This window comes from Drosophila sulfurigaster, chromosome 2R (assembly GCF_023558435.1).
Source record: "Drosophila sulfurigaster albostrigata strain 15112-1811.04 chromosome 2R, ASM2355843v2, whole genome shotgun sequence".
NCBI lineage: Eukaryota > Metazoa > Arthropoda > Insecta > Diptera > Drosophilidae > Drosophila > Drosophila sulfurigaster.
The window spans coordinates 15793747-15915642 of record NC_084882.1 but is presented as its reverse complement, the minus strand read 5'-3'; the positions used below and the strand labels follow the sequence as shown (position 1 = coordinate 15915642).

The 121896-nt window shown below is 41.1% G+C and overlaps 22 protein-coding genes across 38 annotated transcripts; 13 read left to right on the top strand and 9 right to left on the bottom strand.

Moving 5' to 3' along the window:
• Window positions 1-792: 792 nt before the first annotated feature.
• Window positions 793-12530, top strand: LOC133836450 (serine/threonine-protein kinase D1). Its single transcript, XM_062266948.1, has 8 exons — window positions 793-1040; window positions 5783-6427; window positions 7655-7799; window positions 7876-8013; window positions 8164-8348; window positions 9189-10179; window positions 10776-11513; window positions 11575-12530. The coding sequence occupies exons 2-8, from the start codon at window positions 6302-6304 to the stop codon at window positions 11769-11771; spliced, it is 2520 nt and encodes an 839-aa protein (XP_062122932.1). The 5' UTR covers window positions 793-1040; window positions 5783-6301; the 3' UTR covers window positions 11772-12530.
• A 101-nt stretch (window positions 12531-12631) lies between these two features.
• On the top strand, window positions 12632-13669 carry LOC133836458 (uncharacterized). The gene is made up of 3 exons (XM_062266958.1): window positions 12632-13297; window positions 13367-13521; window positions 13588-13669. The coding sequence occupies exons 1-3, from the start codon at window positions 12646-12648 to the stop codon at window positions 13666-13668; spliced, it is 888 nt and encodes a 295-aa protein (XP_062122942.1). The 5' UTR covers window positions 12632-12645; the 3' UTR covers window position 13669.
• Window positions 13670-13772: 103 nt separating this feature from the next.
• LOC133836455 (uncharacterized) lies at window positions 13773-16194 on the top strand. The gene is made up of 3 exons (XM_062266953.1): window positions 13773-13924; window positions 13977-14595; window positions 14660-16194. The coding sequence occupies exons 1-3, from the start codon at window positions 13858-13860 to the stop codon at window positions 15135-15137; spliced, it is 1164 nt and encodes a 387-aa protein (XP_062122937.1). The 5' UTR covers window positions 13773-13857; the 3' UTR covers window positions 15138-16194.
• LOC133836460 (dynein light chain Tctex-type) lies at window positions 15208-16264 on the bottom strand. 2 transcript variants are annotated; one of them, XM_062266961.1, is made up of 2 exons: window positions 15577-16264; window positions 15208-15525 (listed from the first exon to the last, which is right to left on the bottom strand). In XM_062266961.1, exon 1 carries the CDS (start codon window positions 16032-16034, stop codon window positions 15699-15701), a length of 336 nt encoding a protein of 111 aa, XP_062122945.1. In that variant the 5' UTR covers window positions 16035-16264; the 3' UTR covers window positions 15208-15525; window positions 15577-15698. The 2 variants fall into 2 exon arrangements, with proteins under 2 accessions (XP_062122945.1, XP_062122946.1); XM_062266962.1 differs by having other exon boundaries at window positions 15584-16264.
• Window positions 16265-16588: 324 nt separating this feature from the next.
• LOC133836452 (2-(3-amino-3-carboxypropyl)histidine synthase subunit 2) lies at window positions 16589-19171 on the top strand. Its single transcript, XM_062266950.1, has 2 exons — window positions 16589-16822; window positions 16887-19171. The coding sequence occupies exons 1-2, from the start codon at window positions 16661-16663 to the stop codon at window positions 18162-18164; spliced, it is 1440 nt and encodes a 479-aa protein (XP_062122934.1). The 5' UTR covers window positions 16589-16660; the 3' UTR covers window positions 18165-19171.
• LOC133836453 (mitochondrial-processing peptidase subunit beta) lies at window positions 18207-20318 on the bottom strand. The gene is made up of 6 exons (XM_062266951.1): window positions 20176-20318; window positions 19694-19900; window positions 19303-19631; window positions 18878-19248; window positions 18727-18818; window positions 18207-18664 (listed from the first exon to the last, which is right to left on the bottom strand). Exons 1-6 carry the CDS (start codon window positions 20242-20244, stop codon window positions 18320-18322), a joined length of 1413 nt encoding a protein of 470 aa, XP_062122935.1. The 5' UTR covers window positions 20245-20318; the 3' UTR covers window positions 18207-18319.
• Window positions 20319-20583: 265 nt separating this feature from the next.
• LOC133836459 (cyclin-C) lies at window positions 20584-21541 on the top strand. Its single transcript, XM_062266960.1, has 2 exons — window positions 20584-21171; window positions 21230-21541. The coding sequence occupies exons 1-2, from the start codon at window positions 20584-20586 to the stop codon at window positions 21443-21445; spliced, it is 804 nt and encodes a 267-aa protein (XP_062122944.1). The 3' UTR covers window positions 21446-21541.
• Window positions 21512-24457, bottom strand: LOC133836456 (phosphatidate cytidylyltransferase, mitochondrial). 4 transcript variants are annotated; one of them, XM_062266957.1, is made up of 4 exons: window positions 24277-24457; window positions 23865-23952; window positions 21733-22578; window positions 21512-21676 (listed from the first exon to the last, which is right to left on the bottom strand). In XM_062266957.1, the coding sequence occupies exons 3-4, from the start codon at window positions 22570-22572 to the stop codon at window positions 21512-21514; spliced, it is 1005 nt and encodes a 334-aa protein (XP_062122941.1). In that variant the 5' UTR covers window positions 22573-22578; window positions 23865-23952; window positions 24277-24457. The 4 variants fall into 4 exon arrangements, with proteins under 4 accessions (XP_062122941.1, XP_062122940.1, XP_062122938.1 ...); XM_062266956.1 differs by lacking the exon at window positions 24277-24457 and having other exon boundaries at window positions 23865-24068; XM_062266954.1 differs by lacking the exons at window positions 21512-21676; window positions 21733-22578 and adding an exon at window positions 22597-23753.
• Window positions 24458-24623: 166 nt separating this feature from the next.
• LOC133836449 (exosome complex component 10) lies at window positions 24624-28113 on the top strand. Its single transcript, XM_062266946.1, has 5 exons — window positions 24624-24759; window positions 24824-25005; window positions 25228-26644; window positions 26877-27791; window positions 27850-28113. The coding sequence occupies exons 1-5, from the start codon at window positions 24628-24630 to the stop codon at window positions 27928-27930; spliced, it is 2727 nt and encodes a 908-aa protein (XP_062122930.1). The 5' UTR covers window positions 24624-24627; the 3' UTR covers window positions 27931-28113.
• LOC133836454 (glycosaminoglycan xylosylkinase homolog) lies at window positions 28050-30698 on the bottom strand. The gene is made up of 4 exons (XM_062266952.1): window positions 29539-30698; window positions 28903-29483; window positions 28559-28759; window positions 28050-28496 (listed from the first exon to the last, which is right to left on the bottom strand). The coding sequence occupies exons 1-4, from the start codon at window positions 29815-29817 to the stop codon at window positions 28289-28291; spliced, it is 1269 nt and encodes a 422-aa protein (XP_062122936.1). The 5' UTR covers window positions 29818-30698; the 3' UTR covers window positions 28050-28288.
• A 136-nt stretch (window positions 30699-30834) lies between these two features.
• Window positions 30835-33365, top strand: LOC133836451 (L-asparaginase 1). The gene is made up of 3 exons (XM_062266949.1): window positions 30835-31034; window positions 31087-31316; window positions 31373-33365. Exons 1-3 carry the CDS (start codon window positions 30935-30937, stop codon window positions 32840-32842), a joined length of 1800 nt encoding a protein of 599 aa, XP_062122933.1. The 5' UTR covers window positions 30835-30934; the 3' UTR covers window positions 32843-33365.
• Window positions 33366-34114: 749 nt separating this feature from the next.
• On the bottom strand, window positions 34115-39859 carry LOC133836448 (F-box only protein 11). The gene is made up of 4 exons (XM_062266945.1): window positions 36759-39859; window positions 36057-36237; window positions 34911-35985; window positions 34115-34839 (listed from the first exon to the last, which is right to left on the bottom strand). The coding sequence occupies exons 1-4, from the start codon at window positions 39030-39032 to the stop codon at window positions 34710-34712; spliced, it is 3660 nt and encodes a 1219-aa protein (XP_062122929.1). The 5' UTR covers window positions 39033-39859; the 3' UTR covers window positions 34115-34709.
• A 412-nt stretch (window positions 39860-40271) lies between these two features.
• On the top strand, window positions 40272-42543 carry LOC133837125 (replication protein A 70 kDa DNA-binding subunit). Its single transcript, XM_062267788.1, has 4 exons — window positions 40272-40459; window positions 40527-40771; window positions 40827-42060; window positions 42120-42543. The coding sequence occupies exons 1-4, from the start codon at window positions 40421-40423 to the stop codon at window positions 42429-42431; spliced, it is 1830 nt and encodes a 609-aa protein (XP_062123772.1). The 5' UTR covers window positions 40272-40420; the 3' UTR covers window positions 42432-42543.
• Window positions 42544-43051: 508 nt separating this feature from the next.
• Window positions 43052-49087, top strand: LOC133838807 (transmembrane protein 104 homolog). 2 transcript variants are annotated; one of them, XM_062270033.1, is made up of 6 exons: window positions 43052-43174; window positions 43358-43809; window positions 43915-44153; window positions 44214-45621; window positions 45725-45798; window positions 45982-49087. In XM_062270033.1, exons 1-4 carry the CDS (start codon window positions 43118-43120, stop codon window positions 44975-44977), a joined length of 1512 nt encoding a protein of 503 aa, XP_062126017.1. In that variant the 5' UTR covers window positions 43052-43117; the 3' UTR covers window positions 44978-45621; window positions 45725-45798; window positions 45982-49087. The 2 variants fall into 2 exon arrangements, with proteins under 2 accessions (XP_062126017.1, XP_062126018.1); XM_062270034.1 differs by having other exon boundaries at window positions 45722-45798.
• On the bottom strand, window positions 47143-74256 carry LOC133838806 (dedicator of cytokinesis protein 4). Its single transcript, XM_062270032.1, is given in 14 exon segments — window positions 47143-48639; window positions 48642-49127; window positions 49129-49743; window positions 49802-50023; window positions 50085-50259; window positions 50320-50526; window positions 51390-51499; window positions 52116-52936; window positions 52997-54736; window positions 54790-55027; window positions 55089-55209; window positions 65761-65909; window positions 65968-66209; window positions 73429-74256. Coding segments are annotated over 14 exon segments (6657 nt in total). The 5' UTR covers window positions 73463-74256.
• On the top strand, window positions 59364-65252 carry LOC133838808 (innexin inx3). Its single transcript, XM_062270036.1, has 6 exons — window positions 59364-59515; window positions 61584-61837; window positions 63007-63215; window positions 63286-63746; window positions 63809-63962; window positions 64026-65252. Exons 2-6 carry the CDS (start codon window positions 61675-61677, stop codon window positions 64221-64223), a joined length of 1185 nt encoding a protein of 394 aa, XP_062126020.1. The 5' UTR covers window positions 59364-59515; window positions 61584-61674; the 3' UTR covers window positions 64224-65252.
• Window positions 74257-75268: 1012 nt separating the features above from the next.
• Window positions 75269-86128, bottom strand: LOC133838809 (elongation of very long chain fatty acids protein 7). The gene is made up of 6 exons (XM_062270037.1): window positions 85576-86128; window positions 83235-83425; window positions 83070-83150; window positions 81059-81221; window positions 80863-80999; window positions 75269-76281 (listed from the first exon to the last, which is right to left on the bottom strand). Exons 1-6 carry the CDS (start codon window positions 85721-85723, stop codon window positions 75988-75990), a joined length of 1014 nt encoding a protein of 337 aa, XP_062126021.1. The 5' UTR covers window positions 85724-86128; the 3' UTR covers window positions 75269-75987.
• A 3954-nt stretch (window positions 86129-90082) lies between these two features.
• Window positions 90083-98893, top strand: LOC133838810 (elongation of very long chain fatty acids protein AAEL008004). Of its 4 annotated transcripts, none has more exons than XM_062270041.1 (4): window positions 90083-90101; window positions 96978-97207; window positions 97268-97833; window positions 97892-98893. In XM_062270041.1, the coding sequence occupies exons 2-4, from the start codon at window positions 97147-97149 to the stop codon at window positions 98165-98167; spliced, it is 903 nt and encodes a 300-aa protein (XP_062126025.1). In that variant the 5' UTR covers window positions 90083-90101; window positions 96978-97146; the 3' UTR covers window positions 98168-98893. The 4 variants fall into 4 exon arrangements, with proteins under 4 accessions (XP_062126025.1, XP_062126023.1, XP_062126024.1 ...); XM_062270039.1 differs by lacking the exon at window positions 90083-90101 and adding an exon at window positions 90136-90204; XM_062270040.1 differs by lacking the exon at window positions 90083-90101 and adding an exon at window positions 90160-90180.
• Window positions 98894-101062: 2169 nt separating this feature from the next.
• On the bottom strand, window positions 101063-107628 carry LOC133836191 (elongation of very long chain fatty acids protein 7). Of its 5 annotated transcripts, none has more exons than XM_062266534.1 (4): window positions 107556-107628; window positions 102562-102630; window positions 102296-102486; window positions 101063-102217 (listed from the first exon to the last, which is right to left on the bottom strand). In XM_062266534.1, exons 2-4 carry the CDS (start codon window positions 102617-102619, stop codon window positions 101498-101500), a joined length of 969 nt encoding a protein of 322 aa, XP_062122518.1. In that variant the 5' UTR covers window positions 102620-102630; window positions 107556-107628; the 3' UTR covers window positions 101063-101497. The 5 variants fall into 5 exon arrangements, with proteins under 5 accessions (XP_062122518.1, XP_062122521.1, XP_062122520.1 ...); XM_062266537.1 differs by having other exon boundaries at window positions 107577-107604; XM_062266536.1 differs by lacking the exon at window positions 107556-107628 and adding an exon at window positions 107404-107515.
• Window positions 107629-109621: 1993 nt separating this feature from the next.
• On the top strand, window positions 109622-112694 carry LOC133836192 (CUE domain-containing protein 2). 3 transcript variants are annotated; one of them, XM_062266539.1, is made up of 5 exons: window positions 109622-109716; window positions 109854-110245; window positions 110308-110557; window positions 110618-110784; window positions 110844-112694. In XM_062266539.1, the coding sequence occupies exons 2-5, from the start codon at window positions 109932-109934 to the stop codon at window positions 111028-111030; spliced, it is 918 nt and encodes a 305-aa protein (XP_062122523.1). In that variant the 5' UTR covers window positions 109622-109716; window positions 109854-109931; the 3' UTR covers window positions 111031-112694. The 3 variants fall into 3 exon arrangements, with proteins under 3 accessions (XP_062122523.1, XP_062122524.1, XP_062122522.1); XM_062266540.1 differs by having other exon boundaries at window positions 109655-110245; window positions 110844-111053; window positions 111120-112694; XM_062266538.1 differs by having other exon boundaries at window positions 109655-110245.
• Window positions 112695-113003: 309 nt separating this feature from the next.
• Window positions 113004-116026, top strand: LOC133836054 (transcriptional adapter 2B). 2 transcript variants are annotated; one of them, XM_062266338.1, is made up of 4 exons: window positions 113004-113209; window positions 113453-114325; window positions 114621-114700; window positions 114758-116026. In XM_062266338.1, the coding sequence occupies exons 1-4, from the start codon at window positions 113096-113098 to the stop codon at window positions 115437-115439; spliced, it is 1749 nt and encodes a 582-aa protein (XP_062122322.1). In that variant the 5' UTR covers window positions 113004-113095; the 3' UTR covers window positions 115440-116026. The 2 variants fall into 2 exon arrangements, with proteins under 2 accessions (XP_062122322.1, XP_062122324.1); XM_062266340.1 differs by having other exon boundaries at window positions 114551-114700; window positions 114758-115023.
• On the bottom strand, window positions 115779-119473 carry LOC133836053 (DNA polymerase iota). 2 transcript variants are annotated; one of them, XM_062266336.1, is made up of 3 exons: window positions 119324-119473; window positions 117557-118522; window positions 115779-117485 (listed from the first exon to the last, which is right to left on the bottom strand). In XM_062266336.1, exons 2-3 carry the CDS (start codon window positions 118511-118513, stop codon window positions 116193-116195), a joined length of 2250 nt encoding a protein of 749 aa, XP_062122320.1. In that variant the 5' UTR covers window positions 118514-118522; window positions 119324-119473; the 3' UTR covers window positions 115779-116192. The 2 variants fall into 2 exon arrangements, with proteins under 2 accessions (XP_062122320.1, XP_062122321.1); XM_062266337.1 differs by lacking the exon at window positions 119324-119473 and adding an exon at window positions 118838-119274.
• Window positions 119474-121896: the final 2423 nt, after the last annotated feature.

Below are 121896 nucleotides of genomic sequence, written 5' to 3'. Positions count from 1 at the left end.
CTTAATAGTAGGAAAGCAAGCTCTGAAACTCTTTAAGGCTAATGAGACGACAAAATGTCGGAGATAACAATTTCACTTTTACACATTCGAAATAATGTGAAATAATATTATAATATTTTAAAAAATAAAAATAAAATAAATTTAAAAGAATATAAAAGACATTTTTCAAATTATTATTTTTATTCGTTATCTGCCCTGACAACTCTGTTAACTGCACTCTCTTAGACACGTTTGCTCTCTCTCGTTCTCTTTTTTTTTCCCACACATGCGCCGCTCTCTTTTGCTTACAACTCCGAAGACACCTGTGAAAGCTCGTAATCGAATTTGGCGGCTATTGAATGCCGACGACGTAAACAAAAGGTAAATTGCCAAAGCCACCAGAAGAGTGTACAACGTAATCGCAAATGTTATAAATAAACAGCAAAAGTTGCAATTAAGGAAATGCGTCAAGAAGGTGGTCGGTGGGACTATTACTACACTCGCATTGCCATACTGGAATATTGAAATCGTAAGCATTGCGTCAACATAAACAACAAATGCCACAATACCATATATACGAATATATTGTACGCTCTCTTCTCTGCCGTCTGACGGCTTTTGGGAGCAACACTGAGCCACGAGCGAGCTGAGCAGAGCACAGTAGAGCAGAGCGGAAACTGAAGCAAAAGTGCGAAGTGAGAAGTGAGAATATGTGAGAATAGCGAGCAAATGTTGTTTGTTGTTGGTGTGTTGCTCCGAGTTGTGATGTGAACTGATGCTTTTGGGTTTTTGATGGCGTTCGGTTTCAGTTTTTGTATCAGTTGCGCGGCAAACGAGCCAAAGTACAAACGTGCGAATTATCCTCGTTAGCTGCGGCGACCACACTGTGCACAGTGGGGCCAAACAACGTGAGCGCCTAACGACGCGAAACACGGACGTGAAGCGAAGCGATGCTGCCACAACGGTCGCGTTGACACTAGCACAAAAAAAAGAAAAAAAAGAAAGAAAAAAATTAAAAATTCGAAGGAAAAAGCGCCTGACGAAATGGGCCACGAGTGAAGGTGTGTCGTTTGTGTCTCTTTCTCGCTCGTTTGCTCTATATCCCAGTGTATGTGTGTGTGTGTGTGTGTGTGTGCTGGCAATGCATATTAATTATTCAAATTAATTGCAAGAAATACGCTACAAGTGTACAACAAGTACATACATTATTTATACACATACTTTTGACAACACAAATTGCAGTCGATGCTACAATTTTACTTTGAGCTTTTCAACACTCATATAATCACATCAAAAACACAATGTTATTTTGCCAAAATAAAATTTGAAAAAATAATACCACAAAATAAAAAAAAGCGAAAGCAACTAAAGAAAGCCAAGCGATTAAAATAACAAAAACATACACAGAGATGAGCTGACTTTGCTGACTTTATAAGGCAGGTTTTTGTTATTGTTTTTCCATTATTCTGTTATTGTTTCTGCCGCTGAGATGAGCTGTCTCCCTCTCCCTCTCTCTCTATCTCTATCTCCCTTTAAGTTCTGAGTCTGCATACGACTGCGAGTACAATGTGTCATTTTATTAGACATTTGTTGTTGTTGCCCAATATAAATGTTTGTCTGCCTTCAAGGCGCTGTTCTAACACACATCTCCATCAAGTCCGTCAGTCGTTTAGTCCATCTGTCCGTTTGTCTGCTCATCCACAATGTACAAGTGGGAGCGTGGCTAGTAAGACAAACAAATAAAGAAAACACGTTCAAGTTATTCCTTGGCCTTGGTATTTATGACCAGTGCGTCAGCCTGGCGTATACTTGACATGAATTCCACCCGCCGCGGCACGACGCCCCATTCTCAGCACTCTGAAATGGATTTATGAGTTCAGTCAGTCTCTACTATATATCCCATTCATCCCGGTCACCCAATCGTCCGCTTATCCTCGCCGCCCATTTGGGTCGATTTACTCTAATGGCTTTTTTGGCCCTTGTCGCTGCCGTTGTCGTTGCTGTTGTTGTTGCTGTTGCTGTTTTGTCTCCACCCACATTGGAATTTGAACTTGTCGTGGCATCAGCAGTAGCATCAGCTTCAGCTTCAGCATCAGCAGCATCTCACTCTCAGTGGCCCCATTATCACCTTGCTAATTATCTATCGATGATGATGCCATTGCCATGTGCCCTGCTGCCCGCTGTTTGACTGTTTGACTGTCGCCTTATCAGCCAGCCGACGTTTTATGCCTTCTAAGTATTTAGCTATTTATTATTTGCATTTTATTTTGCTGTTCGCCGTTCTATTTTAGCTTTACTGCGAAATGAAAATCTAATAATATTCCAATAAATAAATAAACATGTGCGAGAGCTGGACTTCGGGGATAGACTACTAACTATTCATACTATACAGACAGACGAAAACCATTCAGAGTCCTTTGGCTTAACAAAGGATAGATGTACAAAAAATGTAATAACTAATAATAATAATAATAACCTGTGAATAGCTCTGAGCAACTTACGAATTTCCAAATGGCATTGTCCCCAGCTTAGTTTTGCGCATTTCTCTCAATTATGCGAATAAAAATAAATAATGGACATTATTATTGAGTGAGATTTACGTATTGCGATGATAAGGTTGTGTATTTTATAAAAGGTGGCTGTGAAATACCCTGAGCAGCAATAGAAAAAAATATACAAAATTAGTACAAATATTAACAAACTTCAAAATCAAAACAACAAATGAAGAGTATACTATATCGGATACTTGGCTTAGAGATTTTCTTTTTTGACCCATTTCTAATTGCATTACAAAATTAATTTGCTGAAACTCCTAAGAGCAGACTATTAATTATTAAGTGGGAAAACGTTGAAAATGTAATGAAGTAGAATTAGCCAAGCCTTTAAGGAAAATAAGACAGGAAATTTAATAGTATATATTTGCGAAGTGATTCTCAGCTACTTTAGCATTATTAAATTTCAAGTGAATATTTTCAATTTAACAAAAAGAAATCCCTATTCTTTTGGTGTGCGCTTTAAACAAGGCAGATAGGAAAACAACAATTGAAAATGATTTTCCGGCACGTGTGCATCTCTAGACACACACACACAACTGAAAATGTGGTGTTATAGTACAATGAAAATCGCTTATCAGCCACCACAGGTAGTTTTTCGCAAGGCCTTGACAATGACAGCCAAAGAAAATGGGCGCATATGAAAGGGCGTTGAACAAAAGAGAATACGACAACGACAACGAATACGACGACGAGTGAGTGCAAAATTGAAGCGGCAAACACAACCACAGCAAATGTTGCTGGATAATTTTAAGGCAGCGCAGCGCCAAGCAGAAGAAGGCGGTGACGTTGGCGGTGGCTCAGCAATAGCAACAGCAACTGAAGCAACTGAAGCAGCGGCAACGGTCGTTACAACAATCCAAACAAAGGAAACAAACAAACAGGCGAATATTATGGGGCGAAGAGCTATAAACCGATGGGGCCATAGACTAAGAGAGGGGCCAAGCGGAGCGAAGTGTTGTGGCTGGGTCGAATGCTTTGGTTCATGGTACACACACACATAGACACAACCACACAGTCACACTTACACACACTAGCTCTCGTTCTCTCTCTATCACGTCCACTCTCTCTACCGTTCTGACTCTCTGTAGTTGTGTGTAGTAAAACGGGTTTTGAGTTTGCTTTTGCCACTGCTGCTGCCGTTGCTGCTGCTGCTGTTGCTGCTAGTGTCGCATTTTCAGTCAGTTGGCCAAGTCAGTTGCTCTTTTGGCTTAGTTAACTCAGAACGTGCCGCGGCGACAATGGCAACAACAGTAGCAGCAACAACTACATCAAATTGCAACGAATAGAAATAGCAAGAACACCAAGAGACAACGTCATAACGGGTTAGTCACAATGCGTCAGTTTGGCATCCATTTGATGATGCTGCTGCCACTAAATACAAGTGAAAAATTCAAATGCGGATCACAAGTTACTATAGCAGTGTACTCCATATACATATATTGAGTAGTAATCTATAATCATAATTGAAAGATTCTTGTAGGGCAGCTGTTGCTCTGTGTTATGTAAATGTCAAAATTCACAAAGCTGCTTGTATCTCATGGATACCAATAAGATTTAATGCTGTATCTCAGCTGTGTGTGTGTGTGTGTGTGTGTGTGAGTGTATGTGAGTGTTTAGCGCGTGTGTGTAAAATGCCAGAATTGGCTTTTGGCTCAGTGCTGCGTCATTTGCTGCTCAAAAAATTCTTTCAGACACTTCAAGTGTTTCGACCAAAAACTTCAGCGTCCAGCAGCTTCAATTGAAATACAAAACGCACTTGGCACTCGCTTTTGGTTCCTACGCGTTTATCCATCCCTCTGGCGTCTCTCGCCACAGCAACAAGACCCACAAGAAGAAGATGATGAAGACGAAGAAGAAGAGGAAGCAGTGACAGAACAACAACAACACAGCAACAACAACAACAACTTTACTGTCCATACCATACACCTACTTAAAAATTTAGAAAGTTGCTTGTCTGCCACTCGCTTGAGTCTCTTTCTTGACTTGGCTTTCATTTCTTTGACTTTGGCTTGTTGTCTTCTAAATACACACGCACTTTCTCACACTCACTCATCTACATATATGTATGTTTGCGTGTGTATGTGTTAAGAAAGTATGCATGTATTTTGTATGTACTTAACTCCCTCACCCCTCTCCACTCTCCACTGCTCTCTGCATTCTTTTCCCAGCTGGTGGCCCCAACATATTTTCGCTCCGCTTACACTAATTGTTTTTTGGTCCCAATATCTAACAAATTTTCCTTTAAGCCCTTTATTTCTTGTTTAATTAAATTGAATTTCTTTCACATTAGCTGCTGCTGCTACTGTTGCTGTGTTGAGTATATATCTATGTATATTATTTGTGCAGGCTGCTGGAATAATATTCTCGTTGTCTCTTATATGTCAGGCCAACAATTAGCAACCGGTTTTTTTTAATAAACCCAATTACCTTTTTCTCTCTAATGTGAATAAATTTGAATACACTCCTCCGATACGGCATTATGAAATTGACTTTTGAATGCACGCGCACTCAATATTTATAGCTCCATTGTTTGAGAGACACGCTCCATGACCTAACTTACTAAATCTTTAGATTTTGTGTAAAAGCTTTCAAGTGAACTAATGCTAGCTTAATATACGTATGTATATAGTATTTGCGTTTGCACTTCATCAGATAATTACGGATAATGAATAATGATGATAGAGGCATTAATTAACAATTGGCTTCATGTGGTGTTCACTCTTGATAAGTGAATAAGTTTCTAATTTATTGGCATACATTAATTCCATCTACTCTGATTAGTTGTGATTAGTCACAATTTTCGAAATAGTTTCTGTTCAACTTTTAATGTATTTTGTAGGAGTTGCGTATACTTAATATGCTACTGTTTATCTTTAAGCTTATTTGTATTGGAAGTAAATTGGATTTTTATTATTTAATAGTATTATATTTCTATTAATTATTGGACAAACCACTTGACTTTTAATACAATTTATTTATTTTTTAGCTGCACTTTAAAATCAATCAAGTAGAGCGGACTTTAATTTCATTTTCATTCAACAGACGCGTATTTAATTGCTTTTGTCAGTGGCTCGATTTCGTTTTTATTAACCTGTTATATGGTGCATCGACTTTCTGACAAAGGACAATAAAATCCTTTGTATTGTTTGCAATAAATACAGCAAACATTTGATGGACGCCATAAAATAGTCAACACAAAACTAAACCAAAACAATGCTTTATTTAAAATCATTTTATTTATTTTCCAGATATTTTTACAACCCGTAAATGGCCGGCTGTCTGGGAAAAAGGCGCTGATTATAAACCGCGACTGACTGCGCCAAGCCAAGCAGTAATAATAATAATAATAATAAACCGCAACCCGCCGCACAATACTAAATCCGAAGCCAAACCGCAAAACTTGCATTAAAACGTCCACTGAGAGAGAGAGAGGGAGAGAAAGAGAGCAAAGCAATAACAACAATAAGAGCCGTAAACACAAAAAAAATAAACAGTACAAAGTTATTTCGTCCTTGGCATTTTGCGAAGCCATCAAGTAGCTGGCAGCAGCTGTGCAAAAAAAAAGGACGAAGGAAGAGGAGCAAACGCTGCTCGAGTTGAAGACGGAATATTTTTATTGAGAACATTGTGGCCGGAGAGCCCCCGTTAATACGGGGACAACCGGACATCGTGAAAACGCAATCGTGGCCCAAAGACATTCACATCACAGTAACAGCAACGGCGGCGGCAGCGGCGCTGGCAGCGGCGTTGGCAGCGTGCCCGTCATCATGGAGGGACCCGAGGTGACGTTCCTCTTTCAATTCGGCAGCGTGCGCGATGCCGTCTGTGTGCCAGCGAATGCATTGACACTCAAATCGCTCAAGGATTTGGCATGCGATTTCATCAACACCAAGGTGAGTCCTTAACCCCACCGCCCCCCTTTAAATGGGTCACCATCTGTCGCCTTAATTATGCAAAGGTTACAGCCAGAGTAGAGTGTCAATATTTTCACAATCCGCGCAAGCGGAACGCGGTCAAGTCAACACAGTCCATCGTTAGTCCATCTTCTCCCCCAAAGGACTTCAATGTTTGCTAGTGTGGCTATGTGTGTATGTGTTTGTGTGTGGATCTTGATGCGCACGTGTGAGTACCTAATAAATTTATGTGCGCACAATAATTGCTTAATTTCATTAAGTAAGTCCGAGTTGCATACATCGGAGATATAGACAGAGAGACAGAGAGACATTTCTGTGGTGCGTAGTTAGCCATGACCAATTCAATTAACCAACTGGCAGCTGCGACACTAGCTGTTAACTCCTCCTCCTCCTTCTCCTCCTCTTCCTACGCTGCCTTAGCTAAACCTCCTTCTGCTTGATTGTCCCGAATCAGGCAACGTTGTTTCCACCCGGCGTGTCAGTGGCACGTTCTGTGGCCTTTGTGGCAGCTTAGTTGAGCTTCGACAGCTGCTTCCGCAGACACCAGTATCAATTTTCAATGTCCTCAACAAACAAACGGGCTACGCTTACTATGCGACTCAATTGGTAACTAGAATTGTGGCATACAAATAAGTATATCCTTAACACCAAAGACTACAAAATTATCTTAATTGTTATAAAATCAATTTAAGACTGATAGAAAAAATTGTGATTTATGTTTTAAAATAATGTTAATGCTTAAAAATGAAATATAAAACAGATCTTATATATTTCTTATGTTTCATTTCGATGGCAAACAAAGTATCTAATTAAAAAATAAAATAATAATTACTAGAAACAAGCTTTATAATATCTTCTTTATTAAAGAAAAGAACTCCTCACTTATGTCACTTTTTAGAGCATTAAAAAGTTCGCATAGTAAGCAACGACATTGATTGCACATAACTTAATTGATATCAATGTGACATTTGGTAAATATTGTTAGCAGACTATCCAATATCTATAGAATCTTATCGCAGAATCAATTAAGATATGATATGATAGCTCTCTGATAACATTGTTCAGCGTATGCAAAATGAGCGTTAAATGAAGCAAAGCAAAGCAAAGCATATGAAATGCGAACATTTATCTACAAGTTGAATATCGTAACATTGGCGTCACTAACAAACTATATTTTATCGTGTATTGTGTGTATTGTGCTTTCAGATACCGGACAGTGGACTGACATATCTGTCAGAACGCATACTGCTCTTCATTCACGACTATAGCACGCCGAATGTGCTGCACATCATCAATTCCGCAGCGGAAGTTGTGGATGAGACATTGGTGGAAATTGTATTAACAGCCAGTCGTGAGTATCCCAGTATTCTTAAGAGTTGGCCATTTTGAGAAATGTCATTTACCAATACACAAATCATCATCCATAGCCATACTATATCCGACGTCGGAAATGCCAACACTGAAGCCGCACAGCCTCAACGTGCATTCCTACAAGGCGCCCACATTCTGTGATTTCTGCGGTGAAATGCTGTTTGGTCTGGTGCGTCAAGGACTCAAATGCGATGGTATGTAGATACATTCACATTCACAACCACACACCCTCACACACACACACACACACACACACAAACACACACAGTGTCATAAAAACTAACTTGTAACTCGCTTGTGGTCGTATGTGTTTAATCCCAACCATACAACCGCTTCCATCACAGGCTGCGGTCAGAACTATCACAAGCGATGCGTGGTGAAAATACCAAACAACTGCAACCGCTCGAGTGATGCCACATCACGACGCTCGTTCACATTGCATCCACCCCGCAGCCCATCCGGTAGCTCACAGCAGTCGCTGGTGTCCAACGAGGAGTCAACGGGTCGCAATGACTCAAGCACTTCACTGGTAAAACGCATGTCGGACCTTATGAATGATATTATTAAAAACTAAGACACACACACATATACTATACATAGAATCTCTCTGAACGTTAGCTAGTTAGTTAGTTATTAGTATTAAAATGGTGAACGGGTCTAGCTACGAGTATTTTTGCGCATTGTACTTAATTAGCTCATTGATTTATTTATTTTTCTACTCTTTTTTATTGTATTATTTTCGCTATTTAAATAAACTTGCAAACAGCTTAATTGCTTTACCTTGACTTTTATTTGAACCATTTTTAACTGCAATTAAAACATTATTTGAAATACTCGTAGTGGGATACTTGATAGAATATGACGTATACGACTCGACGGCATTAAAACTAATTGTGTTGCAAATTTTTGAAGCTAAATTTGAATTTGATTTAGAAAATGTAGAGACAGTGATTTTTGTTTAAATTTATACTTCAGCCTTTGGGCTGCTTTAGCTATAATTTGAGTAGTTTGTAATAATTAAAAATGAATTGAACCTTTTTAAATATCACATTTAAAATGCAATTATTAGCTCTTATTTCACAATTTCATTTTTACAAATTAGCTAAAAAGAAACTGAAGTTTTTTAATTATGAATGAAATAATTTTCGCTCAACAAAACATTTAAGCATTATGCTTAAAATTAAATTTTGGCATTAACGTTAGTTTAGCATTAGCAAAACTTGTTTTCGTAGAAAGTTTCCCTCATTTAGTTAAATACCCGTAAAATTATTACTCATTGTAGACACATGTAGTTCATCTATAAATCTTTTTGTTTTCCGTTGAATATCCAAGTTAATTATTTCTCTATTTTGTCTATGTCTATGCATAGAATATACCCGGCTACACGGGACGCCATCAACGAACTCACTCGGCGAGCAGTCGCAACGGCCTCACCACGCTCCGCATACCACACACCTTCATGGTGCACACCTATGGCATTCCGACGGTGTGCCAGCTGTGCAAGAAACTTCTGAAGGGACTGTTTAAGCAGGGGCTGCAATGTCGCGACTGCCAGTACAATACTCACAAGAAGTGCATGGACAAGGTGCCGCAGGATTGCACGGGCGAGGCGCAGCTGAGTCAGCTGCAGGCGGAGATTAGCGATGGCACGCCGCGCAAGGATCGCGACAATTTCTTTCGCGAAGAGTTCGATGACAGTGACTTTGAGGACGGACCGTCGCCACAAGCATACCACAACCAAAAAGCCTTGACACAAGGTACAAATCTGGTAGCCGGGCGGCCACGTGAGGCACCAAAAGCTTTAACCAATGCCCAGAACTCACCGCCCGAGCTGGTAAATGGCGGCATGGCGGATGAGAATAGTGCGCGTAGTGACACCAAATCCAGCGATGGCCAGTCGGAGCAATCGCAATCATCATCATCCTCCTCGCCCAGCGCCAACATTCCCCTCATGCGCATCGTGCAGTCGGTTAAGCACACCAAGAAACGCGGTGGCCAAGCTCTGAAGGAGGGCTGGCTGGTGCATTACACATCGCTGGACAAGGCACTCAAGCGTTACTATTGGCGTTTGGACTCCAAGACCATAACGCTCTTCATCTCGGAGCAGGGCAGCAAATACCACAAGGAACTACCGCTGGCGGATCTGCTGTCGATTGAGACGCATCGTGATCCGCGCGTGGATAGCAACTATTGCTTCGAACTGTGCACCGCGAATCTCAGCTACTATGTGGGCCAGGATCCGCAGCTGGGTGAAGATCAGGCGGTGCGTCTGCCGCCGCCGGACAGCGGCATTGGCACCGACATCGCCAAGAGCTGGGAGACGAGCATACGCCAAGCCTATATGCATGTGACCAACACACGTAAGTCAAGCCATTATGATATCCTCCTCCGCTATACTAATCCATCAATATTGTATAGATATCGAAATTAGGATTAGTAATCATTCCTTTGATTTTGAAGCTTATAAGTAACTAAGTATATTTTTCTTTAGATGTTCCTTTTGAAAAATTAAACCAGTTTTAGACCATTTTATAAATAAATGAGAGAAACAAAGTAATTTGGGTAAACATTATTTTTAAGTTTTTGTTCAAAAGAATATATTAAATTAAGATTTCTGCGGATTTATTAAACAAGTAGTATTAAACGAAAATGAAAGTGAATAAATATTAAAACAAAAGAGTAGTTCTATCGTTAATATCGAAATTTATTTAAATTTACCTTACGAACAAAGTAATATAAAATGATGAATACTTATCATTTTTGAGTAGGTATTAATTTTTTGAACAACAATTTGTCTTAGTGTTATCTTTTCCAAAGTAAAACCACCAATACTTAAACATTAAAATCATAATCTGTGAAATCGTTCTAAGTTTAAAGTTTTATTTATTTGATTTTCTTAAAAAATAATTGTGGATTTAATTACTATAAAAAAATTATTGTTTCTTGTTATATACAGAATGCTGCGAATCTGAGGAGCAAGTCCAGGACATGGGTCAGCTGTATCAAATCTTTCCCGACGAAGTGCTGGGCTCCGGACAGTTTGGCGTCGTCTACGGCGGAGTGCACAAGAAGACCAAGCGTGAGGTGGCCATCAAGGTGATTGACAAGCTGCGCTTTCCCACCAAACAGGAGGCGCAGCTGAAGAACGAGGTGGCCATACTGCAGAACATCACGCACTGTGGCGTTGTGAATCTGGAGCGAATGTTCGAGACACCCGAACGCATCTTTGTGGTGATGGAGAAGCTCAAGGGCGACATGCTGGAGATGATACTCTCGCATTCGCGTGGCCGTCTCAGCGAACGTGTCACCAAATTTTTGATCACACAAATCCTAATTGCGCTCAAGTATCTGCACTCTCAGAACATTGTGCACTGCGATCTGAAGCCGGAGAATGTATTGCTCTCCTCGGATGCCGAATTTCCGCAGGTAAAACTCTGTGATTTTGGTTATGCGCGCATCATTGGCGAGAAATCCTTTCGACGCTCTGTGGTGGGTACTCCTGCGTATTTGGCACCGGAAGTGTTGCGCAACAAGGGCTACAATCGCTCGCTGGACATGTGGAGCGTTGGTGTCATCATCTATGTGAGTCTGAGTGGCACATTTCCCTTCAACGAGGAAGAGGACATCAACGATCAGATTCAGAATGCGGCGTTCATGTATCCGCCCAATCCCTGGAAGGAGATCTCCTCAAATGGTAACAAAAGTGTATTTACATTTTGAAGAGAACTATATATTAATTAGAGAATCTTTTGCAGCCATTGACCTCATCAACAATCTGTTGCAAGTGAAGCAACGGAAGCGTTATACTTGCGACAAGAGTCTCATGCACTATTGGCTGCAGGACAAGCAAACCTATCGCGATCTGCGCAATCTCGAGACCCAAGTCGGGCTTGGTCGTTATCTCACCCATGAGGCGGATGATCTACGTTGGGACAGTGCTGGCGACATTTGACCTGGACATGCGGAGAAAACGAAAAACAATACATTGAATCCCGAACTGATGCAGCCGCTGTGCGGCAGCCATAGCGTGCCCAACGATAATAGCTACCCATCCCCATCGAATTGCGCCGGATGCCATCGCTTGTCCAGCTCACCCAAAGTGGAGGCCATTGGCGACAAGGCGCTCAAATGGATGCGTTTCCATCTCTGCAAGCACATCAAATAGCGCCCAATTCTTTTACTACATTTAATAAGCACGGACATTTTTTCAAAATCTACTTCAACAAATTTTTGAAATATCTTTAATGCAAATATATACACATATATATAATATAACATACTATATAATTTTGATCATTGTTGCACTGGCGCTTTCTCGATGTGTCTCCAAAATGCTTTTCCATGGTCATCACAATTTTATATAACTGAAATCTCTGTGCTAAAAATTTTTCTTAAGAATCAAAACTAGTTAATAGCTTAACAAACTTAACTAACTAATTGCAGTACTTAAAATTTAATATTCATACTATATAATACATATATACTACTTATATAGACCAACGGCCCAAAACAAAACTGAATCAAAATGAATGCAACGCTCAGAGCTGTGCGAGTAACTCGTTCTTTAGAACCAAATTACAAATGCATAAAGAAAACAAAACTTAAACAGCAAAAAAAATACAAAATCACAACAACAACAACAACTACAAAATAGTTTAATAAATAAACAAAACTAAGTAAAGCTTGAAATAATTAATGTTCTTACTGCTTTTATGTGGTTCAGTGGCTTGCAACGCTTGACACCCTTTTCAGCAGAACTTTCTACGAGACGTTTTTCACTTTTCCAGCTTCAGATTCAGTTGATGCACAACCATTAAACACACAAGATGCGACACTATTTGGCTAAGATTTGTCTGCTTTTGGCGCTATCCAACTTCAGCATAACGGAGTGGGTGGAAATATCGAAATCGCAGTCGAAACCAATTGGTGATGATGGCTCCCATCGCAAAGTAAACGTAAAGCAATTGACTGTTGAATCGCCACCCAAGGAAGGCTTTACCACACCGAGTCCTATGTGGATTGAGTATCAGCGCGAGCGTTTTGGATTAACTAAAAGTAACAGCAATGGCAACGGCAACAGCAACAGTAATCCTCTAGTGGTTAGCGATGCTGGTGGCCTCAAGAACAGCGCACAAATTGTGGTGCCGATCAATAGCCAGGTAATCCATGCCAGGACTAAGCTTGTGGTGCACAGCACAGATACGCCAGTTAATGTCGATGTGGATGTGCTTGTGACACCGAAAGTAGAAACCACATCACGACGTCACTCGTCGAATGTGGAAAGTGCGGAAAGTGTGTCGAATACTGCGACACAGCAGACAGCAGAAAGTGAGCATGAATCACTTGTGCCTAGCTTGAAGGGTTTCATCAAGTTTATGCTAAAAATGCAGCGGAAATGGGTTAAGAAGTCAACGCTAAGCATTGAAAAAAAAATTAAATTACTCAAGGAGATTAGCAACAATCTAATGAAGGTTATTGGTGCGTATTTCATTTTTTTAGTAAGAAAACCTACTAACAAATCGATTCAAAATCTCTTTTTCTGAAAAGAGGAGCAATTTTCGGTCCTGTGGCAACCAACGGAGTGGAAAAGACGCAAGCGACGCGGCTTATTGGATGAATCCAATTTGGATTTTCCACCGGAAGCTGCTTTAATGAGCATAAATTTTCTAACGTTTGCCGTATTTCTCATTAAACTGGTGCTCGTAAGTAAACATTTAATACAAATTGTTTAATAAGTAACAAAAAAATTTACATAATTAATATTGCAGCAAGTTGTGCAAATTGTGAAGAGCAAGCATTACAACTTCTCTGGCTTTAACATAAATACCGAAGTTGTGAGAAATCCATAGTACAGCACTACACCCTTTGAATAAAGCGCGCAATTGCACGACGTAGTGGCAACGCTGGCAGCAGTAACAACAAACATCTGGCACCTCCACTCAACTGATCAGCTGTTCATTGAACAGTTTGTAGTTTCTACACGTGCAACGCACAACACATTTTTTATTAAGCTGTTATTTTTAAGTTGTATTAATAAAATGGATGAGAAAACATTAATTGAAACTGTGCACACTCAAAAACAAAAAGTGCACGTTCCTACAATGTGTAAGTGCTTTTAATAATAACTCAGAATAAGTCGTTAAATCCTTGTTTATAGTAACCTTTCAGAATGGATCCCTTGGCGCTTCCGCCGATTTCAGTTTAATTGAGAACAAAAAGCAGCGCAATTCACGCAAACGAGCGATGATCGTAGCCGGGAGTAATGTCTACTCTGGTGATCTGCAGGAGAGTCAAGAATTCGATACGTACATTTGCATACGTAACAAAAACACCAACAAAGCAACCATTGTGCCCGTTCAACAAGCATTGCTCTCCAATAGCATCTACAAAACACTGGAGGCACAAGGTCAACAGCCATTCTTCAGCAGAGAGCACGCTACAAAGAAGCTGCTCAAAGAGTTTGGCGGTCGCAAAGCTTCGCGCTATATGGCCAATACCGAGGAGATGATGGTCAATGTGGATGTAGTGCGCCAGGAACTGGATGAGACTGTTCAAAGCTCAGTGCGCAATGGCGGAGATGATGAAGAGGACGACACATTGCCCGAGGTGAATACCAATAACCCCGAATACTTGGCCACCATTGTGCCCGCCTTCGAAAAGACGGCAACGAAAATAGACGAAGTTTATGATGTGGAGAACGTGGTGCCACAATCGCTGCTCGACCGCTTGGATGAGGAAGCCAAAAGTGTTTATGCGACACCAACAGAAAATTTACCGTAAGTCATGATGTACTTCCATAAATTATCTCTATAACCAATATATCTTCACTTTCTATTCCAGCATTGAATCGGATTATTTGCGTGAATGCATCAAGCGCATACAGGAGAAACCAATTGCTTCGAAGCAAGACTTTCTCAACATCAAGCTGATCATCTACATGGATGCGCTGCAATCGCTGATTTCGCTGCGCAAGCGCCAAATGAAACGCGTGGAGCTCTCGCGCATCACAGAGAAAGTCGAGAACGATATACGACATCGTTTTTCCGATCCCAATGCGGCCAAGTCCTGCACACGTACCACGTTCAGCACAGAGAAGGCTCTAACGCATTTTATTGTCCTGGCGCTGCTAATCAGCGAAAAGCACGAAGTGGACTCGAATACATTGTCGCGTATTCTGCGAACATCGAAGCAACGCATCGTAACCTATGCTCACATTGTGAATGCACGTCCCAAGGCGCGTTCGGACTTGCTAACGTTGCGCTTGCCTAGCACGGTGCCACCTCTAAAAGTCTCTGGACGTTTCCAGCGTAAAAAGTAAACAATATTTAAGACACCCTGTATCGGATTGCAGGCAGCAGCAGCTGCATCGATTAAACAAATTCACAGGGTGTTTTGTTGGCGTTTATTTCAAGGCCGTTTCAAATTCATTTTATGTGTATTTTTTATTTAGATTTTAATTAAATATCATGAGTAACATTTCAACACTTGGCGTGCAGCACTCGCTTTGTTTGCTTCGTTTGTTAATAAGAACTCAGGAAAAATAATACATGAACATTTCATTTTGCTAAATAGTTGGAAATTTTGCAGGGTGATAGATTCCTTCTTTTGTTTTCAAATATATCCAGAATTCGACACTGCTTTGCTCGTCATAACAATTTCATTATATACCTTGGAATATTGTTACCCGCATTGGGTCTGTATGTGAGCTGTAGATGAAACAAATTATTAGTGCTTATTACATTTGTAGTTAATCTTACTACTTACACGCAAAACAAAGGCAATCTTGTTAATCCCTCCCCCCATTTTGTTTTTTATAAGTTGTTAGTTTAGTTGTTTTTATCGTTCGTCTTCTTAACATCATCATACGACATTGTCCAATTTAAACAGCCAAGCCGAAAACGGAGACAATGCAGTACATGGTTTTATTTTCCCAGCGAACTGTGCAGCTGCCGTCGGTGTCGTTGTTCCAATAGCAGGAGCTCGCAGTGTGCAAGCCAGCGCCATTCTTTTGCATAATCATCGCAGTCACAATATATTTGTATGGCTTCTGTTCCTTCGTGAGAACTGTCAAACAGTTCTCCACTACCTGGCCGGTCCAATTGTTTACCTTGTCATGCTGGTACGCATTGCCACCGATAGTTGTCTCGATTGCCTCCTTAATTGTTTTGCTCACATCATCCACAATAAATTGACTTTCTTCGCGTGACTCATCCATATCTGTGTTTGTTTAGTTTACCACAATTGCGCTTAGTTCTTGCAAATAGTATTTATGAATTATCCGTTTTCTTTTTTGCTAGTTGGCGCGCGCTATTTACAAGCGTTGTGTTGGCGCGTCCGAATTGTCACACAAAAAAAATATGTCTGTTCTGTCTGGTCGGTTTTCGACAAAAATTTGCTTCTCTTGCTTGCTTGTTGTTGTTGAGCAGTCGAGCTTAGGGATGTGCAAAACAAAGTAAAGGCGGAGAAACATCGATGGCAAAATCGATGCTTCAATGTTTTTAAAATATTTTATATTTTTAAAACATTGATATTTAGACTCTTCTTAAGGGCTAACTCTCTAATTTATAAAGTTTATTATTTTAGCAATTAATTATTATTTTAGTTGAATATATAATATAGTTTTCCGTCACACTGTGACCATAAGCTATACTGTTATCGCCGACGCAAATATCAAAGATACACCTAAAATTGCAACCTGGCCAAACTTTTATCGTCAAAGACAGACAGCCTCGCAATATTTTGTGGCTATCGATTGTCGATAGCAAAGATTGATTGCACTGCCTATCGACCTTTCACACAATTTGTTTATTTTACGATATCTGCACTATTTTTTTTGGAATAATGAGCAATTCAACAGCCTCTGCCTTCTCCAGCTTGGATACGGCGGCCCTGGAACGCCAAACAGAATTGCTTAATGAACCGGCGGTCACATTTGAGCAAATATGGAATGAAACACATGAAAAAGTCAGCATCGGTTGGATACGACAAAATGGTTACAAGCGCGTAAGTTTTTACAATGGCCTTTCACCCAAGAGAATATAATTTGAATATAAAATATGTCTGCCAGATATGTCTGCAATTCCCAGACGACTATCTACCACACAGCAATGCCATCAGCAATTGCTTGAAGACAGCATTGGCTGCAGAAGAATGCAAAGTCTTCATTTTAGCAGACACTACTTATGGGAGTTGTTGTGTGGATGAAATTGCTGCCGCTCATGTGGAGTGCGACAGTATGATTCACTTTGGTAATGCCTGCCGCAGCAAAGCCAGCCGCCTGCCGGTGCTCTACTTGTACCCAGTGTTGCCACTAGAGTTGCCAAAAATGTTGCAGCAACTTACAACGCTGCAAGCGGAGTGCGCAGAACGCGAGGTTTGCATTTATTTTGACATAGGCTATCAGCATCTTTATGATCCGGCATCCAGCGAGGGTGAAGACACTCTGCACAGCCAGCTGCGTGAGCTTCTGCAGCCAAAGAAGCTGATTATCGAAGTGTATCCACCGCCAGCTGAGGATTGCGTGGAGAGCAAGCAACAGGCTGAATCTGCTTCAGATGCCGAGCGCATCTGTGTTTTTGTGGGCGCCGACAATCAGCGCTTTGCTAACTTGTCTCTGACCACTACAGCATATCAATGGCACATCTTAGATGGCGCCACAGCCACTATCAGCCTGAAGAATCCTCTGACAGCTCAATACATACGCCGACGTTACTATTACATCGAGAAATGCAAAGATGCCCAAACGCTGGGATTAATTGTGGCCACCTTGAGTGCTGTTGGCTATCTGGATGTGGTGACCCGTCTGCAGACGATGGCCAAGAGTCGCGGCATCAAGACACAGCTGATTTCAGTGGGTCGCATAAATCCAGCAAAGTTGGCTAACTTTCTAGAGATTGACTGCTTTGTACTAATCGGTTGTCCCTTTAACAACATGTACAACTCCAAGGAATATTACAAACCCATTGTATCTGTGTTTGAGGCTGAAATGGCATTGAATCCCGCCTGGCACATGAAATATCCAGCTTCATATGTGACAGATTTTAAACAGCTGCTACCCGAGGGCCGCAGCTTTTTGCCGTTTGATGTGACGGCTGTGCAGGATCAACAGGATGTGAGTTTGGTTAGCGGACGCGTGCGAGGTGCCCAAGAGAACAATGATACAGTCGAGACTGCTGCAAACACAACGCTGGCCACTCAAGCTAAAATGGCCTTGATGACCAGCGACACGGGTTTATCTTTTGAGGATCGTACTTGGCAAGGTTTGGATCCCGCTTTAGGTCAAACTGAGCCAGCAAAAATACAAAAGGGTCTCAGTGGCATTCCCATTAAGTACTCCCACGACTAGTTGACATTATTAACAGCAGCAATAAATAAGAACGATAACTAATCATATTACAGTGTTGTTGTATTGTATTTCATCTTTTGGTTATAATTATTATTTTGTTTTTAGCTGATCTCGCATCGAAATATGTTGTGAATTAAACTAGCAACAAACGTCATTTAAACCCTCAACCAGTACATGGAGGAGCGGATTCTGTTGTAGTCGGGCAAATTCTCGACGGGACCAACGGCAGCAACAGCTGGGCATCTGTCGTACACATACTTCATGCCCACATCACGCACATTCTGCACGCTGACGGCATCGATGCGCTGCTCCAACTCATGCAGTGGGATGCGGCGGTTATAGCACAGGATCTGACGGCCAATGTCCTCGCAGATAGGCGTGGTGCCATCCAATTGCAACAGCATGTTTGTCTTCAACAGGTTCTTGGCACGCTCCACTTCAGCCTCTGTGACCATGGTGCACAAGCGCATCCATTCGGTTTGCACATTGAAGAGCATGTCCTATTGAAAGATAAGAGGATGGTTGTCACACATATACTTAAGCAAAAGATTTATAAACTAACCTCGCACTGCAGAGGATCGCAGACGAAGTAGATGCCCCAGAGACCGGTATCCTTGTAGCAGGTGTTGAACGACTGGAAGCTGTGGCACAAATCTGCAAAGCAAAAAGTAACAGATAGAGAAGAGCACAGAGTACATAAGTGAACTACTCACTATCCTCAGCGCTGGCACGAGCCAAGTTAGATGCATTGTTGGCGCCACCGCCCTGGGAGCGATCCCAAGCACCGACCAAAGTGTTGGCCACCATCAAGGGGATGTTATCCTGATCGGTCCAGCCGCAACCTTCCACAGCAATAGCCACATGAGCCAGGGGCAGCGAGTCATCCCGCACACGCACCTCAGAGCCAGTGAAGCGGCATGGTGTCACTTCAGCGGGCAGCAAGCTGGCCTCCAGGCGGCCCAGCGACTGATCAGCCAGCTTGACGAGTTCGTCGTGCTTGACGCCACCAGCGCCAGCCAAAACAATGCGCGATGCCTTGTAGTGCGTCTGAATGTAATCGGTTAAATCGGATTTGCCAATGGATCTGTGTACAAAGCATCAATTAGCAAAGAGATTTATTGATCACAATTGCACTTACTGAATGTTCTTAGTAGGGCCCAAGATGGTCTGGCCAAGGGGCGTGCCCTGGTAGGCGGTGGCATGCAAATGGTCAAAGACCACCTCCTGAAGATTGCTCTCTACCTCTTGCATCTCACGCAGAATGACAGAACGTTCACGCGCAATCTCGGCTTCACCCAGCTTGGAGTTCTGAATAATATCGGCGAGAATCTCTACAGCCTTGGGCACATCCTTGGACAGGCACTTGGCATAGAACACAGTCTGCTCCCGAGATGTGTAGGCATTCAGATGAGCGCCCAAATTCTCGACCTCCAATTCCAAATCGGTTTGCGAACGCTTGGCAGTGCCCTAAAGCGAGAACAAGGATTACCACCTGATTTCTCTTGTCATTTTACAAATCGTTCACGCACCTTGAAGGCCATGTGCTCAAGGAAGTGAGCGACACCATTGTTCTTCTCGTTCTCGGAGCGGGAACCAGCATCGATCCAGAGTCCAACGGTAGCGGTGGAGGCGCCCGAATCCTCGCTAGCAACGCGCAGACCGTTGTCTAGCTTGGTCACCTGGGTGGCGGGTATGTTCAACAGAGTCTTCTTCACCGTCAAAGCGGATTTGTAGCGCTACAACAGAAAAACAAAAAAAATTATTTAAACATTTTAATTGATTGGGCAACACACATAACCTCAAAACTTAAGCACAGCAATTTTGTAACTTATTTTAACGGCTTCAAGCAAATGTTTTTTTAGTTGTTGCATGTTTAAGTTATAAACGCAAAGGATTGTCAAGCATTTGCCAGCTTTTAACAATACAAAAGCACATCAACAGCTTACAACATTTACAATTACGTAATTTTCAAATTGGCGAGTGTAATTTAAAACATAACTGCTGCACTTACCTTGATTAGGTCAACGCCGCGCGTAAACGAGCGCATGTTTTGCGTTACATTAAGCACACGCAATGCCATTATTTGTTTTATATTCGTTTAAGAGTTTATACTTAAAATTAGTTAAACTTCTGCGTTCCCGATGTCGCGGCGCCTGCTGAAAAATTTCATACACACATACACACCGATATTTACACAACGGTGTTAAGTAAGCTGCGGCACAAAAACAGCTGTTTGGCTCGCCTTTTGCTAAGCTGGTCACACAGCAAAAACGCAAAAGTTGGCAACGCGCAACTAATTTTCGTGGAACGCTGCTTTCGGTTTTCTGTTTACAATAGTTTTGGAATTTTAGTTGTGTTTTATTAAAATCAGATTCAAATTTAGTGCAATTTAAACTAAAACAGAGCCAACTGTGTTGAGATGGCTGGCAATTTTTGGCAGAGCTCACATTCACAACAATGGATACTCGATAAGCAGGATTTACTGCGCGAACGACAAAATGATTTGCTTGCCCTCAACGAGGATGAATATCAAAAGATTTTCATATTCTTTGCCAATGTCATCCAAGTGCTGGGCGAACAGTTGAAATTACGCCAACAAGTCATTGCCACGGCTACAGTTTATTTTAAGCGTTTTTATGCGCGCAACTCCCTCAAAAACATTGATCCGCTGCTCCTGGCACCAACCTGCATCCTGCTGGCGTCTAAAGTGGAGGAGTTTGGCGTCATTTCGAACTCGCGCTTGATTTCCATTTGTCAGTCGGCTATCAAGACCAAGTTCAACTATGCTTACACCCAGGAGTTTCCCTATCGTACCAATCACATCCTGGAATGCGAGTTTTACCTGCTCGAAAATCTCGATTGTTGTTTGATTGTCTTTCAACCGTATCGGCCATTGTTGCAACTGGTCCAAGACATGAACCAGGAGGATCAGCTGCTGTCGCTCAGTTGGCGCATAGTGAACGACTCGCTGCGCACTGATGTCTGTCTGCTATATCCGCCATATCAGGTAAGCTAACCCATTCTCTTTTAGTGTTTTATCGTTATTAAACAATCTCATCCTGCAGATAGCCATCGCCTGCTTGCAAATCGCTTGTGTTATTATGCAGAAGGATGCAACAAAACTATGGTTCGCCGAACTCAATGTGGATCTGGATAAAGTGCAAGAGATTGTGAGAGCTATAGTTAATCTATACGAACTGTGGAAAGACTGGAAGGAGAAGGATGAAATACAAATGCTGCTGTCGAAGATACCTAAACCGAAACCACCGCCACAGCGCTAAGACTTTTTTATAAAAATATGTGCATTCTATATATTTATGTTATAAGTCCTAAAAACTACTTATTTATTATAGGTACTTGGCTTGTCCACTCGAAAACTTTGTGTTTAATATCTTGGCCTTGTCCACAATCGATTTGGTTTGATTCTTGTCAATCTTGTTAAGCTTCAGATCCACATCGCGACTAAATGGACGACGCTCTGGCTTCGCTCCAGCTGCGGCGAGTTCCTTTTCCTAGAAAAAACAATTAGGTTAATAAATGTTCGGGATTTTTTGAAAGATTGGCTCACCCTTTCACGCTGCTCCTTGCGCAGTTTCTTCTGGTGCAGCTCCACCAGGGACTCGTCACGTTTGTGCTTCTTTTTATGCTTTTTGGCTATTTGCTCCTGTTCCTCGTCACGTTGACGCTCGTACTTGGCCTGCGCCGCCTGCTCCATGTCCTTGGAGCTGCAAGGTTTGGGACCCGCAGCCGCTGCAGCACTTTGTGGCGTCTTGGTCCAGGAACTGCGATCACTAAAGTCTGGTCGCTCTTTGCCCTGGTAAAAGGTTCGCTTCATATTGTTGAGTGCTGCCAGGCCACCTTTGAGTCCCACCTCAGGCAGCTCTAACATCCATTCTTCGCGCACATCTTGATCTGTTGCTGTGGCATTCAAGGAATCGCCCTGTAATGCGGCCAGCTTTAAAGCCAACGCACGTTCCTCTAGCTCGACTTGTGTGGCATTTGGCAATGGACCAAAGGTTCCACACTCATCATCATCATCGTGTTCATCATTGGGATGATCAGTAACAACACTTTCAACATTGGTGTTTTCACCAATGTTGCTAGGCATCACAGGACCAATCATTGGTGCCGCTTGTGGTTGCTTCAACAAATGTGGTGGCAATGCAGGTCCAAAGGCATCATCATTGTCTACAGCCTCCGCTAGTTGTCGAGGAGGAGCAGGAACTGTTGGCTGCACTTTTGGCTCAACTCTTCGGCTCCTCTTTTTTTCTTTGTGGCGTTTGTCGCGTTTCGCCTTCTTCGACTTCTTGCGCTTTTTCTCCACTTCTTTGTCATGTTTTTTATGTTTTCGCTTGCGTCTGTGATCGTCAGAGCTTGAACTGCCGTCGCTGCTGGAATCGCTGGACATTTTGTGCTGCAAATGCGCAAAATTAAAACTCATCATTTTTACTGTTTGCATCAAACTTTGGTATCTCTATTATAACGTCAAAAACTGTTGGGACTTAAAAATAATTAACAATATTATAGAATAGCGCAACTTAGTAAATATTGCTTGTGGCAGGGATTATATTTGATCTTAGATGTTGGGACTATGTTGAGTCCTAAGCGAAAGTCTTTTTGGCCTTACGATAGCTATACTGGAGGGACTTAAAGATGCCCGCCGTGGCAATATTCTTAATCGACTGTGAGATGCTGCTACGCCAAACGATGTCGTTGACTGAGACCTGCACAATCTTGGGCAGCAATGGAGTGATACAGAGATGTTCCACCACTTCGCAATAATCGCCACGGCAGGCGGCATTCTTTTGCAGCCTTCTACGCAGCTCCTGGGGCAAGTGTCGCAAATGGAATCGTGTTGCTGCTCGCGATTTATCCTGTTCAAAAGTGATAGATGGCTTCAACGAACCCGGTTCTTCACCATGCATGTTGACGGCCACGTACTCGGCCAGTTGCTTCATTATGGGTTGGTAGAGCGCATAGAAGTCGGCCATTTGGGGTGCTACTATGTTATGCACCTTTTGCTTGTTCTCTCCAAATATCATGCGAAAATCACCCTTGTAACTGAGTCCGGCAATCGCATGGAACAATTGGTACGCGGTAAACTTCTCGGGAAGCAGAAGGAGCGCTGTTTCGCAAGCCGATAAGAGATTTCGATCAATGGCCGATTGTAGGCGGGGATTATCTGATAGATTGACGAGACCGGTGACTGGCTTTTGCAAGCGTCCAGCTAAATACAGATATCGCCAATTTATCAAATCATCAACAAGATTATCTTCGTGCACCACGCCATACTTGATGGTAATGCCCAGATCCTGCAGCGGCACCAATGTGTTAAAATAAACCCGTGCTCCCAAGTCGTCCTGATAGCGTGCTAACAAATTGGGACCCATAAAACGCATGGCTGAATAGTGGCTGGCATGACGATAAACGTTCTCCGCATGAAATCCCAGCGAATCACGCACGCAAAATATTAAATCAATCACATTATTCGTCGACTTCTTCTGATCGTAACCCACTTGCTGTTTGACGCCCGAGCCATAAGCGAACATATAACTGACATTGCCAATGGGAAAACGGGTGACTGTCCGCCTGTACAAGTCCAGCATGGCGAAGTTGATTATGGTAATGGGGTCGGGTTTGGGTAAAGTTGCGGTTGGGATATTTGTTAGCGTGGTATTAACTGATGATTTGTATAATTACGTTTCGTTTGGGCCAATATTAGGTTGCGGATTTTCAGTTGGGCATCGAAGTAAGTGCAGCAGTTGTCTTCCTCCAAACGTCGATAGCTCTAAGTCAAGAATATATATTTATTGTATTTCTAATATTTTTATAGAAGCAGCTTAGCAACAGTGAGACCGTAGTTTTAATTTGGAGAAATATTTTGCATCGCGATATTTACCACTTGATGATTAGACTTAAAAAAAAATAACTTGTTTTGTCATTGAATAGATTTCTTTAAATTATTACCTCGAAGAACCAAAATAATATCAAGAACGCAAGAAAAATTTTGTATGACAGTAATTAACATTTAAAAACAAACAAATACGATAGACATTTGTCAGTATATTTTGTAGCAAGTGTATATAAAATTAGTGGTCCCACTCTAAATTACCGGCTATAAATTTGAGGGCTGGAAGCTGACAGATGATAACCATAATGTAAACGTAATATTTTGCCTGTTTCTTTTGAATCATTTAAAACTCATATTTTACTATTTTGATAATATTTTCACAACAAATTTTAACGCTCTGCTCGAATTGAATTGTTGATCATTTCCTTTCATTTCCATAAGTTATAAAAAATTTTGGCGCTGGAAGTAGTGTTGACAACCCTAAATTATCGGTGCTTTGTATTCGGAAGAAGAAGAAAAACGCACATTTTTTGTACCACAACATAGTTGAACCGGACCACACCGCACTTCACTCCATTTGTATTTGCAACTGCATACACAATAAATAAAACAATGCCGCTCCCACCGAAACGGACAAAAGATGCACCAGAAGCTGATGCAGAACTGACAATAGCGACAGACGACAAAGAAGCGTCCACTTCTCAGTCCGCCGAGTCCAACAGAAGCATAGCTGATTTCACAACGGTGAGTGCATTGGAAATGTGTGTTTATAGTTTCAACAACTAACTACAACCATTTCGCTTGATAGGAAGCATACCGGAAAGTTGTGGCTGCCACACGCTCCTGTAATGCTATTCCACAGGATGCAGCGCGTTCCGTTTATCTTAGTTATCCGGGATATGCACGCATGCTGGAGGAACAATCACAGCGTGTGCTTGGCTTAATCAACAAAGTGCTGCACTTGGAGAAGATCAGCGGCGACATCAGACGGTAAGCAGTGGTTCAACTGACTTTCAATCTATGATATGCTAGCTGACTTAAAACACAACTGAAGTGTGTTTTCTATAAACCATGGTATGGTCTGCATTTTATTATTGGGCTGCAATTCTAAAATGCATCATTGTGGTTCCGCTAAAGCTTAGCCTGAAAACCAACATATTAATAGTTAATATTATAAGCGATTACTTATATAATTCTATGCATTATATACAGGCGTCAAGGAGACGAGCAGCTTGAAATGGTGCAGGAATGCAATGATATTCTCTTCGAGCGGATAACAACAAATCTGGACATTAAGAGCGGGCAAAGGCACAGGCATAACCACGTGGTGGTGGAGACTCAAGTGGATGTGCAGTCGGCTCTAACAGCGACACCGACCGCAACAACAACTGAGGCAACGACACCACGTGCTGGTACCTGGAATCGTGCCGGCTCCGCATCAAGTCCGTCACTGCCGCGAAGCACAGTCTCAGCTCGTCTGTTTACCGCAAAGAATATAATGCGACCGCAAATGCAGTTTAAGGTGCCGGTGGATAATAGTGCCCAGAATCCCTTCAGACCAAGGCTGACGGAAAAGCCAAATTCTCTGAAACCTTTGGCACTGCTACCCGAATACGATGATGTCGGCGAGATTGTGTCATTTTTGCATCCCTACGAGTTTGAACTGCTTAAATTTGAACCATCCAAGGAGCAGTTGCAAAAACAAAAGCCATTGCTGCCGCTGCCACCAGATGCCAATGAGCTGATGCTTGTGGATAGCGTAGAGAAGCTGCAACAGGCGCTGGTGGAGCTGCAGAAAGCGAGCGAGATTGCCATCGATGTGGAGCACCATTCGTATCGCACATTCATGGGTATTACGTGTCTGGTTCAGATGTCAACACGCACCAAGGACTACATATTCGATACGTTAGTGTTGCGCGAAGAGATGCACATCTTGAATCTGGTGCTAACTGATCCCAAAAAGCTGAAGATATTGCACGGCGCTGATTTGGACATCGAGTGGCTGCAACGTGACCTCTCCTTGTACATTGTCAACATGTTTGATACGCATCGTGCGGCCAAAGCCTTGAACATGGCTCGCCTCTCATTGGCCTTTCTTCTCAAGCATTATTTGGATCTCGATGTGGACAAGAGCCTGCAGTTGGCTGACTGGCGAATGCGTCCGCTGCCCCAGCAGTTGATCGACTATGCGCGTCAAGATACACACTATTTGATATATGTGTTTGAGCGCATGACCAACGATCTGTTGGAAGCCGATCAGGGTCAACAACAGTCATTGCGCATGGTCTACCAGATGAGCACAGAAGTGTGCAAGAAACGCTACACGAAGCCACACATTGGCCCCGAGTCGCATTTGGATTTGGTGCGCAAAACGAAGCGCTCCTTCGATAATCGCCAGCTGCATGCATTGCACGGTATTTTTTCTTGGCGCGATACAACAGCGCGACAGGAGGACGAGAGTTATGGCTATGTGCTGCCCAATCACATGATGCTGCAGATAGCGGAGAGTTTGCCGCGAGAGATGCAGGGCATTTTGGCATGCTGCAATCCCATACCACCGTTGGTGCGTCAACAGCTACACACACTACATCAGATTGTGTTGCAGGCACGCGAACAGCCGCTGGTCAAAGTGAGTTACAATGGAATCAATGGAAATAACAATAACAAACAGACGAAGGTTTCTACTCTGCAGTCGTATCAAGAGGCTGCTGGGCCATGCATGGTCTTGGCCACCTGTTGATGTGTCTTCAGAATATCCATTCGATTCGATTATTACTGTATTCCAAACTATCAAATAAGAGATATACAATAATCAATATTTATAAATATATTTCTGTTGTACATTATATTCCTACTTACAGCCCATCCTCGAGCACAACAGCAAAGGTCTGGGAAACACTTACTTGGCACCCACCACCAAGGACTTTAACAGCAAACTGAATTGTCCACACGATTTCTCTCATCACGAAGAGACGCGCGATGATCTGCCCACCCTCCTAAAGCGCAGCTCCACGGGCAAACTATTGCGCCCCGATCAACAGGAAAGCAATAAGCCTTTGCTGCCTGTAATGACCCCAGCGTTTGGACTATTCCAGAAATCAACGTCTACTGCACAGGAAGATGATAAGCGATGGCAGCAGGCACGTAAGGAGAGTCAAATGCTGCGCATGCCCTACAAACGATATCTGGCCATCTTACCACTCATGCAACAGCAAAAGATCGAGCAAAATGCTCGCGAGCAGCGTGAGTTGGCGCAACGACGTTTGTGCCCAGCAGAACCGGCACCCGAAAGTATCAAATTGGAGGCAGTGGCCAAGGAGGAGTTGGAAGATGACAAATATAGTCTACCTCTGAAGGAGCAGCTAAAACGCAAGCATCAATCAGCTGCCAATAATAACGAACACGCCAGCGATATAAAACGTTCGAAGAAAGAAGAAAAAACAGCCATAAAAACGGAAGCACCTGCTACAGTTGAAGTGTCTGAAGCTGGGGACAGTGATGATGACGCTGTTGTCGAAGTTCCTATTGAAAAGAATGCTCCAGAGAATCCGCCAGCGACAAGCAACAGTCGGCAGCAAAAGCGTCAGCAGAAAAATCAACGTTTCAAAGCCAAATCCCGCGTCCAACAAGCCCAAAGCTCTAATCGTCCAGTACAGCTGCCGGCAAATCTGGGAGCACCGCAGCACTTTGACTACAAGAACGTGGACTTCCGACAATTCAAAGGAGGCGCACAACGAGCTCGCGGAACCGAAGTCAAGGCACAGATACGTGGCAAGGTAAATTACATTAAAAAAAAACATTAGTAATATGAACTAATAAAATTTTAAATTCCAGAATCGTCCGAATAATCGCAATAACAAAAAGTTTAATAAGCTTTTCACATTCAGCAACGTTAAGAAAGAGGGTAAAAAGTAAGTGACAACGGAGTCTCAGCTTCCAGACTAAAAAAAAACAAGAATCATGCAACAGACTAGTTGAGTATGTAGTTAGTATACTACTGAAATAATTAAACAAATCAGTTTTGTTATCATTCATTCTTTATGCTTATTGTCTACAAATATAAACCAAACTATATAAATAAAACTAATAGTTATTGCAGATTGTGCTATTACTTATAGACCCATTTAGACAATTCTACTAAATGTTTTCATTTCTATAGTTACGCGATTAACTTACGTCGTGGCACTTGACATACATTTGATTCATTCATGCAAGCCGCTTTCTATAAAACTAATAACAATATAAGCCTAATATAAGCAAGACAACTTTGAAGTTACAGCGTTTTGAACATCTTATCACCCTCCTTGTCCATGCAATACTCGACGACAGCAAACACCACCAGTAATCTTCGCTCCACACCACGTTTGTGCTTGTCGGTGATGAGCGGATAAAGTGCATCCTGTTTGGACAGACGATCCACAATTTCAGATAACACGCCCCCGGAGAAAACTTGCAATCGATCCCAAGTTGACTTTCGAATACTTCAAAAGGGTAAACAAAGATTATACAATGATATATTTGCATTAATTGTGTGGAGACTCACAGACAGCATTGATATAGCGGTGCCAGAATGTCCAAGTGATCTTTGTTGGGATTGCCAAATGCTTTGCCATTATCGATAAGTACCACTCGCTCCTCTCGGGTTTCATAATGATGGCGATCGCCATTCTGTATCAGATAATCAAAAATGGCCACATCTATGAGGTCCAGCAGGCGTATTGTTTCCATTTTGCTCTTGAGCGATCTTTATTAAAAAGTGCAAATTTATTATTATTATTATTAGGTTATTTTAAGATAAAGGTTTAAATAATGCTTCAAGTCGATGAATAAAAAAACAGTTGTAATAAATAGTAAAATTAGTTTTTATATATTTTCGATTGCACTTACTTGCAGTAGGTCATATCATCTTCCCACGGGGCTCGCTTTTCCTCTTTATAGGTGCGCTGCCAGGGCGAGCGTCGCTTGGCTAGTGTTCCAGGTACAATGTAGATCATAACACCCTCAATGTTATGCTTCTCATCGCCACAAACCACTTCATCCTCATTGCAATAGTGGCATTTGCCATATAAGCAATACGTTTCCTTACCATCCTCTTCACTTGTTTCGATTTTGATCGTATGCTGCAGTTCTTGATCGCCATTCGCATAGATTTCTTTTTTCAAATTCACAACACGACCCACCACAATCGGAGTCCAGCGCAGATCGAGCACAGCGCCCAAATAGAAGGCGTATACCTCGGCGGCATGTCGATCTTTGCCACTGTATACGACTCCCTCGACGACAAAGTCACGTGGATACCATTGTGGTTTGAATATAACCTTCTGCTGATTATTAAGGCGCATAAGCAGCTTCAACTGGGTGCCACGTGCCAAGTTTTGTACCTTGGTGATGGGCTCATCGCGCAGTGTTTTGAGCAACTGACCCATCGATGAGTCGTAGAGTGGATAAATCTCATTCTCTTGCGGCCACTAAACAAGGAATGTCGAGGTAATTCAAATTTACATTGTGATTATGTGTTCTTACCCAATTGGCAATCTCCCAGAGGACGCTGGCATTTTCGTACGCATTCAGTTTGTAGTTCTTGAGCAGCTTGTTGCGAAACATAAAGAAACGTGGATTGCGATTCAAATACGCCGGCTTCAAATGCCGTATCTTGTGCCGTATCATGTTCTCCAGGGCACGCACACTGGACAACTGTCCCTCCTCGGCATTGAGATAGTACATGAAGTAGAAGTTGGCACCGAGCACCACACAGAGGAGTGTGGCAATGATGCACACAATGATGACACCGCGTTTGTTCATAGTCTAACTATTAGCTGCTGCTGCTGTAGTCTTCTCTGGGCTGTGAAAGATGTGCGTTTCGCTGGGCGCTCGTACTTTATTTTTAATATTAATGCCTATATGTAACGCAAATAATTTGTCGCTGTTGTTAGTGCTGGGCTGTTGATGTTGCTGCTGCTGCATGCTGCGGCTTCTTTCTATTCTTTGCTTTCCTTTTTGTTTTGTCTTTTGGCAGACATTAACGACAACTGTTCGCATCAGTCCATTGTTGTTGTTCTCATTAATTGCAAATATGCGACAAGTCATTTGGTTTCTTTCTTAATTAAAATGTCATCGCTTGAGTCCTGTACACTGCTTACAACAATAATACGCTTTCCTTGCTAGCTCCAACAACAGCAGGCACCGCATGGCATAGAAACACCGGTTCAATGCAGGTGCTTCACTCACATCGAATAATATAGGCACGTGACGTCACGACTGTTGCTGTTGCTCACCTCTCGCGGTTGTTGGTACATTGAATTGAAAATGGAGCACAGCTCTTCGATGCCAATAAGCAAATACATTTTACTGCTGCCGCCAATTGTTGTAAATCAACGCCAAAGTTTACGTTTCGGCCTCTTCTTATAAATGATTTGTTTGGCCTCGACGCGTGCCGCGATTGCCGCATTCAAAGCAACTCAATTTGTTTACATTCACAACTGTGTTGGTAATGTATTTGTATGCGTGTTTATTTCTAGGCGTTGTTTTATATAGATATGGTCACACCATGGTATGCTTTGAGTACTTTAAATTCTTCAATGTATGCACGATTTATTTAAATAAATTGCTGCTTAATGTAGAAAAGCATGCATATTAATAAACTGCACGCAAGAGAGCATTAATTGAGCGCATCAGGTGAAAATGTTATTAGGTGTACGGAATAACAGAGGAACTACAATGCGTTGACCTGTTATTAACAGACTGTTAAAAACTTGGCGAGCCGTTAAATTTGATTTGCAAATTTGCAGCATAATCGACTTGATAACAATAATTTTGTGCTTATTTAGAAATTTGTTGATATTTCAGTCGTTTCTAAATTATGTTCAGATAAAACGAAATTCTAAATTGTTGCTAGCAAAAAGTGGCAGTTGGGCTCAATATGGACACGATGCAGTGTCAGTGTAATCAAATTAAAGAGGCTCGTGTGCTGGTGCTCTACACTGGTGGCTCCATAGGCATGATGCGCAACGATGCAGGCGGTAAGTCTTTAGATTTTACTGATTATACATTTTCAATAAGTTATAAATTCAGTGCTGTCTCCTATTCCCAATGAGCTACCGAAGCGAATACGTGAAGATCCCAACTGCCACGATATCACGTATACGTCGCGCTATGAGGCCAATGAAGAGCCTCCTCTGGTACTACCCATCCTAAGCGAAGCAGCGCTGCGAGTTATCTATGATATACAGGTATATGAACCACTATTGGATTCCAGCTGCATGGCAATGAATGATTGGATACGCATGGCAAACAATATAGGCGTAAGTTTAAAAATTTTATAACAAGTTTATAGGATACTATACAGGAATACTCACAGGAATACTATGAACGCTATGATGGCTTTGTGATCCTGCACGGCACCGATACCATGGCCTATACCGCCTCTGCTTTGGCCTTTATGCTGGAGAATTTGGGGAAACCCGTTGTGATTACGGGCGCTGCAATTCCCATTTTTGAAATGCGCACCGATGGACGCGATAACTTTATTGGCTCGTTAATGCTGGCTGGGAACTATAATATTCCCGAGGTGATGATCTATTTCGACAAGAATGTGCTGCGAGGTTGTCGCTCCACAAAAATTAATTCCATGGGTTTCCATGCATTCGATTCACCAAATAATCCCAAGCTCGGCAAAGTTGGTATAAATGTTGAGATCAAGAACTATCAAATATATCGACCCTGTAATCTGGGTGAATTTATGGTAGAAAATAACCTGGAGCCCAACGTTGCAATGCTGAGAATTTATCCGGGCATTACGCCGGCGGTACTGAGGGCTTTTCTCGCTGCACCAATAAAAGGGGTTGTCATCCAGAGCTTTGGTTGCGGTAATATGCCCGAGCAGAAGGATCTCTTCGAAGTGCTACGTGTGGCCATCGAAGGCGGGCTCTTGGTGGTAAACACAACACAATGTCTACGGGGCGAGGTGACGCCCATCTACGAAACAGCCAACTGGATGCAAATGGGTGTCGTGGCGGGCGGTGATATGACCCAAGAGGCGGCGCTCACAAAACTTGCCTATGTGCTGGGCAAAGACAAATGGAGCTTGGAGCAAAAGAAGCAGATGCTTCAGCTAAATTTGCGTGGCGAATTAAGCACTCAATTCAATGCGAAGATCAATGATATGGATTTAATTGAGGGCGTCGCGCGTACACTGCATCTCTCCAGTTGCAAGGAAAGCGATCAAATGTGCTCCACATTCTTTCCAGCACTCGTGGATGCTGCTGTTCGAGCTGGTGATGTAGCCAAGCTGAGATCCCTCAAAGCGTACGGTGCAAATTTATGCGAAACCAATTGTGAAGGACGCACTGCGTTGCATTTGTCCTGTTATCTGGGTCAGCAGGACTGTGTGGCATGCCTCTTGGGGGCAGGCTGTCCCGCCGACTTGACCGATCGCTTCAATCGAACGCCACTGCACGAAGCCATTGATGCAGACAATCACAAGATAATCGAGTTACTGTTAAAAAGCGGCGCCAAACTGCAGCAGGAAGATCAGCAGGCGCTGGCAGAACAACTGCGAATGCTGGCCGAGAATGGGCAAATCGAACGGCTGGAGTCCTATCGCTTAGCTGGCGCAAATCTAATGCTAGCCGATCGCTCTGGTCGAACACCCTTGCACTATGCAGCTCAACTGGGGAACTTGCCGATTGTGGAATATCTATTGCCTTTCTATAATGATGTGAAACTTAAGGATGTCTTAGGACTGGAGCCCATCCATTATGCCAAGGCGACAAACCATAGCGAAGTTATAGCGGCACTATGTGATAAGATTAAGGACACAAAGAGTTGAATGAATTCTGCTTGTTATGGGAACAACAAAAAACCTCTTGATTTGTTTTGTTTTTTTTTTTCTCTTTTTTTGTGAAATAATTTCAAATATAATTTTAGCTTATACCTGGTATATGTATAATTAGTTTGTTGTCAGTGTGTCCAAGTCGAGGGCGACTACAACAACGACGACGGCGACGACGACGATGCGTAGGTAACACATTAAAATTCATTTCTACATAGTATAGATGTGTGTCTGTATTGTGTGTGTTTGAGTTTTGTGTGTTTTACAATTCAAAATTGTCGTTGGTTTTGCTTACATCGAGATACAGATACATATGCACAACGCTATCATTTTGCATCGCAATCAACGCAATTGTTAGTAAATATGTATGTATTATGTGTATGTGTGTGAGTTATCCTATATTTAGATAAGTAAAGTATGTATAGAATATATGTTATTTGTATATTATGTATATGTATATGGGTTTCTTCTTATTAATTATATGTAAATGTTGTGTTCATTAAAGTTACCTTTTTGTTTTGTGTGTTATGCAAAAATAAAACAAGCAAATTGTAAAATGTAACATAAATACAATTATTGGCAACATAAAAAAAACAAAAATAATTGTCATGTATTATAATTGTAGTTGGCTTAAAAAGGAAATAAAATCAAATACACACCATCACAAGTATATTGATTAAACTTGCGACTCGTATGCATCGTATCGTATATATATAAAACTAGTTGCTGTGCATCCTACATACACTTTTCTAGATAGCGCTACTTAGTATTACGCATTAAAGTTAGAAAATAATGAGTGTTTGTTTTTTGTTGTTGTTTCTCGTTTTCTGCTGGGGGTTTGCATAATTCGAATACTGAACATCGGTAGCCCATTTCTTTCAGAACCGATGATACAGTAGTACAGTTCAAGTTATTAGTCGTATTTGCCTTAGAATTCTAAAATGACACATATTTTCGTATGCTTTTCGCTATAAATTTGACATTTAGACATGAAATATTGCTCATTATTTTATGTTTATAAACGCTTTTGATTCTTTGTAACTTGTCCATGTAATTCATATTTACTATATATATATATATATATACTGTTTGTATAATTCATAATTTTCTTGTATATAGTTATCATTTATATGCGTAGGTTTTTTTTTTGTTAGCTGCTGAAGCAAAAAGCGGTTGCTGTCGTTTATCTACTCATAATTTGTTATTAATACTTAAAATTGCTTTTCGAATTGTTTTGTTTGTCTACGGCTTAAAATACAATTGTGTTTCTTTTTCTTTTTTTTTTGCGTTTTAGTTTATGTTGTGAATTTAAAAACTCTACTAGACTACATTACAAAATTTTTATCTTCACTGGGGTTTTAGATCGTCCATCGTTCATCCATTCCTACTTTCATACAGTCGCGTCTTCAGCTATTCTCATGATTGTGTTACAAAATATATGTATATAAAGAAATGCATACGTGAAATAGTATTTTCGTTGTGACAGTTTTGGGGCGGGGGAGAAGGGGAGTGGTACATTTGGAAGGAGAGGGGCGAAGCTATTCCGTAGATATTGAAAACGTTGCATAATGGGTTTAAACTAAATTGCACATTGAGTTAAATTTTGAACGCAGATTAAATATTATATAGTATATGTATATACATTCAAGTGTATTATTGTGTGTCTTGTGTGTGGATATGTACAGCAACACTTGTGTGTGTGTGAGAGATAAAGAGTGGTGTGTGTGATTTGTGTGTTTGTTTGTGTGGGAGATAGCGGGCACCTTAAAATCTAAGTCTGGTTGTTTTTGAGAGCATTTCGGCTTAATTAAATGTATAAAATACAATTAGTGTTGCTGCTGCTATTGTTGTTTTTGCTGCTGCCCTAGTTAACCATCAGTGTATGCGATTCCATGGGCGCTGCTGAGTCATACAGCGTGTCAGTATCCTGCGTGGGTTCACCCTGCAGTTGGCATTGATTGGACAGGGTGCCCGCACCGCAGTCACAAAAGAAGCTACAGCGCAAAATAAACCAATGACAATTAGTAAATTACATTAATGATTTATACAAACTCAGTTCACTTACCGATCGTGTCGTATAAATTCAACATCATGTCCTGCATGACAATTTTTTATGCAATTCACGCATATGGCATTTCGATCCGTTGTATTGCAAGTTTGGCAACGATAAAAATCGTGCATGGGAAATGATGTGTAGCTGCTAATCTTATATAGACACTGGCCACTCGACACAGCCTTCTCGACCTCATCCTCGTTATTGAAGATGTTATTGCCACGTGTAATTGGTTGCACACCACTGGCCAGGCACAAGCCGCCGAATTTATTTTTAAAGATTTGATTATGCTCCAGGGTTGCTGTTGCATTGTTAGTGATCTCCACGCCCGCTGCTTGTCCATCGTAAATCCGATTGCGTCGTAGTATGGGATGCGATTGCGTTGAGATCAAAACGCCAGCCTGCGTATTCCGGAATATATCGTTCTCTTCGAGTATGCCTTTGCCGCCATTGAATATACAAATGCCACCATCACGACCATCATAGATCTTGTTGCGTTTCAATGTTGGATTCGAGTCCGTCTTAATCCACACGCCAGCCATGGCATTGTCAAAGATCTCGTTCTGCTCCAGCAACCCCAAACCGCCGTTATAGACCAGAACACCCCCATTTTGTCCGCCCCAGATCTTGTTGCCACGTATCACCGGATTGCTGCCCGTTCGTATTTGCACTCCCGAATAGAGGTGATTGAAGATATCGTTGTCCTCGAGCTTGCCGTGTCCATTATCATAGAAATAGACGCCAACCTGCTTGCCAGAATGGATGCGATTGCGTCGCAGAACTGGCGTACTGCCCGTGGTTATCCAAACGCCAGCCAGCGTATTCGAGTACACTTCGTTCTCCTCGATCAGCCCTTGACCCTTCTCATGCACATAGATGCCGCCATGTTGGCCATGATGTATTTTATTGTGACGCACTATCGGATCGCTATTTGTGCGTATCTGTATACCGGCCAAAGCGTTGCCATATATATTGTTGTGCTCAATGAGGCCGCGACCCTCGCCAAAGATGTATACGCCTCCCTGATGACCATTATAGATCTCGTTCTTGCGTATAGTCGGGTTACTATTCGATGTTATCCACACACCTGTACAAATATGTGTATGATATATGTAAGTTACTCTGCCTTTGATTGATGTTTGAAGTTCAAAGACTTACCTGCAAAATTATTCGAATGTATTCGATTCTCGATGAACTGCCCAAGACCATTCTCATGTACATAGATGCCGCCCGTCTGACCATGATGTATCTCGCACTTGACCACCGTGGGATTGGCACCAGCCTTCACTTCGAAGCCAGCTATGCGATTGTTGTGAATATCGTTCTTCTCGAAGTACCCCTGAAATGAATAATAGTAATCAGCGTGGTTATGACCATGACCAATTTAATTGTTGGTTTGTTATTATATTCAGTTGTGTTACAAATAATGAGTGAATGTTAAGTACTAATGCAGTCACTCTTACTATTTAAATCGCTTTAGTGAAACAAATAAAATGGATGTTATTAAAATTTTTTATATTAGATTTTGTGATTGATTAATAATGTTATTAATTCCGTAAATTATCAGTATGTTTACTTAGTTGAATGGAATTATTTTCTGAATGATGCAGATCAAAATCCAAAATTGTAGTTATAAGAAGTTATAATCGAATTAAATGTCAAGAAATGGAAATAAATTGTTTATTTAACGCGATATTTATATAATGAAATAATTTGAAATGGAAATTGAAAGCCAATTTAAAACTAATAAATTGGATAAATGGAAATAAATTAATTAATTAGGAACTTACTTACGATAAAATGAATGGCAAAATAATAAATACCAGTAGAGAGGAGTAATTGTAACCATTTTAAACTCACCATGCCATTCTCAAAGGTAAAGATGCCCACATCACGTCCATGGTGAATGTGATTCTCTCGCATTATGGGACTGGCAAAGTTCTTCACCCAGATGCCGGCCAGAGCATTGCGGCTGATTTCGTTGTGTTCATAGGTGCCCTGGGCATAGTCTGTCACATAGAGTCCAACGTTCTCGCAGTCACTGATGTCACAATTGCGAATGACAGGATTGGCACTGACGCCACCCACACAAACGGCAGCACCCACCACAGACGTTGAGCGTATGATGCAGTTGTCCACGGTGGGTGAACAGTTCTCGCCAATGTCCAGGCAATAGTGCTTGTGATGCGACACCGTCGAAGTGACCTCCGGGGAGAATTTGAGCGTCAAATAACCAACATACGCATACTTGGCGCCCTCAACAAACATGACAGTGGAGCCCGCCTCACGTTCCAGCACCACAGATTCCGCCACATTGCCGGGAGCAGCGCCTACAAGCGCGACATCCGAATCAATGAATAGATACTCGCCCTTGTAGTGGCCGGCATGAAGAAAGATAAGCGGCCCCGGATGTTCAGTGGGTGGTACGTTTTCCTCATAGATATTGGCCAAAGCATTGACACTCGCGCCGCCAGCTGCTCCTGCGCCACCCGCCGCTGAACTGCTGCTGGTATTTGATAGACCCGCATTCACATTGCCAGCTCCGGCTCCTGCACCAGCACTTGACCCAGAAGCAAACGCGGCAGCCGCACGCTCCTCGGGATAATCGAGTGCAGCCTGTATGGTATTGAAGAACACAATGCTGCGTCCAGAATGCCGTTTATCCTGATATCCAGGTCGCACATGAACGCCACGGTAGAGCTGGTGAAAACTCTCTTTCCAGGGATTGGCATACTCCGATTCCTCGGGTTTTTCAAAGACAAATTTGCAAAGCTCGGGATTAAACAGTGGCAAATCGTATTCGAATACAGACTGATAGAGACGTTTCCACAACTCCGTGTCATTGGCAATGGTATTAAAACGTTTACACACCAACGCCAGCCGACACAAATCCTGTTCTAGCAGATACGAGAATATGGCCAGTAGCACCTCATCCGCTAGCTCGTACTGCAAATACTGAGCCGCTGTTGGTCCCGCACCACTCGCCGCACTTCCTGCACTGCCCGCCTCCGTATTGGGCATTGCAGCTGTATCCGTTTCGCCGCTTTGCGTGTAGAGGCGACGAGAACGTTTGCGAGCCGGCAGCATATAGTTGTTATCCTCGATGACAGCAGCAGCGCCGCCAACAGGCAAGGCGCCGCAATGCTGTTGCTGCGGCACAGAGCTGTGTACATTGGGTGGCTGGGCTAATGTGGCGCCCGTTGTGGGCGCATTGTTGACGGGAAATGTGGCGCTTGTGGAGGGCGCTTGAACAATGGCGCTGGGCGATGATGACGAGGATGTTGCAGATGTTGCCGAGGATGTCGACGATGCCGATGATGTTGAGGACGACGACGATGAGGACGAAGATGACGATGAAGACGACGAGGAGGACGTTGACGTTGAGCTGGCAGGTGACGAGGTGCTGGGATTGATCAAAGTGGGTGAACTACTTGCTGGGCCAACAACCATAACAGCACCAGCTCCAGTTGATGATGACGCACTCGTAGCACACCATTGCTCATGATTACTGTTGTTGTTGCTGGCGGCGACTGCGGCAGAGATCTTGCGCCTCAAGTCGTAAGGCGACTGATGGCAGCAGGATGCAGATGCTGTTGCAGTGCCGATGTTGTTGCTGCCGCTACTGCAGTTGAGAGTATTTTGAGTGGAAGATGTGCTGGGAAACATTGAAGTGCAGGAGGTGATGTTGTTGCTACTGCTGCTTGGACCGGCAGCTGAGTTGGCCTCGGTTGTGTCCATGATTTGAACAGTGCTGTAAGCATGATTGACTCCTCCACTTGTTGTTCCCGTTGTGCTGTTTGTGGCAGAATTGCTGTTTGTGCCCGCTGCAGCTGCTGCTGCGTTGCTGCTGCTTGTAGGTTGCCCGCTATCAAAGTATTCGGCTGAATTACCGGTGTTGTTACCTTGATTAGCAACTCCACCAACGCCACCTGCTCCTCCTCCAGCAGCTGAGGGTGGCGACGTGCTTGTCGAGGAGGCGGCAGCTGCACTGCTTTGTTGAGCATGCACGCTCTGCTGCAGCATGGGATCCATAATGTTACCCGTGGGACGATTCGGCATCGCAATGCGATTGGCTCCTTTTCGTCTCGAGCGTCGCACATAGGTGCGTGATGATGTGAATGATGCACTGGGCATTTCGAAGAGTGTGTGTGTATGGTGGGGGGAGGCGGGGGTTAAGAGAAGTCTTATGGCCGTTTAACACTTTTTCACTGTATTGAAATATAATTTCCAACCCCAATCCACAATTCCAATTCTACTCACACACACACAAGTTGACGTACACACACACACATGCAGAGTGAGAGCCACAGACAGACCCACACACACAATCACAAATTATGTGTGAACACCGCGATTCGTACTATACGGATTTTCTCCTTTCACTTGCTGCTTACAGTTTGCAAACACTTTAGCTTAACACTTTTCCATATGCCATTTACTTATTTGTATCGCAATTGTTTCTGATGCGAACATTTTCCCCAAAAAAACTATTGGTCGTTCATCAGCCAGTTTTTTGCCTGCTTCATCATCTGCTCTTCTTCCTATTGTATGTATTTGCGTGTAAATGAGTGCGTGTGTTTGAACGTGTGTGTGTGTGTGGAGTTTTCGGGGTTTCTATCCTTTGTTTCTCCTTTGTTTTGTTTTATTTGGATAGAAGAGCAACACTAGCTATCACATTGTTGGCTGCTCGCTGTTTCACTCGCTCATTGTTTCTTTTGTTTGCTCTTTGTGCCTTGATTTCGTATTGGGCAGCTGAAAATTTCTTCTAACTTTTCCACGATTTTTTTGTTAGCCGCACTAACTTATTAATTTCCAAGTATTTCTTTAACTTTGTAGACTTTGCAACAATTTGTAAGGTGAAGTCACCATTTAAAGCAAATAAAAACGGTTTTTTAATTCACTGTGAACGAAGCTGGGAAACGTAGGAAACGAGAATAGAGGTGGCGAAACATCGATGATACTATCGATGCATCGATGCTTTCCATCATTTCTCTTATATATCGATTTTTTAATGTACACATCGATGGTTATTTTAGACAATTACAATAAGTAAATTAAAAATAAATTCTCATTAAATAATTTTGCATTTAAATGCATGTAAGTTTCAGATGTATTCGGCTTTTTTTTTAACAAAAAACTTTTAGTGTATTTTCAAAGTATTTGTCGAAGTATAGCAACCCTGATCTCCGTGTTCTTCTTACGATTTGTTTTTATTTATTAATTAAAAAAAACTACAATATTTACGTATATTTTTTTAAGTTTCAAAATATTTTTATATGAAGTTTGTGATATTTAATATTAAATAAAAAAATATTAAACCATAAACCATAATAATAAACCAAAAATGGTCACCCTGCCGACCATCTTCGATGATTTTGTGTTGACAATTTGTTATCGATTGAGCCATCGATTAACTTTCCCGCCACTTCTGGCATCGCTTCATGCATAGATTGCAACGCAAAACGAAATTTGCAAATATATTTTAGCATTTGGCATTACATCAATTCAAATACACGACGGAAATGGCACCCATTGCAAGTTTAACAACGGGGATCATTGCTGTAAGCATAAATCGGTGATGTTTAAGCATTTCATAAAATAAAAGCCTTTCGCTTCTCCCAATGATAGCGCATAATGCATGGCGAAGATGTCCCGCAACCAGTGCTGCAAATTTTGGGCATTAAAAGAATCAACACGAACTCGGATCAGGAACGTTATCGTCTGTTAATGTCGGATGGCAAGTATTACAACAGTTATGCCATGCTGGCCAGTCAACTGAACGAGATGCAGCAAAAGGGACTCCTGAATGAGAATACAATTGTGCGGCTTGATAAGTACATGACTTCCATGGTGGGCAAAGAAGGCTCTGGCAAGTAAGTTGCATATGTAAATAGCAGTGATATTGGGTCCTTTAATATCTATTTATAGGCGTGTGCTTATTGTGACAGAGCTGACTGTCTTGAATTCGGGTGCTGAGGTTAAATCAAAGATTGGCGACCCGGTCACCTATGAAAATGCAGCAAAACAGGACGCTGCTCCAAAACCTGCTGCAGCTTCTGCTGCTCCACCCGCCATCAAAAAGGAACAATCCTACAAGAACCACAACAACAACAATACTATGGAGAGCTCCATGAATAGTACACTTAATACAGGCCTAACACATCCCATTGCCAGTCTAAGTCCCTATCAAAACAAATGGGTTATTAAGGCGCGCGTCACCTCAAAGACCGCCATTCGCACCTGGAGCAATGCTCGAGGTGAGGGAAAGCTTTTCAGCATGGACTTGATGGATGAATCGGGCGAAATACGTGCCACAGCTTTTAAGGAACAGTGTGACAAGTTTTATGATCTCATTGAGGTGGACAACGTCTATTTCTTCTCCAAGTGCCAACTTAAGCCGGCCAACAAGCAGTATTCGCAGCTCAAGAACGATTACGAGATGACCTTCACGGGCGAAACTGTTGTGCAGTTGTGCGATGATGCTGATGATGGCGGTATACCCGAGATAAAGTTCGATTTGATACCCATCTCGCAGATTGCAGACATGGAGAATAAGGCGGCCGTGGATACCATTGGCATTTGCAAGGATGTGGGCGAGCTGCAGTCGTTCACATCGCGCACCACTAACAAGGAGTTCAAGAAACGCGATCTGACACTGGTGGACATGAGCAATGCGGCTGTCAGCCTGACCTTGTGGGGTGATGAAGCTGTGAACTTCGATGGCCATGTTCAGCCAGTTATTTTGGTGAAGGGATCACGCATTAATGAATTTAATGGTGGCAAAAGTCTCAGTGTTGGCGGCGGTTCGATTCTGAAGATTAATCCAGATATGCCAGAGGCACATAAATTGCGTGGTTGGTTTGACAATGGCGGCGGTGATAATATCAGTAATCTGGTCTCGGCACGAACTGGTGGCGGCAGCTTTAGCACCGATTGGGTGACTCTTAAGGAGGCGCGCATGCGCAATCTTGGCGCGGGCGACAAACCAGACTACTTCCAATGCAAGGCTGTTGTACACATTGTCAAGCAGGAGAATTCATTCTATAAGGCTTGTCCACAGGCGGAATGCAACAAGAAGATCGTGGATGAGGGTAATGGACAGTATCGCTGTGAGCGTTGCAATGCTGCGTATCCCAACTTTAAATACCGCTTGTTGGTTAATGTGAGTATTAAAATAACCTTTTATTGAAGAAAATTATTAAACTATTTGCGATTTCACAGATGAGTATCGGCGATTGGACCTCAAATCGCTGGGTGACCTGTTTTAATGAGGCTGGCGAGCAGCTGCTAAAGCATACCGCCCAAGAAGTGGGCGAGGCATTAGAGAATGATCCTGCTACTGCAGAGAAAATGTTTGCCGACATTAATTTCTCATCATTCATATTTAAGCTGCGTTGCAAGAATGAAATGTACGGGGACATGACTCGAAACAAGTTGTCGGTTCAGTCAATGACTCCGATTAATTACAAGGAGTATAACAAACATTTGATCAAGGAATTGAAGGAGATGACAGGCATTGGACCTTCTAATTAAGGTTTAAATAACGTGCAGTGCGCGTACCATACATAATACTAATTCCATACGTTTAAATATTGATATAGGGCACATATGATTGAAATAAATTATCTACTATTTGTATTGGCTACTCCAATTCTTTTTATTTGTTATCCAATTATAGGAAACAACAAGTGGGCTGAAAATGTGAGAAAAACTTCCTGTCACTTTTTTTAAATTTTGTTGAAATAGGATTCTCATTTTTGAATTTTAAAAAAGTGAAATCTCATTAGTATTTGAAGTACCGACGAATTTGATTGAAATAAACTAGTTTTCGGTTTATTTTTTAAATAATAAAAAGGCGCAAAAATCCAGCACTGAATCATTATTATATCGTTAAAAATATCGATTAACTGTCATTTTGTGTTTGTTTGGTTACGATCAGCTGATTTTGTTGGTCTGGAACGAATGGGAAATGGAATGCTGATTTTTTCTCTTTACTAAAATAATGAATAAAAAATATATAATATATAAAATTAAATATTTCTTTATGTATGACATAAATAATATATTGTTCAAATTACAATATATTAAAACGTACGTAAACAATGTTTTGAATCGATATCTTATCGAATAAACGTATCGTGAAATCTAAAATCGATATATTAAGGCTTCGATGGTGTCAGTGCATTTAAGTAAACAATAGAATAACAAGGTGTCAGGAAATGCCAAGTGAAAGGGAAAGAGTTGTACCTGTGGCTTCGGCCTCCTATTCAAATCTGGTAATTAGTTAAGTGCATGCTATATACTACTACATTAGTCATTATATTATTTAATTTTCAATGTACTCGTAACAGAAAACATAGATATGATGTATCTAGTGCATATGCATATGTATCTACAAATGCATACATACATATGAATGTATATGCAGGCTTTCTGATAATCTATTCTTTGTTTTGCAGGTTGGCTTCATTTTTATATTCAATCTTATTGTTGGAACGGGAGCATTAACACTTCCCGGAGTATTTGCGAAGGCAGGATGGTTTCTCGGTTTGGTCGTAATATTATTGCTGGCAATTATGAGTTACATGACAGTCACATTTATTATTGAAGCTATGGCTGGAGCCAATGCAATTAAAAATTGGCAGAATCTACAGGTTCGGCGGCGCACTCGAAACTCGATTGGAACCAGCGATGATGAAAGAGATCTGGAGTCCACTCCACTGATTGGATCTGGTGCCGAGGAGAGTCATTATTACCAACTAACGCACAAATTTGAACTGGGTGAAATGGCTTCATTATTTTTCAACGACTTTGGACGCGTCCTATTTTATTTGTGCTTTATTGTTTATCTCTTTGGAGACTTGAGCATTTATTCAACAGCGGTATCTAGAAGCTTGCGCGATATTATATGGTAAGAATACTATTTTTAAAATAGCAAGAAAATCAATCGTGGCACAGAAGATAAGATAAGAACAAAACTATGTATGAACTTATTTTGCAATTGTTTTCCTTTCAGCGAACACGATCGCTCAAATAGTTCAGATATCTCGATTGTAGAATCGAAAACTATGTACCAGCCTGGTAATTTCCAAAGTAAGGGAAACCACACATGCTGGAAGGATCATAGTATATCGCGGATACACATGTATCGGATAATATTAATTGCGTTTAATGTGATTTTCGGTCCAATCATATTGTGTGGCATACAGAAAACGAAATATTTGCAAATGTTGACTGCGATCTTCCGTTGGCTGGGTAGGTATTACTATATGTTTGCAAGGCTAATCTTATATGAGTCACATGTTTTATTTATAGCGTTTACATTCATGATCTGTATTGCCACAAAGTTGCTCATCACTGATGGTGCCAAGGGACATCCTGTTGGCGTCAATTTCTATGGATCTCCTCCGTTATTTGGCGCTTGTGTCTATTCGTTTATGTGCCACCATTCGTTGCCTAGTTTATTGGCACCACTTAGAAATAAGTCAAAGGTATCAAAAATTCTCTCATATGATTACATTGTCATTTGTATGTTCTATATTGTTTTAGCTATGACAGGCATTTTTGCATTTGAGCACGTTGAAGATCTCTATACACTCAATTTTCTGCCCGATCAAGAAAACTCGAAAGATTTCTTGTCTGGCTTATATGTTGTCATTGACTACTTTCTGTCCTTATTCCCGGTCTTTACGTTATCAACAAGCTTTCCAGTTATCGCAGTGACGCTCAAAAATAATCTTCAAATCTTATTTCTCGATATGTCTCGATATGAATCGTATAATTTGTGCATTCGTGCTTTGTTTCCACTTATGACGATTTTACCATCATTTTGTGTGGCATATTTGACCGACAGTCTCTCTACACTTGTGGCATTTACGGGCAGCTATGCTGGAACTGGAATTCAATATATAATACCAGTTTGTTTGCTATATTTCTCAAGGCGAACGTGTACTGAGCTTTTGGGTAGTGGTATCGTTAACCATTTTCAGAGTCCGTTCAAATCAAATGGATGGTTAATATTGGTTTTAATTTGGTCTTTCATTTGTGTCGTCCTAGTGTCTATCAATTTGTTCCATTAAAATATGTATCTACATCTACTAACTGTTAACCCTATGCCAAATCTGATGTTTTTATCGGCTGTGAGACGAAATTAAAACTAAAAAAAATTTCGCAAATCCAATTTTATTACTGACGGATACTTGATGCGATAGAATGTGCGTAAAAACCTAAATTGTATCCAAATGATACTGTTATTTACCGTTTCCTATTTAAACACGAATTATCGAATTTAACCCGAAAAACAATTTTACCGAAAGCTAATATTTTTAATGTAAGTGTAATATCATGTACCTTTTATGTGTCTGTTTGATAATGTACAGCGCAACAAATGAATTATTATTAAATATTGATGTTATATAATATATAAATACTAATAATCAGTTGATAATATTTTATATGTAGTTGAATAATTTACGTCAACGTATTTTCGTCTGGAAAATAATATTCTATTGTCATATTTTCAACTTGTTTGATTGTGTAAAGAAACATTATGTTAAATAAAATAAAATATATCTTTTTATTATATCATATAAATAATCTGAGCACAATTTGTTCTCCACAAATTAATAGAACAAATGATCCATACAGGCAATATTACTGGAATAATTTTTTCAGCTGCATTTTAGTAACTACTGGAACATCGGGGAGATCAAGTTTTAGTCAAGTAAGTCTTATCGAAAATTAATCAATTTGCTGACTTTGTGTATGTTTTCTTGATGTTTTGACTATAATTCTGATGTCTTTTTTGAACGCGTGTGATCAAGAAGTTGAACGATCGAAGAATCTGTGGATTGAGTGAATCAATAAAATGTAAATACACATGGAAAAGTCTGACAGCAGCGTAATGAATACTATCGATTTTAAGACGGTAGCAAATTTCGAATATATTGGTAGATCACTTAAAAGCTTATCGAGTCCCATGAGGCTTATTTCATTTCTCATAGCAATATCACGGCTCACGCTTCATACCTTAAAAAGGAATACGAATAAGATTATAATTCGGACTGGTCAATGGTTAATCCAGATATTCAAGAGGTGCACAAATTATGATGCTGATTGAACAAAACAAAAAATATGTTTTCTAACAACGATGGGATTACACTAAAGGGGGGTTTCGCTTCGAGAAATGTAATGCTCAAAAATTAAATATAATTTTTGACTAAGAGTAGTAGTAATGACTGACAACCAAATAAAAATCGCTTAGTCAAAATTCGGGAGTAATGTTAGGTTTATTATGTATTTATGCTGACTTCTAATAAATTCATATATATGTATATATATAGTACTTTCTATATGCGCACATAAGGATTTATATATGTATAAAATTTCAATTTTTAATACGTCACTCTATTTGAGTTGAAGTTGACTAGTATTCGCAATTATTCTTTTTAAATTGATTGATTTATCATTTTGTTTGCTTTTCTTTTTTATAAATATGATTATTTTCGCTTCTGATGCGTGATATATGTATGTATAAATATATTTCTAGTGTATATAAAAAGACTAAATAGTTTTTATTTCGTTAAAAATGTACAAAACTGGAAAACTTATGTTTGCTTGACGTCGAAGTTCTCTGTGAAAAGTTCCATATGTATATATATAGTATCTAAATATGTATAAATTTATTGTTAAAGTAAAAACTGCATTGCACATTTCGTCAATTTTACTTGTACATCCGCACATATGATGCTTGTAACCATTTTACGGTATATTTCAATTTTGTATCATCATTTTGATTAGCGTTATTTTGTAATTTTTGGTTTCTGATTTGATTTTCAATACAATATGCATATAAATATTTATTAGAAATTTGATCATTTGCAGTTTGCTTAGGCTCTAGAAACTTTTGTAGTTTACATGTATGTATTTCACTTTATTGATCTGTTTTTTTATTTTTTAGTAACTTTCGCGACAATTCCCCGTGTAACTCGAATAATAAATTCATAATATAGGTGTATATATAATTGTAAAATAATTTCTTAACGTATAGTCCAACTAAATTAGGAAATTCTAGAAGCAACCTATTTTTTTACAACTTGCGTTTTCATTGCGCTTTGGATATGCAGCGAACATTTGGCACCAAAAACAAATAATTACAAAAATTGATTAATTAACTAAAATGAAATAATTTCTATTGACACAATACTCGTAACGTTCTTCGTCGGCTGAGCGTCAATCCATTTGCTTAGCGCTGCAGATAAGAGAAATCGGTTTGCGCCGCTTGGGATTGACCTTGCAACTGCTGCTGCTGCTGGTGATGATGATGATGATGGTGATGGTGTGGTTGGTGTTGGTGCTGGTGTTGATGATGCTGATGTTGGCAGTTCAGTTGTTGCTCCATTTGATCCATTTGATAGCCAAATGAGGGCAGCTCCTGATCATGCTGCTCCACAGAGAAACTCAGGCCACATGAGCAATGCTCAATGTGTGGCTGCCGCATGATAGCAGTCGTTGCAGCCGGAGTCGCATGCACCAACGCCTGCTCAGTGATGATGGTCGGCGTGGGCGATGGCGACGACAGACACTCCTGGCAATAGTGCGCCGCTGGACCAGGTGTTGGAGCATGTATATGTCCACGAGCATGGCCATGACCATGTAGTGTATGATGATTAAATGATTGTACGTATGCAGAGGTCGGCGGTGGTGGCGGCGGTGGCGGTGGTGGTGTCAATGATGGCGTGGAGGTGCTAGAGTCGGAGCTCTCGGTGGCAGTCTGGGTTGCCGTGCTGCTCGACGTCGATGTGGATGAGGATGGCTTGTGTGGCTGATGCGGTTGATCGGGTGGATGATGGCAGCGACATATTGTAACTCAAAAAGTGCCGCCATCGTGATGATGACTGGATGAAGATGTGTTTGTTGTTGTGGTTGCTGCCTCAGCAGCTACAGTGGACATGGACGATGCCTGCATTGCGCTCCCCGTCAGGCTATTCCCATTGCTAGTGGCCTGATGGTGATGCTGCGGGGAGCTATAGTCATCGTCATCGCCATTTCCGCTGCCGATGCCATTGTACTGCTGCTGCTGCAGTTGATGGTGATTGTTGATGGAATGATTAAGCGATGGATGTGTGTTTGGTGTGTGTGCCTCGTCCACAGCGATGCCAATGCCGGCGCCCAGACCATTCGAACTCACGCCCAGCGACTTAGGCGGAATGGGCGGTGGTGGCACAGGTATGTCTTCCACATCGAAGGAACTGGTGGAACTCTCCCGTTGCGTTATATTCAGGGCACCCCCATGCATCTGCATATCCAGGCTGCCATTCGAGCTGATGCGGCAATGCTCTCGATGATGCACCGTGCTCATAGAAATGGAGGACGACTCTTCGCTTAGATTGTTCAGCTGATTAAGATCTCGGGAGCTGGTGGTGGAAATGCCCGAGTCACGAAAATCATTGGGCGCAAAGCAAACATTCAAATGGCTGCCAGCCTCTTGCAGGTTGTGGGGCAGCGAATGTGGTTGCTGATCCGCTTCGGGATCGTCGAAACTAATGTCGACCACAGCATACTTCTGGCCATGCTGCTGCTGTGCGGAATGCCGTCGGGCTGTCGCATCTGCCGAAGTGCCAAAGTCATTGAATATCAAGGGATTCGAGGCGCGTTTGTCCGGCGTAATGCCTCGCGGTGGCAATGGCGGTGCATTGGGTGAATTGTAGGTCGGTTGACGCTTTGGCGGCACCTCGGGGGACTGTCCATCGCACCGTTCGTTATAAAGTTCTGTGAGCGTGGACGATTGGGCACTGGCGGCGCCTCGACCAGCTCAATGCTGAGACTCTCTTTACTGAGCGTTTGATAGGAATTCATCGCTTCCACTGGTCGCAGCGTGTCGCCGGGTCGCGTATAGATCTCGTCCAGTTCGTACACATAATTGGCATTCGGATTACCGCTGACCATTTGCTGGTGTGCAGCCGCCGCTGCCGCTGCTGCTGCTGTGCGCTGTTCCGTTGGCAGTGGCGGCAGCGGTGTATTGACAATGCTCTCGGAAGGCTGACGCTTTAACCGACCCATGCCGGAGAGACTTTGTTTCAGTTGCGAGAAACGCTCAAGAAGACGATTGTGCAACGGTTGCACGCCAGCTGGCGCCAGTTGTCCATGCAGTTCCAATGCCTGCTCCAATATCTGTATCTGCTCCAGAATCAAGATCTTCAAGCGCTGCACATTCGCCTGCTGGCCTGCGGCCTTGTGGTGACTTGAGAAAATGCTCCGAGAAGAAGGCCTCCTGATACTTGCTAATGCCGCCCATGACATTCGCATCGATGGTGCCTTGTAGTCGCATTGAAAACGGATTTATGTTGCGCTTGGGATCGCGTCGATACTGCACAATCAGGTCAGCCAGCTCCTTGCCCGCATTGCTAATAATCTCGCAGGCATACTCCACTGGTGTCAGTTCCTGCACCGACTTTTGCTTGACCTCAAACCAACGCAAGATGCCTGGCAACGTGCTGGCAATGTCCAGTGTAGTGCGTTCAATCCACAGAGATTTGAACTCGTTGTCCTTATCGATTGGACCCTTGTACATGGGTCGATCGTAGATGAAACGTGTCACATCGTTCACCTCGTAGAAGCGCGCTATCTTCTCTGGCACCGGCACCATGGCTGTCTTGAGAGCCTGCGCATCGCCCACGGGTCGCACATTGCTGATCTGTATGTATTGCTCGGGAGCATTCAGAATTGCGGCATCCGGTGGACTATTGTTGGCGAGTATCTGTGCGCTGGGGAACTCGGTTTGCAGGCGCTGCGTAAAGGCACCAATCCTCTCGTACTCCAGGCCACGGTAGACGAACTGCTTGTTCTGTAAACGCGGAGGAAATTAGAAAATGAAGAGCAAAATTCTAGTTGAATTTGCTTACCCGCACAAACAGGGGCAATCCCATGCCATAGAAGCCAACACGGAAGTATTCTGGCTCTGGGCGCAGTTGGGTCAATATGTTTTGAAAGAACTTGGCTTCCAGTATGAGTATATCGCTCAGCTTGTTGTAGTCAAAGCGACGCGTCTCGTAGAGCTGCGCCAGTTCTTTGCAAAGTGGAATGCCCTTCTCCCAGCATTTGCCTTTGTCGAAGTATTTGAGTATCTGCAAGCATAAGAGTTTTTACTAAAAACTTCTCCGCAATTGTATTTGACATAAAATGTACCTCGTGGTAGAGTCGTTCCTTGCGTTGCCATTCGGGCTGTCCGCCATTGTCGAAGGGTGCAAAGCTTTGCGTCTCACGATCCCAGCTGAGCATGGAAGCATACAGTTTCAGTGTGTAGCCAGCTTCGGTATAGTTCTCTGCCTGCAGATGCAGATTGTGCAGCTTGTAGATGTATCTGTGAATTATTTATATTGTAATTAATTAGTTATTGATATTAGGTACAACTGCAACTCACCTTAGATACATTTCCTTGCGATTAATTTCGTTTTTATAGAAGTTTAGCAGATTGACGGTGCACGTCATGCGTTTATCGCGATTCTCTTCGCCCTGCATGACACTGCGATAGTCGAGCAGTCTCTCAAGAAGTCGCGTCACTGAACCAATGAAAGCTGTGCCCGCATCCTTCCAGTTGGGATTCTCCACTTGCACTTTCTCCAGCAAACTAGTTTTGAGAATTCGCATAGAACTAATTTAGTATAGCTTCAAACGATAGCAAAGTATATGGGTTTGGCAAAGTATTTTACAGAAATAATGAGAGAGAAAAATGGGAATAACAATAGGAAGTTCAAGATGTTGGTAGGCGTAGGCATTAACTAAAGAAAATAGAAAATAGCAGGATAGCTTCGGTTATCCGAAGAATGTTGTATACTTGCAGATTATTCCTTGTTAAAGATTTAATTTACAAATACAATTTGGATATTTCTAAATTACTAATATACCGCAGTAAAATAAAATTAAATATTGGTATCATATTAAAAAATCGTTTTAAAATTCCTAATAAAGTGAATGCTACTTCAAAATTACGCATACATAATAAATAACAAATAATGCTTTAATTAAAAAAATTACGTATATGCATCGTGTTTCAAAAATGACAACTGTTTTACATTTGCGGCAACATTACATATACGTAATATTTATTAAAATGTGAACTTCTATTGGAAGGTACATTTCATGAACTTTTTTAGTTATTACGTATACGTAATGTAAGTATATGTTTAGTTAATATGAAAACGCACAGATTCTGTGTACTACAGACAGACAGATGATAAAATCCACTAAAAACTGATGAAGATAATCTAAATGGATTCATCTGCAAGCACATGAGATAAGCAGTTCTACGACAAAGGCAAAATGCGAGTTGAACTTACACCAAGCTGAGATGTTCCCTTTTTTATGGATGGCGATTGCAATGAATGTGATGTGAGACATTTATACAGACATTTATATACATTTAATCATACATACATACATATATATATACACATATGTTACAAGATATGGCGATGCACAAAATCTACTTACATGGTGCTGAACAGCTCTCGATACTCGTCGTCGCCTTTGTTCTCACTGATCAACAGATCCAGCTTGTCAATGAGCTCGCTCTCCACTAGCCTAAAAGATCCACGAGCAGCCTAAGAATAGAATTGTGAAAATAATAATAAAACGTACTGTATTAGCATTTTTTTTAGCTAAATTATAAATTAGTTGTAATAGTAGTATTGTAAAAGAAATCTATTGATAAAGTAAAATATTTTTCTCAATTTTAAATTTGCTGTTACGTAATTTGGTAAATTATATTAATAATGTATTGTAATTAAAATAACAAGTAAGAAAGCTACAGTCGAGTGTGCTCGAATAAATAGCGGCCGCAGCGAGCGGCCGCAGCGGCGCGAATAAATCGCGGCGGCATCGGCGCGAAATAATCGCGGCGGCAGCGGCGCGAATAAATCACGGCGCGAATAAATCGCGAGGCGAATAAATCGCAAGGCGAATAAATCGCGGCGCAAATAAATCGCGGCGGCAGCGTCGGAATAAATCGCAGCGGTAGTGGCAGCGGATAAATCGCGTGATGTTTTCCGTGACAAAATCGCAAGTGTGTTCACACCGAAAATACTAAAAATATACCAAATTGTATATTTGGTATATTTATATAGTACCACATTCAAATTATGCCATAGACGGCACAATATACAAGGTACCCTATGGGTAGCGGGTATAAAAAGAATTTGGCTTTATGTTTTTCCTCACCTGTTCGCACTGCATCATGTCATAGAAGACGGAGAGCGTGGCCTTGCGCAGAGCTGGCTCTGGCACCAAAGTCACTTCCAGGAATGGCCCAACCATTGATGGTATGAAGTGCAGCTTTTGCTCGCCCAGCTGCGACCACATGCTGAGTATTTGGAAGCCCATCAGGACACGCATATCGCCATGCGAATGCAGTATTTTCAATCGCTTGGGTTCCCTATACTGCTCGAGCTGCAGCGAGGGTTGGGTGAGAAAGGTGACGGCTAAGCTGAAGTAACTCCACCAGAGCTGCGAATCAAAGGCCTGCGGTCCAAGGAAACGATAGACCAAAGGCTTGGCAAACTCTTCCAGTGACTTGCGCAGCACATCATTCGCAGCTAGCTTCATAACCAACCAGTCATTGGGATACACGAGCCAATCCTGTGTGAGCAGCTCCTCGTAGACGAGCAGCGACTTGCTGAGGAAATCCTTGAGGTCGCGCGGATCCTTGTTGGGCGTCAACTCGTCCCAGAAGCGTTTGTAGTGCGTCTCATCGAGCAGCTGCAGCAGCCCCAACAGGCAGGCGACCAATTGAGGCAGCACCGCATTCGAACCCTCCATAATGATGCTGATGGTGCGTATTAAAATGCCCAGAATATTCTTGCATAACGAGTCCAGATCGTGCTGCAGTGTGTTCGTGACCTTGTCGCGTTGCTCACGCTGCAGTTCGTAGAGTTGGGTTAAGATCTCCGAGAGAATCTCGGCGCAGAGACGCAGCTCGTCGCGCCGACTCAAATGCATGCGCAAATGTTTGCAGGCCACCGACAAGACAACAGTGCGTGAATCTGCGTAGCAAAAGCAAAGATTAGTGAGGCACAATTAAAAAAAGATTACCAATTGCTTACCATCCTCGTGAAAGAGTTCGCCGGAAACCAGATCCTTGACCGCCTGCAGCTTGGCCTGAATGAGACGGTTCGGTGCACCGCGTGGTATGGCATCCAGCATATTCCTCGCCAGCATGCCCAGCTCTGGAGCGGGCAGCGTATCCTTTAGCTGCTCCAACACCACGCCCGTTGAGTTGAGCAGCGCCTCCTGTGTGGGTATAATGACATCATACGATGGCACCGCCAGCATGCCATTCAAAGCCGTGAACAGCGAGTGCAGATCCCGTCTAAACGAGTCCTCATACTGTCCGCCCGTGGCGCGTGCAAACAGACGTCGCGACTGTATTAGCAACTTGAAGATGTACTCCAGCGAACCGAAGCACTTTTGAAACGGATCCGGATGCTCGGCCTTGGTCATAAACACGGCCATGTGCTCCACGGATGTGATGAGTCCTTTGTACACCAAGGCGGCAGCAAAATGATTCTCAATGTATTCGTGCATCACGGGACGAAAGTGCTGGAACTTGTTGCTTTGCAGCAGGCTAAAGATGCTCACGAGCACGTGGAAGACCAGTCCCGAGTGCGTGGTGCTGTTGCCCTCTTCATTGGAGAACATAGCAAACAGTGCATCGAGCACATCCTGCAAGAACTTCACCAGCTCCTCATCGTTCAAACGCAGCACGCCCGTCAGCGAGTCCTGTATGGTGTCGGGATGTGCTCGCCACTGCAGCAGCGACAGCAGATCCGCATTCTGTGTCAGTTTCGTGGAGCAGAGCAGCGAGCGCAGCACAAACACCTCCTTGGAGCTGCGACTAAAGCAACCACTGCAATCCATTTTGGCCTGTGCATCTCGCGGACGGCACTGCAGCCGCAAATAGCTGGATGCCTGTAGCTTGGCGGGATCCTCGCACTTGTACACATACAATTCGTGCTGACCGTCGCCCAAAGTGGCGCCACTCGTGTCCATCAGCCGTGCAAAGCTGAAGGCAAACAGCTTGGGCTCCGACTTCTCTCGTGTCGAGCAATGGCGAAACTCAAAGCGCACATGGGCGGTAGCAAACTTATCGATGGGCACACTGAGGCGCAGCATCTCATTCCAGCTGGGCGCATTCTGATGATAGAGTATCATGGAGCGATACTGAGGCAGCGCATCCATGCCCGAGGCACCCCACAGGCAATCGCTGAGCACATTGCCAGCGACATCCAAGACCACAACGGTGACCAGAATGTTCTTGCCAGTGTTTTTGCCACCACGCTCGAATTCACCACGTTCCAGCGTGAGGAAGAGATCGTTGCGTACATCGCCCGGCATGATGACATCGGGGAAACCCATTTTGCGTGTAATCGTCGTGCCCTGGAAGAGAAGCGGCTGCTCCGCTCGAGCCTGACCCAAGCCACCGTGCAGCAGCTTGAGCGATACCACAATTCCCTGAGTGCTTTGATTGCCCGTTTGTATGGGCGAGAATTTGCCGCTCGATTTCTTAATGATGAGTTCTGGCAGCAAATGGAAATCCTTCTCCTCGCTTTGATACAGTTTGAAGCTATACTCGTGCTCCTCGCTGGATTGTTGCTCCAGACTGTTGTCCAGCTGACAAATGTCGCTCAGCGAGAGAACGCCAACTCCAAAAGGACGTCGATAGGTGGCGCCACCCAAGCAGGTGTTGTTCTTCTCAGTCTTCTTGATCGAATCGGATTGTATGATTTTACCCACTCGCATTACAACTGCAACAAGATGCAGTTCCTCATGCAGATCAGCGGCGCCTGTTGAAAAATTGATTTACAGATTGAAATAGAGGTAGAAGTATTGAGCTTACCAAGATCCGTGAAAACGGAGCAATTGCTGTGCAGTTTCTCGATGTAATTGGAGAAGCCATCCTTGGAGATCTTCACCAGAAAGCGCTCGGACAGCGGGCGCATGCGATTGCCGTCGTAAAGAAAGAAATAGACCTCGGCATCATCGCCACCAATGCGATGTCCAAAGTCACGCATGCAAAAATATAAATGATGACTGAGAATCTTGCGCTGCGTCTTTCTGCGCAGCGTGCCGCGACTCTGTAAAAAACGAAAAAGGATTAACTATGCCAGAGATTGATGGGTCACTCGTTTGCCTTACCGAGGAGGCCTTGGCATTGTCGGCACTGCTCACGTGCACATTGTAGAGCTTCACAATGCCAATGCCATGTGGATCGACGGCCAATGGTCCCACACGTGGCACCAGATCGAGTCCCAGTTTGCTGCAAAAAAACAAAACAAGATCAAAGATCATTTGGCTGAGTAATTGCTGATAGCTGATAGCAATAAATTGGAGAACAGCTAAAATAACTTTGCCACTTAGTCACGTAGCAAGCTGTGTGCTGATATGCAATATGGAAATGTGGGAGACAGCATAAGAGGAGGAGGAGGAGTGAAAGGTGGAGTGAGCGGAGCTAGCCAGCTGCGTTTATTTGGGCAACTAGCGAAGCTTAAATGAACTTGACGCATTCGTTATTAATTGTCAGTTTGGTGGAGTCGAGCGTCTCTCTTTGTCTCAAGTGGTGCGCCAACATCTTTCATTCAATTTGCTCAGTCAGCGCCCCGCGTCACATCATTAATCACACAGGGATTCCAAAAATAAAAAAAACACACGTGAGAAACGCGTATGTGGAAGGGCAATGAAACCTGCCCAACTGGCGACACGCGGGTGGAGGGGGAAAAGTGAACTCAATTCTATAACTACAATACTGTTGAGTGCCAGTGACTGCCAACTTGGGTTATAAAGTCGAAATTAATATACTTGTACCCACGGCAAGACGCTATCACTTGATTATAGCCGTGCAGAGTGGAGTTGTGACATTTTAAACAGCTTTAAATTGTAGTTGTATAAAATAGATTTCTGGGGAGTCCTAATTTTGTGAGATTTATTTAATTTAAATTGGAAATAAATTTATGATTTACCACAGCATTAATTCTTGTACTTTTTATAAACTAATGAATTAGAAAGATAATTGATTTTTATTTATTAAAACAACTTTTTTTAGATTCCTCATTTTTAATTAGAGTTAAAACAGCATAGTTATAATGTGGACATTTTAATTTTAATTTTTCATTTCGTTTACATTTGAACTTAAAGAAATTCAACATTCCAACCAAATATATATGCTCTAGTACCTACAAACAAGTTACAAACTAGGTTTATAGTTCAGATCCCCAATCTATAGCAACATGTTGAAGACTAATTTAAATAAACCATTATTTTCATTTGTTAATATGACACTTTAAAAATGTCAACTCTTATAATAACTTATTAATTTAAATAAAGCGAGGATACCTAATTTCAAGCTACGCTTAAAAAAATTAAAATAAACATAATTAAGATTGTCATCTAAACAAGAATAATTTTTAATGGAATTCTAGTTCAGAATAAAAACTGTGATTATAAATTTCGATGCTATCGCGAGTTGCTCAAAAACGTTGAGAAAGTGAGAAATGTACATGGTAATAATCAACGTTGAAGTTCTCATAAGTATTGCCATTGGATCCGCATGATATGACGCATAAATTTGGCTTACAAAGTTGCTGCCAGTCTTTTTGTTTTGTGTTTATTTCTGGCTCAGAGAGGAGTCGGTTGTAAGTGTGGTAGTAAGCGAAGCCCAAGCTCAAGCGCAGAGGTAATGAGTTCACGGCATTCCGGTGGCGCATACGAGAGTTGAGTTAACCTGGCAGTGGCAGCCGAGCATCGAGCACCGAACACTGAACACCGAAAACGATCCAACGTCATCAGCAATATGTTGCCGACGTCGTTATTGCCGTCGTCGTCGCCGTCGACGATGATGTTGCTACCTCGGCTACGCTTGAGTTTTTCTACCTGGCTTACGCAGCGAGCGAGATGGCAGCTGGTTACAAGAGTGTGGGAAAGCGAGATGGCAAATAGACGAAGCGTCTTGGGAACGCGTTGGCCAGAGCAGCTCAAGAAGCCGTTTTGTTGTTAACGAGGCCTAAACGGCTTTGTCGTTGTTGTTGTTGCTGCCCGAGAGAGCGAGAGAGTGAGAGCAACAACGAGAGAGCTCACTGAGAGAGCATTTAAGAGTGAGAGCAGCTGAGAGAAGCAAATGTGGTTTCCATTTTGGAACTGGAACTGGTCAAGAGCAGACAAGAGCTGAGCGAACACTCTTCATTATATATCGATATGAATGTGTGTGTAAGAGTTGTGTGTGTTGGTTAAGCCACCTCTGTTACGCCTTAAACTGGACAACTTGGGAGCTGGTGGAGTTGACGTGACCAAAAGAAATGCCTGCGCCACAAAAATGTATCTCATGGATACAAATATGAGAAGAACGCGCGTGCGCAGAAGCCGTCGCTTGCTGCCGGCTGCTGCTGCTGCTGATGTTGCTGTTGCTGTTGGCTGCTGGATGCTGCTGCCACAACATACACACGGTAGCAATGCTCGTAATGAACCCTTTAAATCGTTTTTAATTAAGTCCCGGACCGAGCTCAAAGCAGGTGAAAAACGCGCGCTCGCCGCACCAACCAACCATACAACCATCCAACGAAAAAAGTATCTACCACAACACGAGTGTGTGTGTGTGTGCTTGACAGCGTGATTTATAATTTTATCTGACGAAATTCACAAACATTTTTTGTTTGAACTGTTTGCCATTGAAAGTGTTGAAAATCTATAAAGATGTGATAGCAGATACGACACAACAACACGACGACCCAAAACGCAACAGAAAAAGAACAAAAAAAAAAAAGAAAAAAATTAATTATTTACACATCGATAAGCAGTTGCTGTCGCTATTGCTGTTGCTGTTGTCGTTGCCGTTGCTGTGGCTTCGGCTGCGACGCTGTCAACCACAAACAGCAGACGGCAACACGTCCAAGTCGAAGGTATTGTATCTGTATCTGGCAGGTCGAGGCAGCGCGACTGCGACAGCGGCAACAGATACATTTTTATCACAATCACACATGCCATATATCTTGTATTTAATGTCTTTATAAGAGGTGTGTGTAGCTGTGAGATACATTTCAAGCGACTATAGAAACCCGAGCAGGCCACAGTCCTCAGCTCCCAGTTCCCAGTTCTCCCCAGTCACAACAGCAACAACAACAGACAACAAAAAGAGAAGAACAAACAAACAACAGAGCAGGACATGCAGCAGCTACAACAGCAAGAGCAGCAGCAGCCATTTCGAAATGGCATTTCATTATGCCGCAGCCAAAGACTTTGCAGCAGTAAAGTTAACCTGGCTGAGTCATCTTGACAACAAGTCGCAACAGGAGTTGCTGCTGTTGTCGTTGTTGTTGTAGTCGCTGTTTCAAGTTGGAGCTGCAGTTCAGGGCGCATGCCTTGGCAACAAACTTGCCAAAGTTGCCGCGTTCTCTATATGCAAATTGATCTATGAGCATGTGTGTGTGTGCCTTGTGTGTGTTGTGTGTTCTGGTCGGTGCAACAATCGACATCGACACACTTTAACCCTGAAAAGCGACGCGTCGCTTGGACCCACTTCAAACGTTGCAACGCGTTTCAGTTGCAGCCTAGAGACTACTATTCAAATCCCAGCTTAATTTAAGAGATTGTGCGCACACTTTACATATAATGCATTACAGCAGTAATCGAATTTAAATGCAAATTCCAACAATCTAAATCTGTACAGACAAGCTCTAATATATATTAAATTGAAATACTTTTTTTAATGCTATCTACTTCTTAACTATTCATAAAAGTACATTTAAACGAATTTCCTTATGTTAACTCAGTCGGGAAATATAGTTTAGCTTATCCGACAATTCGACTGTACTCATTAACCATTTTAGAATCCCAAATTGAGTTACAGAATTCTTAAGTAGCTCAGCAAATTATGCATAGGAAAAACCCACTCAAAGTACATAATTTATATAGATTACTTAAATGGAAATCATGGACTACCTGTTGCCTACTTGGATTTCATTTCAAGACAATAAACTTGCATCAGCGTCCTGGCAATAGAGTTGTATGCATTTGGTATGAATTCAAGTTCTTATGAGGCAATAAATATCCAAATTCTCTGCGTTGACAATGTGGAGCGAGACCAAACAAAAGATTATTTCTGATCCAGATATGTTGTGTTGTCATGGGCTTGGGGTTAAGCAAGTAAATCAAACATTTGCCTGTTGCTCTAATGGCAATGCGTTTGCAGCTCTCTGCTCTCTGCTCTCTACCTGTTAAATCTTGGTGGTATGCAGCAGACATTGGAAGCAAGGTTGGGACTGCGCCCAGGTAACATTCGCTAGGTAGAATGCAATCTGAGCGTAATTTCATGTCGTGAGCCGGAACCAGTTGCGATTGCGATCATCCAACTGGTTCCCAAAAGTGAGAGAGAGAGAGAGAGAGAGAGCATGAGAGAGGGTGTTTGTTGTATATGAGTTATGGAGAGCTGTATCTACATTGCTTGCTCCCGCTCTTTCTCGCTAGCTGACTCGCTCTCGCTCTGCCGAAGCAATGGCCAAGCTTGGCAGCAGATCGCGTCAGAGTCAGTAGGTTTTGGAACGCCGCTGAGCGCAGCTGCACATTTGTCGAAAACGGTAATAATCACAGCAATAGCAACAGCAACAGCAAAAACTAAGTGTACAACACCAAACTGCAGTTTTGTGTGCTGCTAAAAAACAGACTCACACACTCAAGTGCAGATACAGATACAGATGCAACTATACATCTACAGCTACAGCTACAGATAGAGAGATACAGATACGAATACAGCTGCAGCTACAACTGCAACTACAGCTGAGTTGCGTTTTACTGTCGCTTACGTGACACAGTGTGCGTGTTTTTCATGTGTGTGTGTGTGTGTTATAGAAATCTTGGACATTTTAAACAAAAAAATTTGCAACAAAGTGTAAAACTTGAAAACAACAATAAAATGTTGAAATAAAGCCAACCGACAACAAGCTGGCGAAATTAATGGGCCGCAAACACAGGCAGCAGCAGCAGCTACAACGACTAAAACGAGTTTTCAAAGTGTCAAAGTGGCTATAAATTTGTATGCGAAATGCCAAATTGGCAGGAGCAAAAGAATCACTTAAATGTGTAGGAGAGAGAGCGCGAACGAAGTGCGCGAGGTGCGACGAGCCAAAAGCGTTGGCCAAAGCTGAACGCTGCTGCAGCAGCCAGGTTGCTAATCTTGGTAGCCAAGAAAAGGAGAAAAACGGCAGCAAAGCGCAACAGTGGCAACACAGTTCCCGACCCCATATCCAATCCTCATACCATATTGTGGCTCTATTCGCTCGCCGCTCTCTTGACTTGAACACACACAGACACACACGAACTCAGAAAACAAAAAAAGAAAATACCTTAAAACCAGTTTTTTGAAAAATTTATTGAAAAAGAAAAAAGGCAGCCGCGGTCGCAGCGCAGTCGCAGTTTGAAGCGAACGCAAAGAATTGAAGTTGAAATGAAGTGCTGCTCACGCGCACTCTCTCGCTCGCTCGCTCTCTCTCACTCTCCATGTTTGAGCTGTGGCTGTATCTCAGCATAAGTGTTTGTGTATGTGTGAGTGTGTGCAGGGCATAAACCATTATGTGTGTAACTTTCAATGCACTCACTGTGCTGATGGCAGAAGCTGCTGCATTTTGGAAAAGGAGTAGCTGCCTTGCCGCTGCGCAGATGCAGACACATTTTGACTTTAATTGCAGCGAGTGCGACAGAGATGACTCTAGCTATTAGTGTGTGCGCGTTAGTCTATGTATGAGTGTGCGTGCCGAAATGAAATATACACACAGAGAGACAAGTTGAAACAAGCATCAGCAGCAGCAACAACAAACACAACAAATTTGCATATAAACAAAAGCGATAAAGAATTTGATGGTAAAGACCACGAAACGAAAAGAAAACAAAAGCCAAACAGAACCTGATCTCAATCTCTTCACTGATCGAATTCAATACGAGAATATATAGAGAGGACTATACAAAGCTTTGACTTTCAAGTGTACGCAATACATACAAACATGTCTACTTTATATAGTGTATATACCCGTATGTGTAGCCCAAGGGGCTGAGCATTGGCAAAGTGAAATTTATGCGTGGGTTGACAAAAAGCTTTAACTCATTTACCGGTTCTGGTTCAGAGGCAAGGCAAGGCAAGACAAGACCAAACAAGACTCAAGAGTGGTCTCCAGAGAGAGGCCATTCAACCTACAAATGTCTGAACAATATACTATAGTTTGCATAAAGACAAAGATTAGATTAGATTGTCAAACGAACGAACCAAAACGAAACGAAAACGACAGATCGTTTTGTAAAGAAGTTTCGGCACTGGCCCCGAGAGAGCACTTACTTAATTGTAAGTGCGGCTTGCGCCATGATAACAAAACTCTGAACCAACGGAAATGTGTAGTTGCTCATCATTAGAAATATGTCACGTCTTGTGTGTAGTGTAGTGTGTGTGTGTGTGTGTGCCAGATAACGCACAACTCATGCTCAAATAAGTCATAGTCAAACAGTGAAGACTCGCTAGAACAAACGCTCAACTGATTTTGTTACATTGTGTTTGCTATACTCAAGTTTCCCTGTGTTAACATTGTGTTCTATGTAATTGCATAATCATCACATGTACTTAATATACTCTTCCTCTCTCTCTCTCTCTCTGACTCACAGTTTAGTTTAGTTAGTCGGAACAGGCAATTAGCGAAAAACAACAACTAGAACAACAGCAAGCAGTAGAAGAAGAAGAAGCAGAAGCATCAACATGGCGGTCTTTGGCATGGTTTCGGCTGTGTCCAGCTTCATCAAGATACGATATCTGCTGGACAAGGCTGTTATCGATAACATGGTATTCCGATGCCACTACAGGATTACAACAGCCATACTCTTCACCTGTTGCATTATCGTAACCGCTAACAATCTGATTGGTAAGTATTTAATATACATATGTATGTGCACTTCCATTTAACACCTCTTGCTTAGCTCAGCACGTGAAGTGCAACTTGTGAAATTAGTGCACTGCATGCAAATGAATAGTTCATGAACCGACACTCCTTTGATTTCTACAAATATTCATTTGCATAAGACAACAAATGCGATAAATATGCTTGTGCAGCATAAAGTACTACACACATTGCAACCATGTGAATTTCGAAACCGATTTGCGCTTTCTCAATAGCCCCCTTCAATCACAAGTCACAATCACAGTCACCAAAGTGAGACACATTCATCAGATTTCAGTTGAAAAACGAGACAAAACGCATGAGTCATTTGAGCCACAGCTGACGGTGCGTGTCTTGATTTAAATAGCCAAAAAGTAAAAGAGAGAAAAGAAAAAAATATAAACCAGCTTTTCAGTCACGATAAGACTGAATGAGCATGGAGTTGATTTCCAGAGCGAGAGAGACTTGATTAATGGCCAAAAAGCCAAAGCAACCAATGTTTGTGCATTAAAGAAGCGCTCCGAAAGTATACAGAGTCGGTCTTGTATAAATATTGACAATTGAGTTCTACGAAACTATGGCACTCCCCCCGCCCCTTTCTTCCCCCACTCCGCTCAGTACTCCATCGTCATAAAAGCGAGTTGTTTACGCAAGCACAGAAGAACAACAGCAAAGAGCGAGAGAACAAACAGTTGAAGTTGAAGTCGAAGTTCTACTCGGGCTGTTTGTGGCACACCCAAAACTCGTCGCGCCCACAATGGATGGAGCCATGTCTGTAGATAGACAATTTGTTCATCTATCGCCACAGAGATTGAGATTGCCTTAATGCCACTTAGCGTTCATGATGAACGACATAGAACTGCACTCAACCCGATTTCGAGCACAGCGCGTGCATTTGATTTAGACTCAGCTGCAACTGCAACTGCAGCTGCCTCGGGGGTCAAGTCACATTCTGCAGTGCATAAATTACGCAAAATTTTACATATATACTATATGAACAGTAAATTATATGAGATAGAGAAAATATGATGATGGGAGTAAAATGAAATTTTACTTGTTATATACTTATGTTAGTATCACAGTTTAAGTGATATTCTTTGACACATATCTTTTATCTACGCTTTTATATTAATAAATGTTTTCCTTATTTCCAGGTGATCCTATCAGCTGTATCAACGATGGCTCTATTCCCATGCACGTGATCAACACATTCTGCTGGATTACGTATACGTTCACGATACCCGGCCAACAGCATCGAAGGATTGGAACAGACGTCGCCGCACCCGGTGTCAGCAATGATTATGGCGAGGAAAAGCGTTATCACAGCTACTATCAGTGGGTGCCCTTCGTGCTTTTCTTCCAGGTAAGCTTTGCCAGCTTCTTCAAATATAAATGAAACCTCAATTAACTTAATGTTCTCTTCGAAAATCTAGGGACTAATGTTCTATGTGCCGCATTGGATCTGGAAGAATATGGAGGACAACAAGATACGCATGATAACCGACGGTCTGCGCGGTATGGTCACTGTGCCCGAGGACTATCGGAAGGATCGTCAGGATCGTATCATCAAATACTTCATGGACAGCCTCAACTCGCACAATGGCTACTCGTTTGCGTATTTCTTCTGCGAACTCCTTAACTTTATCAATGTGATTGTGAATATCTTTATGGTGGATAAGTTTCTGGGCGGTGCTTTCATGTCCTATGGTACGGATGTGCTCAAGTTCTCCAATATGGATCAGGATGTTCGCTACGATCCCATGATTGAGATCTTTCCCCGTCTCACCAAATGTACGTTCCACAAATTTGGTCCCAGCGGCAGTTTGCAGACACACGACACACTCTGTGTGCTCGCCCTTAACATTCTCAACGAGAAGATCTACATTTTCCTGTGGTAAGTTAAGCAGTTCACTCCATATATAATAGCCTCTACTAATGTATAATTATCTTGTGCAGGTTCTGGTTTATCATATTGGCCACCATTTCTGGCGTTGCTGTGATCTATTCGCTGGTGGTTATCATGATGCCCACCACTCGCGAGACCATCATCAAACGCTCTTATCGCTCTGGCCAACGCAAGGAAATCGCTGGCTTGGTTCGTCGTCTGGAGGTGAGTTCGCTTAGCATGAAAAATGGAGGAGTTCTTTGAACTAATTGTTTTTCTCTTCTGCAGATTGGCGACTTTTTGATCTTGCACTTCCTTAGCCAGAATCTCAGCACACGATCGTACAGCGATTTGCTGCAACAACTCTGCGGATTGCTGGGCGCCTCACGCACACCCTCCGCCCCCTCGACACTCGAAATGAACCCCATCAGCCATCCCATATATCCACCCGTTGAGGGTTTCGGCGGCAAGGAGACCGAAACATAGACACGAATGTGGCGCTAATTCAATGATTTCAATGATTTCTCAATAATATTTGTATACAGAGGATGTGACCAGATTTAGGAGGAATGTTTTTGTAGGTGTTTTTTTTTATGTTTAGCAGCGTTCTAGGCTTTTAGGCTTTCCATCATAATCCAAGACTGTTTTCAAGTGAAACACGAAATTTGAATTCTAAAAACAAAGAAAACATCACCGAAAATTCTTTAGCGAAATTTTTTCTCCCTATTTAAAGCAAATTTGTTAACATTTTCATCCTAGGCAAAAAAAAGATAAAAGACACCACACAATGTAAAAGACAAGAACACATAAAAGACAGTCAGTGAAAGTATGAGAGAGATTTACACAGAGAATGAGAGATAGAGAGTGAGAGAGAAGGAGAGACACAGGCAGACCGTGCAATTTGTAGGTTGGATTGTGAATGTGGAAGGTAAATTATCCGATATGCTTATATACATAACATACACTACAATACATGCTACTACAACTGAAGATTTTGTAGTAACACGTCGTTAACAAATGATGCGCCATTTAAATATATACAATTTTAGTTTACCACCTAGCTCTATAGTTTTGCTCTTTGAGGCGTCGCGATTGTCACGATTATCACGATCATTATGCTCACACATTTTTTTGGGGCTCACGCACGCTCACGATACGTTGATCTTAATATAAACAAAAAACAAAAAAAGAATAAATATATCTACTTATATACATATATGTAACTACTACTACTGCATATCGTACTACTCATACATAAACACAGAGACATGCTTACATCTATAGTAACTGTAGTAATCGATTTATGAATACTATATGATTGATCACGAGTATACATAATAATAATATGCTCTCGCTATTTTTGTCTTAAACTTTAGTATACAAATGTATGTAATTTTAAGCAATTTTGTTTATAACAAAATTATTGTGATTATTGCTAGAAAAGAACACATTTTACATAAAAGAAAACAAACTATCTAAGTTTTAAATTGTAATAAATACGAAATATGATTATTATTTCATATCATCGAATCTTTTAATGGAAATAAGAGGGAAGACTGATCAATTACATACCATAGTTTTACATGAGACGGAAATTGCGGATAGATAATTATGGCGGGACTTCTACAAACACTTGCAAGAGATATGGAAATGATTCATAATATTTCTCAACTAAATAATAAATATGATTGTGATAATATTATGGAATTATCATACTTATTTGTTGTACATACTTTACATAGTATGCTGGAATACAGATTATATATTTCATTATATGTGTTGTATATAGTTTACATATCATAGTAAGTTGGAATACCCATTATAGCATTCAAAAGCGATTAGAGTGCTGCTGATAAATCGGACCGAACAGAAGTTATATGAACTATTCCAAAGAGCGGAAAAAGTTGCTTTAAAGGGCACAAGATAAATATTAATATTGCGAGGTCGCAATGTTAAAGCAACCCTGAAGTCTAGTTCTTGTTCTTTACACTGCGGAATTTAAGCATATATATTTGTTACTTACCGATTTCCCCAATCGATTTTCGACACCACAACCATTTGCAGCTCAGTTGTCTGATCTTGTGTCATAGTGGCGCTCAAGAGTTCTCTTCGACTCTCCAGTATAGAGAACATAACTTTGCGCAGAGTCTGAAATTTATACGCCTCACGATCCTGTAACATAAGCATTTAATTAAACAATGAATATCATTTGAAAGTGCCTTCAGCTTACCACATAGAGTCGTTTCCAGATCTCAGACCATTCGCGCAACACTTGCGTGCACTCGGCGACAACAGGATCGATTTTGGACAGATCCTTGATGTGTATGTAGGTTTTGGGAAAGAGGCCAACAGCTCGCGATTTGCGTGGACAGGAGCCGCGATACCAATACTTGCACTCCTCCACAATGTCCACAGAATCGCCCACATCCAGCGGCAATCCATAGCGCACATCGCCATGCCAATTATGGATGGCTGAATACAAGATACCAAGATGGAAGATACAATTGAATGCTTGAGTTTCAGTTTGAGTTTGAGGCATCGGTTGCAACCAGTTGCGCCTTGGCCATGACATTGCCGGGGAATATCTGGCTGGGATTGGGAAGACGCCGCACGGTCGCCCGGCTGACTAGCAGCAATTAAAGTGCCCCCATGAGTGGCCACTTGAGCATGCCACGAGTGGCACAACAACAATAAATACTTCAACTATAAATAGGCAAATGGCTTTGGAAACAAAATATGTTTGGGGTGGTGCAGACAAGCGGAGACGAAGAAGAACGGCAACGGCAACGGGAATGGGAAGAGGAGAGAAGCACTTGGGCACACCAGCAATTGAACACTTGGCGAGCAACAATAAAGAGCTACTGCTCCAATTGCTGGAGCTGTAGCTGTAGCTGTAGCTTTAGCTGGATGCAGCCAGGGGAAGCTGAGCTGCTGGCTCCTCTTCTGCTTTGCTGCTTTTCTGCTTTGCTGTTTTGCTGATAAGTAGAAGTATAAATCCGCAATGTGGCTGCCAATTACAAATGCAAGGCACGCACTGGAGCCCTGGCGGCGCCGAGAGGCGACGACACAGCTACACAGCCAGTCATGAGGGTGTAAGTGTAAGTGTATGAAAGTGTGTATGTGTGTGTGTGTGTGTGCGGGGCGTGTGTGTGTTGCGTTTGAGTTGCGCTGAAAGACAAACGAGCGAGCACGGCATGAGCATATCAACGAAAGGAGCTAATAAAACGCAGAACGCAGACAGCAGACAACGCGGCAAAGAGACGTCACTGGGAAGGGGAAAGTACATATACTATACATACATATATACATATATGTGTATGCTTGTAATATGTATGTATCTATATGGATGTATATGTGTGTCTGACTGTCTGTCAAATGAAATGCTTCATTGCGATGAAAATGGGCAAACTGCTTCCTGTTTTTGATGTTGCTACTTGCTGCTGCTTCTGCTGCTTCTGTTGCTTTTGCTGCTGCTGCTCATCGTCGACTCTTTGCTTCAACAAGTCGCAAGACACAGAACAGCAAACAACGATTTGTAGCAAGAGGCAGCAGCGTTCGCAAACGCAGCTGAAGCCGCTGCTGATTTAAATGGATTGCAAGCTGTTAAATAGCTGAAATTTCATAATTTAAATGCCTGCCGGAGTGGGGATTTTCGGGGAAGGGGGGCTTGGAGGCACTTCAACTCGGCTAAGCCCAAACACTCAAACAAATGAGCACACACACATTTACACACATTGAAGGGGGGCTGGGGCGGGGCAGGCTGAGTGCCAACCAACCGTCGCACTATTTAGGTCAGTCACATTAGGCAGGCGTCGAGCTGGCAACGCCCTGCGCGTCCTGCGTCCCCCTCTCACCCCCTCGCCCACTAACTAAGCCTATCCTGCTATATCCCTCCATCCATCCGGCGCCATGCATGAGCACAATTCTAATGAGCACTTATTATTTTAGCTGTTTAGCTCTTTTGCTGTTTAAGAAACGAGGCAGAAATTTAATATTTTATTCCGTGAAATAGTTTTGATTGGCGCCAGCAGCTTCAGCTGGGGAGGAAGTGGCAAAAGATAATTACGTTGCCCTTTTAATTGCGCTTTTACCAACGTTAATGCAAATACAAAAAACAAATACAAATACAAATAGAAGAAAATGCTTCAGTGGAAAAAGCCCTCAAAGGCACATCACAGAGAATGAATTAAAGAAAAAGCAACGCAGAGCGATACAGAGAAACAGAGACAGAGACAGTCCAACAAGTCCACAATGTCAACAAACGTAATAAAATAAAAAAGTCGTTAAGCCAAGTGGATGCAAAAACAAAAGCATTGTCGGACAGACAACCAGAGAAGACAGACTGTAAAGACATCCAAGTCAGGCAGTCAGAAAATAATTTTAAATTAAATAAAAGAGATGCTGCTGCATTAGCGCAACGAGAGCGCTATAAACTACTAAGGCTTGAGAACCCCTTCATAACATGCTCATAAGGAAGCACACACACATACACACACACACACACACAGTTACAGTTACACACTCACACATACGTTGAGTAAGGATGTGTGTGCCCATGTGTCTGGAATAATGCAGCCAAGGCACAACTACGAGCATAACAAAACAGTAAAAGGCATTCTGTTCACATTTGCCGCAACGTCACCAAATGGATTAAAACAAGAACCCAACTCAGCACTTCCTTATGTCAACCTCGAGATACCCTCTTCAGCAACGAATACTTTTCATTTAAGTACCTCTAGATACATCCAAAAAATAATTGCTTTTAATGTGATCTTGCGCAAAGATATAAAGCTTTAAATTGGGGGATTAATTTGCATGGGAACAGTTCAACAGATGACTAAAAACAGACAGTGCTTAGTTCGACGTCATCAATCATAGTATAATATTTTGATGGGGCCTTACACATTTCTGAACTCAGCGTTGTAGTGTTTGTAAATTAAAAAATGTGTGATAGTTTGAGCTCAGATAACCCAAACAAACAATCAATGTATTAATCACCAGAGATCTTGCACATTTTTAATATAATATAATAATAACAGTCTCTACTCAATTATTTTGTATCAATAATATTGTTTGCTTTTATTTACATTTCGTATTATGACTAAGAAAAGACACCTTGAGATTTGGGTTATCTTAATATAAACCTTTCAACTTCAGAAAAATATTTTATTGTATGTTTTAACATAGAACCTTTTTGTATATACTGAAGCTATAATTTTTGTTTGCACGCAGATCAAGTTTATTTAAAACTAATGACAGGTTTACTTCCGCGCCTGCAAATCGAATATCAAGCGCAATTTCGAAGCTATTTTCGAGAATTTTGTACGGACAATAACTACAGTATTCAAGGAAAATTTGGTTGACAAGGAAAATTTGGCTGACAAACTGGTATATTTTGTACTCTATGGTATATATAAACTTCAATATTTTTTCGGTATTTTAATTCGGGATGTTTTACGAATAATACCGCACTGTTTTGCGTTTATTCAAAATGGATAGCGGGTATCTAACAGTCGAGCACACTCGACTTTAACTAACTTACTTGTTAATTTTGCAGCCGTACATTAATATCCAATTTATTTGAATTCTTGCATTGTTCTACAGATAATAAGAAAGTTTGATGAAATATTTCTATTTGTATCGTGCTGAGAATGTTTATATTTCTTTTAGCCAGGATATTTGACAGCACATCAAAAGTGAACTTTTCCTAAACTAGATTCAACTGCACTCACATGCTCTCCACTGATTACGAAACCTACAATACTTAGAGTACTCATATATGGCATACCTTAACTTCAACTGCCAGTTGTGGAACTGTAAAAATTTGCTGCGGCAAGGGAATTGTAATGGGAGCGTTGGCAAAGCCACAAAGGAGAATCTTCACACTTGACCCTAAAGCGCGCCTGGGGCTCAAGAAATTAATTAATTAATTGCTTTGTTCCACACACACACATACATTGTAACACGGTGTTGTGTGGAAGGGCCAACACAATGTTTAGGGGGAAATTGTAAATGGGTCAAGCTGCGACGTGTGAGAATCCCCCAGAAAGACCCCTGGAGAAAGTGTAAAATGTGAGCTAAGCTGGCAACTAAGAAATATTTAATTAGTCGGTGCCAACACTTGGTGCAATTTTATTATGCAACATTTAAAAGATGTGCATAAATAATAGCGCATTTAACTCGCTGCAAGATTAAAGCTGCTCGACAGCCAAATGAATCTCAGATATTATACATCTTCTGTGTGCGAGAGCAGGAAATGTGGCCTCAATGTCAATCAGTTGTCATTAAGCTAAATAATAGAGGAGTTTTTTTTTCGCAATATGTACTTTACTTTACGAACCAGTTGCGAGTTTGTTATTTGCAGTTCTCTCGCTCGCTCGAGATTGGCAAATATTGTAAAGTTCTCTCCAGCTTTTCATTATTGCAGCTGACATCATATTTTCATACTCACAGATACACACTCGAACACAAAAGTCGCATTCAGTTACAGATACAGATACAAAGGCAGACGTGTCAGCATGCTGGTGAAACATGCAATGTGCATGGCTTGGATACTCTATGCAAATGGGGCATATGCATTGAACTACAAAGATTGATTCAATCGTGCAAAATCGAAAGTAAATTCTTGAATCATCATTATACGCTGTCAAAATTAAACACAGAAGGGAAATATTGAAAAATCAATATTCTACAATACTATAAATCTAGATTGATCTTTCCTTAAACTCTGAAATAAATATAATAATAATTTATATTTTATTATATATAGTAAACTTATATATGTTTTAACGCTTTTTCCACAATAAAATAAGCTTTAAAGTAGATTTCCAGCTTGCCTTGCGTTATTATTATTTAATGTTGTCTGCGTATTTAAATATTACGCTGTCAGTATTTAAAATATGAAAATCAAGCGAAACCGCAATATAAATATTTGTCGCATTGTTTGCTCATTTGCACATTTGTTTATGCTGTGCGGCGGTTAACAATAAATAAAGGTAAATATACGATTACAGACGTCCCCTGAATATGTATGTAGTATGTTATTGACCACCCACCACTCGATATTCAATTCAATTCATGTTGAAAATAGAGATAGGCGGCAATTGTTGATAGATTTCTCTTGATTAGGCGACGACACACTTGTTAATTATTTATGTACATAATCAAGTACTCGAGTATTTCATATATTTACTTTCGATTAGCAATTCGGCACTTATCTCCTCTTTCGCTCTTATCTATTGAAGTGAAGGGGATCGATGAAAAGGGGAGAGACAGAGACAGAGACAGAGAGAGAGACATTTCAGGTGTTTGCTGCATTTACATGCGAGCACAAAAACACGAACGTGCCTCATCCGGCTAAAGTGACTGATAATGCACTCAAATCGGAAGTACAATAAATTATATCTATGTATGTGTGCGTGTGCTTGTGCGTGTGCGTGTGTGTGCGTAGTTAAGTATACGCACGATAGTGGGCAACAAATCATAAATACATCGTTAAAGACGAATTATGGAAGTACAACTGCCGAATTGAAGGCAACAAGCACAGAAGAAGGGACTGAACGGATGGAAATCGAGGGTTGGGGATCGTTGAGCAGCAATGAAGTAGAAGCCGAAGCCGAAGTCGAAGTCGAAGTCGAAGCTGAAGCTGAAGCCCAAGTCGATGTTAAAGTCGTACTCACAAAGTTGCCGCCAAGCATATTAAACAATGGATATGAATCAATTTAATGCGCATATGAGTGTGCGTACGAGAGTGTCTGTGTGTGTGTGTGTGTGTGTTTGCATAACAAAAAGGAAACACTGCACAAATTTGTGCGCTGGCTTCACACACACAATCACAGACACAGTTTGCCAGTGGCCAAATGCATAAAATGAATATTAAATTAAAGTTGAAAACGAACGAATTTTTCGCCCCTAGTCGAACAAGCAGCAGCAGCAACAACTCAAAAAAGAAGCGGAATTCACTGGAAAAGGCATCAGCAACATCCGGCCTGGGCCTGTCTAGAAATTTTTTGGCAAAAGTTGCCACAAACAGTTCGCTGAGTACTCTGGCTGCTGCTGTTTGCCCGCATCAGGAACTTTAGCAGTTGCATGCAACCACCAAAAACTGTCGTTGACTAACTGCGTAATTGAGAGCGACCAGCACAGAAAACACACACAATAAAAAAAGGGGGAGTGGAGACAAAGAGTGCACGAGTTGCTGTTGCTGCTGTTGTTGCTGGCATGCGGATGTTAATGAAGTCATTGCCCAGCACGTGGCGTTCATCGAAAGAGAGAGATCACTGTGCTCTGCCCTGTCACTGAAAATTGAGCAAGGTTAGGGCGTTGCTGCTGCTGCCTCGACAATGACAACTGCTAATGGACTAACACGACCCCAAATAGCAACAACAACAGCAACAGCATCAACCCCAAGCATGAACCCAACTTCAAACTGATGATGCCTGACTGATTGATTTGTGTAAACTTTGACCGCCTGCCATGTTGCAAATCATCGAAACTGGATAACTGGAGCAAGCCGCAAGCAGTGAGCAACAATAACAAATGATGACTATTGCTTATCTGGCACACAAGAAGACACAAGGCGGAGATGGAGGCGGAGACGGAGACGGAAGTGAAGCTACTACTGCTCCCACTGACCAGCCTCCACTTCTCAGAGAGTCAATTGTCATTTGTTAAGCGTTCTCATTCAAGCGAGAAGTGTGACGAATGCGCAGATAATGTGAAAATACAATGTACACAGATAAATGGACAACGGAGAAACGCAACAATAACAACAACAACAACAGCAACAGTAAAAGCACTAATAATAATGACAACAACTTACTTACAATACAGATTTGTATGGCAGCGATCTACATTTATTTCTGCGTTATCAAAACAAGTTTAGTGCACGCCACTGTTACAGTCGCGGCCACAATAACAGTGCCAGTGTTTGCCAGGTAATTGCAGAGGCATTTAAATTGGCAACACCTGGCACACAATTGGCAACGCGAGCGAGCGAGAGAGCGAGCGAGAGAAAGATGCTGGAGAATGTGGTGAGTGGAGAGAGGAGAGTGCAGCGGGTGGGTAAATGAAAACATAAACACATCAAATCGCGGCAGCAGCAACAACAAACACAAATCTCTTTGAGTTGCCTCTGAATGAAAAAGTAGCAAAGACGACAGCGACGGCGTCGACGACGACGATGATGATGACAACAGTAGACGCTAGCGGGGGGCGGACAACAGCATGCTATAAAAATAAGTAGAAAAATCGCTTTTCCGCCTTTCCGGGTGAGGGAGCGGAGTGGGGGTAGCGGTGGTTGTCTGCGATGCTGCTGCACGGTATTTCGCGGAAAAAAGCGGTGAATCAACGCTGTTGGGATACTACAGCAACAACAATAACAGCAACAACAGCGCTACAAAGGCAGCAACAATAATAACAAAAGCGATGTAACCGCGCACGTGACGCATCACAGCGCCCCCCTCTCCCCACCCCACCCACACAACCACCCTACAACAAGCCTGCCGGGGTCTGAAGGGGGTGTCGTTGGGCTAAGGCCAAAAATCGGGGGATGTGGACAGTCAGCCACGTACATACACACACACATACACGCATGCACGGACAATCTCACACACACACACTCTTTTATTCACACGCACACAGTCAGCAAATGGAGGGTCGCAATTTTTTGTTGTTGCAGTGTTTTACTTACCGACGCCGTATTTGTTGTTGGATGGTATCCACATTTTTGTTGTGTTGTCTTGTTGTTGTCGAAATCCAATTGGAATTTTTGGCTAAAACGCAGTCCAAGGCCACTCCCAAAGCTTTGCCGTTGTCCTGCTGCCGGTTGATTTGCTTCTTTTTCTTTATTTTAGGAGAGCTAACTTTCAATGACAATTTTTATTCGCTGAACACATATTTGGTTTTGCTTTTTGCATCTTCTCAAATACAAAAGACGCTTGCACACAAGCACATTGAACACTCACACACAGGCACAAACACAAGTTTACGCACACTCTCACTTGCAGTGATGAATTTTTGCATGTGGTGTTGTTGTTTGTTATTGCATTTATCGCGCGCACTCGATCGTGTTTGCACTCTAACGACGCTATTACTCGACTTAGTTAAAGCAGCACACTATCTACATTATTGTTGTTGCTGCTGTTACTGCTGTTATAGTTGTTGTCGGTGCTGTGGTAGCGACCACTGGGAAATTCGCAAATTGTCCAACAAGACGAATTTTGATTATATTGCTCTTATTGGACAAACTTTAGAAATGCTTGCTTTTGTCGTCGCGAAAATCAATAGAGATTATTTTTTCAAGGGGAAGCCGGGACAGCCGTTTATCTTTCTCGCTAAATTTTATGTCGCTTTTTACTCTAATAAATAATATTCTTGTGTTCGGCTGTCGATAAATTGCTTCGCCTTTGCCTCGCCTTTCGATTCAATTTGGTTAATTTCGTTTTCTTTTTTCTTTCGCGATTTCAACCGCAAAGAGCGCACTCTCACAACCGCACTCGCGCAGCTGTCCAATAAGACTAACAGCCAGCTGTTAAAACAAGACAACGCGCCAGTGTGGTGGTGCTTGCTTACGAGATACCCTACATGCAATAGTTTATTATGTTAATTTATTTATTATCCCACCATGGTATAAGTATTCTTCTTTTTGCATAATGAAACTAATTAAATGGAACTAATTGGAGTAATTATTTTATCTCACTCATATGTATTGGTGTATTTAGGCTTTACAACCGTATGCAGAGTATAAAAACAGTCTGGAAAAGAAACCTGTTATGTGTAAGTTACAGAATGTAAATTTAACATAGCGAAAGCGTTTGAATGACAAAAACACAAAAAGAAGAATTGCACAACAAATATGCCCACTATAAATAAAGTAAATAAACTTAAAAAAATATTATTAAACTTTGTTGTAGTTTATTACATTTAAAATGTTTTGCATAGAAAAACTATTTAAAAAACCATAATATTTTTATTTTATTTCAAACGTTTTGATGCGGTAAAAGTTAGAACTTTGTATATGCGCCACCTGGCGACATGTTACAAGAGCCAATAATATGTATCGCCATCTAGAAGAAATTCAAGACATTTAGCAATTGTGTATAGCGCCATCAGGTGTTTCGGTAACAAAGCACGTCATAGCGGCTGTTTTAGGTACTAATTAACTTGACGTGACTATTGCGCCATCTATCGTTTCCGAAAATAAGATGCATTTAAAAATTCTATCGGCGTTATATAGTAGCTATGTGGTGGCGTCACCTGTTGCTTTCTGTAAGCAATCAAGAAGCTAAGACTGGCTTGAAGTTGGTTGCGCTAATAATTCACCATGGACAAACACCAGCGTTTAGTTAAGTTTCACACCAATTTTCGTTAACTGAAAATACGCTTTCCAGGTGCGTTGCCATATCGTATTTTTTAAAAGTACTTGGTGGACTCCAGTTTGAAGCAGGTTCCATTCGTCTGACTGAGTGGTTAGTTTAGTTAGCCAACTATTTGAAATGTGCCACAATTATTTAAGCAATCATTGAAGGTGCTTTGCGCTGTTATTCTTTTTTATAGTATTTGTCTTAACTTTTATTATTGATCTGTTTGTTCGCTCGCATTTTGTAACTAAGACTAGTTGGCTTAGGCTATGCTTAGTGGCTACAAATATTTAACATTTAACACATACGAAAATCTATTTACAAAACTCTTCTATACACATTACACTTAACACTTAAGATCTATGATTTTGCCAACTGAGTAATTTAAATATGTATAACGCGCATTTTTGTTCTTTTTTGGAGGTTCTAAACTTATAATATATAGACTTAAGCAGATCGTTAAAATTGACCCAGTTCTTGCATGGTTAATTACGCAACATTATATTTAAAATGACAAGCAATCAAGCAAACTTTCAATATGGTCAAAAGCTAAAAAAATTATAAAATATATATTTATACCCCCTGGCAGCAAATTGAATAAAAAAAAAAAATAGTATTCAATACATTATTAGGCAAAAGCTTGGGTTTCTTATGTTGTGCTTCTACTATTTGTGTACTACGTTCATTGTTTGTTGCCTTTTGCAGTTCTAGCTAACCATGTATGGCTCCCCATTTTAACTAAAGTAAAACCTTTGTACCAAACTACTTCCACAAAACATTCAGCTGCCTGCTTTTAACCAACACCAATTTTCAATCGTACGTATTCTTTTTACAAATTCTTTGCACGTCAGCTTTTTTGTGTTCCTTGGAAGAATTTCCGAGTATCGCATTCAATGCGCCTTCAGTTTCATTGGCGAGTCCTGATGATGATCCTGTTGCAATGCTTTGGCTTCATTGTTATTGTTGCTATCGGCCTTCAATGCCGCCGCCGCCGTCGCCGCTGCTGCATCCGAAGTCAACTGCTTCGCCTTGGACTTCTTGTAGCTCTGCATGTAAAAGTTCATGAAGAGGCAGAAAAAGATGGATGCATTCAGCAGCAGTAACGCCGAGATGAACTTGGAGAACTGGCACTGATTGCTGAATAGCGCTCGCACCGTGTGCACAATGCAAAGCACAAACTGCGCCTATTAAAGAGAGTAGAAAAAATGCAATTAATCGAGTGCAGGTTGAGGACACAAAGGTTGATGGTTAACTAAAGTGCTACTTATAATATATGTGGGGCTAGCAGTTGAAACAGCTATTTGTGAGCAAGTTTATACATTGTAAGCACTTTATAATAGTTTATAGACTATAATTATATAGACGTCATGAGGAGCTAGCAAATAGAATAGAATGCTGATAATCGCTGGGAATCAGTTTTAGATTTGAATTCTGAGAAAATGCTTAGAACTGAAATTAAATCAAGGCACGGGATAGATTATACATTACATAAACAAAACGGAAGGAACTGAACACCAACCCGTGTTGATTTACAAGCCATGAGGTGTGGCCACTTTGGCTGTGATTCTAATTACATGGCAACAAATGGCAAATTAAACTCCTATGGGCTGTGTGATCACCCTTGAGCGTTTTAAGGTAATCAAAAAGCGTTTACAAACAACATACATGCATATTTACACATTAAAAAACAGACAGCACTCAAGTGAGTATAGATCTTGCAATTTGTGGTAATAACAGTTATGCTAAGTAAATATAGCTATAGAGCGAGACCCCAATAATAATCTGCTGCCTCTCAGTCTAGCTTTGGCTCTGACTTGACTTTGACTTGTTTGTCAGCTTCGACTGCTTTTGTCTGTCTGTCTGTCTGCTTAGCCTGCCAATCATGTTGGCTGACGTCTGACTGAGCTGACTGATTGAATTCGCTGCCTCTTGTTTTGCATTAACAAGTTCGTTGTTTAAGTCTTTTGATTGCGGCTTCCATTGACCTTTTTTGGCGCCCGCCCCTTAAGTGTGCCTATTATAGAACCTATAATTAAGCTTGTTATCGATCGATTGATAGTAACCAATTTTCAATTTTATTGTATTTTAATAATTAAATTTGCAATCAGTCAGCACAGCAGCCGTTGTAGGAGACAACCGTATCGAATCTAATAATGCAACACACACACGCCCATATCTCGCACGGCGACCGCCCACTTATTTGTTCTGCTGATTTTCGCTCTTTTACGCTTTTTTGTTTTTCATGTTTTACTATTTTATGTAGTTTTTGGCAGTGGTTTTTCATCGTTGTGCGCCGCTTCTTTTGTGACCTACAAAAAAACGAGCAACATGTTGGTCAACCATGCGCTGCAATTGCCATTAACACTGCAGCGCAAAATGCAGCAAAGCCAACAACAGCAACAATAACAAGCTTCACACACACAACCTGCTTAGACAGTGGGCTGCATTTGGCTGGACGGATAAAATTTAGTCAGTTTGCTTTTGGCCAACTTTTGCCTAAGCGCTGAGAGCCGATTACACGCTTCATTACACACACTCACACTTGCATACACTCAACAGCATTTGGAGTGCAGGTGTGTGGGTGTGTGTCTACACAAGTGCATCAAGGGGTTGCACATGTGATTGAAATAGTGGACTATGACATAAAAATACCACAGCATTAATGCCCCTCCTAACATTGGGTTCAACTCTTCTAGAAAACTTTAGCTTTAAGTTTATGAAAATGAAGAAGGAATGAAAATAATTATGAATAATTTTATTTTTAATATAATGTTTTAACTGTAGGTAATTCTAATCAAATAACAAAACTTTAACAATTGAGTAAATTTCTGTTGAAATTTGAAATATTTGAAACACAGAACATATTATATATAATTTTTAACTAAATATAGAGACTGTATTGACAGTTCAATCTTTTCATAGCAAACCGGTAGTTGATAACGTCACAGAATCCGTAAACAATCGATTATTATTATTATTATTAATTGGAAAGTGACTCGTTGAATGAAGATTTATTGATAAGCAAATTACAATTTCAATAGCCAGCTATTTTTTTTTGAAAACCGAAAGTTAATAGTCATTCTTCGAAATATAATAAGAAGAATCTGTTAAGTCTATCAACTTTACTTCCGCTCTTGCTGTCCATGACGTGACAGTAAATTGAAACAGTTGAATTTGATTTTTGATAAATTCTTATAAATAAGTCAGAAGACAAACAAGTAAAGCTCTTTCAATGAAACAGGTTATAGACAACTTGTGTTTCGGGAAGTATGTTTTTTAGGTAGTTTCGTATGCTCAGAATCAGAATGGAAAAGCACCCAATTAATCTAGTTTCGAATGCGATTAATTCCTAAAAAAAAAACTACCTTCCTCAGGAAATTGTAGTTAAAAAAAAACTGACTATAGAACTGCGCTGAACTAGTGACAATTAACAAAGTGTCAACTATTGTTACCACTGTGCCAGCTGCTGGATACGCGCCATCTGCAGCAACTGTTGCACAATCTGTGAAGCCGGCGACGAAAATAAAAACAAAGCTGCTGTTGCACTTGCAATATGAACTGGTGGCAACTGAAAGTGGCAGATTGCCGGGTTGAGTTGACTTTTACTCTTAGACAAATACTTGCACTGCCAAGCTGGATTTGGCTCACAGATACGCCTGAGTAGTAGTTGTGTGTTGGACTATCTGGTTGGTTGACTGTTTGACTGTTTGCCTGCTTACCTGCTGGCTGAATTGGCTTGGCTTGGCTAACTTGGCAGTCGTCGACATAGACACTCACGGTGTGGCAAGTTCGGCAAAGTTGCGGCGGCGCATAAAAGTGAACGCTCAGCGTAACTCAACGAGCAACATTCATTGCCGCAAAACGGAACAGCAAAGCGAGTAGCAAAAGTAGCAACAAGTGGCGGCGAATGCCAGGCCAAAGATAATGTAATCGAAACTGGTCGGATCGGCGCGCTAAAGTGTGGCAATTTGGTGGAATTGGCGCACCGGCCGAAGCGCAAGCGCAAGCAAGGATGTTGCAACAAGCAAGCAACAAGCTGGTGGCAGCGACAGTGACCAGTGAGTGCAACATAACAATTGCTGTGTGTGTTGCGGTGTCGATTGGCGGTTGCCTAATGGGAACTTAAACTTGTTCGTCTCTCTTGGCTAATTGGAGCATGTTTACATTGCTGTTGTTGCACCAGCAATCCAGAGACTTGCCGCAGTTGCAGTTGCAGTGGCAGCTAAATTAGATGCAAGATGCGCCGATGTTTAGATGTTTATCCACTTAGCATTTGATTGCCGTGTGCAGTGTCATTAAAAATGTCAACGTAGCTTCGAATAAAACAACGTCATGGGGCATGCGGCACAAATCGTGTATATATCGTAGCATATATGTATGTATGTATGTTTGTATATAGACGACGATCAGAGCTTGTATAATGTGTGCTTTTGCCGAACGTTTGACAAGTCAACTGTGGAGTTGAGTGCCCCTCAAGGCAAAACAGACTCACACATGCATGCTACTTATAGTAGAAGCAGGCCAGCACAGCAAAAACATCAGCAACAGCAACAGCAACAGAAACAACAACATCAGCAACCACATCGACAACACTGACAACAGCAGCAATAACAAGAGAAGCAGTAGCAGAACTAACTAAACTTGGCAAGTTTTATGCGTTTCAAGAATTTCGAAACACACAAATTGCAATGAAACTTATTCACCGATGAATGTCATGCGACTGTATGTATTGTATCTATGTATTGGAATTGGTCTTTCAATTACACACATCCACATTAGAAGACTACCTGCAAAATCAGTCGAGTGGCGCAAAATGCCAAGAAAAACGGAAAGACTGCTCGACCAAAATTGAAATCTAAAACTAAAGCTGAAAGTAAATGCAATGAGCAGAAAACAGAAAATAAAAAACAAAACTCACTTGACTGGTCAACATAGATCTACTTAGATCGATATGTACACTCGCTTTTAGCAAATAGTTGTCTACCAGTAGTTAATAAGCAGGTCGTATAATTTACTTTGATTTTGTATTCTGTCTTTTATTGTTTTTGGGGCGTTCGATTAACGAAAGTGACAGCACAGCGTCTTTGGCGGCGCAATGAACTCCGTTCGAACCGTTAGCTCTGTGATGATTACAACAAATTCAGATTTTGCAATCCAACTTGGCCTTTGACTAACTGGTTGACTAACTGTAAGCGTTTGTGTGTGTGTGTGTATTTTAGCCAAACACATCGTGCAAAACCACTTCCACTTGCAGTCAAAAAATCGTTGACTGCGATCGAGTGCGCGCGTCTGTGTCATTTGCTTTGGCCAGTTGCAGAGACACAGTTAGAAGCGTTAAGTAACAATTTTCTGGCTTTGCGGCTGCAGTTTTATTATTTGTTGTTGTCTGTTGGCAATAGCATTTGTCTAACATGTATAATATACCATTTTATTATGCAGTGGACACAGACAGACACAGCTACAGCTACAGGCGCAGGCTCAGGCTTAGACTGAGACTCAGTCTCAGACTCAGACTTAGACACTGATGCCAGGCTAGGCTAGGCCTCAGGTCAGGTCTAACTGGTTTGTGTGCTCGTTTTGTGTGCGATTCGGCGACAAAAATATTTCGGCTATGCCAATTCAACACAAATCTCAAAAACTTCTAAACGAGTTTCTATTTCTATATAGCAACTATCAATGTTTCTACATAGACACTACATTACATTCATTTGGAAACTATGCTGGAACCGATTCGATAATAATAATGTATCACTGTCCACACTTACGATTTGCAGCTCTGTCATGTATTTCTTCCACCACAGGAACTTGGCATACTCGGGACCCATTGCCGACATCATGTAATAGAAGTACATGCAAACGTGCACGAAGTTGTTCAACAGATTGGGGAATGTCGCATTGCCGCCTGCAACAACGAGACTAAGATCTTTGCCGCGGGTTATGCTTCCAATGTTGGCTACTCACCTGCCAAAAACTTGACCAGCACCCAGGTCTCCAAGGGCGTCACCGAGTGATGATAGACATGCAGCCACGTGATCTGCGATGACTTCTTGCGCAGCACAAAGAACGTTGTGTCTGCGAACTCAGTCAGCTTGGACAGATAGTAAATGTAGCACAAGTTCAGCATCTGAAGGGAGAAGGAATGGAGGAGAATATGTAGTTTAATAAATATGTAATTTGATTCAATTTGTTCTGTCAATAATTTTGGGGCAAAAGTAATTTATTCCATAACCAGATATCAGTTGTAAGAGAGAAGTAAACGGGTTTGAAACATTATCAAAATAAATGTAGAAGTCAAAATATAATAAATTTGTTTTATTCTACACGAAATAAACAATGAATTGAATTTATTCGAAATAAATTCACCAGTTAATAACCAGATGTAAGCGACACCTAAACGAGTTTAGCACAATTGATTTAAAATCAAAAAGGTAATACCAAATTAAATTTGATTTGTTCTATGAAAAAATTCTTGCAAAATCGACAATTAAAACGTAAAGTGAATATTGCCAAATTTATTGAGGTATGCGCATTCAATTAATCGAATTTGCAAGTTTACGTTTAATAAATAGCTAAATAATTCAAATTCAATTTGTTCAGAATCATTTCTTGCAAAATTTATAATTTAATTAATTCAATTTTCAATGGTAATAACCGGATGTTAGTGCAACCATTTGGTTGTTAAATCTAAGGTCATTTTGTCTTGCGGTTCTTAGACCGCAACGAATGATGCGCCCCGCAAAATTTAGATACTCATGACATTGGCAACTATTTTGGAGATTGAATTATAGTACGGCAAGAATTTCAACGTTGCGAAGTCGCTTCTCGCTGTGTTGGCAACTTTCGTGCTGGCCACGCTGCGTATGCGCAATGTAAACAATCCACACGAAGGTGTCAAAGAGTCGTCGCCAAAGAGTTTGTCGCCATGCGGCATGAAAATATGCTGGTTTCATGATGCCAAATTAGTGACTGACCTTCGTTGGCTTGCTTGGTTTATTGACTTGACTCGACTTGACTTGTCGCTGGGCTTATTGGTCAGGTTGAACACACACTCGGGACGGATGTGAAACTCATCGATGGGTATCGAGAGTGTTGAGAGGATTATGCTTTTGGGGCATGACGTGCTCGCTGTTTGTTGTGCAAACGCCGCGCTTGTTTTGATAGTTTTACATGGAATTTGGACGAGGGCCGCAGAGTTGTGATCTCTGCATCTCAAATAATACGAAATGACCGACAAAACGTTTGTTTGATTGTAAGTGCCAGCAAGTATTGTAAATGTTGTTAATTTGACTGTTCAACAATAAACAACAACCTTGACTCAGTGCATTGTGTACTGTTTTTTTTTCGGTGTTTTTGGGTCTGCTATTGCACTTTGGTTATGACTTTTACGATCTTTTAACCGTAGAGCTAACAAAATATAGATATAAAGCGCGTCAAAAATTGACTTCAAATTATGTGTTTAACTCTAAATGTCGAATGCTTAAATATATCATAATATACGTATACTTAATTGCTTTCCTTTCCGTTTTTTAAGTAAGCAGACAAATTGAATTGCTGAGAGTTTCTTTTTGGTTGAAGGCAAACACAATGGAATTAACAGGCGTAACAAATTGCTACAAGATCAACAAGAACCGTGTAAAAACAAAACGCACTTTCAATTGCCCTTTTAGCATGAATTAAACGCTAAACCATAATTAAGTATGAATATTATTTGTGAAATGAACTTTGAGACTTTAAGAAGTGACTGAACTTGAATTCGCCTAGACGATGACTCAACTCTTTAAAGTGGGCAAAGCCAACGAACTTGCGAGACAAGTTAAACTTTTGTGAATTGATATTAAAATCACACACACAAAAAAAAAATATAAAAATAAAGAGAAATAGTCAAATTGATGATTAGCAAAAACTTGAAATATTTATGAGCGAATTCCAATCAGCCTTGAGCTTAGAAAGTATTGGGCGTTGTAGGACTTACGCGTTTAGACATGGGACCATCGGAATAGTCAACCGGTTGGCATTTCAGATTATAATAGTTGAGCCAGCCCGCCATTAAGTGCTGCAATCATAAAAGAATAATCAAAGATTAAGATATCAAATTCGCATGTCATTTTTTTTTTTTTTTGATGTGTAGATAACTCACTTCGTAGAACATATAACCGCTGAGCAGGACCTGGAAGGCGTTGTAGATGACGAGGGTGCGGCGCAGCTGGAAAGGTTTCCGATCCCTCATGAATAACGGACCCAGCACCAGCACCCAGGAGAGATAAATGGCAACCAGACCGAATGTGAACAGCGGATGCTCCATCAGAGGAAAGCGCTTGGCACGGGGGTCTGTGAATGAAGAGAAAATTGATATGAATTACCATAAATTGACACCTTGTGAATTCTTTGTGGATTATCTGAGTCAATTGCATTTAATTAAATGCAGTTGAATGTTGATTTATCCAGCGAGTTAATCTAAATGCCAATTTACACGAATTGAATGAATGAAATCGTGCAAATAGCGAAAAAACGAAAACAATTTGCCGGTATGATTGTTTATTTGTTTTGTTTAGACGCCGTCTTGGACCACGAGTATTGCCAAGTAACTTACATAGACAATTATCTTGTTTAGTCGCTGAATGTGCTTAGGGTTTAGTCAAACCGCAACAACAATAATCGGTTAATGCAAACCGGATTTACTAGTTGCAAATTATTCCACTTAAATGCAACTACTACTGAGTGTAATAACTAAAGACATAAATGAATTTGTTTACGCCTATCAACAGGTTGCCAATGTCGTCATAAGTGCGTATTCTGAATAAATAACGAGAGTAAACCCCATTTCGAAAATTCCTTATTGATTTGTCTAACTTAATTCCGTTGTTTTCCATTTCAAAGCAAATATTTGTAGCTGTACAATTCCCATTTGTGTTCCGAAACTTTTCCATTCTAATTAAAATTAATTGCAAAGCAACTCCCTAAACGTTTTAATACAATAATTATAGGATACATTGTTTATGTGGCCTATTTAGTGAATGAATATTGAGCTATCAAGAATAACACGTTGAATTACTTCAAATTGGCGTCGTAAGTAATAACTGTGGCTGAGCTTTGTTCTCATCTGTTAAATCTCGAACTATATCACCCAACTGAATGAGATATATTCGCACTTGCAAACTGAAAAAGCATCTGCATAAGGTCTTTTGATTTAAAGTTTGCCAAAATAACGAAAATCGGATATGCTTGGGTGGGATCGTTGATATACAATGCGTATTTTATTGAGTCAAGTTTGTGCTGTGAGTCTTTTGTTTTGCTTTTATTTACGAGCATGTTATGGACTTGGAACGTCAAGCATATTTGGATATTTTGTTATTTCATTTGCAGCGTTTCAGCGTTTTGCATGGTTCGCGTTGTCAGGTAGTAGCACTTATGTACATTATTTTGCATTGCTTTTAATTGCTGCTACCTTCCATTGACCTTTTCACCCGCGCGCGGCAGTCAAGAATGTCAATGTGCTGCCTATATACAAAAACTATGTGTGTGTGTCCGTGTCTGTGTGGTATGCGCTGTAAACACGTTTGAAGCGAAAACGAAACGAAGTAAGAAAAAAAAAAGAGTTCGAGTACATGGCATATGCATCATCTTCAGCAATGTTATTGCTATTGTTAATACTTAATATTGTTGTAGTTCATACACATTCGATGCGTATGTGTGTGTGTGTGTGTGCGTACTGTACTGTACATGCTCAGCTGCACACGGCAACGAGCTACAAATGACGACGGTCGACGTCTCGTCATAAAATGTCTAAGATGAACTATGTAAATACATTTTAATTACGTTAATAATTGTCAAAAATACAATTGGCATTGCCAAGGTCGCACTTAAGTAGATAAAGAAACCTTTTTTAATTGTCCTAGAAGTTTTTTTTCTTCTCTTTTTTGCTTTATTTTATTTTCATTTTCATTTCGTTTTCGTTTTCATTTTTATTTTTTGTATATTCGCATTAGCCTATAGTAATTTTTTGTTGTTGGTATTTTTACTTTGCCAATTTTTGTTGGCACTTTGTTTTGTTATGGTTTTGTTGGTGTACACACGAAAAAAAAATGACAATTCATCATATTTTATGCCATTATAATATGATATGTTTACAACGTAAACTGCTCAACGAGCACTTTGCAGATGGGACCCGTAGTATATGTTATATGTTATGGTGTAGTTTAGTTTAACTTCCCGGATTATTAAATTTATTTGACGTAGACGCAGACGCAGACGCAGATGCAGACGCAAAGAGGGCAGACACGGCTATGACTGACAATGACATCAGGCCTTAAAAAACTGAACAAGTTGTACACACAAATGGGTCTTAAAGGGGACTTTTTATTCTCATTTTATTAGCCCACTTTGGCTATGGCTGTTGGGGACCTATAAACTGCATTTGCATTTTACATTTGAAGCCACAAGCGAGCGCAGCAACGTATGAATTTTATATGTAGACCTACCGCCGTAATCCTCCTCGACGAGCTGGTAGTATCGCTGCACCAGACCCGTATAGTTGCGCGTTATGTGGTGGGTCTTGAACTCATCGAGTGCAATGTTGGCGATCTCCACGACCATCTCGAACCGTGTGCTGCTGTTGTAATAATTCATTTTTGCTTATCGTAATTGATTAATAGTCGAGGTGAATTGCTGCTGTTGCAGTTGCAGTTTTGATTTATGTTCGAAGTTGTTATTCCTATGTATGCAAATGGGGCTCGATTAATCGGTACAATCGGTATGTAGGAGGTTTTAGCTGCGAACAGGATACGTCATGCTGTTTCGTTAAGTTTGTTGTGTTGGATCGAGTTTAAGCTCAAAGTCTGAGCACAATTTCGGTTCACTCTCAAGATTCACAATTTTTTTTTTTCGTTTGCTGTTTATATTATATATATAAATATATATATATATATATATTATATATTAGAATTGATCTGATTTGAGTTTTTTTTTTTAGAAGCACTCCGCTTAACGCATCTGATTGTTTTAGCCACCAGAAATCAACCACCGCACCGTAGAAATGTTTATGCTCAACTGAATCTAAAACTTCTCAGCAATCACAAGATAAAGTAAGTTTTTAGCAGACACTGCGACAGCGGCAGCGACGCCGACGCAGACGTTGCTTTGCAACTAGTACGTACCCCTCCAAATACACACACGCAGCGATACTCACTCACACACATACCAAGTCTCGCAATAGTTGTAGATTCGCTAGGCTGCTTAAAAAACTTAACGAACATTTCAAACATCCACACAGAACAGCGGAAGTTTCGTTCAATTTGAGTTGAGCTGAGCTGAGCTTTGTCTTTACATGTGTGTGTGTGTGGGACTACTTCTCTGTATGGATGGGTTGTGTGTGTGTGTGAGTTTGGCTTGGCTTCGCTTGGCCCACTGAGCAAACGCTTCGTGGTGGTGTTTGGCGTTCGGTGTTGGCTTATTTAGCAAGTTCCGAATGGCATTCAACTTTTGCATTATTTGCTATTGTTGTTGATGTTGCCCATGTTGCTGTGGCTGTGGCTGCTGCTACTGCTGCGACTGCCAACCAGCTGATGATGATGTTATCACTGGACAGATTGCAGTCTGCCATATATGGGTCAATGTACTGGTACACACACGTGGAAGGAGGTCACAACTTTATTGCAATATATCGTATCAATTAAATTCGTATCAAAAGCATTTTATGTTAATGGCCAAATTGCTTAAGCCGACCAAACCAGATGATTGAACTCCTATTTGAGATATGTTTTACGACTTATAATTTAGTGGCGATCACTTCGTTATATACATACATAACATACATACATAACATACTTACAATCTTTGATCTATTTTTAAACGCCGAGAGAGTCGTACGATGCAAAAAAGTACTTTAACTTAACGACTCTCCGCTAATGTGGCTAACGAAGGCCGTCAAGAGTGTCATATTTACAGATGTAAATTGAAGATGTATTAGCAATATTTATTCATTTTTGAACTATTTGAAAGTTTTGCTTAAATGTTAATGGCCATTCTTAATTTGGGCTTTCACATTCTAACGAAGATGTGCAACATTTTCAAATTAAAAACAAATTCATTTATTTAAACATTTGTCAAAGTCTCTTCGAGTATATTATTTACAAGATTTAGTTTTGCGGATTGTATATGTTTAAAAAGTATATAATGCTATGCTAATTTCGCCACAAGTTGATGGTTTGCTCTCCAATATAAATAGTATATCGAAAGGGGTAAAAACAGGTTCACATAAAATATTTTGACTCGTATTTGAACTGCGCACCTTGGGCTTGTATCAATTTGTAATTTATGACACTCTTTTTTTTGTGTTAAAAGTAAAAGCAATGACAATTATTTAAGACTGAAAAAAGTACCGCTCTGACGATAATTAATTGCTGCAGACAGTTGTTTATAATTTTGATAACAAATCACTTGGTGTCACTGTGCACAGTAAAAAATCAATAAAATAAGCGAAAAAAACAGGAAATTTTTATAGTGCGGTCGATTCCCTTAATGTTAGCTCAAATCTAATTTTAAAATCTTTGCTACCCATTCATATTTTTCAATCGTACGATGATGTCTCCAAGCCAGATTCTTTGTGGACACCCTTGGCGTGAGCCAATTTGCATATTGATGAGTAAAGCGAATGCAAATTGGCGCGTCCCGGAGTCGTCAATAGATCCAGCTTACTGGGCATAGTTTAATTTAAATCTATGCCTAGCAAATAAACAAAAACTAGTCAACATCCAAACCAGACTTTAAGGCAGAGTCGATCCAAGAGGCAGCAACGTGTGACAATGCTGAATAGCGCAAAAACCCTGCCAGGGCGGACGTGCAGCGATACCATCGACGAGGTCGGAATCGGTTGTCATTTTATGTAAATAAAAATCTTAATTATGCCATTGAAATGAGCGTGGCAACAAAAATTGACTGCCTGACTATTGTGGAGGGCTATTTGCTGGACTGCTTCCATTACAGAGAATCATTTTTATAGAGCTCTTTTGACAAATTAACACAACACACGACGCTGACAAATTGTTCTTTAAAGTGCTCTCGACCTCTGGCTTGATTATTATGGCCATGCTCGCTACTGCCACAGACCCAGACCCAGACGGAGACGCAGACCCAGACACAGCTGCGATTGCTACTGCGACAGCTGCGACAGCTGCCACATCCAAATGCGACTGCAAGTGCCAACCTATTGGGCTCAATGACGTCAGGATGACATTGCAGTCATTGCTATGTATTTGCTATTTGCTGCGTTGTGCTCTGCTATGCTTGCTAACGGTTTTGGCCTGCTCACCCAACGCAAGTCAATGTAACGCGAACTTCGCTGTTGGAATCGCGATGTTTCATTTCATGGTCTAGGTCTAGGTGAGATGCCGGTAGTCGGAAGTCAAAGCGAACAGTGGACAAACAGCTGACCAAGTTCGATGATAAATATGCATAATAGTGAAACAATAAAGCCGTCGCTTTGTGAGCTCCAGTTAGCCAATGGCAAAACACTTTGACTCATAACTAATAGTTAATTTATCTATTTTTGTTTCTTTTCGCTTTAAATACCTCTGTTGATTAATAGCCAAGACACTGTTTTTTTGGCAGTTGCTAAAATTTGTAAATCTTAATACAATTTGTCATAACACTAGTGAACTCTTCGACTCTCTTAATAATTTTATGACGTAATAAATGGAATATAATATCAAAGTCATGCTACAAAATTGCACTCTCATTAAATTGCTATAAAATCTGCAAAAGCTGTCAAAAATACGAAAACATGGAATATAATAGGTAATATACTGCAATAATTTTAATTAGCAAGCACACTCAAATCCATTAAGTTTCTAATTGAATTAACACAACGTGTTTCGGGCGTGGGTTTTACATAGCCTGCAAAGAGAACTGTCTGAATTACTGAATTGCTGACTTTCTGACCACTGACCGCTGCTGTTTATCATTGATAACGGAAACTTTTCAAAAACAAAAGCAAGTAGTTCACTGCAAAGTTACTAGAAATTAATAAACAGGTATTAGGCCAAGCTGGTCATTTGATCATTCTACTTAAACTGTAATTACACGACACAATTTCCAGTTGATGACGAAGTTATCTTTAAACGATTTACAATGTACTGAAAAAAAACCCTTTAATAACATACATTTGTATAGTAATTGATCAATTGAAGTTTGCACAAGCACAATATGCAACATTTAATCTAAATGATAGTGCAAAATAGTTTGATTCCATTCAGGCGTGTGGACTCAAGTGTCAACAATCTCGCACACCTTTTGCACCTTTTGTGAAGTAACAACTTTAGTGTTTACTCTTTATATTTTTTATAGCTAGATCCAAAGGTAGCTGGTTGCCATAATCATTATCTAATTCAACTTTGCGAATTATTTTTGCGAACTTTCGCTAATAACTTCTCGTATATACTGCGAGTATAGACAGTTTTCTGTACTCAATAAAATTTGACCAGCTATAATCTAGCGGGTTATACTATGAACAACAAGTAAGAAAGCTACAGTCGACTGTGTGCTCGACTGTGAGATACCCGCTACCCACTTTGAATAGTACTTACCAGAAAGTACAAATTATATCTCTATCTCTTATAGTCTCTAAGATACAGTCGGTCCTCTCGATTAATGATGTTGCTCAAGAATATACATATATACGTTATAGGGTCGAAGATGCCTCCTTCTGCCTGTTAAATACATTTCCAGGATGCACAAAGCTATGATACCCTTCTACCCTGTGGGTAGCGGGTATTAAAGTTATAATATTGTTTAAAAGGTTACTAAGAGCATAAGAAGCCACTGCAGTTAGTGTGTATATTATGGTATCAGTGAGCTTTTCTTAATTGCATTATTAACATTAAGACAATCTCTGAAGATATATATAATATTTTGATTTCGTCTGCTACATATATAAACAATGATCATGTTTTGCTACTAGAGCATTTTCTAGTTGACAATTTTAAGATGTGCTGCTCTCAACATATTATTGGTGAATATTATATAAAATTGTAATCTTATATATGTAAATTATTCAAATCAACACGGACAAGCAGATACCCTGGATATGAGTGAATATTTGTGATATCCAAGAGGTACGAACTGTTTGTGTCATAATAACCAAAAGCGGATATAAATAAATAGCTAAAAATAATATTGTCACAACCAGATAAACAAACACATGATGAGTAAAGCATTAATATCACAGATTTCGCATCTTGTGCGGGCGCAGACAAATAACTAATTTTAATACTCGGCATTTAGCGAATAATAGCCAAAGAGATTGTTAACAGCATCCCATGTTGAATATTAAATTACCTTTGTTTTTGAAGTTTTTCTTAAGACACATTATTTTGTCTTCATCACAACATTAAGTTATTTGTCCGATTCAAACCCGGAACATAATTAATTTTGCATAGCAGCGCATCAAACAATTTTCGATACAATAGCGAACCACAAACGTGTTCAAATACTTCATCTACTACTAATTGCAAGAGAGTATTTGAAAGTTCGAGTAGCAAAATATTTATACATTTTCATACTAATTGAAAGCGTAAACGCAAAAGCTTTTGTTCGGTAATCCCCTTGGGAATTGTTATGGCCTATAAGAATCAGTAGCAATGTGGCAAAGAAAGACCACAGCACGATCCCCCGCTGATGGTCAACTCCCGACGCTCACTAATTTGCTTAAATGCCAATGGCCATGTGCTCGCCGAACTGTTAATAACTTGATCAAATATCCCATTCTTTGGGCTGAATATGAAAACTAAATATGTGCGTATACGTCATATTTATGGGCACCAACATTGCCAGACTTTGAGGCCATTCAAAGCAAGTACTAAGTCGAGTCATGGCGGATCAACAACCGGACAAGCTTACACTTCTTCCACAGTTCCATAGCGCAACAAAATAAAAATCCCCCAAGACTTTGCATGGACTTTAACTGAAGGCAGAAGCTAGATACATAAACGCAGTTAACGATTGGTAAAGACCCCAAAAACGAAGAAACTGGAAATGTTCTTGGCAAACGTTGCCATCATAAAACCCGTGTATCGCGCTGAACTTGAACAATATTGCGACTTTATATGAATTAATATGCTCGAAGTTATGATTGAGCGCAAGAGTGTCTTGGCTTAGTGTCTTGGCCTAAGAATAGATCGTCAGACGGTGCGGTGCGTCTTCAGCAATTAAAATTCAGCTTGAACTTGACATACTGAAAATCAGAGTTGCGGCGTTTTCGGCATTTTAATGAACGCAAAACGGTTGAGCGCATATACCTTCTAGAATTTTAAATTTTAAATTATTAATTAATCACATTAGAAGCTAAATGTGGAAATACGCCGCAGCTTGGTGATATACCTGCGTGTGCTGTCGAACATAACTGTTTGCAGGTTTATCAGTTTCTTAACTTTAAGCGGCGATCAGGAAACGGAAGTATATTTTCTATCTGTTCTTGTTGTTGTCGCTGCCGCTGCTGCCGCTGCTGCTGCTGCTTCGGCTGTGGCTGCTGTATACTAATCTTTTTATTTTAATTTTTTTCTTTTTCAATACGCTAAACAAGTTTCCGACAAGGGCATGTAGAGCCTCAACGGTATCTCGCTGGCTTCGATTAGCCGCAAAAGTGCTGAGGTTACGATTTCTAGGCGCTAAATTATTAAACGGCGTGATATAATTTAACTGAGGTATAACCACAGTGCCTTTGACTTCAGCATTTCCGCGATGCTTCAAAACACGTTTAATTTGCGCCACACAATGCAGAGTAACAATAGAAGATGGGACTATTTGAGACAACTAGTTATGAAGTGCAATGACTTCCAAAGAACAATCGAAATTTCAAAATTCACGCCATTTTTATTGGATTCGAACAGACGAATTCATTGATTCACATTGCAAATTTTATCAATTATCGATACGAGTTTTTATTATACTCGAATGAACATTAATATGCAACGCTAATTTATGCATTCTAAAGTGTATAGATTTTGATAGAAGGTGTGAAAAATATTATCTAATATCGAGCAATCTTTTGGAGAGCATTCATTATACGCAGAGCCCAAAACTAATTCATATTTAACACATTTTTGAGAAGCAATAGATATTATTAACATATCTCCGCTTATTACAAAGTAATTGTAAATATGGTATTAACTGGTTCGACAAGGCTGGCAGCTTCTATGAGTAGCTGTAATTTTTAATTAGAACAACGCAATCGTCTCGGCAAAATTTTGAAAGTTGATAGCTTTAGCTGAAGCGAGGCTGAACTCAAGCCAAGCTTACTTTTTCCACAAGTCTGGCAACGTTCCAAAAAGCTTTAAGCCAAGCCATGATCGCTAGATGGCGCTGCAAACTTTGTGCAGACAACAACAAAAGTACAACAAAACTTAATATTACACATTCAACTGTTTAATAGCGTAATTAAATTGACGGCTTTCGAATAAAAATAATTATTAACATGCTAATTTGTCCATTAAATGCACATTTTGCAGATTTCGTAAATTACATTTTTTAAGACTTGTATGAATGGTTTACTTTGAATGTGTATTATTTACTATCTTTCAGCCAATATGCGACCTTGATGTCAGACACTTGTTAAAAATAATTATTAATTGTGCTGAATCAAGTTATGCATATGGTAAAGAGTCCCAAGAAGTTTGTACGTTTAATTGCGAATTGCGTACGTCAAATTTTTGCAAATTAGAATCAAAAAATGAGACACGAAATAATTAATCAAGAAAAAATCAAATAATAATTGTTAACGGTTTCGTCGATGCCTTTTGAATTCGTTGCTATGTAAATATTTGCGGAAGAAATTTGCATAACCTGCAGTGGCTCGTGTCTCACAGGCCGCAAGCTCGCAACTTTGTTTGCGGCTGCCTCCATCCACGTCGAAGGCATTTCTGCAGCAAGATAATAAACAAAATCAACAGTCCAAGCCAGACTCTTTTGCATATGATTATGATAGTGTGTGAACGGTCTTTGCTTGTGTGATATACGACAAATCAAACAAAAGAGCAGCCAACAAATTAAATTAAATCAAATTCGTTGCCCGACCGGAAGAGTTCGGCGAACGTTGCGTATGAGTGATGTCTAATGATTTGGAATTAGTTATGGCCTACTGTTGATAGGTGAATCGGCTTTTTTGGGGCATGAGCCTATACAATATATTAGCATATAATAATATATTTATTAATCAAGTCGTTCATGATAAACTGGACGAGCTTTTTTATCAACAGAAAAATCAAAGAAAAACACAAACACTTAAAAAGCGAGGCAGGGTCAAGTTCAATTTGCCGGTGACACAGTTATCCAAAGTTGAACCTCAAGTGACCCCAGCCCCGGTCCCAGCTAGGTAACAGTAACAGTCAGTCAATAGTGTTGGCCATTAATACGAATCAATACGAAACGATAGATAGATACTATGATGGATAAATAGCCTCAAACTTGACCCGGAAGTGACATTGACTCGCATTGCGATCGCCGTGATGCTGGCTGGCGATGTGCTCAAGAATCGAGCCCTGGGCCTTTAGAATTCATATGTAAATGATCAAAATGAAATAATAATTTTCGACTGGTTTTGTATTTTTCGTTTTCCTCTGATTGTTTTCTTCACCGGACAAGTGTCGCCTTGGATTGAGACAAAATTAACGGAACTCAAAAGCCGCCAATATGCTAACCTTGACGCCATCAGCATTATTGTTTTTTTTTCTTATTATGTTCTCACTTAATTACTCGATTTGTACCCACAAGTATTACGCATTGCAGCACACGTGTACCAAGTGGTTTTACAACATGTTTAATTGTTTTGCCTACACAGCAGTTGCACTTGCAATTGCAGTTGGCCTAAACAAAGGTCAATTTGCTGAATTCTTGTAGGCGTATTTAAATGTTTAAAGTTCAACACAACTCGAAGAATGAAATACAAAGTAGAGCAAGGTTTTAGAACTTAAACCATTATATAAGAAGTATATAAGAAGTACACTTATGTATTTATTAAGTATTGTGAGGTGGCTCTTTAATGCTCTCTTTCGAGCAACACCATATTTTCTAGCCAATAACAACAATTATGGAAAACATTATTTATTATTTTAAAATACAAATGCTGAATACGTAACCGACAAACCAATTAAAATTCAGCTAACAACTATTCGAAATACAATAACCGGCAAACAAGACACCAACATCAGCAACAACATCATTCAGTCAGCTATAGCAAAATGCTGTTGTCATTATAATCATCAATAGAAAAAAACGAGACTAAGCGATACGATGCGATGCGATATGAGACAAGGCGCGACGACTATGAAACGCAGCTTCCCAGCTACCAAAAGAACGTTCAACGGCAGATGAGCTACAAGCAGCAGCAACAACAACATCAGCAATAGCTAACAAAAATCTTATTTAGAAGAGGCGCACGCGGTAAAGGGGAAGTTCAAGACAAAACCTATAGTCGAAATTTTTATACATAGCAGCGCACAAATCGGCATAGCAGTTCAGTACGCGTACAAGTCTCGTGGGTAGCGGATGCCAGCAGAGCAGAGGTCTCTCTCTCCCTTATAATATACCAATAATAATCATAGTACATAATAACACAAAGATCTGTCCGACGAAGAAGCAGAAGAAGAAGCAGATGAAAAAATAGTTGTCATGGTGTTAACATTAAGAGCAGTCACTGTTGTCGCTGCTGTAAATTAAGTGACGATTGCAACAGGTGCTTGTCTGTGTCTCGGTATTACTCTGCGTATAAATATCTATATATATTTATGTAATTCAAGTTTGGCTTTAAAAGACTCTCAACGTGTTTGTTGTATGTGTGCGTGTGTGGCAGGATATGCGCCTGAAAGTGGCTAAGAAGATTAAGTATACGCCCCACGCGACAATTTTGTAAAGTGTTAAAATGTGATTTATGAGCGCTGCTATGAAAGCTGCTTAGAACTCTGAACTAAGAGCTGACAATTATTATGCAAATCATATGCAAAATTCATCTATACACGAGTGTCAAAAGGTTTTGCGCCAAGGTCATTCAACTTTCGCTTGGGCCAAACAGAAACACACTCATATCAAAAAAATGTCTCACAATTCTTACGAAACTTGCTCTTGGGCTTATTGTTTTTTGATTTGGCAATTGTTGACACAATTTTGCTGCTCACCTAAAGGCGTAGCCAAGGCCCAAGATGTGCGATCTCCATGATCCACGATCTGCAAGAAACGCACACACACACACACACAGACACACACCTAACCCATTTTAACAAATGACTAACCAAGTGGAAATGGCGGCGAATCCAAATCTAAAGATGATCAGCCAAACACGACGCAGTCATATAAAGCTTATGCTTATGTGACATATCACCGCAACGAAGCGCGAATTATTGTTTGTGACTTTGACAGTTATTTTGGTTCCCATGCATGTGGTCTTGCTCACAGGGCTGGAGACTAGGCACCGAACTGGCCATTGGTCAGAACTGGCTAGGCTAATATCGAAAATATATGGCAAGGCCTTTGGCATTATTTGTTCATTAGCCAAGCGCAAATTTGATGGTTCATTTGTATGACCATTTAGTTGTTTGACTTTTTCTATGCGTCAGTTAGTCAGTCAGACTTAAAGTCAGTCAAAAAAATTGATAATTTAAAAACTCGATTCTGTGCGGCACAGTTTCTTTTATTTTTGTCTGTTTCCAAAAGGTTTTTCAACTGCGGACACCTTTTAGCACCTTTTTCGACGCTCATTTTCTGGTTCATTTCGCATTTATGGTTGCAGCAAATACTCATAACTATAAACAACAACAAATAAATACAAGAGCAACAGCATTAACGCCAAAAGCATACTGCAGGAAATAAGCCAAGTCAAAAGCAAACCAGTTAGCTTGTTAGCCAACGTGCCCTTCAAAATATTTATTTGATCGCCGTCAATGCATGAAAAGCTCAAGAAGCTGCCCAGAATTACGAGTATAGTGTTAAAAAAAATAATAATAATCGAAATAAAAACATAAATAGAAACTAGAATTAGCCTCGGAAATGGCCAAAATCCGAGACAGCAGCCAACAACAAATCGATGTAGATTGAGAGAAAAACACCAAGCAACAACAACGAATGCCACTTAATAATCGCTTGATATATTATTTGAGCGCCGCATGGCCTTTATGAAGTTCAAGTGACCACTGGCCACTTGTTGCAGCTTGTCCAGCTGAGCGACGGTCATGTTTACAGTTATTAGCGGTTATTTTGTTACCTCTTGCTGGTTGCTTTATAACAATTATGTTGAACTGCGCGCAAAGTTGTTATATCGTGTGTGTTTCACGTGAAAGACAAAACAGCTCTTGCTTTTGCTTTTGCTCTGTTTGGTCTGTTGGATCCACCTACATGTCAACAATTACCGCCAAAGATGCTTGCTTAATTCGTAATAATGAAAATAATTTACTCCAACTGTTACATGATAATTTCGCATTGCACACAGCTTCCAAAAAGTAAAAAGAGACAGCCAAGAAAATAAAGAGAAATAATAAAAATAGAGGTGTCGTTTTGGCCGACAAGAGACTCAACAGCAATAAAGTTGAGTTGGTCGCCAAATGCCACGCCCTGAGCGACGTCTCCCAACTCTCTATCTTAGTTTGCATCGAGATACGTAAACTACTTTCGAGTTTTCTAGTTTTCGGCCAAGTCATGCCCGCTCAGCAACAGCGAAAAAGCAAAATAGTAGCGGCAAAACAATAGAAAGAATATACTTTTTGATAATGGCAAATCTGTTGATCGGCTCTTCTGCTTCTTCCAGTTCTTGTGAATGTCATTTACATAATTTTAAATGTTTATGATCTTGACAACAAAAAAAGCTTCTTCTTAACTTAATTTCTATTTCGATTCCCGATCACAGAACATTGGACAAAACTCGTTCGCTTCGAGCACACTGACGAAGTCGCATGCGCGCTTAGCAGATTTTTAAATTTCAACGAAAGAACAGGGAATAAAAACCTACCTCTCCCCTCACTATCGACAAACAACAACAACAAGTAGTAGAGGAAGTGAAGCAAACAAATTTAAAAATGGCGGCCGTGAACGCATCACAAACAGACTATTGGAACTTTCTGTTCATCGAATTGGCTGGTAAGTAAAATTACTCTCAAACTCAAGGCAATTGTTATAATCCAAAATGCTATTTCTTAGATCCACGCACAAATGATTGGTTCCTGGTCAAGTCCCCACTGCCCCTGCTCACCATTCTGGGCTTCTATCTGTACTTTGTGCTGTCATGGGGACCGCGTTTCATGCGCGATCGCAAACCTTTCAAGCTGGAACGCACCCTGCTGGTCTACAATTTCTTCCAGGTGGCATTGAGCGTCTGGATGGTGTACGAGGGCGTCGTCATCTGGCAATATTACAGCTGGCGTTGTCAACCCGTCGACTGGTCACGCACGCCTAAGGCATACCGCGAAGCTCGTGTCGTTTATGTTTACTACATGGCCAAGATCACCGAATTGCTGGACACTATTTTCTTTGTGCTGCGCAAGAATGATCGTCAAGTCACATTCCTGCATGTGTATCACCATACCGTTATGCCCATGATCAGCTGGGGCACCTCCAAGTATTATCCTGGCGGCCATGGCACCTTCATTGGCTTTATCAACTCGTTTGTGCACATCGTTATGTACTCGTACTATTTCCTCTCTGCCTTTGGACCCCAAATGCAAAAGTATCTGTGGTGGAAGAAGTACATCACCAACCTGCAAATGGTAAGTGCGGTCTATTAAATTGAATAGAGATATATAACCGATACTTATGCCACAACAGATCCAGTTCTGCTGCGCCTTCATTCATCAAACCCAATTGCTGTACACCGATTGCGGTTATCCAAGATGGTCGGTCTGCTTTACACTGCCCAACGCTGTGTTCTTCTACTTCCTCTTCAATGACTTCTACCAGAAGTCCTACAAGAAGAAACAGGCGGCTGCCAAGGCCAAGGCTGAAAAAGAGGTCTGCAGCAACAATAACAACAACAACGATAGCTGTGCCAAGAACTTTAATGCCGCCATACAAGCATCGCCAGCACAAAAGAAAGTGCTGTAAGTTGCCGGCCGGCAAAACAAAACCTTAACCCTTAATCTTCCTTCACCACACATCCACTATCCCAATTTCCCAACTACTCCCAAATACTCGTACAAAGCGGGACAAACACACACACATATGAACAACGCCAGCCGTGGAGTCGAATACGATAGAGAATGTGACTTGCCTCGAAGAATCATCTGTCATGGAGGCGGGCGTTGTTCTATGTACAACTTTGTTGACTAATTTGTTAAGTAATCCGCCACCAAAAAAAAACAAACCAGAAAAAAAAAAAAAAAAAAAAGAAACAAAATATGTAAAAATTCGAGAAAATGAGGTTTGAGTTAGTAGGCAAACAGTTAAATGCTTTTTCGCAGCCATCGCTTCGTTTGATGTGTGTGTTATGTGTTTGTGTGTTCATCTTTTATGAACCAAAACGAAAATCCCAAAAATAAGAAAAAGCAAACCCAAAACCAAACCCAAGCGAAGCGAAATGAAAGAAGTTGTATGTTTATTCGACCCGATGCCGAATTAAGTTTTAAGTGAACGAGGAAATGACAAAGAGGAATTAGTTGTGTAAATAAGTTAAGCGACGCATTGACAGCACAAAGAAATAGAAACAATAAACAATGTCTTGCATAGATTTTATAAATATATACATATAATAAATAATGATATTGGTATGTAAAGTACTTAGGCATAAACGAAAACAAAATCCCAACAAATACACATATATTTACAGAAAAAAAATATTCACAACATCTAATGATTTTTATTTTCATACATTGCGTATACATAATTTCTGGTACTTAATGATTTGCAATTTCTATTGAATAGCATCATACGGATGTGATGCGATTATAAGACTCTTTGACCGTCGCACAAAGCACAGCGGAAATATAAAACGCATTAAATTAGTCAAAATGGTACCTTAGACATGGCCAAAAGCACACACATCAGCTATTTGGCCAATTCACATCGTCGATCGTCGAATGTGGGGATTGCTGTTTGATCGTTGATAGTTGATCACTGGGAGTGTCAGAACAGGTCCATGATCTGATCTGATCGATGTTAACCATGCAGTATATCCAGTTCATGAATTTTAATATTTAGCTGCAGAATAGAGTGCTTGGCTATTGTTGTTAACACCGTCAGTGGCTAGAACACAACACACAATCCGGCAATAATAGGCTCTCTGTCTATTTGAAGCTCACCTTGAGGATGGCAGTTGTTGAGATAAATATCAGCACATACATGCATATGAACAAATCGATGGATTTTCCAAACATACCTTTTATTGATCAATCATTCAAAACGGAACCTTAAATCCAAAAGCGGAAGTGTTAAGCAGCCAATGAAGAGTGTCTCAATGAGCTGAAACACTACTGCGAACAGTAGCATTTAAGCCGGTTCGCTTTTTATCGACCTTGATCTTGACCACAAGCGCTAACTGATCGTCTGATCATCTGATCGTCTGATTATTTAATCGTTTTTGTGGCTCGGTCGCAGTTTCGTTTTGTATAAGCAATAACAGATTTCGGCGCAGGGTCAGTTTATTGGGGGTCGACCAAACGATTTATGATGCCAATTGGAATTCTATTAAAAACCAAAAAAAAACAAAAAAAATATAAACTAGAACTCTAAGCTCATCGAATAACCATTCAAAAGTTTTTAAAAGATCTCAAGCGATTTTTTATTGTTTTAACTATCAATGGGAACCCCACTGTGCGATGGCAATATATTTTATGATAATTAAAACACATTACTCATACCGATCACAGTGTTTTTGCTCATTGTTTACTTTGTGTTTTCCAACCGATTTTCCCAAGCCAATTTCAGAGTCCGCCTTAAAATATGCAATCATTTTGAATGTCACTCTCAAATTTGCATAGAAGTCGTTTAAACTATTCATTGACATTTTATAGATCAGATAACACTGAAATAATAGATGTGTTATATATTAGATACCTTCAAAGTAAGCAGATTGCCAATTTGTGGATTTTTATCAATTGACAAACAAGCCAGCTTGCGAATATATAAACTACCAACTATCAATTTACCCAGATTAATCACAGATAGTAAAGATGGTCGCGCTGCTCATTTGATCTCTTTGGAAGGAACGGGTCGTTGAGCAACGTTCTAAAAGCATATTTGCATATCTGGTGATTAATGAGAAATTATCATTGCCGAAACGAGTCAACGAGTCAAGGGTGTACACGACTATATGCTAAGTCCAACCTCTTTCGACTTCAGGAATAACTAGTATGACATAAAAAAAACTTGATCTTGGCAACGTTTAGCATCAAGTTTCGGGACTCTATTCTATTTTCTATGTAAAGAAATGTATTCTATCTATTCAACACAAAACTTATGCATGTGTATGCTATATACATCTATTTATATTTATATCCATTTGGCAAAAAGTTTCATAATACTTCTGCCCTTTGCACCACCGGTGCCGGGTTATTAAGTATACGAAATTTGAATTTATAATTTTGCTCGATTGTGTGTTCTTCTTCGTTGTCGCCATAAAGTCTCTAAGTCTCGCCGAACCTGATCGAGCTGATGGAAAATCAATTGCATAACTGTGCGAGAGGCACGCGAGTCAAGTCCGACCCCCCAGAATTTGTATGAATTAACGACCCTGACATTAATCATAGCAATAAAAGAAATTTAGCAGTTGTCTGTTTGTCAGTTTGCATAATCAGTGGATTGTGCCACGCGCTTTAATACTCAGGGCTAATCTAAAATGATTTGAAGCTACGGGGAATCCATGGAACATTAAAAAAAATAAGTCGAAGACCCTTCTACAAACAGGTTTTTTAACATGTGAACAGAAAGTTCTCGACAAACTGTAAAATCCTAAAAATAAACCATATGTTGAAAAGTAGCAAAACAAAATGTCGAGTTCTTTAAAAAAAAAAGTTCAAATATTGTTTTTATTATTGTTTTGTTTCAAAAACAGTTCATATTCGAATTTCAATAATGAGTTTCTTGGATTTCTCAATACTTAGACATCGATACAGTCAAGCAAACACACGTTCAAACATTCACTCACTACATTCATTCACATACATACACATTCATACATAACACTTACACGCCTAGGTATTTGGATATACTCTTCTGCTGTTTGGCATAAACATTATACATTAAACATTACACAAGCTCATTATTCAGAATCTTTTTACATACAGATATGGTGTTATATAGATATATATAGTATCTTAAAAATCTAAACTAAAGCCCCGCTCTAACAAATGTTGTAAAACTAACCTAAACACGAAAACTTGAAACCCCACCATAGCTCTCCAAATCAATTAAAGAGAACTTGAGAGAGACTCGTTGAACTTATTCCACCTTCATGGCTTTCACACTGTTGTTATTCAGATCGATGTACGGCTTGAAGTCTCTGGCATCCTGCTTACCGTTGTTGGTCGCTTGCAATGGCATGCAGCCCATACCTCCGGCAGCACGCAGAGCCGATTGGGCCAGACTCCTGCCACCGCTGCGCACCGAGCCGTTGGCATCAATACTCTTCGATTTGTTGTAGGTCTTACGATAGAAGTTGCCGAACAGATAGAGGAAAATGATCGTGTTGCCCACAAAGAAGAAGGTCAGCGTCTTGGGCATGTTGCAACCCTTGGCGCCCACGGCAAGCATGTAGCCCAGAATGAGCACAAACTGAATAAGCTGGATGCTGGTCATGTACTTCTTCCACCACAGATACTTCTGGTATTGGGGTCCCATGGCGGCGACCATGTAATAGAAATACATGATGATGTGCACACCCGAGTTGAGGATGCCAATGATGACGCCCTGTTCGCCGGGCGCATACTTCAGATAGCCCCAAGAGAAGAGTACGGTGATTGTGTGATGATAGACATGCAGGAAAGACACCTGATTGTTCTTCTTGCGCAGCACAAAGAACGTGGTATCCAGCAAATCAATGATCTTCGAGAAGAAATAGAACCAAGCGCCCGAGTAGAGGGTTAGATTTTGTTCGCGAGTGCGATTGATTTCGCATTTCTTCGAGAATATCGACGACATGACATTGCTCTCCTGGATGGACTGCAAAAGACACACAGAGCGTATACGTAATGTTTAATATAGCACCGAATACATCAAGTATACGCCACGTGTACTTACCGTACGACACATCCAAATGGAGTAGCACACCTGAAAGGCATTGTACAGTACCATTATACGCTTCAGGTCCATGGGCTTGCGGTTCTTCATGTACTCGGGTCCAATCTTGAGCACAAACACCAGATAAATCAGTACCACAGTCACCACCGGACCCGGTGAACTCATTAAAAACCAACTGTCCACAGTCTCATCTATGCAAAACGATGCGAGGAATGAGTAATGAATAATTGATTGTGGAGCATTTCGAGTTTTACGACATTACTTACCCACACCCTTGGATAGGCCCGAGATGCGCTCGTTAAATATCTTCATGTAGGTCGTCATTTTGGCTGCGACTGCAATGAGCAAAATGAGCGGGCAAACAAAAAAAAAGTTTTAGAAATTTTGTTCGGTTTTGCTTTTGGATTATTTTTGGACGCTTGACGACCGCCGTCCGTACGTCCGTGTGTCGAGTTGCCAAATTATTGAATGAAATATTCTAAGCCCGAGAGCTGCTTAAACAAGCCACGCACGTTCGCCTTAGCTTGGAACTGGAGCCAGAACCAGAGCCGAAGTCAAAGCCGGTTGCCAGCTTGCTTGATTATGCTCGACTGAGCTGAGCTGAGGTGAGCGTGCGCGGCATAGGAATGCAGCCAAAGCACGCAAATATTTTATTTAATGAAAAGAAAATGCTTATCCCATATGCAAAGGGGACGTTGCGACGCAAGCCCAAAATCGACTGACGGTGAATGACGCCAGCGACTAATTAATTGTCTCTACTTCTGTTGCTGCTGCTGCATCTATAGAACAACAATGAATCAATGAGTCAATAATCAATGTCATCTAGCATATGCTATACACCATAAAAAAGCGAAAAAAAAACTTAAATTCAAAATCAATAATAAGAGAATTCGCATAATTAAAACTCTCGGCTTCTTAGTGGTTGTTGTGGTTCTGCGGTTTCAGTCACCACAAGTTAGTGGTTTAAAGACCTGATCACGCTGTATGTGACTCTGTGAGTGTGAATGTGTGTGTAGTGGCATTCTTCAAGGCTAGTTTTGAATTTTTCGCCTTGGCACTAAAGTCGTATAACTTTGGCATTCATCTTGCAGATGCCAAGTATATCTGTATCTGTATATCTTTTCAGCATTCAAGATGGCGATCACACACACACACATATATAGAATCATAAGAATTGTATATAAAGGCAAAGTTCTAGCCATTATCATATGCATGGATAACTTGCTCGTGGATTATTCATTTAAATATATACATACGAAGGTATGTATTTAATTTTGTATCTGTATTTGTAGCCGTGTTCCTTTTGTTATTTAAATTGCATGCGGAACAACATTGAGCTCACATTACTTTGCCTATTTCGGGGGTCTGTCTGCTTGCATGCCAATTTACGATATATATGTATATACATATGTGTCTATTGCTCAACTCAATTCAACTCAAGTCATATGTGTTTATCAATGTGTCTGTTTAAATAATTAAGAGACATTAATTTTCAATTACTTTACGTTCTGATTTGTTTTTTGTTTTGTTCTGTTCGTTTTTAACGCTTTGTGATGGGCTGATGGGCAACTCGTTGGCCAAAAACTTGAATTTGATCTATTCGTATTACAGTAAACACTTCCGGCTGATGGCCTCGCAAGGGCCACAGAATAATCCAGTATTTTTGATGTTATGTTGTTGCTGAAGTTGATGTTGATGTTAGGAAGTATGCAAGTTCTTCTTCAATCATATAAATTTCCAGTTCTTGACTGGAAATCCAGCTGACTCAGGCCTCCAAAAATCGCGCCTTAATTATTGAATAATTTATATTATTGAATTGAACTTGATGTCTTATTAGTATGTGAGATTTCTATACGGATTGAATGATTTTCAAATCCGAAAACGTTCTATGCAAAGCCAACTACTAATAGCAACGACTCGATCTTTTAAAAGTGTCTCACGCTGTTGCTCTAATTACGAATTTGCTATTCATAGCATTAGCAATACGCGTGGCGTATACTTGATATTTTGAAGTAATTTTGTTAAACAAAAAACTGTCATTAATTCGAACACCTTTAACACCAGCTGCCAAACGTCTGAACTGATCGCACACGGACACTGACTGTGCCACATTTGCGGCTCGGCTAAATCCAGAAACTCAGCTGAGGTCCAGGTTACACGGTAGCGTTTGCTTCGCCCCCCATGAATGGTCAGCGTTTTGTGGCGAGACGATCTCGATCCCATTTGCGATTTGTATGCATGGCAGCAGATGGGCTGGGGCTGCTAGCGTCAGAGACAGATTGACACTGGAGACAGGAAAATGAGCTGTGCGGCATTATCACGACCAAAAAAAGTGACGCCAATGTGGAGAAGCGAGCGTACAACAAACTGACAAACTGACAGCATGACAAACGGATAACAACAACACCTAACATATTGCTGACAGTTCCAGTGACTGACTGCCGCTGACTTTGCCAATTCAATTCCACTTCATCCCCCATTTGCCGCACGTCTCTGTGCCCTTGCCCTTGCTCCCTTTTTAGGGGAGCAGTGCATACCATTTGAGTTATTTGTTTGTAGTTTTTGTTTTTTCTTGGTTCAGTTTGTAACGATGTGTGTAATATACAAAGGTCCGCTAGCCAGTTAATGCTCGACCCCCGCGTCGCCGCCAATGGCAGTCCAAAGTGTCAGTTTCTAGGTAGAGTATCTTCCGCGTGGCCCGCCCCTGTGGGTCGTGCGCCTCATTAGGAAAAATGTAAAAATAAAATACACCAATGAAAGCTTTAACAAAAAGAAATAAACAGCAAACATAAAGTAGCAGCAAAATGAAATAAAAAAACAAATCAACAGTGTACGCAACACATAAATTGATTTGTATGCATAATTGATTTTGCGAATTTTGTTGCCTTTAACAATGACTGTTGTTGTTATTGTTGAACTGCTATGACTGTCTGAAATTTCAGAATCGGAATTGTTGGTATGCTTGCATGTGAGTGGTATGTAATCGTCTAGAGTTTCAACGACTAAAGAAACCCCAAGCTCGAGTACCACGCCAAAATTGCTTATGAGATCTTCATAACTAATTGATGTGGGGAAATCACCTTAGTAAACAAAAAATTGTTGCTAATTTCGAACAATTGAGCTAAGGTCATCAGTTCTTTTTGCCATTTGTTTTTATTTTGTTCACACGCTTTTAATGCCGCAATTAATGATCTTTAGCACAGGTGCATCTGCAACTTTTGCAACGTGCATCTAACCTGCACTTTGATAATTGCTCTGAGCAAATAATTACACGCCAATTCGGCGACAAATGTGTATTTTGTGTGGCTTTTTCCCTGCCTAGTTTTTCACACAAGCTGACAAAAGCCATGTGACCCCCAAATACGAGCACCAACTAACAACTAACATATCTATCCCAACACCAGCTCTGAACTCCGGGACTGTCGGATGTTAAGTGTGTGCACAGTGGGCACTTTACACAATGTAGTGAGATTTTCACACGCATACTCGCTGTGTAAAATTCAACAATACTCGTAATCCATCAAACACATTTATAGCTGGTGTTAAAATTCAAAAAATTTCTAATACTAACATACAATGTACAATATTAGTCAGAATATTATGTACTCTTGCAGGTATTAGTGACAATGTCCAATTCATAATATTAAAGAAAAAATAATAAAGATTTAATTCCCCTCAATATGCATTAAATTCAAAATTACTCATTTAAATTTAGTCATAAATCGTTATGGTCTAGCAGTAAATGGTTTGTCTTCCGTCGAACAAAGAAATCGTTTAATTAAACACTGTCGTAGACACATAAATCTTCAACTTGATGTGCATATACAAAACTTCATACAACATTTTCATGTTTTATTATTATTAAATACTTTAAGCACATGTTGGATATTTGTTAACTGCCAAAGCAAGTGTCATCCCAGCATTAAACATATCTAAAATATACGTTATTAAAATCGTTCGTTTACGTAAACTACGTATGGAAGGTGCAGAGGGTAATGATTTAGTTGTGCCTGACGTCCGGCGTTAGTAATGCTTGTTACTTTGACTTAGCCCTCTAAATTAATTTAACAGCCCGTCTAAATGTGTGGCCAAAAGTGGTTGCGTTGGCAACAGGCGTAGACAATGAATAATAATAGGCGAGTTAGCATCCAAGAGTGTTGCGCCTGCGCCGCACTGACTGACAGTGTTTAATTACTCGGCAAATATTTGCAACGTTAATTGGGTTTTGGTTTTTCGCTTTGGGTTATTTTAAGCTGTGTTATATTTTTGCGGCTTGTGACTAGTAAAACTTTTCGGACTATTCGTGTGAATATTGCACGTGCTTTGGTTACCAAAGTAATGCTCCATTTAGTGTATACTTTAAATCTGTGCTTGACCATGAAATTGAGGGGGTAGCATCGGGGCGGGGCTTGAAACATTGACGAATAGATTTGATCTTCGTGCAGCTGCTGCTGCAATTGCCATTTATTGATTACAAGTTCAAAGCGTTTAGATTTGGCCGCCTCAAAGTTGTCAGTCTTGGCCTTGGCTGACTGGCAAAATTGCAGCCAGCCCGCAGCTCCTCTCAGACAAGTTTTCAGCACTTAATCTATGTGCATTGCATTGGGTTAAGGTCAACTAGAAAAATCAGACAGTCAGGCCTGCCTCCCTGCCTGCCTGCCTGCTTGAGTCAAGCGCCAAGCACCAATAAAGAAGCATTAGCAAAGACCAACAAATGGCGACTAACGAAAATTAGTCAAGGCAGCCAACACAAACCAAGCCAAGCCAAGCCGAGTCAAGACAAGCTCAACTGATCTAAGCGATGCTAAGCGGTGATGCTGTGTCGACGACTCGAGCGAGTCAAGTCAACTTAAACGAACTGCAGCGCACAAGTCAGTGCAAATATTACCAACTTTGTAGTATAAGATTGCAACTTTTGTTTGACGACATGTTTAGCCAGCCAGCCAGACAGCCCACAGCGTTGGGACTGCCGCGCTTAAGTTTCGTCATGTCTAAATTTAAATTTGCATGATTTTCATATGTATTTACATATCAATGTGACCATCTTAAGACACTTTCACTAGAGCATATCCCTGATAAATCGATAGTTAATCGATTCACATCCGTACCTGAATCGTACTCTGTTCTTATCGCTGTTGATCCCGTTGCACACAAAATCACACTAGCAAACACACACACACAGTCTCACGCACACACACTCACTAAACTGAGATTGACCACGGAGTACAAAGCAGCAGCTGTGGCACACACACTCACTCACTCTAGGAGCTGGGATAGTTACGAGAAAACCGTCAACGGTGAACGCCAAGAAGACACTAATACGGAGTTCTACACGCTCGGCTGTATAAATAAACAAAATAAGCGCGTTCGCGTTCATCCACCGGCCGAGCACGCCGCTGACGTCGTCGGCAACGTCGCGACGCTCGCGTCGACAGCGACCAGAACACGGAGCCAGCAGGTGGAGCAGCGGAGCAGCAGCAGAGCCCGACACTTCGGGTCTATAGCTTGGCGATTGCTTGGTTTTGGTCAATCCATTTGTCGTTTCTTTGTTATACGACGACTTGATGCAAGTCGAAGCCGCGTTAATTGCCGATTTCAGTTGCGTTTTTTTTCTTCGATTTTTGTTGTTAGTTTTTATTTTTAATTTTATTTTTGGTGGTAAGGTCAAGTTTGAAGCCATTAATGCGAATGTTAAGCGGGGCAAAAGAAAGCAAAACTTTTATTTTATTGCGATATGCCATTTTGTGCAAAAATTCTGGTTGTTTTCTTTAAAAAAAGTTTATTAACCCCTTTAATGTCACGCGCAAACTCGTAGAGATCTCTGATACCAACCGGTAAAGACACAATAAAACCAACAGCAAAGGTAACAATATCTACTCGACACAGTCCGGCACTACTTAAGAAGCGTAAAATTAGCCTAAGCTCAATTGATTTATTATCATTGTCAGTGAAACAAATTGTAATGTCAGTGTGCGCGCGTACTAAAAAGCCAGCTCTCTTATGACATGTCGCCGCTCCATTACGAGTAATTGCGCAAATGTTCACCAGTTAACACATTTCGTTTATGGGAAAAATAAGCCATCGATCAGTTTACTGCTTTCCCAAACTCACCTGTTTTTTGTTGTTAACTGCCCACACAAATATTTACTCTAGTCCTAATAGGCAATTCAATTGTCTAAATAGCAGTACCTAAATCTTCTTCCGGGTCTTCCACTCTCAAAATACGCTTGTTTCAAAACCCTATTTGCATTTACATACATATTTCAAATGTTTTATCTGTCATTTGTGTGTTTCTTTTAGCGGCTTGTTTTGTGTTTTATTATTTTTGCTTCTCTTTTATGCGGCAATGATTATGACCCTGAACTTCAACGATTACCACTGTGATAGATAAATGGCGGTTACCGCTACGAAATATCCGATGCTGAAGTAATTCCAAAGCAGTCTCTGCACCTCCTTGGCCGAGATTTTGATAACGCCAGTTCATGTGAGCTAATCAGAACGTCGCGATGCCGTGACTCTTCTGAAGCATTGGCCTGGTTTAGTTTGGCATGGTATCATTTTAAATGTGCAAGTCACTTTCGATAAATAATATTTAAAAAGCTAGTTCATTTTCAATATAGACAGTGTAATCTAATTTTTTGTTCGACTTAAACTTAAAAGGTGGAAACCTTTTAAAAGCCGTTCTTGGCGAATTTTTAAACAATATTTGAATATTTAAATCATTGTCCGTGGTGTGAAATATTCCAATAGGTTAACATTTTAGAACATTGCTTTTGGCTGTAAAACTATTTATAAAGCTGACTAAATTTTCGTACATCGACTGTTAATACTAACTACATTCAACTACAATCAATTATAATTCATACACTCAAACCGATTGCTACGCGGTAAGTTCTTCTCAGCTACTATATACATACATATATAGATGGGTACAAAAAAATAAAATCCATATTTGTATTAAAAAATCATTAGTAATGCATAATCATTTCCATTCATAAATTATTATGTTCGTAGTATATCACTTTAAATGTTAGATAACAGCAGCTGAGTAGATTTAAATCCGCAATAACAGTCTTGGGAGATAATTCAATAGCTTGTAATCGTTATCGATAACGTGCGCTCAGTGTTACCATTAGGCTTTTTCTAATTAACAAAATAACTGAAAAGATTAATCTTTAAAGGTGGAATTTAAATCAATAAAAATTTCCTAAGAAGTCTTGATGTTTTTTTTTAATAAGAAATAACCAAAAGATGTGTAAAAAGTTTTACCATAGCGAATAACTATATGGTATATTTTGCAACAAAAAGTAGTATATTCTAAACTTCAAGGTGCGGTCACGCTGAGTGCGCTGTAAAAGTATTATTGATTGGGGCGAAAGAAGAAGAGAGCACAAGCATTCAGCAAAAGAAAGGCGCAGCTAGTAAAAATAGTCTTTATTTAAATAATATTCTCTGCTTAAGTTTTTCGTGTTAATATTGATGTTTCATACGCTATCAGCTTAAACCAATTTGCATTGCACATTGCAATTTCAAGCAATCGTTTGTATATTTATTTAAGAACGCAAAACCCAAACGGCAGAAATTCGCCGAACGAAGAAAAAACAAAAGCCAAAAAAAAGACAGACAAATAGCTAAAATGACCAATTTGGAGAAGCAACATGAGATGGTGAAGCGAAGTCTAGTGCAGTTTGTCAGCGCCCATATTCCAGGCGCCGACTTTAGCGTTGTGGACGAGATTGTTCTATCCTATATCATTTCCATACTCGAGGAGGCTTCGCAGGACCCATGTTTCGATGTCGAAGGTTTTGTAGAGATGATGGGCGCCTATTTTGAGGAGTTTTCCACCATTGATCAGGGCGTTATATGTGAATGGATCTACAAGCTGGCTAACGAGCTAACCGAAACCGAAAAGAATCAAGGAAATCACAATTCCATCAATTTATCGCTTAAGTAAGTCGAGATCATTCTTGCTGTACGTGTATGTATTTTCACACATGTATTGTGTATCACAGCTCGTTGACTCTATCGAGCATTATACCAGAGTCCAAATTGCGTGCACGCAACTCTTCAATATCCGAAAAAGATGAGCTCTCTTCGAACAACAGCAGCAACAGTGGCGGCGGAAGCAGCAGCAAGCGATCCCAGCACTTGTCGGAGACTAGCGATGGCGGCTCCACTGACAGCTCCAGCTCCACTTGCGATTACTTTTTGGATGAGGCGGAGGTGTTACAGGAAATGTTCCCAGATACCGCTTACGTGGAGGTAAATGGAAACCTTAGGCAACTTCATCATCATCCACTAATTGATTTATATCGTAAACAGATAAAGCACTGCATTGCCATCTCGAAGGGAGATATTGATGGTGCCACTCAGATTCTATTGCATCGTCAGGAGACCAATCAGAGTTTGACCGACAAGTCACACACTTTGGTCATCAAGAAGAACATTGTGGTGGACGATAATGAGCTTAAAAATCGCATAATTGCCAGGTAAATATGATATTTTAATTCAATGCCTGACATTTGAAGTGTTACTTTTGTCTGCCCAGATACTCTTACGTTGACAAAAATGCTACACAGCGGGAGTATAAGCCGGTGGTTCCAAAAATGGAGCCACGTAAACTTGTGCGCTATCGGGACAACAAGATTGTGTCGCTTAAGGGCGAGCGTTACACCGAAGTCAAGCGTGACGAAGATGCTGAGTTAAAAAAACCCAAGAAGCAGATTCAACCGTAACTAAAGATGAACAAAACCCACAAGTATTTTATCAAAAAGCAACTTAACCAACAACAACCACCTAACAATTCCGCACCAACGACACCTAGAATTGAACGAAGCAGCAGCATTCAGCAACAAACCGATGAAAATGTTTTAGAACACAATGAATACTACACAGAGCTGCATATGATGATAAATGGAATCAGATTGAATTCCAAACCCAACCCAAGTAACAATAACCAAACTCCCAGGCTGGTTTTAGCACCAGTTGTAGCCATGCTTAGCCAACGTTTAGATGCTTCCTTGCCAACAACATTATCACATCACATGCAAACAGACGAACAACAATTGTTGAGGAGGACAGCAGCAGCCGCCGACGCATCGAGTGACCCAATAATCATAATCCAGATATCCAATCCATGTGAGTTAGCTGGCAATTTGTTGTTGCTGTTGTTAGTTAGCCTTGCTGGCTGCTATTGTAGGCCGCGGAATTTTTATCATAATCAAATTGTGGACAAAGAAGACACGAAGAAGACTTTACATACCAAATTAGTTAATAGTTATGTTTTAGGAATCGCATTTGCATTTTTGTTTTTTGTTTGGCCAGCCCAGGGCGTTATAATCAATAACTACTTATGAGTCTCGTTTCGGTGACAAGGATGTAGCCCAAGGATATTCTTGGCTGCTGCCTGTCGCTCATGACAACGCTTTGCGGTCACGCCTAACATCGTGAGGATAGTATTTTTCTGAGTTCCTTAACTCCACACATAACAAGTTATTCGAAATGAATTTTGCTCGTTAGTGAATCTCGACATCCCACGATTAAGGGCGCGACTATTAAACTCGAATTTGGCGCTCAAAATAGACTTATTTAGATGATTTTAGGTATTCGAATTGAAGTGTTTGTAAGTACAGCTTGTGTTTTTAAAACGCAACTGAAAAACCACTTGCCATAAGATTTATGTTGAAAGGGTTTATATATTGTTTTTACTGTGTAAAACGTTTTTAATTTCCTTTTTATTTATTATTATTATTATTTTGGTCTAAGCAAACTAGTAACAGTAACCACAAATGCCATGCAACAATAACTAGTCCTCATCCCGAGAACCAACTCCACATACCAAAACAAAAAAAAGCGGCTGCTGCTCGGATGGACAGAGCAATATTAATAACATATTCAACGTATACAACTAACCAAGAATAATCAATTTTAATATAACCCCCTATATTAGCAAGCTTCTTTGTAATTCCTTTAAGTGTTGAAAGCCCAGCGTAATTCATTTTTTGTAGTGTTTAAGACATCAGAATATCATTCGACGCATTTGCATTTCATGCTTTTTTTAACATCTTCATTTATTATTTTACAATACATATGTGTATTATAAGTGTTCCTTTCCACGACCACCGTTTAATTTATATTCAGCTACTATCTCCTTACAAGTTTATTTTGTATTTCATTTAAGCTAAGCACTGACTAATCGGTATTTATATTTATATTATATATGTATAAATATGTATTTATGCATTTCACTGGTTTCGGTTTGATATTATGCGACACTTTCTCATATATTTTAGTTTATATATTATTTTTGTGATATTAGCATAAAAATTAACTACAAGAAAAAGGCAAAACTCTCGAATTAAACTTTTCAAATTCAATAAATATATAATATTGTATCCAATCAACTTCTGGTTTTAAATTATCGCGCGGACACTTATCGATTATCGCTCGAACGTACCGCTGGTCACACAATGCAATGGTGGTTCCCTATATAGCAAGACGAAATCGTCTGGCTGGCTGTATTTCAAATTATCTTCTAGATATTAAAACATTTTGCTTGCGGTAAATTATTTTGTCAATATTTATTTTATTATTTTTTTGTCACAATAGTCAATATTATATTTTTCTTCTGTAGAAAGACAACGATGTTTGCCTTTTAAAATATCGATATCATAAAACGTGAAAGCCATCGATACATCAGCGACAGTACTGTCGATGTTTCTGCGTCTCCAAGATGGCGGCTATCGCATAGTGCGTTTCGCATATTCATTTTTTCACGAAAACTCGCTTTAAAAGGTCGCAATGACGACAATTGCGGATCTTTTCACAAAATATAATTGCACAAATTGCCAAGATGATATTCAAGGCATACGTGTTCATTGTGCTGAATGCGAAAATTTCGACCTGTGCCTGCAAGTAAGTACTTACATACATAGAATTTTTGAGTGCGTTTGTGTGTGTGTCGTCACACCCATACAGCAATATTCGCACACATAGTCACATACTTGCTGATACAGAGAAGAGAAGTAGTTCAAGTGCTGCTGACGCATCTAAAACTGTACATATAGCCGATATGCGATTTCACAATGTTGTTTGTTTGCAAAAACAGCTGTTTTCTGTGTACGCAGCAACTAAAGTCGATTGTTTATGCAATTTTAGTGCTTTTCAATGGGCGCCGAGATTGGCGCACATGTAAACAACCATGCATATCAGTTTATGGACACCGGCACTTCGATTCTGAGCGTGTTTCGGGGCAAAGGCGCTTGGACAGCTCGTGAGGAGATTCGATTGCTCGATGCCATTGAACAGTATGGCTTTGGTAACTGGGAGGACATTAGCAAACACATTGAGACCAAATCTGGTGAGGATGCCAAGGAGGAGTATGTAAATAAGTTTGTAAATGGCACCATCGGAAAGGCAACATGGACACCGGCGCAATCACAACGTCCACTACTTCTGGATCGTACCGAGGATGACACTGGGCCACTGGGCGCCAATGCATTGGCCCGCCTACCGCCACTGGAGATCAGCAACGAAGAGGCCATGCAACTCGGCTATATGCCCAATCGTGATAGTTTCGAGCGTGAATACGATCCCACAGCGGAGCAGCTGATCTCCACCATAACGCATAGTTCGGAGGATGTGGAAATCGATGTGATGCTTAAGTTGGCCCATGTCGACATCTACACACGCCGACTGCGGGAACGCGCTCGTCGTAAAAGAATGGTGCGCGACTATCAACTGGTGTCGAATTTCTTTCGCAATCGTAACTATGCTCTGCATCCGGGATTGAGCAAGGAGCAGAAGGAGTTCCGGGATCGTTTTCGCGTCTTTGCACAGTTCTATTCGAGCAACGAGTATGAGCGTTTGCTCGGCTCACTAGAGCGCGAGAAGGAGCTACGTATTCGACAGTCGGAGCTGTATCGTTATCGCTACAATGGCATCACCAAGATCGATGACTGCAGGCACTTTGAGCAGCATGCGGCGATGGCATCGCATCGTTCCACAGGACCCTACGGCCATGGCAAGACTGTGAGTATATAAAACAGTAAATGAAATTTAAAATGCTGAACAAAATGATGATTGAAGAATGCATGGCGAGTTGAATATCGTGGTTGCTGCTAGAGTTGAAAACAAATACGAAGCTAGCTTGATTCCAGCTCTAGCAGCTTTATAGCTATATATGTACATACGTAATACAGAAGCGCAAACTGAAAGCAAAACTCTTCTCCTTGTCTCTACTTTCACGATATTCAGCTCCTTTGTATTATCAACGCACCCAACTCGCAGCGTTTGAATGGTTGTATAAGACAATGTTTAACCACAGGACAACACACAGCTTTACAATGGAAGTCTTCGGCCGCTAAGCTCTTCCTTGCACTCCCCGCAAGCGAATCACAGAAAAGCGTAAGCCACTTTGCATCTATCTTTGTTTATAATAATAATAATTGTGTGTTTTTACAGCGAACCGTTAAGCGGCGCCGAGGCAAGTTCAAGTTCAATCGCACCAAGAAGCATGCACCACACCGGCGACCCGACTTGCTCCGGCGCATTATTGCCCAGCAGAAACTACTTGGATAGCTATCGGACATCGTCGGCAGCTACGACAACGATGCTGCCGACGACCATGTCGAACATGGGGATGGGAATAGGGATGGGCATGGGAATGACGATGGACTCGGCAATAACAGCGACTGCAGCGACTTCCACGGCTACGATGATGGCAGCACAGGCGAACCTGCCGCAGTCCACTGCAGCAGCAGCGGCAGCAGCAGCAGCAGCGAAGAGCAACAACAACCAACAACTTCAGCAGCAGCTGCTGCAAAGCGGCGTAAAACAACAGCAGCAACAACAGTTCCAGCAAAGCGAACACGCCGCCGGCAGCTCTAATTCGCCAGAGGAACAGCCCGTTAGCATGAGTTACGTGCTGCGCACACAGCTCGAAGAGCTAAAGCGTCTCCCGCAGCCCCTTGGCAGCAATCTGCTGACTAACAATGAGCTAGATGTGTGCAAGAAGCACAATATAACGCCTACAACATATTTGTCGTTGAAAACCGTCTGCCTAAGCGGTGCTCCATCGTTGGGCAGTCCAATGGAGACGTCGTTGCGCAAGTTCTTCATCAAATGCGGCTGGCTGAGCCACTAAGCCATTGAGTTGAAATCGCTGTAGTTCTGTTGTAGAAAGTAATTGCCGTTATCCCAAAACAGACAGAACGATAATGATATCCTGCTTCAAAGACTTATATACAATTTGAATTAATTTTATTATGTAGTATATAGTTAAAACTTATCGCTAATAGGTCGCCCATAAACAAATTCTATTTTATTCTGTGTACAGATGTCGCGTACATAACACAATTTCTATGTATTTCAATTTAACTTGTATCAAGTCAAAGTGACAATTCTTCTCGCCCGCCCCCACACAAAAAAATCTCTTAGCGTGTCAACTTAATTAACTTAATAGTGGCGTGACAAATAGCAGATAAATTAAATATAAAACAAAATGCGCTTTATTTCATAACGATGGTATGTAAAATATTAATAAAAAAAAATGAAGAGGAAAAGAAATACAAAATCAGCTCCGATTCGGAAGCAATTTGTACGATCTATAAATTTAAGTAGGGCACCTAAACAATTACGATGATGAGGATGATGTCTGCAGCCACGTATTTCGAGTATTTTAATGAAGTGTATACTTATTGAATTAATAAATGTATTTTGAAATGTGAAAAACGATGTTTAAATTTTATCTTAGCTCAGACTACGTACAAGCTAATACCACAAACCTTCAAAAATATATGTCTCTTGGATTACTCAATATATAAATATAGTTTAACATATACTTTGAATCTTAAGATTAGGCAGAGCTACACGTTGGACGCAAAGCGTTTCACTCCCATCACTTGTTCCTTAGGAAATATCGATACAGCGTATTTTTCTGTGTGCCGCCTGCGCGACCACTGCCGTTGCTGGTGGCGTTGCTTGCGTTACCGCTGCTCGTTGTCGCCTGCTCCACGGCGCTGGCAGCAGCTGCCACCACCAGCGAACTGCGCCACGAAGCGATCAATTCGTTCTGTAGCTCCACAGGCAATTCTTTGAAGACCTGCGCATCCACGCCGGCGGGACAAGCGATATGAGCGAGTGAATCCCCCGTTGTGGCCGTCTCCGTGATGACACTTGGCGCTGGTGCCGCCACTTGCAACGCAGGCGCAATTGTGGGCGTGGTTGGTGCACTGACCGAATCATCCATAGGCGAGGGCAACGGCGATGAGGCCGTGGAACTGGCATTTGAGCTCATGCGACTCGCGGTGCGTGCGGGCAGAAAACGTAGGCTGCCATCGATACGATTCAGCAGCGTGTTGGGCGGTTGAATGGTCCGAAATCGTGGCGCTGCCGCAGCTGCAGATGTGGACGGTGTGCAGGCAGCAATGGGACTCATGGGAAAGTCTTTTTCACTGTCGCGTGAGTTCAGACGCAGATCACAGACACGCAGCTTACTTGGCGATGCGACATCAGCTGCCGCATCGGCTACATCCACCGCCAATCGGCTGCGCTTCGACACGAGCACGCGGCCAATGCGGCTCTTTTTGGGCGACGGCTCCACTTCAGTTTCGGAGAAGTCACTGAAGTCCGAATTGGTGGCGCCCGATTCGGAGCCATTGTCCGTCAACATAGGTACCGGCGACGCTGTTGTCGCACGGCGTCTGTAGAACTGATCACTTGGCTTGAATGTGGTGGGTGAGGAGCGAAAGGCGGCTTCGTCTCCGCTCAGCGCGGTCGGACTGCCTTCTGTTGTGGGGGAACTAGTGGAGTTGAGACTCGTGTTCGTAAGCGAGGTGATCGATTGCACCTCGAGATCGGCCTTTTTGATCAGAAAGTTGGCAATGGATGACGAGCCAACTTTACGCTCCTGGAACTTGGAGAAGGCCAAGCCGATTAGCGTAATGTTAAAGGGTTTGCTCAGATCCACAATGCGTTCGAACAGACGCATAATAATCTTAAGCAATTTGTCCAACGCGCCATCAGCCAGCTGCACTTTGCATACGCCCGTTTCGCCTGCGCAAACGGATGTCTTGAAAAGGGAGGGTAGAATGTTGGCCTGCTTTGTCTCCCGATGGCTGCTCTTTTTCTGAGAATCGAATTTGCGTAGCACCACCTTAATGGCGATGGGAATGCGCCCGTCTTCGGCTACCTGTGGAATTCAAAAGAAAAGAATCTCTGGTAAGTAAAGTACGATTTAAATTATAAAAACTTCATGCTTACCTGCTCCATAAGACGCTTGAGCAACAAGCGAAACTTATCCGTGACATCTGTATGGACGGAAATCGTCTTACACGAATCCTCCACACTAATCGTTTTGGGTTTTCCCGTAGCACGCACTGTGCTCGCATCGCGACCCAATGCCAAATCCCTCAGCTTGGTAGCAGTCTCAAACCCGAATTTCTTTCGCATGAATTCCATGTCACACTGCTGCAGCTGCTCCACACTCGATACGCCCGCCTCCAACAGTAGCGACTGCGTCTTCTGACCAATGCCCGTGACGCTATGTAAATCATTGAGTTCGCGCATAAACTGTTCCGTATACGTGGAAACGAGCACCGTCTGCTGATTTGGCTTGTTCCGACTGCCCACTAGCTTGGCCAGCAGTTTGTTGTAGGCAATCCCAGCACAACACGTGATGCCCAGCCGCAAATGGAGCTCGTCGCGTATCTCCTGCGCAATGCGCGTTCCAATCGCCAGGCGTTGAGCACAGCCACAACTACAGGCGGTTAGCGGGGTTCCATCCGCTGGATAAATGTGTCCAATGGCGGGTTTACGTTGTGCTTCGGCTACGTGAGCTTGCCGTAAATCCACAAGGGCCGTGACATCCATGTAGTTCTCATCAAATCCCAGTTTCTCCACGTCGGGGGTGTAGTTGAGCAGCAGATCGAAGATTTTCTGTGACATTAAGCGATAAGGTGCCAGATCTTCGCCATTTACTTTGACCAGATCCTTGCACAGACGTTCGGCATCTGCCACCAGCATTAGCTTGGTGACGCCCTGAGATCGGGCTATATAGTTGCAGGTCACCACAATGTTCTTCTGCAGCACAGCCAATGGACGATTGCGCAAAGAAGGATCGCGTATTTCCTCCACCTGGGCATAGAAGTAGTCCATGTCCAGGTGTATGATGGTGCGCTGATGTGGTTCGCTTTTGTTAAGCACGCTAGCGAAATCCATGTTGGGCGCCTGTAAGTAAAACAAAACGAAGGTTAAACGGCTACTCGTCTTTTCGCGCTATTTCTAGCAAAACAACAACTGTAGGCTAGCCTCTCCCCCGCACATCATCTATCAGCTGCCCGTGACCTTTGAGAAAAATACTACGCGTGCCGATAATAACAACAACAAGATATCGACTTTGATGTAGCCATCGACTTCATTTCGTCACAAAGTGTAAAAACAACAACAGCCAAACATTGTGTTTGTGTGTGTGAGAGAGAGCGGCGAGTCTAGGCCAGCTAGAGAGAGAGAGAGAGAGGTAGTCGGTTGCTGTTTTTTGCTTGCCTTGTGCAGTTGTCTGCGTGAGTAATAATTATATTATGGTTTTCTTAGCGCGCTGGGTTTGCCCGCTAACAACGAACAATGAGAAATTTTTCTTGCGTCTCCTGTGTTTCTCACACGCCCACGAACGAACCACCGACTTTTGCCGACTTTCTAATCAAACACACTCACGTACACATACATATGAATGCGAAAGGTGATGTACAGTGCACCGGCAAATAATTTAGTTGGTCAACAATATATATATTATTGCACATATGTTGCTGGCTTAACATACAATAACGTCGAAGAAGACAATGATGACGCACAAAAAATTAAACGGCAAACGAGAGCTGCACACACAAGAGAAAATTGTTGCCAACCAAATATGGCTGGCCACACAACAAACAATTTGGCATGTTAGTAGTATTAAATTGTTGCTTTGGCTTTATCTTATCACGTTAACAATGAAAATCGGTTTAAATCAAATGAATTATATTATTTATTTACTTTTTTTCAACAAACTAGTGCTGTATGGAACAAACTGATCGCCATGTGACCGCAAGTTGAATTTCGAAATATACCACATGGATTTTGGGAAATCTGCCATTATTATAACCTAATAAATACCACATCTTACTAGATTGTTCAATAGAAAGGAACTAGTGATTCCGGAACTGCGCGCGGTTTTTGAGTTTGAACCTTTAACTTTTTGCTGAAACCGAAACTGTTTTAATAATTATTTTTTATAGGACAGCACAAATTATTTTAATAAATAATAAATTAATTTCTTTATTTATGTGCTAGAAACATTTTTAATGGTTTTACTTTTAGTTTCACATAAATAATATGTTATCGATAACATTTTATTCGAGTCGATTGATCGGCACTTGGTGTGACCGTACTCCAAAATTGGAGTTTTGCATTTCAGTTGATCTGGCTAAATAATAAGGCTGCCAGATTGTCAAAGGCAGGTGGCAGTGACGTCATTGTTGCTCTGAAACGGTTACAAATTTAAAAAATGTAGCGCCAACATTTGGGATGTTATCAGGAGCTTATCCCATGCAAGAGCATTTTTTTTGTGTTTTTTAAATTTAATGATATTCATGAGTTTTGTACTATGCTTAGTATAACTTACATGATGAAGGCGCGTTTGTTTGGCGGATAGCAGCGAATATAAGCCATAAAGCAATGTTGCGATAAGTGGGTGGGTACTCAATGCTTGGGGCAGCTGGTGGTCACGCGCGATGCCTGTGCAGTGTACCACAATATGGAGCAGTTTTATGGCTTGTTGCTGGTGTTGTTGTTGTTGTTATTCTGTTGCCTGTGGTGGCGTATGAAATGCGCTTGGAATTTGCCACAACAACAACTTCAATTTAGACTCCAACTCCAACTCTGACAATATGCAGGCCTTTACGTTGTCGTCGCGCCTTCTTTGCTGTTGCTGTGGCTCGTAGTCGTCCTCGTCGTCTTCGTCCTGCGCCTGTGATAATCGCCCGTTGCTGCTTGACAGGCAAACAATGCTGTGAATTTGATTAAAATCAGCCTGCGTGTGCGTCGCAGTTATTATGGTAGTAGTGGCTGTTGTTCTTGTTTTTGTTGTTGCTGCTGTTGTTGTTGTTGTTATTTAGCTTTTGGCTGCTAAATTTGCTTGATTTTCTGATTTTCTTATTGAAATCTTGTTTGTTGCTGAGCCAGCCACAGGCGATGCGTTGCACTAATTGTGAAACGCCATGAAAGCGGCGCCCTTCACTTGAGCCCGGTGCCCTCTCCCCCTTGGTGTCTCTAGTAATGTTCCAAATGGGAGCAACAAAAAAAAAAAGAAAACTAATTAATTGGCTGGTCGCCTACGTTTGCAGCCAAGCGTTAATTCATCCGTGCAACAGAAAAAAAGAGGGAAAATCGCATCGCCCACACGGATTTGCAGGATCAAAAACGGATGTTCTTGCGCGGCATCAACTCCGGCTCCGGTGTCGACTCCGGTCTCGGTCCCGGTGCTTTTCACGTCGAATTTCTTTTTTTTTTTTTGCTTTTGATTTTCCCTTTTTGGTTGAAAAGCGCAAAGAGCTGCGTGTGAATGTGTATGTGGGTTCGTTGGTGTGTGTGTGTGTGTGTGTATGTGTGTGTGTGCGACTAGTGCGGGGCAACAAAATGTTAATAAATCTTATTTTTATCATTTGGCTATAAATACTGAATTTTTAGCTCCGGCCATGCTCAATTTATGACCATTATTTATGTCGGAAAAGCGAAAACCTCAAACATGTTGCCACAGTTTTTGCTTCGTTGCCGCAGTCGTTGGTTGCTATTGCCATTTGCTGTTGCTGTTGGTGTTGCTGTTGTCCGTTGCTATTGCCCGTTGCTGGTTGCTGTCGTGGCCTGAATTGTGCATCCATTTTGTTGGGCAAAGAAAGATACACAAACATATTATTGCAATTTTCCAGTTGCTCCGCCCACGCGCGCAATGCTCGAGAAATAAAAGAAATATGAAAAATTGCATTACACCTTAATAAACACCTCACCTGGCAGCAGCATCAACAGCCACAACCGCAACAAAAGCAACAACAGTCCCAACAGCCACAACAGCAACAGCAACATTGGCAACCAGCGACTGCATCGCTGTTGTATCTCAGGGATCGGAGCAGCTGCTGGATGCTGTTGATGCTGTGTTGTGGTTGAGGATGCTGTGCCCTGCAGTGGCCATAATGAAGATTGTCTGCGGTTTAAGTGGACGCACGTTTGCTTAACTTGAAGCTTTGCCCCAGTCGACCAACTACAAACTGCAATCGTTGGATGGATGGGGCTGGCAGGTAACTGATCGCGATCATTTAGGCGCTCATCTGGCATAAAATTGTTAGAAACGCCCCGTGTGTATGCGCTGCATTGCCTCCAGGGGGTAGAGATGGCAGGTCGCACTCTCTGGCTCCCCTCTTCGCCTTGGCGATGACCTGTTGGACGTATAACGTTTTTGCCATTAAATTAATAAATTAATGCGATCGTGCAGAGCCCCCAAAAATAAAAGAGAGAACAACAACAGCAGCGTTCAGTCAGTGAGTCCAAATCGCTTGTCAGAATTTTGAAAATCT

What these genes read in the sequence shown, in the direction of transcription:
- LOC133836458 (XM_062266958.1), top strand. Translation starts at nt 12,646, where the DNA reads ATGCGACACTATTTGGCTAAGATTTGTCTGCTTTTGGCGCTATCCAAC. An exon ending in CAATCTAATGAAGGTTATTG is followed by an intron (nt 13,298 to 13,366) that starts GTGCGTATTTCA and finishes TTTTCTGAAAAG; the next exon opens with AGGAGCAATTTTCGGTCCTG. An exon ending in TTCTCATTAAACTGGTGCTC is followed by an intron (nt 13,522 to 13,587) that starts GTAAGTAAACAT and finishes TTAATATTGCAG; the next exon opens with CAAGTTGTGCAAATTGTGAA.
- LOC133836459 (XM_062266960.1), top strand. Translation starts at nt 20,584, where the DNA reads ATGGCTGGCAATTTTTGGCAGAGCTCACATTCACAACAATGGATACTC. An exon ending in TGCTATATCCGCCATATCAG is followed by an intron (nt 21,172 to 21,229) that starts GTAAGCTAACCC and finishes CTCATCCTGCAG; the next exon opens with ATAGCCATCGCCTGCTTGCA.
- LOC133836191 (XM_062266534.1), bottom strand. Translation starts at nt 102,619, where the DNA reads ATGACGACCTACATGAAGATATTTAACGAGCGCATCTCGGGCCTATCC. An exon ending in GGGCCTATCCAAGGGTGTGG is followed by an intron (nt 102,487 to 102,561) that starts GTAAGTAATGTC and finishes CGTTTTGCATAG; the next exon opens with ATGAGACTGTGGACAGTTGG. An exon ending in CCATTTGGATGTGTCGTACG is followed by an intron (nt 102,218 to 102,295) that starts GTAAGTACACGT and finishes TGTCTTTTGCAG; the next exon opens with TCCATCCAGGAGAGCAATGT.
- LOC133838808 (XM_062270036.1), top strand. Translation starts at nt 61,675, where the DNA reads ATGGCGGTCTTTGGCATGGTTTCGGCTGTGTCCAGCTTCATCAAGATA. An exon ending in AAGATCTACATTTTCCTGTG is followed by an intron (nt 63,747 to 63,808) that starts GTAAGTTAAGCA and finishes TATCTTGTGCAG; the next exon opens with GTTCTGGTTTATCATATTGG. An exon ending in GCTTGGTTCGTCGTCTGGAG is followed by an intron (nt 63,963 to 64,025) that starts GTGAGTTCGCTT and finishes TCTCTTCTGCAG; the next exon opens with ATTGGCGACTTTTTGATCTT.
- LOC133836450 (XM_062266948.1), top strand. Translation starts at nt 6,302, where the DNA reads ATGGAGGGACCCGAGGTGACGTTCCTCTTTCAATTCGGCAGCGTGCGC. An exon ending in GCGATTTCATCAACACCAAG is followed by an intron (nt 6,428 to 7,654) that starts GTGAGTCCTTAA and finishes TTGTGCTTTCAG; the next exon opens with ATACCGGACAGTGGACTGAC. An exon ending in ATGACTCAAGCACTTCACTG is followed by an intron (nt 8,349 to 9,188) that starts GTAAAACGCATG and finishes GTCTATGCATAG; the next exon opens with AATATACCCGGCTACACGGG.
- LOC133836449 (XM_062266946.1), top strand. Translation starts at nt 24,628, where the DNA reads ATGCCGCTCCCACCGAAACGGACAAAAGATGCACCAGAAGCTGATGCA. An exon ending in ATCAGCGGCGACATCAGACG is followed by an intron (nt 25,006 to 25,227) that starts GTAAGCAGTGGT and finishes CATTATATACAG; the next exon opens with GCGTCAAGGAGACGAGCAGC. An exon ending in AGGCACAGATACGTGGCAAG is followed by an intron (nt 27,792 to 27,849) that starts GTAAATTACATT and finishes TTTAAATTCCAG; the next exon opens with AATCGTCCGAATAATCGCAA.
- LOC133836053 (XM_062266336.1), bottom strand. Translation starts at nt 118,513, where the DNA reads ATGGATTTCGCTAGCGTGCTTAACAAAAGCGAACCACATCAGCGCACC. An exon ending in TCAAGCGTCTTATGGAGCAG is followed by an intron (nt 117,486 to 117,556) that starts GTAAGCATGAAG and finishes TGAATTCCACAG; the next exon opens with GTAGCCGAAGACGGGCGCAT.
- LOC133836456 (XM_062266954.1), bottom strand. Translation starts at nt 24,358, where the DNA reads ATGATTCAAAAGAAACAGGCAAAATATTACGTTTACATTATGGTTATC. An exon ending in AGCCCTCAAATTTATAGCCG is followed by an intron (nt 23,953 to 24,276) that starts GTAATTTAGAGT and finishes TTCTTGACTTAG; the next exon opens with AGCTATCGACGTTTGGAGGA. An exon ending in AATATTGGCCCAAACGAAAC is followed by an intron (nt 23,754 to 23,864) that starts GTAATTATACAA and finishes GGACTTGTACAG; the next exon opens with GCGGACAGTCACCCGTTTTC.
- LOC133836451 (XM_062266949.1), top strand. Translation starts at nt 30,935, where the DNA reads ATGGACACGATGCAGTGTCAGTGTAATCAAATTAAAGAGGCTCGTGTG. An exon ending in GATGCGCAACGATGCAGGCG is followed by an intron (nt 31,035 to 31,086) that starts GTAAGTCTTTAG and finishes TTATAAATTCAG; the next exon opens with TGCTGTCTCCTATTCCCAAT. An exon ending in GCATGGCAAACAATATAGGC is followed by an intron (nt 31,317 to 31,372) that starts GTAAGTTTAAAA and finishes GAATACTCACAG; the next exon opens with GAATACTATGAACGCTATGA.
- LOC133836460 (XM_062266961.1), bottom strand. Translation starts at nt 16,034, where the DNA reads ATGGATGAGTCACGCGAAGAAAGTCAATTTATTGTGGATGATGTGAGC.
- LOC133838810 (XM_062270041.1), top strand. Translation starts at nt 97,147, where the DNA reads ATGGCGGCCGTGAACGCATCACAAACAGACTATTGGAACTTTCTGTTC. An exon ending in TCTGTTCATCGAATTGGCTG is followed by an intron (nt 97,208 to 97,267) that starts GTAAGTAAAATT and finishes GCTATTTCTTAG; the next exon opens with ATCCACGCACAAATGATTGG. An exon ending in ACATCACCAACCTGCAAATG is followed by an intron (nt 97,834 to 97,891) that starts GTAAGTGCGGTC and finishes ATGCCACAACAG; the next exon opens with ATCCAGTTCTGCTGCGCCTT.
- LOC133836454 (XM_062266952.1), bottom strand. Translation starts at nt 29,817, where the DNA reads ATGAACAAACGCGGTGTCATCATTGTGTGCATCATTGCCACACTCCTC. An exon ending in GATGATATGACCTACTGCAA is followed by an intron (nt 28,760 to 28,902) that starts GTAAGTGCAATC and finishes TTTTTAATAAAG; the next exon opens with ATCGCTCAAGAGCAAAATGG. An exon ending in CCGCTATATCAATGCTGTCT is followed by an intron (nt 28,497 to 28,558) that starts GTGAGTCTCCAC and finishes ACCCTTTTGAAG; the next exon opens with TATTCGAAAGTCAACTTGGG.
- LOC133838809 (XM_062270037.1), bottom strand. Translation starts at nt 85,723, where the DNA reads ATGAATTATTACAACAGCAGCACACGGTTCGAGATGGTCGTGGAGATC. An exon ending in GCTGGTCAAGTTTTTGGCAG is followed by an intron (nt 81,000 to 81,058) that starts GTGAGTAGCCAA and finishes TCGTTGTTGCAG; the next exon opens with GCGGCAATGCGACATTCCCC. An exon ending in ACATGACAGAGCTGCAAATC is followed by an intron (nt 76,282 to 80,862) that starts GTAAGTGTGGAC and finishes TCTCTTTAATAG; the next exon opens with GCGCAGTTTGTGCTTTGCAT.
- LOC133836192 (XM_062266539.1), top strand. Translation starts at nt 109,932, where the DNA reads ATGACCAATTTGGAGAAGCAACATGAGATGGTGAAGCGAAGTCTAGTG. An exon ending in TCCATCAATTTATCGCTTAA is followed by an intron (nt 110,246 to 110,307) that starts GTAAGTCGAGAT and finishes TGTGTATCACAG; the next exon opens with CTCGTTGACTCTATCGAGCA. An exon ending in CAGATACCGCTTACGTGGAG is followed by an intron (nt 110,558 to 110,617) that starts GTAAATGGAAAC and finishes TATCGTAAACAG; the next exon opens with ATAAAGCACTGCATTGCCAT.
- LOC133837125 (XM_062267788.1), top strand. Translation starts at nt 40,421, where the DNA reads ATGGCACCCATTGCAAGTTTAACAACGGGGATCATTGCT. An exon ending in GGCAAAGAAGGCTCTGGCAA is followed by an intron (nt 40,772 to 40,826) that starts GTAAGTTGCATA and finishes ATCTATTTATAG; the next exon opens with GCGTGTGCTTATTGTGACAG. An exon ending in AATACCGCTTGTTGGTTAAT is followed by an intron (nt 42,061 to 42,119) that starts GTGAGTATTAAA and finishes GCGATTTCACAG; the next exon opens with ATGAGTATCGGCGATTGGAC.
- LOC133836452 (XM_062266950.1), top strand. Translation starts at nt 16,661, where the DNA reads ATGAGCAATTCAACAGCCTCTGCCTTCTCCAGCTTGGATACGGCGGCC. An exon ending in GACAAAATGGTTACAAGCGC is followed by an intron (nt 16,823 to 16,886) that starts GTAAGTTTTTAC and finishes TATGTCTGCCAG; the next exon opens with ATATGTCTGCAATTCCCAGA.
- LOC133838807 (XM_062270033.1), top strand. Translation starts at nt 43,118, where the DNA reads ATGCCAAGTGAAAGGGAAAGAGTTGTACCTGTGGCTTCGGCCTCCTAT. An exon ending in CGGCCTCCTATTCAAATCTG is followed by an intron (nt 43,175 to 43,357) that starts GTAATTAGTTAA and finishes TTTGTTTTGCAG; the next exon opens with GTTGGCTTCATTTTTATATT. An exon ending in AGCTTGCGCGATATTATATG is followed by an intron (nt 43,810 to 43,914) that starts GTAAGAATACTA and finishes TTTTCCTTTCAG; the next exon opens with CGAACACGATCGCTCAAATA.
- LOC133836453 (XM_062266951.1), bottom strand. Translation starts at nt 20,244, where the DNA reads ATGGCATTGCGTGTGCTTAATGTAACGCAAAACATGCGCTCGTTTACG. An exon ending in TCGTGCCAGCGCTGAGGATA is followed by an intron (nt 18,819 to 18,877) that starts GTGAGTAGTTCA and finishes TTTGCTTTGCAG; the next exon opens with ATTTGTGCCACAGCTTCCAG. An exon ending in GCGATCCTCTGCAGTGCGAG is followed by an intron (nt 18,665 to 18,726) that starts GTTAGTTTATAA and finishes ATCTTTCAATAG; the next exon opens with GACATGCTCTTCAATGTGCA.
- LOC133836448 (XM_062266945.1), bottom strand. Translation starts at nt 39,032, where the DNA reads ATGCCCAGTGCATCATTCACATCATCACGCACCTATGTGCGACGCTCG. An exon ending in TTACCTTTGAGAATGGCATG is followed by an intron (nt 36,238 to 36,758) that starts GTGAGTTTAAAA and finishes TATTCATTTCAG; the next exon opens with GGGTACTTCGAGAAGAACGA. An exon ending in ACATTCGAATAATTTTGCAG is followed by an intron (nt 35,986 to 36,056) that starts GTAAGTCTTTGA and finishes ATATTTGTACAG; the next exon opens with GTGTGTGGATAACATCGAAT.
- LOC133836455 (XM_062266953.1), top strand. Translation starts at nt 13,858, where the DNA reads ATGGATGAGAAAACATTAATTGAAACTGTGCACACTCAAAAACAAAAA. An exon ending in AGTGCACGTTCCTACAATGT is followed by an intron (nt 13,925 to 13,976) that starts GTAAGTGCTTTT and finishes CCTTGTTTATAG; the next exon opens with TAACCTTTCAGAATGGATCC. An exon ending in ACACCAACAGAAAATTTACC is followed by an intron (nt 14,596 to 14,659) that starts GTAAGTCATGAT and finishes TTTCTATTCCAG; the next exon opens with CATTGAATCGGATTATTTGC.
- LOC133836054 (XM_062266338.1), top strand. Translation starts at nt 113,096, where the DNA reads ATGACGACAATTGCGGATCTTTTCACAAAATATAATTGCACAAATTGC. An exon ending in ATTTCGACCTGTGCCTGCAA is followed by an intron (nt 113,210 to 113,452) that starts GTAAGTACTTAC and finishes ATGCAATTTTAG; the next exon opens with TGCTTTTCAATGGGCGCCGA. An exon ending in CCTACGGCCATGGCAAGACT is followed by an intron (nt 114,326 to 114,620) that starts GTGAGTATATAA and finishes GTTTAACCACAG; the next exon opens with GACAACACACAGCTTTACAA.